Source organism: Carya illinoinensis, chromosome 5 (genome assembly GCF_018687715.1).
Source record: "Carya illinoinensis cultivar Pawnee chromosome 5, C.illinoinensisPawnee_v1, whole genome shotgun sequence".
Taxonomy (NCBI): Eukaryota; Viridiplantae; Streptophyta; class Magnoliopsida; order Fagales; family Juglandaceae; genus Carya; species Carya illinoinensis.
The window spans coordinates 2,596,714-2,718,191 of record NC_056756.1 but is presented as its reverse complement, the minus strand read 5'-3'; the positions used below and the strand labels follow the sequence as shown (position 1 = coordinate 2,718,191).

The window sequence follows — 121,478 nt, the reverse complement described above, 5'->3', positions numbered from 1 at the left end:
TTTTATTTAATTTTTTTCTTTTTTCTTTTTTAAAATTTAATAAAATATATTCAGTCAAACTATTTTATTACTATTTACAAAATAAAATTTCTGACATACTAATTAATGCATCCAAACATGGATATATTAAAATGGCCTAGAGTTATAATTCTCGTGTTTAATCCATATTATTTCAAAACCTTGTGGAACTTATAAATTAACTTCTTTCTAATATGTGTTAAAGTACTCGAATAAAAGTCAGAATTAGAGACGTGGACAAACACAACACTACTGAAACGCATATAAAAGACAAAACGGTAAGGAATAATATTTACCCCAAATTATATTTTCTTATTTGACCGTAACAATATAAAAGCTATCATGCTGCGTTACCAAATTACCACATAAATTATAAATTACAATTTAGACTTCGTTTGATTATATAGTTTAAATAAGAAGAGATTAAATGATATATTTTGTCAAAAATTAAACAAAATATTATTATAATATAATTTTTTAAATATTAATTTGTTTTAAAATTTAAAAAAATTAAATTATTTATTATATTTTATATAAAATTTAAAAAAATTATAATAGTAAGATAAAAAAATAATTTAAATTTAGATAAATAGATGAGTCCTACTCTATTAAAGTTTGACTATTAGACAGATAAAATATTAAGAAAAGTACTGGTAGCTAGTCTGGTACATTAATCGTAGTAGATAAAAAAAAAAAAAAAAAAAAAAAAAAAAAAAAAAAAAAAAAAAAAGAAGCTAATCCTGTTATGAAATTAAAAAAGAAATGATATTGCAAGAGAGAGAAGATATTGTAAGAGAAATAATTGTTATTTAAATGCAAAACTTAATGATATACAAGTGAATGATACCCATATATATAGGAGTACAAATGAGTAGGTATAGCTCAATGGTCTTAATTAATGGCTAAAGATTGATCTTCATTGATGGCTTCAATGGTCTTACTTAATGGTTAAAGATTGGTCTTTATTGATGGCTTCATTGGTCTTACTTAATGGCTATGTATGGTCATACAATAAGTTTATAACACTCTACCTTTGGATGACCATACATAAAGAATATGCCTCGTTAAAACCTTACCAAGGACAAACCCAGAGGGAAAAAACTAATGGCGAAAGAAAAAAAGTATAATATTCATGTATATCGTCAAGTGCTTTAAGATTATTTCATTAAAACCTTGTAAAGGAAAACCCAGTGGGATAAAACCTTAGCGAAGGAAAAAGAGTACAATTAGCACAAGTTTTCAAGACATTACTCCCCCTTAAAAGTGTATGATAATAGGTCTTCAAGTCTTCGCAAGAGTATGATAATAGGTCTTCAAGTCTTCGCATTCTAATGTGCTGCACAATTTTCTTAAATGTTGCAGTTGGTAATGCTTTTGTGAATAAATCTGTCAGATTATCACTTGACCGTATTTGTTTGACATTAATTTCACATTTCTCCTGAAGTTCATGGATATAAAAGAATTTAAGTGAAATATGTTTGGTTCTATCACCTTTGATATATCCTCCTCTAATTTGAGTAATACAAGCAGCATTATCTTCGTATAAAATTGTTGGACTATCATTAATCACCAAAAGACCACACTTTTCTTGAATATGTTGAATCACTGATCTTAGCCAAATGCATTCTCGACTTACCTCATGGATTGCAATGATCTCTAAGTGATTTGAAGAGGTAGCAGATAATGTTTGCTTGACAGATCTCCATGATATAGCAGAATTTTCATAAGTAAATACATATCCAGTTTGAGATCTACCTCTGTGTGGATATGAAAGATAACCTGCATCCGTATATCCAACTACTTATGGACTTGAACCATGTTGATAAAATAATCCCATATCAACCGTACCTTGGAGGTATCGAAAAACATATTTAATGTCATTCCAATGTCTTCAAGTTGGTGCGGAACTATATCTTACAAGTAATTAATTGAGAATGCAATATCAGGCTGAGTGCAATTTGTAAGATACATCAGGGCTCCAATTGCACTAAGATAAGGTATTTCAGGATCAAAAATTTCTTCATCGTCTTCACAAGGATGAAATAGATCTTTCTGCACATCAAGTGATCGAACAACCATTGGAGTACTCAGGGGATAAGCTTTGTCCATGTAAAAGTATTTCAAGACTTTCTCTGTATAATTTGACTAATGAATGAGAATTCCATTTTTTAAATGTTCGATCTGCAGGCCAAGACAAAATTTCGTTTTGCCAAGGTCCTTCATTTCAAATTCATTCTTTAAATATATAGCAATTCTTTTGATTTCTTCTGGAGTTCCAACAAAATTTAGATCATCAACATAAACTGCAATAGTAACAAATCCAGAGTCTGATTTCTTAATAAAAACACATGGGCATATTAGATTATTCTTAAATCTTTCTTTCAATAGATATTCATTAAGGCATTTATACCACATGCGTCTGGATTACTTTAATCCATATAAAAATTTTTGAAATTTAATAGAATACATATTTCTGGATGTACTCATATTAAAAGTTTCAGGCATTTTATATCGTTCAGGGATTTTCATATATATGTCATGATCTAATGATTTATATAAATATGCAGTGACCACATTCATTAACTGCATATCCAATCCTTTTGTAACTACCAAACTAATCAAAAATCTGAATGTGATTGCATCCATAACAGGAGAGTATGTTTCCTCATAATCAATCCCCGGTTTCTGCAGGAAGCCTTGTGTAACAAGTCATGCTTTATATCGCACAATTTCATTACTTTCATTACGCTTACGTATAAATACTCATTTATATCCAACAGGTGCTACACCCTTTGGTGTTTGTACAATAAGTCCAAAGACCTTTCGCTTTGCTAGCGAGTCTAATTCAGTTTCAATAGCTGATTTCTATTTTGGTCAGTCATTTCTACGTTGACATTCTTCGACAATTCTTGACTCAATTTTTTCATTACTTCTGGTAATGTCAAGTGCCATTCTATATGAAAATATGTTTTATTTCTATTCAAAATTTCTCCAGTACTCATGAAATGTATCGAGATCTCGTTATTTTTAGATACCTGTCCATTTTCAAGTGAAGACATTTCATTAAATACCTATTCGGGAAGTTCTTTTTCAGGAGATTTAGTCTTTTCAGGAGCATCAATTACTCTTATGACCTGTGTGGGTATGGACTCTTCAGGAGTACCAAATTCATTTTGTATTTTTCTCTTCCGAGGAATTTTGTCCTTAGCACCAATAGGTCGTCCATGCTTCAGGTGTATCTTAGACTCACCTATTGGTGTTTTGGCAACTTGTCATTCAGGAATTGCAATCTTTGCTTGAACATTAACAGTAGGAATATATGATTTTACCACATCTTTAGTGTCAGCAAATACATCTGGTAATTGATTTGCAACATTTTGCAAATGAATAATCTTTTGAACCTCTAGTTTACATTCATTTGTACGAGGAACAAATTAGGAAAGGGTTTTATTTTTTCAAGTAATTTCCTATCATGCTTCAGGCACCGATTTCTCATTACCCAATATTGAAAAAATGGATTCGTCAAAATGACAATTCTCAAAATGTGTCTTAAACATATCTCCTGTAAGAGGCTCAAGGTATCTAATAATAAATGGAGAATCAAACCCAACATATATCTCAAGTCTACGTTGAGGGCCCATTTTTGTACGTTGTGAGGGTGCAATTGGAACATATACCGTACATCCAAAAATACAAAAATGAGAAATATTTGGTTGTTGACCAAATGCAAGTTGTAATGGAGAATATTTGTGATATACTGATGGCCTAACTTGAATCAACGATGCTGCATGAAATATAGCATGTCCCCAAACAGAAATAGGAAGTTTTGATTTCATGAGTAAAGGTCTAGCAATTATCTGAAGCCTTTTAATTAATGATTCAGCTAAACCATTTTGAGTGTGTGTGTGGACAACTGGATGTTTAACATCTATTCCTATCGACATGCAATAGTTATCAAAAACTTGAGATGTAAATTCACCTGCATTATCTAATTGAATAGTTTTAATTAGATAGTCAGGGAATTGTGCTCGTAGTTTAATTATTTGGGCAAGAAGTTTAGCAAATGCAATATTTCTAGTGGAAAGTAAACAAACATGTGACCATCGACTTGATGTATGAATTAAAACCATAAAATATCTGAACGGTCTACTTGATGGTTGAATAGGCTCACATATATCCCCATGAATCCTTTGTAAAAATGATGGAGATTCAAAAACAATATTTGAGATAGATGGTTTGATAATCAATTTACCCTAAGAACATGCAGAGCATGAATATTTATTGAGTAAGATAATCTTCTGATTCTTTAGGGGATGCCCATACAAATTATCAATTATTCGTCTCATCATTATTGATCCCGGATGTCCAAGGCGATCATGCCAAGTCATAAGTATTTTGGGGACAATGCACTTCTGGTGCATTACCACATGTGATTCAATTATTCTCATTTCTGTATAATACAATCCATATGAGAGAGCAGTCAATTTTTCTAATACAAGCTTTTGGCTCGAAATTGTTTTAGTAATGAGAAGATGCTCTTTATTGTCTTTGTTGGTGGTTTCAATATGACAACCATTACGACGTATATCTTTAAAACTCAATAAATTTCTTCTGGATCGTGAAGAAAATAGAGCATCATTAATATAAAATTTGGTACCATTAGGCAACACAATATAAGCTCTTCCGGAGCCTTCAATTAGATTCGATGAACCAGATATAGTATGAACGTATGCTTTACTTAATGTTATATTTTGAAAATATTTTTTATTCTTAAGAATTGTGTAAGTTGTAGCACTGTCAGCCAGACATATATCCCTATTATTCATCTCAGAAATAGAAAATTCATCAGTAAGATTCATGATTTTACAAAATATATAAAACTTTCATTACTTCAAAACATTGCAAAATATAAAAGAAAATTTATAATAAGATAAAGAAAATATATTAATTAAAAGGAACACTTCCATCACCAATCAAATGATCAACTATACTACTAGAATCTTCAAAGAAATCAGAAACATCAAGGATTGTAATATCTTCTCCATCTATAGAATCTAAATCATCTGATGGTTTAACAAAATTTATTTCAAACTTTTTTGTTTTTTCTTTTATAGAAGCTTGATATAAGTCAATCAAGTGCTTAGCTGTACGACAGGTACGAGATTAATGTCCAGTCATATCACTTCTATAGCATCTATATTCATCTTTCTTTAAAAATTTGTTTTGAGAAACTTTACCATTCTCTGAGTTGAACCACTTCTGGTGGTACGGTGTATTTATATTATTATCCCTTTTAGTGTGGTCGCTTCTAGGACCTTCACTTCTATAGTTTTTCCTACCACGTCCACGCCCTCGATTTTTTTGAAAAGATGCATCATTCGCTTCTGGAAATGGTGTAAATCTAGTACCATTCACTTCAGGAAATGATATAGAACCAATAGGACGTGATTGGTGATTTCTTAACAAAAGCTCATTATTTTGCCCAGCTAATAGAAGACAAGATGTAAGTTTAGAATATCATTTGAATTTTCACTTTCGATACTGCTGCTGCAGGAGCACATTCGATGCATGAAAAGTAGTATATGTCTTCTCTAACAAGTCATTATCAGTGACTTTTTCACCACATAATTTCAATAGTGAGTTAATTTTAAAGAGTGCAAAGTTATACTCATTAACACTCTTGAAGTCTTGCACCCTTAGATGCATCCAATCATGACGAGTTTTTGACAGGATTATAGTTTTCTGGTACTCATATCTCTTCCTTAAATCATTCCACAAAATAAGTGGATCTTTCACCGTGAGATACTCAGTTTTTAATTCTTCATGAAGATGGTGCCTAAGGAAAATCATTGCCTTAGTGCGGTCCTGTCGGGACCCTTGATTTCCTTCTTTAATTGTATCTCCTAGGTTCATCGCATCCAGATGGATCTCAGTATCAAAGATCCAAGATAAATAATTTTTTCCAGAAATGTCAAGAGCAACGAATTCCAATTTTGTAAGATTTGACATTTTCTACATATATATCAGGAACATAAGTATGTTTAACATTCACAAAATCAAGAGAATAAACATAGAGTTTTCATCAAGTAATAATAAGTAATGTAAGATTTCATATTCATTTTGGAAACTAAAAAAATATATTGAAAAACTTACTTGAAGTAGAGGACTACTAGTTTCAAAATTGTCAAAACCTTCGTGCTGATAACGTGTTATGAAACTAAAAAAGAAATGATATTGCAAGAGAGAGAGGATATAGCAAGAGAAAGAATTGTTATTCAAATGCAAAACTTGATGATATACAAGTGAATGATACCCATATATATAGGAGTACAAAGGAGTAGGTATAGCTCAATAGTCTTAATTAATGGCTAAACATTGGTCTTCATTGATGGTTTCAATGATCTTACTTAATGGCTAAAGATTGGTTTTCATTGATGGCTTCAATGGTTTTACTTAATGGTTATGTATGGTCATACAATAAGTTTATAACAAATGCTACCATCTCTAAGTTATATTGCTCATTTTGTTATGAAAAAATTTAGTTGTAAGCATAATTATGCATTAATCTACGTATTCATTTGATGTGATTAGTTAAAAAATAGTGTTGAACTCAAGGTTTCAAGTTTCATGTGATTATAAATCTACACATGGATTTTGATGATAACAAATGAATTCAAAGAATAAAGAAGTCTCAAGCTCAAGTTGTCTACACAATGGAGTCAAGCACATCAAGGAAACAAGCATGAGCAAGAAGGGAACAAGTTCACATTAAAATTATAGAGTAATGTTGTAAATCTCTTCAAAATTCGAAATTAGGATTAATGCTCAAAATTAATATTTTATCATAAAGCATTAAAATACATTTTCCACATGTGCATGAATATTTTTGAAAATTAAATTTGAAAATTTTGAAAGATGATTGATTGTCATCTTTTGCATGTGCATGCCTTGATTAAAGGGTTGAACTTTGAAAATATTAAAGATGATTGATTGTCATCTTTCACATGTGCATGTTTTATTTGAATATTTTCAAAAGTGATTGATGTTTTTTTAGACTTATACAAAAAGTAAAAGATTAGGTTTGAATTTTTTGAAAATGAAAGTGTGCTCATTTTGTCATATGGCAAAAGTAAAAGATTAGGTTTGATTTTTTTGAAAAAGTGAATGATGTTGTCTTTGACAATTGAGAAAGAAGAACCTTTTATTTGAATTCTTTGAAAAAGTGAATGATGTTGTCTTTGACAATTGAAAAAGAAGAACCTTTTATTTGAATTTTTTGAAAAAGTGAATGATGTTGTCTTTGACATGTGAATCTTTTTAAATTTGAATATGAAGTCTCATATGCCTATAAATAGATCATTTGAGAGCTTCACATTTACAACACCAAGAGTATACAACATTCATTCAAAGCTTTCATTCTCTCTTCTCTAAACATTGAGCCTTAATCCTTGTTCATTTTGAGAGATATAGCTTGCGCTGTATTGTTCTTATTTCACTCGTTGAGGAGTGTTTTCTGATAACCTACCCACTATCAGCTTTTGTATCAGAAAAAGGGTGTGTATAACCCTTGTGTGTGTAGAAAGTATTCTACACGGGGAATAGTTGAATCACCACGTGTAAGGTGATTGCAAGTGTAGAGGGTGTTCTATACGGATCCTTTTGTAGCGGTGTTGTTCAAAGGTGTAATAGGTTTCTATCTCCACCTGAAGGAGGTTGAATAGTGAATTTGGGAATCCTCAAGGGGTAGCTTGAGGCGAGGACGTAGGCAGTGGGGCCGAACCTCGTTAACATACTGAGTTTGCTTCTCTCTTACCCTTACTCTTTATATTTATTGTTATTTCATATTTTGTTTATATTTTATATTATATATTTGATTTATAATTGTTATTTTTTTTTAATACAACTCAATTCACCCCCCCTCTTGTGTTAGTCATCTGGGCAACAAATAGATTTTATTAAAAATAGTATTAATTTAAATTTTAAGTATAAAGAAATCAGTATTGATACACAGATTAATACGCGATTTTACTTGTATGTAACAAAACTCATTTATTATATTGAAGTAATACGTGGTTTGTTAAAAAAATTAAAAATATAAATATAAAAATTGGTTTTAATTTTCATATTTTTGTATTTTTAGATATCATTTTATTTTAAATATATATTATTATTTTTTAATAAATCAAATAATGCTACATTGTAATATCACGTCAATGGGGTAAGGTGAGTGATATAACTTAATGACACAATATCATTATTCTTAAAAAAATATATAAATTACAGGAGAAATTGTGATTTTGGGATTAAAATGAGATTTTTGATAATTTGATGATTATATATCTATGTCTATATCTATATATATATATATGTGTGTGTGTAAGTGACAAAAAAGTCCCCTATTTGGAGGTCCGATAATTAAGAGAAGTGTTACTACTATAAATAAATTTTACAAAAGTAAATTCACCAACTAATATGATTTCATATAATACGTTAAATCTATTTTATAATGAAAATAATTTTACAATTTAACGTATTGTTCCATACAAATTTATAAAATTACTTTTATAGAATTTATTTATTGATAAAGGATCTCTTTTTAATTTATCTTGTTTGGGAGGATATCATGAATGATTATTATGTTTAAATTCTTATATATATTTGTGGTTATGGATTCTACTTAAAAGAAAGGGTTTTCTAGGATTATATTATAATTTTTTAAAATTAGTTTTGTTTTGAGATTTGAAAAAGTTAAATTATTTGTTATATTTTGTATGGAGATTTAAAAAAAATTATAATGATGAAATGAGATCAGATAATTTAAATTTTGATAAATAAAATTTAAAAAATTTTATATTTTTATATTGCACGATTCGTTCATATGTATTATAAGGATGATGACTTTCATAGCTCGCTGATTTCAAGGAAGTTTAGGCCTAGTTTAGATTTAGAGATGAGATAGTTTTAGATGAAATATAAAAGTTAAATAAAACATTGTTATTATTATTTTAAAATTTAAAAAAATTGAATTGAAATTTAAAAAAGTTGAATTGTTTATTATATTTTGTATGAAAATTTTAAAAAATTATAATGATAAAATAAGATGAAATGAGATGAGTTGAAATAAGATCAGATCACCTCCCGATGTCATTGCTGGAATGTAAATTATTGGACATGGAAAATTTGTGCCCTGTCATACAAAATTGCAACCTTAGTGAAAAATCTATTTAAACCAGAACGGAATTGTAAGCATCTCTTCTTACCATGCCCGTTGTGGATATAATGCTGAATGTGTCCTGTATCTTTTGAAGCTTACAACACAAATGTCTCTCGCAATGGAAACTTGGCCAAACTTCAAGCAGGTTCCCTTTTTCCAGAGGTATATAATGCATGTCCGCCTATTTTCTTTATTACACTCTTACCGTTGATAAAAAAAAAAAAAAAAAAACTTCATTCACTTAACGGTGATTACCTTATGGTACATGATTATTTTTTGGGAGAACCATAGAATTATGTTATCAGCTTCTTGACTTACCTTCTTCTTGGATTTTAGTTCATCCAATATTTAACTCTACTTTCTGGAGCTTTCAAATGTTTCTAGTCTCTGATTGGTGACACTACTGAGGCTATACCAGAAGTTATAACTTTTGCGATGGGAAAGGTATGACTTCTTTACCTTGTTAGAAACTGTTTCATTTGTTTTTTTGGTGCTCCTGGTTTTACTCTGCACCTCTCTCCTGGTGTTGTTCTCCTCTGTTTTTACGCTTCCTTACGTTTTTTTTCTCCTTCAAAATATTTCTATAACTAATTTAGTAAATGGAATCACCAATAAAAAAAAAAAAAAAAAAAAAAACAACGACGACGACGAAGGCAGTTTGGAAACTTGGGAGAGGTGATTTATGAAGTTTAACTCTCTCCGTCCCGATTGCCGACTCAAAATATTAGATTGTAATATTAATTATTTACATTCTTTACATGTGTAGTGTATGTTTATTTTATTCTTTTGTATAGAGTACCTTAGTGAAATATAAAATGTATAAATAGGGGACTTTGAGTCTTGTACATAGACGAATATTATATTCTAATACAATGGATTACATTCAGTGGAAATCAGAGAGTTTAATATGGTATCAGTGAATTTTTTTCTGCAATTACCCTTACTTTCCCTTTCGTATTTCCAGTCTTTCTTTCCGTGATTTTTTTTTTTGTTTCTCATGTCCTTCCTACGCGATTTCATCTCCTAATTTCGTTCGATTATTTTCGTTTGGCTTCTGATTTCATTATTGTGTGAATTCGATTTCGATTCCATCTCACATTTCCAGATCCTTCGATTTCAATTTCGTTTCTTTGATTTTGATTTTGCCTAAATCATAAACCCTAGAATCATGTCTGAGACCGATTCATCCCCTTCTTCCCCTCCCGTTCTCAACGTAGAAGCCAATCCTTGCAATCCTTCTATCTAACGACTGCGGATCATCCTAGTGTACTCCTTATCAGTGAGAAACTTCACACAAGCAATTACCATTCCTGGAGCCGATTTACGTTTCTCTCTTTGAAGGCGAGAAACAAGTTAGGTTTTATTGATGGATCTCTTCATCCTCCTGCTTAAACTGATTCACTATTTTCTTCGTAGAGCAAATGCGACACTATTGTCCTCTCTTGGCTTCTAAATTCCTTGTCTCCTAAAACTGCTCAAAGTGTCATTTATATTGATACTTCTCGTGCGATGTGGCTCGAATTAAAGGAGCGATTTTCTCAAGGGAACGGACTACAGACTACCATCTCTGCCCTACGATAGAATCAAAGCAATGTAAGTACTTACTTCATTGAATTGAAGGTGCTTTGGGATGAACTGTTGAATTATCAACCTCTACTAGCGTGCATCTGTCAAGGATGTACATGTAATTCATCCAAGACCTTTGCTGCATATCATGACCAGAGTTATGTGATGACATTTCTTATGGGGCTTACTGATGTATTTGATGTCGTGAGAGGTCAGATTTTAATGCTGGAACCTCTGCCATCTATTAACAAAGTTTTTAGTCTTGTTATACAAGAAGAATGCCAAAGGCTTCTTAGTCAGAGGCACACTCATTCTATATCTGTTGAGTCTGTTACTTTAGCTGCTAAGCCAGACCCTGTAGTTAGGAATTTTAAACTTTCTACAAGTAGCAAGGTCACTTGTAGTCACTGTGGCATTTCTGGCCATATAGTTGACCGGTGCTACAAAATCCATGGATATCCTCCTAACTATAAATTTCGAAATAAGACTAAAGGTGTTAATGCCATTGCCAATGCTATTCAGAACACTGATTTGTCTTCCTTGTCACTTACTGCGGATCAGTGTCAACAATTACTAGCCTTACTCAAACCAACTGCTTCCTCTCCACCTTCTTCAGTAAACATGGCTTTAATTCCCAATTTTTCAGGTAAGTCTAATTCTGTTTGTGCCTCTGTTGATTCATTTCACTTGAATTCTTGAAAAATTGATAGTGGTGCATCAGACTGCGTGATTCATTCTCCTTGTTTCTATACCAGCAAGCGTGTTATTGTCTCTTATTCTGTCAAGTTATCTAATGGTACATTTGCTCAGGTTACACATATTGGTGATGTTGCCTTAAGTTCCTCTCTTATTCTCACCAATGTTTTATGTGTCCTAGTTTTACTTTCAATCTTCTGTCAGTCAGTAAAATTACTCAAATATCACAATGTTGTTTGATCCTTAAACCTCATCATTGTTTCTTGCAGGACCTAGTAACCTTGAAGATGATTGGGATGGGTGAAATGCAAGATGGCCTCTACAGGTTGACTTTTCCTTAGTCATCTATCATTTCCAGGGAATCTTCTACTCCTATATCTTGTTTTTCCATTCAATCTAATGTAGCCTTGTGGCACTTTAGATTAGGTCATCCATCTTCTTCTAGATTGCAATCTTTACGACATATTATTCCTGTTTTGCATTCTAAATTTGATACTTGTACCACTTTTCCAATTGCAAAACAGAAATTTTTATCTTTTCCTATTGGTGATCATAAATGTAATGCATCATTTGATTTGATACATTGTAATATTTGGGGACCAATGGCCTCTTGTACTTATGATGGTTTTAGATATTTTCTCACCATAGTAGATGATTATTCTCGGGCTACATGGGTATATCTAATAAAATCTAAGTCTGAAGTTGCATCTTTACTACAGTCTTTCTTTCTTCATGTTGAAACACAATTCAATCTCAAAATCAAAGCACTTAGGTCTGATAATGGACCTAAATTTGCTATAAAATCTTTTTTTGCTTCCAAAGGAGTGTTTCACCAACTGAGTTGTGTTGCAACTCCACAACAAAATTTTGTTGTGGAGCGTAAACACCAACATATCCTTAATGTGGTAAGATCGCTTCTTTTTCATGCTAAACTTCCTCTTTGTTATTGGGGAGATAGCATCCTTGCTTCTGTTTATTTGATTAATAGAATTCCGAGTCCTATTCTTTTGAATAAGACTCCTTATGAGCTTTTGTATCACAAAACACCATCTTATACTCATCTTAGGGTGTTTGGTTGTTTATATTTTGGCTCAACACTCTCTCATGCTCGCTCTAAATTCTCTCCTAGAGCTATAAAGTCTGTTTTTCTAGGTTATCCTTTTGGTGTTAAGGGTTACAAGCTGTTAAACTTAGAAACTCAAACTTGCTATGTCTCTAGAGATGTAGTATTCCTTGAAGAAGTATTTCCTTTCGAATCTTCTTCATCAACACCATCATGTGCTATAGATTCTTCTCTTGGTCCTCTACCCAATCCTGCTCCTAATTTTAATTTTAATATTACTGCTCCTCCACAAATTGAGATAAGTAATGTTAATTCAAATTCTTCATTACCTTCTCTTAGAAGGTCATCTAGGACTCGACACCCTCCTTCATACCTTCATTCTTATCACTGTCAATAGGTTGTTGCTTTGCATTCACCTTCTCCCACTGATCAAAAGGTTGCTGGTCTTCCTTCCTCCCACATTTCTCACCCAATCAGCAGGTATTTGACATATGATAAACTTTCTCCATCTCATAAATCTTTTGTTTTTCTCTCTACGTCTATTCTTGTTGAGCCTAAATCTTATTCTCAAGCTATCAAATATCCTGAATGGAGGGAAGCTATGCAAGCTGAAATTTCAGCTTTAGAGCAGAATGACACTTGGGATTTAGTCCCTTTACCCCTTGGTAAACACCCAGCTAGATGTAAACAATGCCTTCTTGAATGGTGAGCTTCAAGAAGAGGTTTACATGTCATTGCCATCTGATTTTGACAGCAAGGGGGAGTCAACACTTGTATGCAAACTTAAGAAATCCTTGTATGGCTTGAAACAAGCATCAAGGCAATGGTTTGCAAAATTCTCATCGAATTTGTTGCTTAATGGGTCTACTCAATCAAGATCAGACTACTCTTTTTTCAGCAAGCAAGAGGGTACTTCAGTTATCTTTCTTCTTGTGTATGTAGATGACATTTTAGTCTCAAGTAATGATACTGCTACTGTAGAAGCCTTGAAGTCATATCTGAATAGTCATTTTAAGATGAAAGACCTAGGTCCTTTGAAATATTTCTTAGGACTTGAAGTAGCCAGATATGCTAAGGGAATGCATCTGTGTCAGAGAAAGTATTCTCTGGAAATTATTGAAGATTATGGCTTGGCTGGTTGTAAACCAGCATCTTCACCCATGGAACAAAATTTGATTTTGAATGCTGAAAGTGGGGATGAGTTAGAAGATCCTTCTCAATTTAAGAGATTAATTGGTATGTTGATTTACCTAACCATTACAAGAACCGATATTTCTTTTTCAGTGCAAAGATTAAGCCAGTTCATGCATAGGCCTCGGGTACCACACATGGTAGAAGCAAATAGGGTGGTTCAATATGTCAAAGCCACAGTTGGCTTAGGATTATTTTTCTCATCTGCTTCCACTGATTTTTAGCTCAAAGTGTACACAGATTCAGATTGGGCAGCATGCCCAGATACCAGGAAATCTGTCACTGGTTACACTATGTTTTTGGGAGATAATTTGGTCAGTTGAAAGTCAAAGAAGCAACAAACAATTTCCAGATCTTCGGCTGAGTCAGAATATAGGGCAATGACAGCTGGGGTTTGTGAAATACTTTGGCTGAAAAATTTGTTAGCAAATTTTGGGATTTCACACTCACAGCCAGCTTTAATATACTGTGATTCACAAGCTGCTATTCACATAGCTTCTAATCCAGTGTACCATGAAAGAACAAAACATATTGAGATAGATTGTCATCTTATGAGAAAGCAGATGCAAGCTGGTGTGATCAAGCTATTCCATGTCAAAACAGTTTGTCAAATTGCTGATGTCTTGGCAAAGTCTCTAGGTTTAAATCAGTTTAACCATCTCATTGGCAAGATGGGACTATTAAATATATATAGTTCATCTTGAGGGGGAGTATTAGATTGTAATATTAATTATTTACATTCTTTACATGTGTAGTGTATGTTTATTTTATTCTTTTGTATAGAGTACCTTAGTGAAGTATAAAATGTATAAATAGGGGACTTTGAGTCTTGTACAGAGACGAATATTATTTTCTAATACAATGGATTACATTCAGTGGAAAGCAGAGAGTTTAATACAAAAGTCAAAATTAAGGTTATAGTTTACAACTTACAGAATCCTTGCTTAAATGCTGACCCAAACAACATTTTTAGGATTGCTATTTGCCTGGCATTATTAAACTGTTCCATGATTATGTTATTGAAGGTCTTTATGAAATCTTGCACATTTTTATCTATTATCTGGTTTATGATTAAGTAGATCCTTGCTTCGTTGACTACTGAATCAAATTGTTCTCTCTTTGACAGAGATCAGAGGAATTATCAACACTAAAGGGTTATAGCGGTTATGGGGCTGAGCAGGGTGAAAAAGTATGGGGCATTCTTGATTTGTGATTGATTGTTTCATGGAGTTGAACTTGATTGCTAATTGTTATACATTCAGTTGTTTCATCCATTTTGTCCGGATCTCCTTCTGATTCAAAATTATGAGCTGAAGATAGAGATTTGACCTTTCTTGTTCATATCTTGTCTAAAATGAGAACTCATAGTATAAATGGTCACTATGTGTAACCTCAACACCACATCTAGAATCAAGGCTATAGATTTAAATGTAAACTCGTGTTGTTTCTTTAGAAAGTAATTGTGAATGGTTACACAACCATTTCATATGGTTAGACATTTTTTGTGCGTCATATTGTTAATCTATTCACAATACATCAATGACCAAAATATGTTTTTGTGAAGATGCTACAAAAGTCATTTTTAGTTGCCATTCAACATAGTATTAGAATTTATGCTGATTTAAGGTATAGCCGAAGTTTTACTTATCAAAAAAGGTATGGCTGAAGTTTCTACTCTGGCTGTTGACCTTAGGCAATTATCCTCTAAGTTTAAATTGGTACGATCGAACATAGAATCGAGACAACTATAAGTGGATTACTTGAAGTTTCATATGAGACAACTGAAATTTATAACTCTTGATGACAAACTTCATGATAGATGAAGACTAACATTGTTGCTGATTTGCAATCTTTGAGAGCTGCAATTGCTTCAACCTTTTATAGCAACCTTGGTATAGAGGACGATGATATATTTGTTTCAGTTGGTGTAAAATGTAATATATCCCACCTTCAGGTTTGTTTAATTTTACACACTGGTTTTGAGTTCCTTGCATTAACTTTGCCTCTGTTTATATTTGTTTGCTTGTACTGATGATTTTTGTTTACCAGCAAAGTATTCCATTATATATATATATATATTTAAATTGTATCACTATCTAAATTTGCTTTCTTTCTACTCTTGGCAGGTTGTTTTTGGGGCTGATGTTACAATGGCAGTGCAAGACTCATCATACCCTGTAATTTATTCTTCTCCAAAATAAGAATAAAATTTTTTCTCGAGTTGACTTGTCCCCATTTTTCTCTTATAATTATCTGTTTTCATTGTGATATATATTAAGTGAAAATTTTAGCCTTCATTTGGTCATATTTTTAAGATTTTATTTATTGGTAATAATTTGTGATAGTACTTTTTTATTCGTTTAGCTTAATTTTGCATGAAATTGCCTGCCATTGGTAATAATTTGCGATAGTTCATGGGATGTATTCAGTGAGATTTTGGAGAAAACTCATGTTGTTATCACCCCTGGAAGTGGTTTCAGACCTGCTGGCGAAGAGTTTGTCAGGGTTAGTGCCTTTGGTCACAGGAACAATATTATGGAAGCTTGTAAAAGATTCAAGCAGCTATACAAGTGAAGCTGGATTCAACTGGTTTCTACAGCATCTCTTTTTGGAGCAGGAATGGACACACCTGCTCCCACCATCATTTGCTTTGATTTTTGCAAACTGTTAGACCTAAGCACAAGCAAGTTTCAGATTTGGGATTCTTATTTGCAGGTTGCATAACCTATTTCATAAGTTGTAGAAATCGAGTGTACTTTGTGATCTAAACTCTATTTTATTCATTATCAATTTGAAGCAAATGTTCTAATAATCTTCTCTCGCAAAAAGGTCCAATAATAGTGTAGTCCAGCATAAGAAATCTGTATTAGTGAATGTAGCAAATCCGGTTCCCAGCCAGAAGCCACTTTGAGACGAGGAAAAAGGAATCAAACTCCAATAAAAAAGCTCAAGCTCAAAGCATGGAGCAACCACGTATTCCAATTGCTTTATAAACATCTATTCATATCGAGAATCTTAAGGTAGAGCACGACAATGAACAAAAGCCGACATGTATTACGACAGAAATAGAAACAGCAACTCTCCAATATTTTACTTGTTTGAATTCTGTCATTTTCATTCGTCTCATGATATTTTTGCAGTTAAGCCTGCTGGGATGATTTTGTTTTCACGTTCAATATGACAGTAATGAGATTGATCAGTCTAGATATCCTCGTACAAATATGCTTCCTCTGTGAGATTTTAAATACCACCACTTGGCTTCTTGGCATTGCTTTTTTGTTTTTGGGCCGTGAAAAGTGTGTACTCATTTCCAAGCTTTCGAGTCAGAAGTCTTATGTTGTCATAACCCAAAATTCTTTGAAGCAGAAGCTCGACACCAAATACAACCCATTTCACGCCTGAAAGATAACCCAGCCCACCCCAAATCCCTGCTTCTTTTCCCTTCCCCCCGTCTAGTGCCCCAGTCCTCGACTCTCTCCCTCCCTCCTCCTCTCTCTGCGTTTGCTCCTCCTAAATCCCTACTTCTTTTCCCCTTCCCCAGTCCAGCACCCCAGCCCTCGAATCTCTACCTCTGCGTTCACTCCTCTCCACCGCCGTAATCCTTTTTCTTTGCCGTTGATCACCCCAGTAAGTTCCCATTCCTCTCTCTCTCTCTCCCTTTGACTCTCCCCCCATCTTAGGGTTGTTCTCTGCTCCACTGCGCTGCACCACGACCAATTGAATTCTGCATGTAAGCTTGGGCAGCTTATATGACGTCCACGGTCAAGATTGGATTCCCCATGTAATTCTAAATTGGATTTCCGCCTTGCACTTTCCCTCCCACTAGTAATTCTAAATTGAATTTCGCATGGATTGATGACCGCATTACATTATTCTTCCTATCGGCCCAGCGATTGTTTCCTTTCCTCTACCAACTAGGGTTAGGTTTTCTGCAAAGCAATTTTCCGATCCGAAGCCGTGAGAGGATTCTAAATTGACGTATTTGCTCCATTTTGTGTTGGATCTCTACCTTTGTATACACAGTTGCATTGCTTCATCCATCAATTCGGTGAGTTCTCTTTTTCCCTCCTTTAGAACATTGGCAATGGCCTACATTTGCCAATGCAAGTCTAAATTAAAAGCAAATGTGAGAAAAAACATATGCATTGGCTTAGCTAAACCTCTCAAATTTGAGATTTATGCTATAGTGTTTGTTAGCTCCTCTCCAAGATTGGCGAAGTCTGTTCTGGAATCAAAAGCATATTTTATTATTTCTCTTCCTCCAGTTAACTCTTTTATTCTTTTTCATCATCTTGAAACTTTCCCATTTTCTCTCTCTTCTTTCTTTCTCCAGAAACCATTTTCTCTTCTTCGACCTAGCCAATCCGCATTTTCTCCGTCGTTCTTTTCTTCTTCAACCCGCAAGGCCCATTCTCTCTGTCTTGCTTTTTTTCAGCCCCATTCTCACATACCTGCCTTGCTCTTCTTTAACCCGCAAGCATCCTCTTTTCCCCAGTGGTCATCTTTGATGTCATCGTCTAGTTTTTCTCAACCATAAGTCTCTCTTTCTTGCTCTTCTCTCCCTCTAGTATGTGCATTCGATGTGTCGTCATCTTCCTTGCTCTTCTCTCCCGCTTCTTTGATTCTCATTTTCTGGTTTATCGAGTAATTAAATCGCCATGTGTTTTGCAATTCTAATGTTGAACACTGGTCTCGTTCTCGATTATCACAGGCAAATCGATTCTCCATTTGTTGTCTCCAACACAGAAGACTTAGGTTTCTAGTCCTCCTCTCAACCATTACAGTAAGTGTTTTTCGTGCTATCGACATATACAATAATTTTTCACTCTCGTTTTTGGATGAATACAGATTGTGTAATTGTTTTGGACATTTTTATTTTTATTTTTGGAGCTTTTTTTTTTTATAAGTAAAAGATAACTATTATTGATCATAAAAAAAAAGGCATGGCCCTTGTATACAGGAAGTATACATCAGGTACCTAAAAACATTCTACGAGCTAGGAATCAAAGACAAGAAATCATGAACATTGTCCCCATTTAGTACAATAGCAAAGAACCAAAGCAATAAATTTTGAAAGAAAAAGTTCTTTAGCTCCTCTATAGTGCGTTCCAACCAGATACTCCACATGATACATAGTGGAATCATCTTCCATACTGCTGCCACTTGTTGGCAACCTTGTATCTTCCTCCAACTCCCCAGCATGTCCACTACCCTCAAAGGCATAACCCAAACAATGTTGACCATTTGAAAAATCTCATCCCATATCTCCCTTGTGATCTCACAATATAATAGAAGGTGATCCACAGATTCTCCATTCTTTTTGCACATATAACACTAATCTATCATTACACACCCCATCTTCCTCAAGTTATCCGTGGTCAAGATCTTCCCAAGTGCTGCGTTCCAGACGAAGAAGGCTACTTTGAAGGGTACATCGACCGCCAAATATTCTTCCAAGGAAACGGAGGGTGGTTTTGTGTGGTCAAAATTTTGTAATACTCCTTTACCGTAAATTTCTTCTGATTATTAAACCTCCACTTCACACGGTCACACTGTGCCGTAGGAGTCCCCATGGAGTATAGAAGGTTGAAAAGATCTGAAACAGAAGATAATTCCCAATCATGAAAGTCCCTGTTGAAAAGAACATCCTACTGAAAAGTGCCATTATAGAGGGACTGCATATCCGCAACTAAAGCCTCTCTATTAGCAGCAATACGATAAAGGTTCGGAAAAGCTTTTTCCAAAGCATGCTCTCCACACCACACATCTTGCCAAAAACTGATTCTATTGCCTTCTCCCACAACGAATCGAATATGATTCTCGAAACAAGACCACCCCCTTCTTATAAACTTCCATAAACCCACACCATACCCTCCTCTCCCTTCGTTGGAACACCAACCGCCCTAGGTATCTCCATAGCGAGCGACAATGATTTCCTTCCATAATGCATCCCCCTCCGATTGGTATCTCCATAACCATTTCCCCAAAAGAGCTTTATTGAAAGTTATCAAGTCACACACTCCCAACCCCCCCTATACGACTAAATCATAAACTATCTTCCATCTAACCAGATGAAATTTCTTCTCCTCCCCCATGCCCCCCCAAAGGAACGCCTTAAAGAGTTTCTAAATTTTGTTTGGTGGAAGAATTTGTTGCAGTTGATTGACTTATCTCTATACATCATGCTCTCCTCTTTATTTTGCTTGCTATTCTATACTTAACTTTTTTCAGTTTTCATTTTGACTTTGGCTATATTCAAGTATGGTTTCAAAGCTTAAAGATCTATCATTAAATCTAGGATAAATGTGTTGTGTCATCCTGGCCTATATATTGAATGGAATATTCGGATTGAACCAAATAATCATACATCCACGAGAATTTTACCAGACCAATTAATTCATGAACACGAAGTACCACCCAAAGCTAGTGGCACATTGTTGGGAAGTTTCCTTTTCCAAGGTGTTCAAAGTTCTTTGTTTACAAACTTTGCAAGATTATACTTCTAACTTGTCTAAAGGATTATAAAATCAAGTCATATGAAGTAGCAACATGAGCAAAAGACAGCTCATGAACAATGGAGATCATGACCTACTCCAAATTTATGTAGTTAATTTATATATAAATCAAACTAGATTGAAGGGATGATCAAACTAGTTTGTTAGTTCTTTACCATAGATGGGTAAAACTGATCTGATCTACGATGGGCATAGATTTGGGAATTGAGATGCGGGAAACTTTGTGATGCATTTTTCAACTGTTTATGATGTTTTCTTCCTTCATGCAATGTTTAATGAATTGCATAAAAAAAATCCAAATAATTTACAAAAATAAAGCACCGAGCTATTTACAATTAAAATATCAAATCACCAAGTTATAAGCAAATTACAGACAAAGTAGAAGCCTTAAAGATGGCATCAGAGTTGTTGATGAAGCCTTAAAGAACAGAGCTACAAGCTGATTTTTTTTTTTTTTTCTTCAAGTTGCTTCATTTTTTTGCTTTGTTCTATACATTCACAACCAAGTTGAGACATTATTTATATAGATGTATATGCCAGTGTGAGTCGTGACAGTTAGTATTGAAAATTAAATCATAGTGTCTTGACTAAGAATGTACTGGTTTGTACTGTTTTTAGTGCAAATAGAGTTTTAGTGCACTCTTATGAAATGTTGATGCTGAAATGTAATGTGAATTTACTGCTAGTTTATGAGTTGGTGGTTTATTGAAATGTTGATACTGAAATGTAATGACTAAATCAGCAGTGAATCTACTAAAATGTGGCATGACCTAGTTTATGAGTTGGGTAAAAACTTGTTGGTTTATGACCTGGTTTTCACTGGTTTGATATTGAAATGTGAAAGAGTTGCTGGTTTAATTTCATTGTCCATGTTGAATTTCTTTAATCCACTCACATGTTCTTGTTGTCATGTTGAATTGGTTGTCTCAGCTTATTCACATTAAAGAGTACATTGCATTCTATACCTGTTGCTTCACTGTGAAGTGGCTAGGGTCTTGGGGACAGCAATTTTCCAACTTCTTGGGACGAAATGGGCGATGCCATTTCAACTGATGCAAAGTCTTGCTTTGTTGTTATTATTATTATCTATGTGAATTGTGATGTAGAAATATGTGGCATGAGTTTTCGGTCTTAGATGAGGAAGAAAGTTTTAAAATGACTTTTTCAACTTATTTTGAGAAATTAATGATCACTTTAAGTCACTTTGACAGTTTTAAGAGTGTAAGTAGATGAGTTCAATGTAATCTTGCAACAGAAGAACATATCTATTATGTCCCTTTTGAATATTTTTATATGTTTTGTTCTTTATCAACATTTTCTTTGTGCCAAGATTGTGCTTCCATTTTGAGTACTCAAGAAAAGACAAATTCTGAGTTTTCATTCTTTGATGTTTATGCAAAAAGAACAGCTTCTCAGTGCTTATGCCAGTGCCAGTTATGGAGGTTTTACATGGTTCAGTGATGATTAAATATGTGGAGATATATACACACTGAACATATATATACTGCAGGTTTTATTTGTTCTAAAACTTGTGTGACTACAAGGATGAGGTATAAAACCTGACTACTAGCAGCATAATTATCATATAAAGATTTTACAAAATATAAAAAATAAAAGTAAAAATATTAAAAAAATAAATAAAATATATAATATTATATTATTATTTTGATTTTAGGATAGCTAGTCCAACATGGATCACCCTTTTCAAAAGTTTTGGCTATAGCTAAAATCTCAAACTCTAGTCATAATTTAGACCATCTAGCCATTGCCAATAGAAGGGTATATTTTTTATTTTGTTGAATTTAGGAGAAGAAAAAATTTGAGATCTTTAAGCCTCTTTTTTTTTTTTAATATATATAGTGTAATATTTTTTCCCAGAAGTTTCTTTTTATTTTTTATTTAAATTGAAAACCACTGTTTGTGAATAATTTACTGTATGTAGAATCATGAGAAAACTTATGAGAGATAGAATCCAAAAGGTTTTGTTTCTTCTTGACGTAGTGGATGATATTTGAAATTGGTTTTTGAAAATTGATGAACTTTTTGTTAATTGCGCCTTTGTCTGCTCCTTTTGGATCATTTAATTGTAGTATGACCATAATTCGAAATTGGTTTTTGAAAATTGATGAACTTTTTGTTAATTGAGCCTTTGTCTGCTCCTTTTGGATCATTTAATTGTAGTATGACCATAATTCGTCTTCTGTTGATGTTAGGCTAAAAAGGTGCTACATTTTTGAAGTTTTTGTTGGTTGTAGTTTGCTTTGCTAAGTGGTCTTATTTCATTTGAATGATTTGCTTATATTTGGTTTCTTTTGCCTCTTGTAGCTTTGAGTTATCCTCCTATTTTTCTTGCCATTTGCAACCTAATAGAGCAGATGGATCTTGAGACGGAGAACAGAATAGCTGCAATGCTTATGAAAGAAGCAGCAGAATTGCGGCGACAAGCAGAGAAGGAAGGTGTGCAAGCCTATCTTAAACAACCCAATTCACGGTTTCGGCCCAATTCACGGTTTCTAAGTGCAACTGTTCTTGGAGTACAAGAAGGTTAGTTCTACACTTTCTGTAATGATAATATCTTCTTTCTTTTCGTTGATTTGGCACTGCGTTGCCTTTTATGAAGGATAGTTTTTGTAACGAATTTCAATCCTTCATGACTTATGAGGAAAGATGAGTGTTTGCTATATCAAGTGGTCCGTATCTTCCTTCATGGAAATCGAGGCACATTATTATACCTTCAGTTTCTTAACACCTTATTCCTTCTTGACTAACCCAAATAGGTTTTCATATTTATTTGATACAACTCAGTTTCTCTACAACTCAATCATAGAAAAAGGATTCAAAAACTGGTGTTTGCAAAGAGTTGAGGAAAACATAATTCTGATGAACAAACAATTGGTTCCTTCACTCGAAGTTTAAGTTATCTTTTCAGCGTGGTTGGGTTTTGTTTACCTCTTAAATTACATTTTATGGTTCAGATTTGTGAACTTCAGCTTTAAGGTTTATTTATTTATTTGTTTTTTGGTTTTTGAAACAGCAAATCGATCTGTGGAAGTGAATGAGATGTTGCGAGCCCGACAAAAAGAGCTAGAGCTGGATGATAGATGTAAAGGCAAATTTAGAAATGGAAGCAGTAATAGCAGCAGCTGTATTGACAATCACGGCGTAACCAAAAGTAAGAGTTCTCTTGTGAATGTTAACAATGCAAGTGCTTCATGTTCATCAAGTGAAAGAGTATATGAGAGTGGCTCTTCGAGGGAAGATGAAGAACTTGAGGAGTTTCTACACTCAAGGTCATAATTTATGCTCTTTCTCACTCCCTCTGTGTGTGCGCTCTTGAATCACTCTACTTCAAATATGTCGATTTCATTGGTTTGACATGATCTTTTTTGTTTTCCGGATGGCAGGGCCAAACGTGGCAGAGGTGGTGTTGGCCCAAGGATGGATGAAACGGATCTGTACCTTCCACCTTCTTTGGACTCCATTGAAGATCGGTCAACGAGCGCTGATGTATGGAGACGCCATGTTGTCTATGGTCCTGAGGAACCTTCTACACTGAAGTCACATGATTCTTCAGAAGAGGAGACTAGCGAGGAAAAGCGGAAGAAGTCAAAAAAGCTTCCCTCAGGGAGCTCCGACAAACAACACTCAAGGAAGCATCCAAAGATAATTCTAAGGATAAGAAAAAGAAGAGAAACGAGGAGAAAAGAAATAAGGAAAAATATAGTTGCAAGCACAATTATGTATTAATCTGTGTATCAATATAATGTGATTGATCAAAAAGTAGATTTTATTAAAAATAGTGTTAATTTAAATTTTAAGTATGAATAAATCAGTATTGGTACACAGATTAATACGCAACTGTACTTGTATGTAATAAAACTCAAGAAATAAACATCGCAAGTAATGGTTATTTTCTAAACTGGCTGGTTTCCCACAGAGTTAACAAGTCATTGTACGTCAATATGAATGAAAAATCCTTATATACGGGCATAGAAAAGTATTGAATATTACTTTTGTATCAGGAAAGGCTTCCCCCTCTCGGTGCTCACATCTTTTCTGCCCTGTTCGTAACAAAACAGCTTTTTTGGGCATATAATAATAATAAAAAAATGAACCAAAAGCAAGCAGCTGATATTTCTTCTCCTAAGAATCTCTGAATACCGTGGACAGGAATGTTTAATTAATGAGAATCCTATTGATCTCAACCTGTAGTAGTGGAACTCATGACCCACTGATTCATTTACCCCATCACTAAAATCCTAGCTAGAAGACCAATAAAATGCCGCTTCAATCCCAAGTACCGATCGTGTGTAATTCATTTGCTTGGAATTAAATTAAAACATTTGGTCAAATGGTGCACGAAAGTTTGACATTAGGCCTCCCCTAAATTGGATGTTAGTCCGATAGTTTTTTTAATTGAGCAATACTATATACAGTCGTGAAATTGTAAACGTACAATCGCTTTAAAAATAAATGGGGTCTACAATTAAAAAGTTAATTTTTTTTTTTCATATAAGTCTTATATTAATTTATTTTTTTAAAAATAATTACACATCACTTATATAATTACAATTATAAATATCATTTTTCTTTAATTAGACTCCCGAAATCGAGCAATAAGACAAGTTGCTCGTATATGGTCAGTTGCCCGTGTTTATCGAGCAACGAGGTCAGGTTACACGGCCCCTGATCAGACCCAGGCCCATGGAATAAAACCAGCCCGCCCGGTTTCATTAGAAAAACAGATAAAGTGCCAAACGGCAATGGGATTCTTTAAGTTCTTTTTGTTATAAACTATCTTGAATTGTATGACCACATTTATCTAATCGTCAAATGCATAGTGCATAGTGCTAGCATAGTACCAGCATAGTGAGTTGGCCGACATATGCATAGTGCATAGTGCTAGCATAGTGAGCAAGCATAGTCCCCTTTGTACGCCTATATATATCGTTGAATTCTTTAAAAAATTCATAAGTTTCATAACCTTTCTGAGTTCTATCTCTTTCTCTCTCCTTTTAAAAGTTTTATTATACGTTATGTCTCTCTCTTTTCTATGATTTCATAACACGTTATCAGCACAAAAGTTCTGACGATTTTGAAGCTAGTAGTCCTCTACTTCAAGTAGGTTTTTCAATATATTTTTATATTCCTGATTTATATATGTAAAAAATGTCAAATCTTACAAAATTGGAATTCATTGCTCTTGACATTTCTAGAAAAAATTATTTATCTTGGATCCTTGATGCTGAGATCCATCTGGATGCGATGAACCTGGGAGATACAATTAAAGAAGGAAATCAAGGGTCCTTGCAGGACCGTGCTAAGGCAATGATTTTCCTTCGGCACCATCTTCATGAAGAATTAAAAACTGAGTATTTAACGGTGAAAGATCCACTTATTTTGTGGAATGATTTAAGGGAGAGATATGAACACCAAAAAACTGTAATCCTCCCAAAAGCTCGTCATGATTGGATGCACCTGAGGTTGCAAGACTTCAAGAGTGTTAATGAGTATAACTCTGCACTCTTTAAAATTAGCTCGCTATTGAAATTATGTGGTGAAAAAGTCACTGATGATGACTTGTTAGAGAAGACATAGACTACTTTTCATGCCTCGAATGTGCTCCTGCAGCAGCAGTATCGAGAGCGAAAGTTCAAAAAATATTCTGAACTTATATCTTGTCTTCTATTAGCTGAGCAAAATAATGAGCTTTTGTTAAGAAATCACCAGTCACGTCCTACTGGTTCTATATCATTCCCTGAAGTGAATGGTACTAGATTTACATCATTCCCAGAAGCGAATGGTGCATCTTTTCAAAGAAAACGAGGGCGTGGACATGGTAGGAAAAACTATAGAAGTGGAGGTCCTAGAAGTGACCACACTAAAAAGGACAATAATAGATATACACCGTACCACCAGAAGTGGTTCAACTCAGAAAAGGGCAAAGGTCCTCAAAACAAATTTTTAAAGAAAGATGAAGATGGATGCTATAGATGTGGTATGAATGGACATTGGGCTTGTATCTGTCGTACAGATAAGCACTTGTTTGACTTATACCAATCTTTTATAAAAGAAAAAATAAAGAAATTTGAAACAAATTTTGCTTAACCATCATATGCTTTAGATTCTATAAATGGAGAAGATATTACAAGCCTTGATATTTCTAATTTCTTTGAGGATTCTAGTGGTAGAGTTAATCATGAAAGTGTTCCTTTTTAATTAATGTATTTCCTTTATCTTATTATAAAATATTTTTATATTCTGCAATGTTTTGTAGTAATGAAAGTTTTATTTATTTTTTTATACTTGTTATAAATTATTGATGATATGATTTATCTGAAAATGGAAATGGAGCATCCCTGAAGGATCGCCCTAAATCAATAATTTTATTGAGTATCTCATATGAGTGATACTTGTACCAAAAGCTCATTATAATTTATGCACCTGAAGTTGCATAATTGAAATTGTGGAAAGAATATATATTTGAATGAACGTCTCGAATGTGCTCCTGAAATAGCAATATCGAGTATGCTCCTGAAGTAGCAATATGAAATGCAAACGTTCACAATATATTCTAAATTTGTATCAAGACTTTCAGTGACTGAGCAAAATAATAAGCTTTTGATAAGAATCATTATTCACGTCTTACTAGATCTATATCATTCCCTGAAGTGAATGATAATGAATTTATATCATTCTATTCCCTAAAGTGAAAAGAATGATGCGTTTCATTCAAAGAAACTAAGAGATTGGATGTGATAATAAATATCTTTTCGGGCCAGAAGCTCGTATTGGAAAAGCTGTAAGCTTTTTCTTTGAGATGATATTATACAAATTATTGAATCAAATATTATGATGCATCAAAAGGTGATATGATTCAAAATATTTGTATCTTTTCATGGTTATCTTGATCATCCAAAATCAATTACGATAAGTCGAATGATTTTCATATGGACGTCCATAAAAGAACCAGAATATTCTTTTACTATAAAGTTTTACCACTAGAAGTGGAAAGAAAAATTTGCTTAAAGCAAATAAGATGAAATTATTCGATATTATCTTGATTATCATATGTGAACCAGAAGTTCAGATGATAATTAAATTTTGGATACAATAAGATAAAAATGTCTCATATTCTAGCTGCTAAAATCCCAGCTAGGATTAAAATCCCTGTAGGACAATTAAGAAATTCAGCAGTCTAAAAATATGTATAAAGGCATGTGAGACTTATCGATACAAAAGATAAAGTATCTCAAAAGAGAAAGGTATAAATAATTTGGTACTCCTGAAGAGGCCATTCCCACAAAACAAGTAATAAAGTCCATCCAAATTCTCTGTATAAAATTCTCCTATATAAACTCTTGAAGAGTACCTCCTAAAGAGGTTTTTCATGAAAATGTCTTCCCTTGAAGAGGGACAGGTACCTGAAAATAATGAGATCTCGTTACATTTCATGAATAATGGAGAAATTATGGATAGAAATAAAATTGTTGTCGACAATGTATTTCCATATGAGATGTCAATTGACATTACCAGAAATAATGATAAAAGTGAATCAAGAATCGTCGAAGAATACGACGTAAAATATTGGCCAAATTTGAAAGAAACAATTCCTGCAGAATTGATTCACTAGTAAAATATGATACATCGGGACTTATAATCCAAACACCTAAAGAGGTGATGCTTGTTGAATGTCAGTGGGTATTTATGGAAATGTAATAAAAATGTGATATATAAATCACGAGTCAGTTTCTCAATTCTTGCAGAATTGATATCACTAAGTAAAATATGATAAATATGGACTTGAAGTCCAAACACCTAAAAAGGTGATTTTTGTTAAATATCAATGGATATTTATATACATGATATAAAAAGCCTGAAACTTTTAATATGAAAATGTGATATAAAAATCACAAGTTAGTTTCTCGAATAAACAATATTGATATGATTTTAAAGTGGTTGAAATCATATTGAGATTTTTATTAGCTTGAAAGTTACCGAGAGTTTGGATATGCATGATTAACTGCATATGGATCATTGGATCATGATATATATATGAAAATCCCTGAAGGATAGAAAATGTCTGAAACTTCTAATATGAATACATCTGGAAATATGTATTCTATCAAATTTCAAAAATCTTTATATGATCTAAAGCAATCCAAACGCAAATGGAAACAAGCTATTATTGCAATTTATATATATGATTTAAATGTCATTGAGGCTCTAGAAGAGCTCATAAAAACTGCACATATTTGAAATATAAATCTGAAACCCTTGCGGCTTCAAAGGGAAGATGGATGATGTTATTAGTCATGAAATACCATCTTTTAATACAATTACTATTTCAGATTCATATTATGGGTTTGATATGAAGTGTGCATTATTAAAGAAGAAATAAAAGGGAGCACACAGAACATCTACCAAAAGATAGAAACACAAACATGAATATTTGTGAAATATTATTTTATTATCTTGAAGCAAGAATTACAGAAATTTGAGGCACTTTACCTCATTCTTTAAACGCTCTTGTTCTTCAAGAATCTGCATGGCATCCCTATCTAAAGGGGTGGGCAATCGAAAAGATGATTTAAGTAAGGATTTTAAATTCCTATTCTCTTACTTTATTAATTCTATTTTCATGTTGGACTCCAGAAGAAATCGCTGAAGTATAGCAATATTCTCGTGGAGATTGTCAACTCCACAAGTTCTGGATTGCAGTCGCTGAGAAAATGCGACAATGGATGATGAGTATCGGGTACCGAGACTCACAAGCTCATAGATAGCTTCATTATCTGACCTATGAGTCAGATCATTATATTGCATAATAGCACCTGTGGTAGAAGCAAGTACAGCTGATGAACGAGGTGCATAGCACCTCATATATTGGCCATGAGAAGATCGCTGAGTCATTGTAGGATAAGAATGCAGAAAGAGATTGAAGAGTAAAAATGCAGTATGATTACAAAAAAATTGAAGAAGATGAGATGCGAATGAAGATGAGCTGAATATCTCTTTTATAGAGAAAATTATGATACAGCATCTCTCGTGAAGCAAGAGAAAAGAGACGAAATATAGCTCTGCGGCGCCTGACAGCACGCCTGACACCTACAGAGGAGTTGAAAATCCGCGGTGCTTGTCTGATCTTAAAAGGCTGGCCACCGTTTTTATTAAAAAATGAGGTTAGCGGTTTAATGTTGATGAATTTTCCACTAACTGTGTTATTTACAAGAACTCCAGAAGTGTACAACTCCAGAAGAGTAGTGATGAGCAGAAAGATTCAGTTGTGATTATTTTATCAACTTGGATCAAGTCCACAGTTAGTTGGATGTATAGATGTGAGTTATCTTTCAGATACACACAAGAAGATCATTGCAATTCATGAGAAGAAAGTTGAAATTAATATCAAGAAGGTACGGTCAAGTAAAAATCTGGCAGATTTATTCACTAAAGCATTACCAACTGCAACATTTAAGAAGATTATGCAGAACATTGGAATGCAGAGGTTTGAAGACCTGTTATCATGCACTACCAACTGCAACATTTAAGAAGATTATGCAGAACATTGGAATGCGGAGGTTTGAAGACCTGTTATCATGCACTTTTCAGGGGAAGTAATGTCTTGAAAACTTGTACTGATTGTACTCTTTTTCCTTCGCTAAGGTTTTATCCCACTGGGTTTTCCTTTGCAAGGTTTTAATGAGGCAATCCTAAAGCACTCGGCGATACACATGCATACTGTACTCTTTTTCTTTCGCCATTGATTTTTTCCCACAGGGTTTTTCCTTAGCAAGGTTTTAACGAGACATATTCTTTAAATATGGTCATCTAAAGGGGAAGTGTTATAAACTATCTTGAATTGTATGACCACATTTATCTAGTCGTCAAATGCATAGTGCATAGTACTAGCATAGTACTAGTATAGTGAGTTGGCCGATATATGCATAGTACATAGTGCTAGCATAGTACCAGCATAGTAAGTTGGCCGACATATACATAATGCATAGTGCTAGCATAGTGAGCAAGCATAGTCCCCTTTGTACGCCCATATATATCGTTGAATTCTTTAAGAAATTCATAAGTTTTATAACCTTTCTGAGTTCTATCTCCTTCTCTCTCATTTTAAAAGTTTTATTATACGTTATGACTCTCTCTTTTATATGATTTCATAACACTTTCCCCTTTCTTTTTCCGCGGTATTATGTTTTCCCTGTGCAGGCAAAACAGCAGCCCCACGTTTCGCTCTCTCCCTTTCACCTGCGATTTCACTATTTTTCCGTTGGACGCCGCACGCCGCATCCGTTCTGAGTTTACGTCGTCTCTCTCTGTCGGAAATCCATCTCTCCTCCGCCGTATCTTTATCTCCATGTGTTTCTCGTTACCTCTGCAACAAAAGCCGCAATTCCCCGAATCCTTGATCACTGTCTTTGCTCTCGCCTCCGTCCCTGCTGCCACTGCCAACGACCTCCGCAATGCCACTGCCAGTAAGTATCCTGGATTTTTCAGCCTTTCTTCCCTCCCTTCGTCTGTGACTCTCACTCTCTCCCTCTCGGTTTCAATCTCGAACATTTTGTAACACCCAGACCCAGAGTGATTTTATTATTATTATTAATAATTTATTGTTATTTTTATCATATATATTTTGAGGTAGTAATTTGTTTTGAATAGGATTTCTCCACTGTTAAATCATACATCTCTTTTATTTTTCCGTTTGGTCTCCGAAGTGAGTATTTTTCTTATCTGAAACTAATTTCAATTCAAACACTTCAAAACTCTTATCCTCTCAGTGTTTCTTTCCTCATGGGAGTAGTTTTCTAAATTCTAGTTGAATTCAAATGCCTCCCGATTACCCACGGCATCGCCGTTTCTCTCATCTATAAAATTCCACGGAACCTCAGAATTAAACACAAGAAACCTTAAATTCATAAGCACCGTAGCAGCCTCTACAAGCCAAGAACCCACCTTCTGCAACCAAACAGCCGCCACTTCACCGGAATCCACCACAGAGGCCGCCGACGGTTAGCTTTCCTCTCACCTCGACGTACGTCGACGCCGTTTAAGCCGTTCCCGTTGTTTTTTTTTTTCCCTCTGTTGTTGCTGACCAGAGCCACTGGGTGTTGTGGCCAGCCACTATCGACCACACAAAGGAGGTCGGAGCACTATTCCAATTGCTCACAAACTGCCGATCAGGCACCTTGCACCGTTTTTGGTGAGTTCCCGATAGGATCTCTTTCTGTGTCTTCGTGATTTTCAGTTCTCAGTTTCTCTCTAACCCTCTCATTCTCTCTCACGTCGCACCACTGCCCAGAGGACCCAGTTGTGTCGCCGGTCACTCCCAGTCACCCTTGAGCCGCCGTTGCCTCAGCTTCCTCTCGGTGAGCATCGCACAACCATTTGTTTTTCTTTTCCATTGTTTAGTTAATACGTGATCTGAGCCACTCCCGTTAGCTTTTTCCTTCATTTTAATTGTTTTGTTCCAGACTTCCCAAAAAGCCCCTTCAATGCTTACATAATCACATGTAAGCCCTTTGACCCCTATAGCCTCTTGAGCCAGATTCTTTTTATTACAATGGCCTTTGGGCTTTAAGCCATTCGACCAAGTGGTTTCCTTTTAAGGGTGTTGGGCCTAGTTTTTTTTAATAAACCTATTAGACTTAGTTTTTAACTGGACTTGTTTAATTTGGGTGGACTGTTTTACTATTTATTTTTCAGAAAATATTTATTATTTAAAGTAGTTTGATTTTATAAATTAGCATACTGTTTAATGTGAGTTGATGGTGTTTTATGAGAAACTGTTTTAGTTTATTTGAGTGGCCTGTTTTACTTAAATAAATATAGTAATCATAGACTTGTTTTTATCAGAAAATATTTAAGGGATTTTAAGCATATAAGTATACTTTTAATGTATTCTTTTATATTATTTTTTTAGCCTATTATTTTAGTTGATATTCCAATTAAGCTTTAATTAGATTTTTTTATAAAATTATTAAGTTATATGTTTACATAGAATATTAAGTATTATGATATGAGTTTTGAAATAATATTATTTTATGTAATCTTTTTATATTTGAATATTTATTAAATTATCTCTATGGTAGGATTTTAAGTATTTAGAATGCTACGACATGTTTTCTGGAAAAGTTTAGTAACGTCTAATGCCTTGTAAAGGTAACGAGGTACGACGTGAGATTGTGAAAGCAGTGCTAAGAGTTAATTAGTATGATCATATAAATTGCATGTGTACTGTAAATTTTCTAATGGTGTATGAAAGTATAATGTTTGTCTATGCTCAGCTACAAGCAATGTTAGATTCCTTTCACGATGTTTGATGAATTATGACATTATACTTGTATGAATAAATTTGTTGTTTGATAGAGTGAGTGATTCTAAAATCACATGGAAGCCATGAAATGCTCATGTAGTAATTTAAGTTAAGTATGCCATGTAATAAAATAGCCAGTTTATGTATGCATGTTCATGTAGCTGTATCATGTATGCCATGTTCATGTAGTGATTAAATCATATATGCTATGTAATGTCATGAAGCATTTAAATCAAGTATGTTACGTAAAGTTCATATAGATCTCAGATCATGTATGCCATGAATGTTTATGTTTAGATCAGCTTGTGTCATGTACAAGAATATGTCATGTTATGCTATGCCATTTACAAGTATATGCCATGATAGAAAAGTTCATGATATTAAATAAGTTCTCATGCATTAAGAAAGATAAAATGTTCAAGGGTGATAAGAACCTTAGCGTGTTCACCACAAGCTATGTTAAGACGGTGCCACTGACCTAAGTGTGGTTCATCATATGTTAAGTGAAACACGGACCTAAGTGTGTTTCACTTCAAGTTATGTTAAGGATGAACACGCTTAAGTGTGTGTTTCACTTCAAGTTATGTTAAGGATGACACGGACTTAAGCGTGTTCATCACAAGTTATGTTAAGGTTGACATGGATCTAAGCGTGTTTATCACAAGTTATGTTATGCGGTGCCATGAACTCAAGTGTGGTTCATCTTATGTTAAGTGAAACACGGATTCGAGCGTGTTTCACTTCATGTTATGACAAGTTATGGGGTGCCACGGACTCAAGCGTGGTTTACCATATAATAAGTGAAAAACAAGATAAATAAGTAATTTATGCATTCGTGTTTATATGTTCGCCATGATTATGTATGTTTCAGCTCAAGGTGATGATGAATAGACATGTTATGAGAATCTGTGAATGATATATGTTTGTTTGAAGAATCTTTAAAAAATTAAGTCTTATGATGTACAATTTATTGAGTTTTCGACTCATTTTTTTTGTTTGTTTGTTGTTTCTTTATTATCTTCTACGTTTAACTGTCTCAAATGATGATTGTAAGGACGTAAAGCTGGAGGATCAAGAGTAGATCTAGTGCAAGAACTTAGTTTCTTTTATGAGTTTTGGATAAAAAAAAGTCACGCGTAGGGTTAGTTTATGTTTCTATTTTACGTTCTCAGTTTTACGTTTTCAAAAAACAGTTATATTCTGTTTAATTAATGCTTTCAATAAATAAGATGTTTTAGGATATGAATCTCTTTACCGGGCATTATATTATGTATGTTAGTAACATTTCTATCCCACGGGAACGGGGTGTTACACATATTTTTGCCGCCGCCTTACACGTACTGGTTGCGCTGCTGCCACCATCCTCCATGCCTCTGATTGAGACCAAACCGCTAAGCCCCAATCTCGGGGCGGTGGTTGCATCCACCGTTTAATTTTCGTGCCTCTTATGATTGGTGCTTGTTGGAAGTTGTCCATGTTTGTAGTTGAGCGATTTCATAGTTGGTCGATGTTTGAAGGGCCCCTTCTTGTAATTTCGTGGTTGGAGGAGGGATGGTTGTAAAATGTGGGTTAGTGTTCGGATGTCTCGAGGGTATGATTGTTATTGGTGAGGTGCATTGTGCTGAATTTTAAGCAAATACAAGGAAGTTGGGCTAATCTATTGGTGTAGTAGTGCATTGGATGTTGTACTTGGACCATTATAAACCCAATGTTAGGTTGGTTTTGTATTGGAATGAGTTATTAACATGTTAGTAATATTTTTTCTAGATTAGATTGTAATATTGCTATTGTTCGGGTTTAAGGCTTAGATAGTACATTGCAAAAGTCTGATAAGTGGTACTTCTATGCTAGATTTTTTTTTAAAACTGAATGAGGTTGATTTTCTGAATAAACTTCATACTATGATGAAAACAACCTCGGTTATATTCTGCACTAGTCTCAGTATCTGAACTTTGAAATCCGACGTTTTATCATGATTGGTGTTGACATGAGCAATTTGTGTACTCTGTTTTTCTATTGCTTACAATGTGAATATGATATCTGAAACATTTATCTGATTCTATGATATTCTGTGTTCAGTATACATAGAGTCACGATTTGGAATAAACCGACGATCGTCGTCCTCTCGAAGTCTGATCAGAAGTGCTGCTTGGGGAATTTGTTTGAAGGATGGGAGAAAGAAAGGTGTTGAACAAGTACTATCCGCCAGACTTCGATCCGTCGAAGCTGCCGAGGGTTCGAAGGCCAAAGAACCAGCAAATGAAGGTGCGCATGATGCTCCCCATGAGCATTCGCTGCAACACCTGCGGTAATTACATCTACAAGGGCACCAAGTTTAATTCTTGCAAAGAGGATGTCATAGGCGAGGTAATTATCCCTGTTCTTTGTTTTAGGGCTTTCTATCTAAATTGAAAGTTGCATTACACTTATATGTCAGATTATACTTGTTAACTCGAGGTTTGTTCATTTTATATTATTGGAGTTTTTATACTTGTTAACACTTAATTTGTTTGTCTTATATTTTTGTTTTCCTGAGCAAAGAAATTGAAGTTTAGGTTTTTCTTATTTGTATGCTTCAGTTGAAAGTCAACAAAATGCCATGTATTCTGCATTGCTGGTTGCAAGTTGTTTAATTTCAATTCCCATCATCATTAAGTGTGATGATATAAGAGTTTTTTTACTTATAAAAAAAAGTGTGATGATATAAGACCTGTCTATTGCCTTCAAGTGAGGATTATATGGGATATGCGGACTGAAAAGAAACATGCTGTGTTGCTAGAACATTTTTTCCCCCACAATGTTGAAAAGTTATTTGAAGAACTGTCTGGCTTTAAATGTGTTAATGTTCCTTTTCCTTTTCCAGATACAGTACGTTAGCCAAGGATCTATAATTTTTTGTACCACGTTTTGAGTCATGATATAGCTTGTTTAAAGCAAAGAAAGTGTCTTGAATGCATGAGCCCCCCCAGCCTTACTACTATCTTTATGATTAATATTCCTTCTTGGTTTTCTATAGTGTTTTGTACTTTCTTTGCTGGTTTCTTTCATTTGAGATTTGAATATGTGATTATTAATGAACAAAGATCACTTATCTTTAATCGGTTGCAGACATATTTAGGAATTCAAATCTTTCGATTCTACTTCAAATGTACAAAGTGTTCTGCGGAGCTTGCGATGAAGACAGATCCAAAAAATTCAGACTATGTTGTTGAGTCTGGTGCCACACGGAATTTTGAACCTTGGCGTGAAGAGGATGAGGTAAAAAGTTAAAGCATGTGTGGTTTGAGAAAGGTTTTAGAAATACTTCTCTCTTTCATTTAAAACATCTTTATCCCAAAAAAAATTACCACCCAAACATTTTTTTTCGTCCCAGTATTTACCTCGTTTTGGGACATAAAAATCACAAATTCACAATATCCAATACAAAATCCATTGCAAAACATTTTTATCATTTCAACTTTTCGTTTTCTTTACCCACTCTGACCAAACTCAATAGAAACATATCATAAAATTTGTATCCAAAGAACTTTTCATTCTATAGAAATTTTCAATCGAAGAATTTTCAACAATTAGAGAAATTCACTTACCAAGCATGCCCTAGAACTTCCTGTGCACAACTATATATTATGTGGCCAGATCCCTGTCATTGTTATCAACAGAACTTGTGACTCTGTCAATTAATTGTTCTTTTCATCAGGTAACAGAGATGGAAAGACAGAAAAGGGATGCCGAAGAGATGGGAGATGCTATGAAATCATTAGAGAACAGAACCTTGGATTCAAAGAGAGATGGATATCCTGGCTGCGTTAGATGAGATGAAGTCTATGAAGGTACTTTCTTTAGTAAATGGGTTTTATTTAATCAAGTATACACTTAACAGTGAGAGGAATGGAATCCAGGGCACAAATAGCTTTCGTAATTGTAGACATTTTGCCTTAGATCATCATCATGTTGTATAACATTATTGCTTTATTAATCAATTAACACCTGGGTTGAACCTGAGGTCAATATGAGTTTGATACCATTGCCCCCCCCCCCCCCCCCCCCCCCCCCCCCCTTTTTTTCTCTCTCTTGTCTTTTATTTTTTTTCCCTTGTCTTGCAGTCTAGACATGCTACCGTGAGTGTAGATGCCATGCTTGAGGCCTTGCAGCGCACAGCCGGGGAAAAGGTATGATTAATGTGCTCTCTCTCTCTCTCTCTCTTTTTTTTTTTTGGGTTTTGTTTAAGAAAGGACGACAGCACCTCCATATTTTATTAAAAAACCTTCACTAAGGCGGAGGAATCACCATAATTACAACCATAAAAAGCCCCAAAAAAACCACCAAAACTCCCAATACTCCTAATGCCTAGCATAAGGTAAACCCATTCTATCCGTACGTATAAGCCCCTTGAGTCTCTGTGTTTAGATTAGTTTTGCTCCTTAAGTGCAAAAGTATATCGAATCACTATTGTTACTAAATTCCACTGGGCTGCACAGTCACTTTCATTGTGTCGGTTGGGCTCTTTTGTAGGATTGCATGTTCAACAGTTTTCTCATTCATATTGAGTGAGTACTTATCCATTGTCAGGCATAATAAACAAATGGATTGATTTCCCTGTCTAATATCTTTCTTGAACCAGCCACCGGATCAAATCTCTTCTATGTTGCTTCAATTGTGGGTCACTGGTTTTAGCTGCCTGGACTGCATCAGTATTCCTGTCTATGAGAAGTTCTTTAGTTGGCTGCGACAATTTTATTTACACTGTAAACTTCTTGGGGGAAATTTGTTCACGTACATCCATAACTATTTACTTCACTTCATTCTATATGTGCACAAGGCACATGCATGCAAATTAGTCTCTATATGTGCACAAGGCACATGCATGCAAATTAGTCAAATCCACTTGTTCAAACAGTATGTAAGGCTATTTTACTGTAATGGCGTATCTTTTGATTCACATAAACTAATTCTACTGTTTCTCCTTTTACTTATAAAAAATTTCTACAGTTTGTCCTTTTTCTAGAAGTGGAACTGTTGGCGTCTTTGCATAAATATATGTTCATACTGTAGTTTATATTTCTAGGTTATTTTGCCCCCTCTCTCTCTCTCTCTCTCTCTCTCTCTAGTATTATCATTTGGTTCTGACTGTATTAATTGATTTTTATGCTGGCAGGAGAAAAGGTTGGAAGAAGAGGATGAAGCACTTATAAAATCAATATTTCATGTTAGTACAGAATTTTTACTTCTATTAGTTACCTCCAACGTCAGCCTCCCCCCTCTCCCTCCCCCTCCTCCTTTCTTTTGTATGCAAGATGTTTGCCTCTTAGCTATGTTGAAAATATTTTGCAGAAGCCAATAGATTATGTTCGAAGAATTCATGATGAAGATCTTGATGATGATGCAGATATGATTCAGCTTCCAAATGACAATGGTGAAACATCTGGTGATAATCTGAAGGTATGGCGATGCTGTAATGATGGTTTGTGTTTCCTAAGTTTGTTTGGTAAGTATGGATTGAATCTATGATTTTGAAAAAATAAAATAAAAAATAATCTATCATTTTGAGGGTAATAAAACGTCTACTCCTGTGCAATTCTTCATAATCTATCATCTTGGAATGTTCGTGGCCTGAATGATTCGAACAAGCGCCTCAAAGTGAAGAACTTATTACGGGATTGGAAAGCAGATATCATCTGCTTACAGGAGACAAAATTAAAATTTATTGACAGGCACATAATAAGAAGCTTGTGGAATTGCCCTTATGCAGGATGGACCACTCTTGTTTCTAAGGGTGCTTCAGGGGGTATCATATTAATGTGGGATAAGCAAGTAGTCAATCTCGTGGAGGACTTTGTCGGGGAATTTTTGTTAGCATGCTCTTTCTCGAATGTGGATGATGACTTTGTTTGGGGTTTTGCAGGAGTTTATGGACCAAATGATGATAGTAGCAGAAAACTTCTCTGGGATGAGTTAGCTGGCCTATGTAGTTGGTGGGATATTCCGTGTTGTATCGGGGGCGATTTCAACATCACTCGGTTTCCGAGCGAGCGGTAAGGGGTTTCTAATTTGGGCTCAGCTATGGCTGACTTCCCAACCCTTCTCTTTGACTTAAACTTGGTGGATCTCCCTTTGACAGAGAGAGATTTCACTTGGTCAAACAAAAGGGCTTGGTTGAGACTGGATAGGTTTGTTGTCTCTCTTTCCTGGGAGACTCACTTTCCCAATTTGTGTCAGAAGCGGTTTCCTCAGCTTTGCTCGGATCATTTTTCCATATTACTAGATTGTGGAGGTCTTCAGTAGGGACGAAAATACTTTAAGTTCGAGAACATGTGGTTAAAGGTTGACGGATTTGTTGAAAAAATCCATTCGCGGTTGGCCTTTTATCTTTTCACAGGCTCTCCCAGTCTCGTCTTAGCAGGAAAGCTTAAAGCATTAAAGAACGATCTCAGAAAATGGAATTTGAAAGTTTTTGGGCACATCAAAGACCAGCAGGACAAACTCTTTACGGAGTTACAGCAGCTAGATGAGAGAGAAGTAGATATGACATCATCTCTTGAGGACAAGACCAGAAGACTTGTTGTACTTGCTGAGCTGGAAAAAATCACACTCATGGAGGAAATCTTGTCGAGGCAAAAATCGCGGGCCCTTTGGTTAAAGGAAGGGGATAGAAGCACAAAGTTTTTCCATAGGGTCGCAAACTCTCATAGAAGGAACAACGCTATAGAGGTACTCCATGAGGAGCGCAGGGTTATATCGGGCCGAGATGAAATTAAGAACCATGTTGTCCACTCCTTTGAGAAGCTTCTAACAGAGCAATACCTTTGGAGACCCAAGACGAACGACCTAGCTTTTGACTCCATCGACCACACTACCGCCGCATGGTTGGAGAGGCCCTTTGAAGAAAATGAGGTGTTTGGTGTGATAAAAGGTATGAACAAAGATAAAGCCCCAGGACCAGATGACTTTCCAATGGCCTTTTTCACACTTGTTGGGAAGTTGTTAAAGAGGACATCATGAAGGTTTTCTTGAAATTTCACTCTTTTATGAAATTTGAGAAGAGCCTTAATGCCTCCTTCATTGCTCTTATTCCCAAGAGAGCAAGATCGGTGGAAGTGAATGATTTTCGCCCTATATGTTTGATAGGTGGGGTTTACAAGATCATCTCTAAAGTCCTAGCGATGCGGTTGAGCGAAGTCATGGGGAAGATCATCTTGAAATCACAAAACGCCTTTGTAAAAGGAAGGCAAATTTTAGACTCGGTCATCATTGCCAATGAATGTCTAGAGAGCAGAGTCAGAACCGGCGCTCCAGGTATCTTGTGTAAACTGGATATGGAAAAGGCTTTTGATCATGTGAACTGAGATTTTTTGTTGTATATTCTTAGTAGGTATGGCTTTGGGACAAGATGGTGTCAGTGGATCAAGCACTATATTACAACTGTCAGATTTTCTGTTGTGATCAACGGCACTCCCGAAGGCTTCTTCAACAGCTCTCGGGGTTTGAGACAAAGGAACCCTTTATCCCCACTCTTATTCATCATTGTCATGGATGTACTGAACAAAATGTTGGACAGGGCAGTGGTTACAGGCTTCATCTCGGGTTATTCGGCGGGTGGTTCAACACGTGGAAGCATGGTGGTTTCTCATCTCCTTTTCGCCGATGATACGCTAATTTTTTGTGATCCGGATCTGGATCAGATCCGCTCCCTTAGAGCACTTCTTCTTTGCTTTGAAGTTGTATCTGGTCTCAAGGTGAATTTATCTAAGTCGGAAGTAGTTCCTGTTGGTTCGGTTAATAACTTAGGAGAAGTTGCTGCCATCTTGGAATGCAAAGTCACATCATTGCCAATGAAGTATCTGGCTCCCCCATAATTCTAAGGTAATGTGGGAAGGAATCGTGGAGAAAGTTGAAGGCAAACTTGTGGGATGGAAGAGAATCTACTTGTCAAAGGGCGGGAGAATCACACTTATTAAGAGTACGCTATCCAATCTTCTAACGTATTTCCTCTCACTTTTTCCAGTGCCTGCAGCGGTTTCGAATAGACTGGAAAAGATCTTTCGTGACTTTCTATGGGGAGGCTTAGAGAATACAAAGAAGTTCCATTTGATCAAATGGGAAAAAGTGTACACCCGATTATCTTGTGACGGTTTGGGCCTACAAAATTTGAGAACCTTCAACAAGGCATTCTTTGGGAAATGGTTATGGCGCTTTCATCTTGAGGAAGACGCTTTTTGGAAAAACATTTTAGAAATCAAATATGGGAGTGCATGGGGAGGTTGGTGCTCAAATGAAGTCAGAGGGGCCTATGGCGTGGGAGTTTGGAAATATATCCGAAAGGGCTGGGATGATTTTCTTGGCAACTGTAGGTTCGAGGTGGGAAGAGGCACGCGGACAAAATTTTGGCATGACAGTTGGTGTGGAGACGTGATCTTGAAAAATGCTTTTCCCTCTCTTTATAGGATCACGTTGGATCAAGGTTCTTCAGTGGCTGATAATATGTGCATTAATTCTAACTCCATCATTTGGTCTGTGAGTTTCACTAGAGCTGTACAAGATTGGGAGATGGGGGACATCACTGAGTTCTATAGAGTGCTATACTCGCTGAAGCTAAGGGCAGGAAGGGAGGACAAACTACTTTGGATTGGCACAGGGAACAAGAAATTCTCGGTCCGCTCATACCATAAAGCCTTGTCGACCCACTCCTCCAATGCTTTCCCCTGGAAGAGCATTTGGAGGAGCAATGTTCTCCTCAAAGTCGCTTTTTTTGGTTGGGTGGCCTCCTATGGTAAAATCTTAACAATCGACAAACTAAGAAAGCGTGGATTTTACGTAATGGACTGGTGCTACATGTGCAAATGCTTAGGCGAATTAGCGGACCATCTTCTCCTTCATTGCGAAGTAGTTAAGGCTTTATGGGATGCAATCTTCTTGAGGCTTGACATTGCATGGGTCATGCCCAAGAGGGTGATAGACCTATTGTCTTGATGGCAAAGGATTAGGGACAATCGCCAGATCGCTGGTATATGGAAGATGATACATTTATGCCTAATGCGGTGCACATGGAATGAAAGAAATTGCCGCTGTTTTGAAGATAAGGAGCGTTCCCCGGACTGCTTTAGGGACTTTTTCTTTCATACTTTGTTACTTTGGGCCCACTCTATTGCATGGAATGGAACGAGACTTAATGACTTGTATGCTACTATCCGTAGTACGTAGTTTTTGTAACTAGGCTTTTCTTGTATACTCCCTGTGTACTTGGGTTTTGCCTATTTACAAGAATTAATAAAATTTCTTTTACCTATCAAAAAAAAAAAAAAAAAATTCTTCATGATATAATTTAAACAGATTTTTTTTTATCAGTAAATAAGAATTTTATTAAATAGGTGAAGCCAAATACGCGTGACATATACAAGAGCAATACCTATGCATGAGTGTAAAATAATTTGAACAGAATTTTATAATGGGTTCTTTTAGTTTTTCAAGTAGGAGTCATTTGATACTGGAAAGATTTGATATACACTTATAAAAAAAAAAAAAAAAAAAAGATTTGATATACATCTTTATGTAACTAGGTGTATGATGTTTGTATACCTCTGGTGTACTTGGTCTATGCCTATTTACGTCTATTAATAAAATTCTATTTTACTTGTAAAAAGAAAAGGAGTTGCTATACATCTAAATTGTTTATATTAAGTGGACTATTTTAGATTATAGATGGTGAAGAAAAGGTTTAGGGTTTGTAAGCCAATATCTTTTGGAAGGCTAAAACTTGGAAGGTTTAATAGTTGTATGAAATTAGGATTATGCTGAAAAGATTTCAACTTTGTGTTTGCACATGATTTCAATGCAGAGGAGAAAGGTTTCTGAACAGCCTCTTGGTAACCCAACAGATTCTTTGACAAAAGCCACTTTTGTCGATAGCTCCACCAACAAAGGTATCAGATACTTTCCCCCTTCCTAGTAGCACACTACCACTATTATTGACATCTTAATAGCATTGTAGCCATTAGGTTCCTAAATGGTATCGTTGTTGTCCAAAGGGCAATGTAAATATACTATTTTAGTTTAACTGATGTTATTTTCTTTTTCCAACTTTTCAGTTTCTCTTTGTTCAAGTAATCTATTTTAGAGATAATAGCTCTATTGGTACCTGGGTTTGCACTAATTACTAATTAGTCCTTGTTATAAAAAAGTTTAGAAAAATATATATAATATATTGGGTATGTTTCACTCACTAGTACCTAGATGTAATTAGGCATGTTTGTTGTATGCTACCGGTATACTTAGGCAATGCCTTTTATAACAATAAAATTATAATTTTACCTATAAAATATATATATATACCCAACCGTGTACAACACGGTGGTATCAGAGCCATCTTCTGGTTCTGGTTGCTAACAGCTTTGCTTTATCTTATATCTTTCTTATCTTGATAATTTCTGGAAACACTCTAAGTTCATTCTGTTTCTAGTTATTTTCTCTCTTTCCTGTTGTACACCACCGCAGTCGAATAGACCCTACGAGATACCTCCGGAGTTCCTTGTAGTCCGTGTTAGCCGGGTAGGCATGTGAAGGACATTGAAGGGATATAGAGGTTGTGCTTTGGTCTTATGGCCCTCCGGTATGTGTGAGTCCTGCAACTAGGAAAACGAAAAGACCTAGATTTAGGATGTACCCAAGAGTTTTGTTTTAGTAATTACCAAGGTGAGCAAGATGTATAGATCTAGCTCATCTGCTAGTTCCCAGTCAGGTATGCCTCCTGATATTATTAATAAATAAGATTGTGAGATTTCAGAAAATGATTCAAATAGTTCTGATCAATGGCACATGCCAAAGATCAAAATTGATTCTCTTTATCATCGCACTTGGATTCAATCAAAAAAAAAAAGCTTGTTTCATGTTAAAACCATAGAACAAACTTTTCCTGTTTCCAGAACACAAGAACATTGCGTTCTATTTCAAAAGAAAATAATAAATTCTTTTCAAGAAAAAGGTTATAAATTCATGCATATTGCTTCTGTTCAGATTGCTGTTATACTTTTGGTAAGAAAAGGTATTAATGCTTGTGTTCTTTTATGTTTACATGATGGTAGACATTTGGATTACAATAATAGTGTTCTAGGGATCATTCAAACCTCCCTAGTTGATGGACCAGTTCATTTTAATTGTTATCCTGATTTAACTGTTGATTTATTTGATAAGAATGTTTTGTCTACTTTAACTTTGAATGTTAAGACCTCTGGTTTTAATATGGTTGAAGGAAGCAGACCGATATCCTTAGTGTACCGCATCTATTATAGAGTCTTAAGCACTAGCCTTGAGCCAAAGGCTAAGATTAAGTCTCCAAAAAATGAGATCGTCTTGATGTATAGTTCAACTTCGAACTCTAGCATCTCGACACCCAAGATGCTTTTCTGGAAAGATGTAACTCTTCCGGATGAATGGGTACTAAAGCAGGAACTTCCCCCTGTGAAAATTCCAGCTCAAAACTCAGACCTTAAGAGTATTCAACAGTATTTTGATGGTACTGTAAAGATTTCTTTTGACCAACCTTTAAGTAGAGAGAGAAGAAATTCTTTTGCTGGTTCTAGGTCTTCGTTTAGTTCGGACCAAGATCTGAGAGATAAAAATCTTGAAAGATACTTGAAGGATCATGAAAATCCTAATCGTTCGATCCAGATCAGGGAACTTCAGTCAAAAGAAGGTCCCTCTGACCAAGATATACAGTTGGAAGGAATTTCAACTAAGTCCCAGGTTACTTCTACTTACTATTCAACCAAGGATGATATTAAATTCAAAGGTAAATCCATAAAGAAAGAAGTACAAGTAGAAGATGATGTTGAATCAACATCTCTTACAACTTTTGATATGGTTGCTCCTATCCATCCCAGTCTAATGGTTTTGGATAAAGTATTGAATGATTTAGATTCTGAATTGCTTGTAATTGATATGATTAATTTACATGCTGATTTTATGTCTAAAGAAAACTATGATAAGCGAAAAACTTATCATAAGATTTACTCAGTTTCTGAGAAACAGAATATTCGAAAAGAATGGAAGAAAAAGATGTACAAAGAAAATAAACACATTTTGTTCTTCGATTTCCTTGAAAATCATTATGTTTCAAAGAAAGATAATTCAAAATATTTGAATGTTTTAAAAACAAGTTTTACTAAAGAAGAAGGCAGGAAAGTTGTAAAAACTAGCCACCCTCCTTTAGAAACCATCCTTGTTTCTGTTAAAGGAAAGAAGTGAAAGCTTCACCTTTTAAAATCTCGGATCCAGGTCTGAATGAAAATGTTTTTACAGAAACAAAGAAGATCATAGAACAAAACAATTTCGTCAATCAGACCCTCCATACAATAGGTCAACAACTTGACCGTATAGAGGATATAGTTGAAAAACCTGTTTTTGAAAAACCTGTTTTAAAGAAAACAATTGAAAAACCTCTGATCGTCCTGCCAGCTGATAGGTCAAAAATCTATTTTGGAGTGACCAATACAATGGCTAAACTTGATCAGATGCTTGCTGAAGTTAAGCAAGAAAAACCCTCTTGTTCTGTTATAGACAGAAACGGCCCAGGAGTTAATTTTGATGATTCCTTTTCTGTGCATACTTGAAATTCTGATGATGATGTTTCTTTGTCTGATAATTCCTTAATTCAGAAAATTAATTTAATTGAAAAAGAATTTCAGGGTTTTCAAGTCGAAAAACCCGAACTTGCCAGGATATATTCGAGAGACATTAAACCAATAGATCTCACGAAAAACTAGTATTCTAGACCCACTCCTCCTGATTTACAGTACGAAGAGAGAGGTTCACACTCTCAGTTCTTCGTATCTGCTGACAAAATGTATGAATGGAATATTGATGGATTCTCTGAGCAAGAAATCCTCAATACTCTGAATCATATGTCCATGGTTGCTATTGCTTATTACAACAACAAACTCAGCCAGACTGAGATTGTTGATATCCTGACCAGTGGATTTTCAGGGATGCTTCGTTCTTGGTGGGACAAACATCTCACTACCGAAGGAAGGGAAACCATCCGTTCTGCTGTCAAAAGAGACACAGATGGTTTGCCCATCTTGCCACCTGAAGAGGATCGAAGGGAAGGAACCCAAGGGTCCCCTGATGGTGTCAATACCCTGATTTTTACCATAGTAAAACATTTTGTTGGAACCCCTTCCAACATCACAAATAGAGTTTCTGATTATTTGAATAACCTGCGATGCAATAAAATGTCTAATTATCGTTGGTATAAAGATGTTTTTATGTCTCGTGTTATGCTTAGAGAGGATTCCCAAAAACCTTTCTGGAAGGAGAAGTTCATTGATGGACTGCCCCGTTTGTTCGCCATTAAGGTAAAGGACTCACTTACTGATATTACGGGTTATCTAAATTATGATGATTATACTTACGGTGACATAGTAAGTATGATTCAGAAACTTGGTATTAGTATGTGCAATGATCAAAGGATGATTGCTCAACAGATGAAAGATAGAAAGAAAGCCAAATATGAGATGGGAAACTTTTGCGAACAATTTGGCCTTCCTCCTATTGCTCCATCTATACAGCGCAGAAAAAGTTCAAAAAAGATTGAAAAACCTCGCAGGAACTATAACAAATCCCGTGAGGAATTTTATAAAAAACCTGTTTCAAAATCGGTTTCAAAAAAGAAACCATTTCATAAAAAGATTTCAAAAACCCCTGCAAAGGGAACATGTTTTAATTGTGGCCAACCTGGACACTATGCGAATAAGTGTACAAAGAAGCCACAGGGTTTTAAAAAGAAGCTTAATGAGTTAAATATCAATGCCGTCGATCAAGAAGATCTGTTTCGATTACTCGAACATGGATCTCCTACATCTTCGGATGATGATGAACTTAGTTCTAGTGGATCTGATTACCACTCCGACTCTAATCATATTAACTCACCAAATATCAAGTTTGGATGCAATGATTCTTGTTGTGCTTCTAAAGTCAAAACAATTAATGTTTTAGAAGGAGGAAGAGAGCAAGAACCTATTTTGAGTAAAGAGCAGGAACATGAAAACATGCTCCTCTCTATTATCTCACAGATTCAAGACCCTGAGTTTAAAGAGAGATATCTCAAAAAGCTTAAGGAAACAATGACTCGTAAAGAGCCATCGACTTCCAAGGGCAAGATTTCTTTTGAAGAAACTTTGGGACGTTTTCAAAAACAAAAACCCAAAGATATTTCATTAAATGATTTACAACATGAAGTGTCTCTTGTTAAAAGAGAGATTACTAAACTCAGAGAAGAGATCAAAAATCTCAAATCTGAAAATGCATCTTTTAAACAAGATTTAGCATGTTTAAAGTTGGATAAAGAATTTGATCATGACAGTCCTTCTGCTGAAGAATCAAACCAGTCAGACCATGCTTAACCCTCTAGTCCAACTAAGGAAATTTGTTTAGTTCACCGTTCTGTTCCACAGAAATGGTTTTGTTTGGTAGAAATTGTTGTTAATCATGAATATAGATTCTCTGCTATTGCCTTGATCGATTCAGGAGCGGATCTTAATTGTATCCGAGAAGGCTTAGTTCCTACCTCCTATTTCGAGAAGTCCGAAGAGAATTTATTCTTGGCAAACGGATCTAAGATGAAGATTCGTTATGAGTTGAACACAGCTCATGTTTGCCAGGATAATGTTTGCTTTAAAATTCCTTCTGTGCTTGTTAAGAATTTAACCCATGATGTTATTCTTGGTATGCATTTTCTTAACATGATTTATCCATTCCTTTCTGAAGTCGATGGGATCACCACTGACCCCTTTGGACAGAAAGTTAAGTTTAAGTTTGCCTCTAAGTTTGAACGTGATACTGCTAGAAGATCTGTGTTTTTACTTTCTGCAAAGAGAAAACATTTAGATTTTCTTAAACAAGAAATCAAGTTCAAACGTGTTTCTGATAATTTGCATGATCTCCTGCTTAGATCTAAAATTGAAGATTTTCAAAAAACTTTGATTTATGAGATCTGCTCGGAACTTCCTAATGCTTTCTGGCATAGGAAGAAATATGTTGTTTCATTACCTTATGTTAAAGATTTCTCTGAAAATTTAATTCCAACAAAAGCAAGACCTATTCAAATGAATAGAGAAACTTTGGACTTTTGTAAAAATGAAATCCAGGATCTTCTTGCTAAGAATATCATCAGGCATAGTAAGTCACCCTGGTCATGTGCAGCTTTTTATGTTCAGAAAAATGCTGAGATTGAGCGAGGTACACCCCGTTTAGTCATTAATTACAAACCCTTGAACAAGGTGTTAGAATGGATTTGGTATCCCATCCCTAACAAGAATGACTTGGTTCATAGGTTAAGTGATGCAGTTATTTTCTCCAAGTTTGACCTTAAGTCCGGATTTTGGCAGATCCAAATTAGGGAGTCAGACAGATACAAGACTGCTTTCACTACTCCATTCGGTCACTATGAGTGGAACGTCATGCCATTTGGGCTGAAGAACGCTCCTAGTGAATTTCAAAATATTATGAATGATATTTTCCTGTCATTCACTGATTTCACCATCGTCTACATAGATGATGTTCTTGTTTTCTCTAAATCTATTGATGAGCATTGGAAACATCTTAAAACGTTTCTTGAGATCATCAAAAGAAATGGACTAGTTGTTTCTGCAAAAAAGATTAAACTGTTTCAAACCAAGATCAGATTCCTTGGTTATGACATCTTTGAAGGCAAAATTAGGCCCATCCAAAGAGCCATTGAATTTGCTGATAAATTTCCCGATGTCATCCTTGACAAAAACCAACTTCAAAGATTTCTTGGTTCCTTAAATTATATTTCAGATTTCTACAAGGATATGAGAAAACAATGTTGCCCTCTTTTTGCGAGATTGTGTTCCAATCCTTCTCCGTGGACTGATGTTCACACCAAAATTGTTAAACAAATCAAGACACATGTCAAAACTCTTCCGTGTCTTGGAATTCCTACTTCAAATAGCTTCAAGATTGTCGAAACTGACGCCTCTGACGCAGGCTATGGCGGCATCCTGAAACAAATTGTTTCACCAGGCTCCTCTGAACAAATTGTTTGCTTCCATTCCGGAACCTGGAATCATGCACAGTATAATTATAGTACTATTAAAAAAGAAATTTTATCTGTAGTACTATGTATTTCTAAATTTCAAAGTAATTTGCTTAATCAGCATTTTCTTTTACGCATTGATTGCAAAACTGCTAAAACTGTTTTAGAACAAGATGTTAAAAACATTGCATCAAAACAGATTTTTGCACGATGGCAAGCTATTTTAAGTGCTTTTGATTATGATATTGAATTTATCAAAGGTTTTGATAATTCGATCCCTGATTTCTTTACCCGTGAATTTTTGCAGAAAACATGAGCAAGAAGAAGAAACCAGTTCCACCGGTTACTTCACCACCCCCTGTACCTGTTTTACCAATGCTTATGCCTCCGGCATCTGCATCAACTTTGGCTTCCTCCCCACTGGAGATAGCCAATAGATTTACCAGCTTAGGACATGTTCCTAGGCCTATTCCCCCCAGTTCTTTTGCTTCTACCTCAGCCGCTCCATTCGATGTATATGCGAATCCGTTGGCTATGGTAAAACCCACATTTCCCTCTGCTAATATGGAAGAATATTTTTTAAAAGCTTGGTATTTTTTAAAAGCTTGGTTTCAAACTCTGTTTTACATTGAGAAATCGGTAAAAACAGATCATTTCCAAATCGCTTCTGATTATTTTCCCCGAGGTTTCCATTGGATCCCAGAAGACCCAAATAAAAACCTCACCTATTATCTTGGAATCTTGGTTAGCACCGGTTCTGTTTCCATTAAACCCATTTATTGTAAAGTTGATCCTTCAAAGATCATCTTTCACAATTGTTATATTCTTTCAGTCATCACAGAGGAAGAATGGGAAACCCACCCTTCTACCTTCAAAACAATCAAGGATTCTAACACTCAGTATAATTATTATGATTATATTGAAGCATGGTTAAAGTTTCCTTTGTTTCAAAATCCAGTTATGCAGCACTCTTGGTTCTTCAATTTCGACAAGAAGTGCAAGTAATCTTTTCCTTTATGGTTTCAGAAATGGTGGCATTTCTTTGGCCCCATTAATGATTTATTTCCTGATAGTCTTCAACAGGCTATCAAACATTTTACTATTTCCAGTGTATCAAAAATGAAAGGACGCGACATTTTACTCCCGCCCTTGCTCCATTTTTGTGCCAAATACAAAATTCCTTGGATTTGTAGATGGTAGTACACTAAAAAAAGACCATATTCCGATTCACCAATATTTTGTCAAATGGTGGGATAAATTTCCCCATACAAATGACATTATTTCAAGAATATCAGTTGATTTTCCCCTTGTTGTTCCTAACCTCAAGGATAAACAAGATTTCCCCTCCCCCACCCCGGTTCAAGCTTTGATTACATATCCAGCCATTCCAGGTTCAAGTGATCAAGCTTCCAGTTCAAAGAATTCTTCATCAAAGCAGAAGAAGAAATCATTTTCAGCAAAAAAGAAGGATTCTACTGGTTCATCCTCTTCTTCAAAACCAAAGAAGCAGGATTTACTTTTACAAATTGATCTGTTGAAGAATCCATTGAAGGAGCCTCCGACAGTGACGATTCGGATAAGGAGTCAGAAGCCTCGTCAGCAGAATCGGCAGCCTCTGCTCCATACAGTAATGTTTTTGGTCATGACTCAGAACCCTATCCTCCTGACCTGGGTGATAATTGAATCATGCCCGACCATTTGGCCTCTTCTCAACCCCGAAGTCTCAACTTTTTGGGGGCGGAAAGATGGTTTGATCATCACAATCAGACAGGCACATTGAAGACAGAAATGCTTTCGGTGCTTTAATCATTTTAGTTTGCTTTCGGCACAACCAGACAACACATTGGGACAAAAATGCTTTCGGTGCTTTGAGTGCAGAAAGAATATTTCACTTTCGGCGAAAGAAGACAAAACTACTTTCGACGAGTCCATACTTTCTAAAAAGTGAATAGTAAAAAAGTCACTGTTCACTGTTCACTGTTCATCCCGTAATTTATGGGTTCACTATTTGTAAAAGAGCTTCCTTCTTCTATAAAAGGGCTCTTCATTTCATTTAAGGGGCAGAACTTTCTGAGCCGAAACATACCCTCAGCAAGAACTGCTTTCCTACTTACTTGCAAGCTTCAATTCACCTTCATTCTCTTCTTTTCTTTATTTCAAGCTTGTGTAAGTTTGGTTTAAAGTATTGTTTATATTTACTTTCAATTAATAATATTTGAAAGTTTTGGTTCATTATTTCTTCAATATTCATATCAAGCATTTCATGCATTGGCCGTCTGAGACGCCAAAAATATATGTTCATGTTTAATTCTTGCCATTAATCTTTCTGCTTATTTCATTTTCTCTCTATCTTCACTTACTTCCGCATTTTATGGCTCTGATAGCATCTTCTGGTTGGCTCTATATATATGTTGGGTATAATTCACATAGATCTGTTGGTACCTGTTTGTCACGTCACGACAAATTATATTTGGACACGTGTTGAAACTGCACACTAGCCATCTAAAGAACTAAAAAAATGTCACATGAAAATTATTTCAATTTGAAGGAAAAAATAAATTATGTTTTAAAATATGCTATACATTTTCTTTTCAGTTAGAAAAAGGGGGTCATTGATTTGGTTGAGTTGCAGTATTTTCCTTTAGAGACTTACATTCATGTTTAATTGTTGACAGAAAATCTAGGTGGTTTAGAGGCTGCTGGCAATCCCAAGTTTGTATTCAAGTCTTCGACCGTTAGGATTTCAGTTAGGAAACCAGCTTCTGATGATAGTATTTTAGTGAAAATGGAAGGAAACAAACAAGGGGCTAGAACCAATACAAGTAAACTAGAGGGTGTGACCTCCGGAGATAACAATCCGGTAGTGACCTCCGGTGGACTGCTATCACTCTGCCAAAACTATGAAAGTGACGATGACTAGTGATTGACTGGGAGAGTGTATCTTATAAGTTTAACAATAATTTCTTTTTCTAATATATTTAGGACCATCATTTACCTTGTGATCAAGTTTTTAGTTGCATTTTGGGAGCTTGCTCAGTGGTTACTAAAACAAGAACAAATGGTACCTCAGCAGGAGATCAGTGGTAAGTTATAATTGAAAAGTCAGCACGTGTACTCGCATTACTGCCAAGCCAAATTGATGCCTCATTCCAGCTGAGTCTTGCAAGTTAATGCAACTCTTGCCGCCATGTGCTTCACAACGCTACCCAAAAGCTTGCCATCTTGGATGCTATAGTGCTGAAATTGAGCATTTTCAAAGCCAAATCTATTGAGGTTTCCTTCCAACATTTACATCCTCCATGAACCAATGACTATATAACCCTCGATGTAATGCTAAATTAAAATAAGCTATGGCCTATTGTTAGTATTACTGCATGATCGAAACTTATCTTAACTGAGCACCATGAAGAGGTAAACATTGTGTGAAGCCCAGGATGAGCAAAGATCGCTTTGAAAGCAAAGTTTTCACGTGTTTGTCGAGCAATGAGGTCAAGTTTGCTGTTTTTGTACACTCACGTCGATGAGCAACAATTTCTTGAATTGCATAATGTTGTCGGAAAAATATTCAGAAGTCAAGATCTATGGTTATCCGATCAATTACATCATTAGTTCCCAAACCCTCAAGCGAGATCGAGTCAAGCACCTTAGCTTGTGGTGACACAAGGTTATAAAGACTACAGGGAGAATCAGATATTTGTCTATTTTTTGTGTCTATTTTATGAAACTGACCCTATTACTATCTTGTGAGCACTTTGCTTTTAGTTTAGTTTGTTTGTTGGTGAGAACTTTATTTTCCATTGTGCTCCACAGGAGAGTGACCCTTTGCATTTCGTCATGCTTGTCTGGGGTATGGGCAATTTGGACAGTCTTTCGTAGTGTGCCTATAGGCTAGCACTCTACTTTTTCTCGTTACTTGCCCAAGGCCAAGGGTGGAGAAAGTTTGCCCCAATGTTGGGTGGCATAAAACTTGGCCCGAATCCCAGGGCAAGCAACGTCATAAACAAGTCCCCTTGAAGTTACCTTAAAAAGTCAATAGAAAGACAATCATTCAACTCAGACGATTATTTTTTATTTATTTTTTATGTTAATACATCTTTTGATAAAAGATTAATGTTAGGTTTATTATCTTCCTATCACTTTTATATTAATTTTTTATTTAATATTTAAGAAAATAATTATTAATAAAATTATTATTTTTTTAATAATTAAAGATGTTAAAAACCATTTAAAACAAATAATAAAAAAATAAAAAAAACTTTAAATACAATAAAATAATAAATAAGTGATAATAGTATAGTAAACTTATCTTTATTCTTTATAAATTTGTAAAATAAAATTTATACAAATATTTCATATTGCGGCGACCCTACTATTTTGACACAAGAATCTACTCAAAGTCTCCATTTTTTATTTAAAAGAATAAAGCTATGGCCCAAATGTCCCGAGACTTCGTCCTCACTGACATGGCCATGGCCATGTGACTCCTTTAATAATAAAGGACAATGCGATGTCCACAGATGATTCACACAGAGAAATCCCACCGATCAGTTTTTTGTTTTACTATTTTCCCCAACATTTTTTAAAAGTATTTAAACATATTTTAAAAGAAAAATTCTAATCATAAGCATATATATCACAAATCACATATTTTTTTAATTTTTTTCTTTTATCAAATGTTTGGTATATGAATAGTAAGTAGAGAAATTTAATTAATTTAAAAACAATCAATTCAAAAAAAAAATTAAAAAGTGAGGTGTACGAGACTTATACATAGTAATTTTTTTTTTTAAATCATAAATTTATTTAAAAACAATTCCTATCGTTAAGTAAAAAAAATTAAATGCATTTCGGTAAAAACTTTCGATAGAAAGTTTATGTGGAAATAGTATTTTTCAATAATAAATGATCAAGGTCTGTTGAAATTTAAGAGTTCTTCTACGGATCAACTATTGTAGCAGTGTACACATTGCACACACTACGTGGCTGTCTTTTCTTCTTATTTTTTTTTTTCAATTGCAATTTGAAATTTTGAATGCATGAACCCATTTCTGAACCCATCCCGCTCTCGCATCCCCCCTCCCCCCCTCCCTGTCGTTGCCTAACACCCTCGAGCGTCACTATCCCTGTCGTCGGCCTGCCTTTGCCCATCACCACCCATCCTTTTTTTCCCACATACCATTTCGAACAAGGGAGGAGTTCACAGGAACCACTCGTCCCTTAGCACCCGCGTTGCCCGCCTCCACCAGCGCCACCACGCGATGGCAACCTCAACTCGTCGCTTGTCTCCACCCATAGCTTTCCATTTTGTTAAGGAGGTAGTTGGAGGAATTGAGGATACCTTATTTGTGACGAACCGTTGTTGTGCTGTGAGTTGTTCTGGGTGGGAATAGTAAGAGAGAGAGAGAGAGAGAGAGAGAGAGAGAGAGAGAGAGAGAGAGAGAGAGAGAGAGAACGAAGCGAAGCTGCTGAGCCGCACGTTCACCCGCACTGCTGACTAACTCGTATGATTTCTCCTCGTTCCTTTTTTCTTGCTTTGTTTTTTGTGTTTTTTTCCCGAGAAGGGGGCATGAGGTGAGAGGGGAAGGTATTTTTTCTAGAATCTTGATTGTCATTTGAAATTTTCTGGAGGATTGGGTACCTTAAATATCCTCTATATTCAGCTGGTTGATTGAGCTGCTTGTTTGGAAATCTATTTTCAGACTCAAATATCATCCTGTGACTAATTATAAGGAGTAGTTGAGTCGAATCGATATATAGTTCAACCTTCTTCCGATCCTAGTCTCCCTCTACTCATCACACGGGTCAACACATTCCACTTTCATCACTAAAAAAATTCAGTATAATCTCGTATATATATATATATATATAGAGAGAGAGAGAATATCTTCTAACAGGCGTAACCTGCACTCCCTCAAAAACGGCATTCAATTGTAATATGCCACGTAGACACTTCATTTTCAAAACTTGTGACCGCACAACAGAGGATCTGGTTTTCATCTCCCTCCCTCCCTCGCTCCCTCTGAATTCGGGCATCTGGTTTTCATCTCCCTCTCTCTCTCTCTCTGTCAACATGAGACCTGAGCCCCACCACTCCTGAATATCTTCCCGTCGAGCCCGAGCCCTTGCCCTGCCCCACCACTCCCTCCCTCCTTCCCTTCCATCGAGCCCTAGCCACCCACCCCTGCGTCCCTCCCGTCTCTCTCTGTCCAATTTTGCCGTGACCCAACCATCTCTGCCCTCCACTCCGCCACTCGCTCCGTCGTTGCTCCTGGCATTGCTCCTGACCAGCATGGCTTTCCATTGCTCCTGGTATGCCTTTTAAGCTAATATGATTTTGGTTTTGAGAGTGGGTTTGATTATGGGTTTGATAGTGGTTCGATGTCATTGGATTGTTTGTGGGTTGATTTTGGTGTGTACTGCTTTGCTTTGCATAGGATCTTGCTTTGCCTATGGGTTGATTTGTATTAAGATCTTGCTTTGCTTGCTCTGTTTAAGTTCAATGGTGGACTTTGAAATCCTGTTCAGTGCAGCATCATTGTTAAATTTGAATTAAAATGAGAACTGGCAAATGGCTTATCAAGTGTTAAATTTAAAGATCTAGTAGCACCTTCCCTATCTCACAAATTTTCAGTTTTGCAAACTCCATATCATGAAAAAAAAAATGTCTTTGCCAGAACATCATCATATCATACGAAGTTAAACCCAAAACTCAAAATTACTCAAAACAAGAATTTAACAGATCTCCTACTCAAAACAAGAGGTTCACAATCTGAAAACAAGAATTTATTGGACAGTAAGCCAACCATGTGCAACGGGCTGAATGGCTGAACTGTGCGACGGGCTGAAGAGTTGGAAGTGAAGGCTGCAACGGGCTGAAGTGAAGGCTGCGACGGGATTGAGAGAACCGCGTAGTGTGGTATCTGATTTTCTCTCTGTTTGACAAATCTGATTTTGCTATCTCCTGTAGTCTGGTTCACAGAATTTAGATGGGGATCAATGACGTGTCATGCTCTTATTTGTTGCTGCTAAAGTGGGGAGAACGGCGTGACCGCCCAGAAGAGGAACTGATATATATATATATATATATTTGGTAATTAGACTAATCATGAGACATTATCAAATCGAGAAATTCCTTTATGTAGTCCATAAAAAAATTAGGAGATCATGTCAAAATGTTTATGGAAAAATTAATCTCTTAATAATTATGTGATAGCAAATCCATCAAAATTAATTCATTTTCTTGCCATTCTAAGAAGTCCTTGATAGTTACTTCTTGAAGTTCTTCAATTGCCTTATGCGCAACAGATATATAAAGATATATATTTTCCAAAAGTCTATTCTGACAATACCATACCTTCCTTCACATGCAGGGTATACATTGCCAAGATTGGAAGCGAAGCTGTTGGTAATGGCTTTGTGGTTCAAACTTCGGATTGACTAAAATTGCCAAGATTGGAAGCGAAGCTGTTGATTTGCATAATTGCATATTTACTATTTAGTTCATGTAACTTTAGCACCCTATATGGTTGCTAAGCATGCACTAATCTCTATATATATTGAGAGAGAGAAGACCATGATTTTCTATTATGTAGATGAATATTGTAAGATTATTCCACGTGAAAATGATGAGGGAATTTGGCAACTTTTTGGTGATATTTGTCTCCATATGGTTGTTTCCTTCATGGCCATCAGGACGGAAAATCTATACATGTGGTTCTAGTGCTTAACCTTCATGGCCAGATTTTTGTGGTACTAATTAATTTACATAGGGATGAAAAGGCTCAATTTGCTTTGCATCCTTGCTTTATTGTCTTAGACATGTTTTAGTATACAACGGCAGGTCTGAATATTCAGTGCCCTTTAAGTTTGAACCAATGGCATTGTTAAGCTTTCTCTGGAAGTTCTCACCTTTCAGAACTCAAGACTTTGTATTGTTGTTAATTTTAATGCTGCATTTAATATGATGTCTGTTGTGTTATTAAGAACTTGACGTATAAAATCAGTTGCATGAAGATCCACAACAGCCATGTAGATTAAGATCCATAACTCCACCACCAAGTTTGTAGATCAAATATAAATTATAATTTGAATGGCTTCAAATTTCAAGAGATCAAACCATGTGCACAAGCTGTTTGGTAAACTCAACTTTTCATTACACAAGTTAATTTAAAGAACCTACAGATACCCCTTTTGTACATAATAACCAAAACATAGAGGAAGTACAATTACATTGATCCATTTAAAAATGACCACTTAGACAATTCCCAAAGTTCATTATTCATGATCCCGAACCAACTGTAATGTCTTAAACCAAATAAACACCCTTTAGATTGAGTCACAATCGTTGTTGCCATAGAACTTAGTTATAGCATTACGATGGCCATGCATCATAAGCCATTAGTCAATAAACGATATCAAAGTCTCTTCCTCCAAAAAGTCTCCACTACATTCAGATCAACAGCTGATTAAACCAAACATGCACATATCAGCATAGCGGAATACCTCCACCAGAATGCTCAACCTCTTGAAAATCAGACAAGAAAATATCAAACATAACTCCCTAGAGGGTATCGGTAAAGTTTGTAAAGCATTCTAGTCAATACACAAAAGACCATGTTCCTTCAACCGAAGAGCTAGGATACGGTACCAAAAAGAATAATTACCATGAAGAAATGCTTCAAAGCGAAAAATCTACCTAGTTCCAAGTAAACTTATGGCATAACTTGAAACATGATGCCTTTTGGTTGACGGGCACACAGCTAGTAAAGTGAAGCAGTTTGAGGGAAAGGGACATAAAATATGCAGCTCTTCTTGTTCCTTCCCTAGATAGCTTTAGATATTTTTAAAATTGCACTTTTTATTTAATTATTTAAAGAAAAAAATTATAACATAAGATAATGAAAAAGGAGGGGGCATGATTTCAACTCAAGAACATGAACCATAGATGCGATCTCAATCCTATATGGGACAGGAACTCAACAAAAATTGAGAGTCTTTGAGCTGCCCAAATGGCAACAAACAGTTAGATTATTTAAGCTGCTGATCAAGCCAACCATATCATCAAGACCAAGATGTACTCAAAATTGCAGCCAACCACTACTTTCAGATCTGTCATAGGATAGTATGCCTTGAGAAGTATAAACTTGTCAACGCCAGTCTAAAACACACAGATCTGCACTTGTCCAGTGAGAACATTGTAACTGCAAGTTTGTAACCAAGCATGGTAGAAAAAAAGGTAATGTTGATCCTTTCCCACTTCAAGAATTTGACACAAAGGCAACAGGTCTCTCTCACTTTATAATATCTTGCAGAGACAACAATATTATCCATATGACCAAGTATATCTACCTACTCAGGCAATAGGTAGGCGTAATTGGTTAAAACATGAAAGTTCCAAGTTTGGGCGAGTATATGTGCACATGCTAAATAGCAATTAGCAAGACATTTAAACCTAGCTACAGATTACTTTTAATTGTCATGAAATCATTTCCAAACAAAAAAACATAACGTAAACAAAAAATAAATAAATCAGCTAACTCAATTATAATAGAAGGAAGATTTTAACCTGTGCAAGGGTAAGGAAAACACCCAATCTGAGAACCCAAAGTGTAAAAACAATTATAACAAAATAAAAGAAATTTGAATATGAAGAAACAAGAAAAAAAATGTTGCACAAAAAGACAAACTGAAAATACATCTCACCTTCCAAACACCCAGTGCTAAACCACCCAAATTAAGGGCAATAAAGAGTAACTTGGGCCCGAGAGGAACAAAGGAAGAAACGATTATGCAGGGTAAAACCATGTGTGAAATCAAAATTAGCATTAAACTAGCATTCCCAGGCCACATTCTTACAGTTATCTTACATACATCACTAGATTAGGAAGGGGGAAGGGATATCTTAGGAAAAGTGAAAAAAATCATAGAATTCAAATCTTCAGGACAAAAAAAAAAAAAGAGAAAACAAAATTAAAAGATAAATATGTGCTTTCGTACCTTTTAAATCATATGCATTATCATGCTGCTTTTATAACCACAGAGTTGACAGCATTCAAATGGTTACTAGCGCAGAGGGAGGGTCGACAGCGACGGGGCAACTAGGGCAAGGGATGGGCAACGCAAGGGATGGGAGAGAAAATAGGTGGGGTGGGGTGGGGGTGGGGGAGAGGATGGGCTGGGCGATTTGGGGGGGTTGGGAGGATGGGGAATCGGGGGGAATGGATGCTTTTGAATTTCAAAGGAGTGAAACTAGAGAGAGGCAACGTGAAGCTGTATAGGGAGAAAAAAGGAAATTTACTTCGGCCACGTATTGTGTGCAATGGCTGCTGCCAAGATTAATTCGAAATTTAATTTAAAAAAAAAAAAGAGAGAAGAAACTGATGCCGAAACATAAGGGAGGAGAAAATTGAGAAACGAAGAAACCCTAACGCCGAAACCTAAAGCCTGCCTGGTTGGAGTTGTTCGGCACTATCTCTCTCTCTCTCTCTCTCTCTCTCTCTCTCTCTCTCTCTCTCTCTCTCTCTCTCTCTCTCTCTCTCTCTAAATAACCTAATTATTTGGTGTTTGTGAATGGTCGGTCCGGTGGAGGATCTTCAAGCCAAGTCTTAAGGAGATGGCATAGTCGCACATGGAGTTCTTCTACGGATCCGCAACTGTAGCAGGAGCACACCTGCACACCATACGTGGCCTCCTTTTATTTATTTATTTTTTTTTTTTGGAAAAAAATTCAAAACGTGCGTTTGACAGATGGGGTCCTACGGTTTGCTTTTCCATTTCGAAATCCTCCCGCGAAAGCCCTCGTTCGTCCCCCGTGTGATAGCTTCCTTCACCCAGCACCACCGGCGACGCCGTCTCTCCGCCCAGAAACATCGAGCACAGTACTTCGTCGGCACATAGCTGCCGGTCCTTGGGAAAAGAAAAAACAGAGCACACGGTCAGTTTTACACTATCTGCGAAGACCCCCTCCCTCGCCGGCGCCACCTCTGCTGATACTTTGGTAAAAAAATTTCAGACCGTTTTATACTCCCATATGGTTACGTTTATCTTGTGTACACAGAGATGAGTTTTGGGTTTTGTAAGATAGACTTTGTGGATTAGGGCATGGTTAAACAACATTGTTGCATGGCTTTCGAGTCTTTGACGTCTGGTTTTGTCCTCTGTTTTCAAGCGGCTCGGTCATACATTACCTTTTATTTTTTATTTTTATTATTTGTATTGAAAAAAAAAATTAGTGTTCTCTGCTTACAGAGCATATAAATGCCATAAAAAACAGAGGACTGAGAAGACTGTGAACATTTGATATCATTTTCTCTAAGGAAGTGGTTATAGGAGAGGTATATGTTTGAAGGCTTGTGCGCACAAATGATCCCCCACCCTCTAGGTTGTCTGATAGTATACGGAAACTGCTCTAGTAATCTTAGTTGCATGGCTTTTAGAAACTCAACTAACGAGTCATTGGGAAATTATGGTAAATGACCATCTGGTCCCAGCTCAAGGCTTTATTAAATTTTGGCACATATTTAGCATGTTGTCATCTTTAGCTAGGTGGGACTGAATTCTTATAGCCATTAGATGAAGGTAACATGCTGTGATTGATTTTCAAAGTATGATGTAGGCACTGTATTTTGATAAGAAAGTGCTTTATGATTGAAATCAGCATTTGCAACATGGTATACGGTGGTTATCATTTAGTGCAATATTAGCACTAAATATTTAGTGTTCTCTTTATTTTTTTTTTTTTTAAGGTAAAAGAGAAACTTAGCAATTGTCATTAGCATCCATATAAACCTCATAATCTTGTGTTGGAGTTTTGCCGTTATTGAATTACATTGCATTAATAACTATCTTATAAACCTAAAGAGTTAAAATGCAATAACAGTTTACTAAGTGTGAGAATATTAAGGTTCAATGTGAGTGTTTAATTTTCATATAATGCGCTTTGACATCATGTGCGTCGCCTTTAAATATTTTGAAAACATCTTAATTTTAGTGTAATGGGGGAAGAGGAAGATAGAATGGCACCCAGGACTTCGACGCCGACTTCACAGCCATTTTACACGCATCAGAATGAATTTGGAAGGCCAAACTTAGACCATGTGAGTAGGCAGGTTGATGATAGAATTTTTAATAAAGTGTATTTGACGTGCTCATGCATCTAACTAATTGCATAAAACTTGCAGGATCCTCACCATATGCCCTACCCTCTGGCGAGTAATCTGGACGATTTTATTAGAGTTGAAGATTCATTTCGGGTATATTTCTGTTTGTTACCCAAATTCTAAAAATTTACAAGTTAATTTATCTGTTTGAGGGTAGCTGATTTTTGCTAATGCCGTGCTACTGGTATGAGTAGATGCCACCTTATACTCAGTACCAGTCCTCGAGTAATCCGGAGGACTTGAGGCAAGAAACGCCCCCCGCGTCGATGACACCCCATAGTGATGAATTTGAAGAAAATGTTGGAAGTTGTCATGATGCTGATGGTATTACACTATTCGATGCTATGTATTTAATGACATTAATATTTAATTATTGCTAATTCATCATTATGTTTCCATTTATAGAAATGTTCTTTGACATAAATGAAGATTTGGAGGGTTCCACTGTAGTCCCAGACGATGAGGTACAAGTTGAACCACCAAGATCCGGGTTGGAGTTTGACAGTGAGAAAGAGCTTGTGGCGTACTATAAGCAGTACGCCAAGCAAGAGGGTTTTGGTGTAAGGACACAGAGGACTAAAAGAGATGATGATGGGAAGCCTGTGTATTTGACCATTGGTTGTGCTCGTGGTGGAAAGTACCATCCAAAGCCAAACACTAATATCTCGAAGCCACGGGCAACAACTAAAACGGGTTGTAAGGCCAAGGTAAATGCAATGTTGAACAAAAATGGGAAATGGGTTTTCACCACTACTGAGAATTCTCACAACCATATTACTGTGAGCCCTAAGAAAAGTAGACTATTGAGATCTCACAAGCACCTAGATCAATACAGTCAAAGGATCCTGGAGCTAAATGATAGAGCCGGTATACGAATGAATAAGAACTTTTATTCTCTTGTTGTTGACACGGCGGGTTATGAGAATCTAGCTTTTCAAGAGAAAGATTGTAGGAATTACATTGACAAAGCTAGATATTTAAGGTTGGGCAAAGGAGGTAGTGATGCACTTAATGAGTATTTCAAGAGAATGAGAGATCAGAATGATGGCTTTGTTTCTAACATGGTCATGGATGATGAGGGCAGGCTACGAAATGTGTTTTGGGCTGATGCACGTAGTCGAGCCGCCTATGAGCATTTTGGAGACGTTGTATCATTCGATACAACGTACCTAACAAATAGGTATGGTATGCCTTTTGCTCCATTCATTGGTGTTAACCATCATGGTCAGTCCATACTATTTGGGGCTGGATTGCTATCAAGCGAGGACACACATAGTTTTGTTTGGTTGTTCCGGATGTGGTTGGATTGCATGAAGGGTAGGGCGCCGAAGTCTATGATAACCGACCAAGATAGAGCGATGAAGAATGCGATTGCTACTATATTTCCTGAAACTCGCCATAGATATTGTTTATGGCATATAATGCGCAAACTTCCTGAGAAGTTAGAATCGCACGCCAAATTCAACCTTGGGTTGAAGACTGACATCCAGTCGGCATTATATGATTCACAGACCACCACAGAATTTGAGGAGAGCTGAGGGCAACTACTTGAAAAGTATGATCTACTCGGCAACAGTTGGCTTCAATCCTTATATAAGGAACGGTCCTTTTGGGTTCCAGTTTTCCTCAAGAGTGTATTTTGGGCTGGTATGAGCACAATGCAAAGGTCTGAAAGTATGAATGCATTTTTTGACGGGTATGTCCATGTTGGGATGACGTTGAAGGAATTTGTCGACCATTCGATAATGCTCTTAGAAAGAAAGTGGAAGTCGAGACAACGGCTGATTTCAATTGTAGCAACCAAACTATCCCCTGCATCTCCCCTTTCAACATTGAGAAGTAGTTTCAAAAAGTCTATACAACGGCAAAGTTTAAGGAGATCCAAAGAGAGTTTATGGGCCTAATGTGTTGTAATTGTTGGTTGGTAAGCACACAGGGGTGCATTTTAATTTTTGATGTATTGGATGAAATATCATTTGATGAGCAAACCAAAAGAGTTCATTACTCAGTTTACTATAACGAAGATGAGTGTGAGGTAAAATGCACTTGTGGTTTGTTTGAGATGAGGGGGATTATTTGTAGGCATGCACTTAGAGTCTGTCAGTTGAAAAATTGTAATATGCTGCCGAAGGAATATTTCCTAGATCGATGGAGAAAGGACTTAAAGAGGCATTACACTTTAATCAGAAGTAGTTATGATGACGTGCGGGGTAGAGTAGAGACGCGTAATTACGAGCTTATGATCTAGAGATGTTCGAGACTAGCAGCCAAAATATCCTCAAACACTGACAAAGTCCATGCATTCCTACACTATGTTGATGAGTTTGATAAAACATGTGAAGGTTCCACATGTCAGTCGACTATCCAATCAACGATGGCCAACCCAGCGGTGGCCTTGGATAAGGGTAAAAAGATTTTAAGCCCTAACGTTGTTCGAGGGAAGGGGAGACCTCCAAATAAGAGGAAGGCTTCACCTGTGGAGAAACTGGCAACAAAGCGGAAAAAACAGGTATTAATTGTTGAAGTGTATTTTGTTACTTGATATTTAGTAGATCAAATTCTAGGCCTAATTTTTTTGGTCGATGGAACTTAGACCTGCAGGAAACTTTTGATAGATGAAAGTGAAGTGGGTGAGAGCCCAGGATCTCAACCTTAACATTGTAGGAATTTTTGAGAAGGGCTCAAGTAAGGATTATTTCTATTATGTATTACATTTAGATCTTTGTTATATTTAACTGAATTTTTATATAATACCTTTTAGTCTATCAATACCTTGCAGGTTGTAAATATTGATTTTGTGAGCTGTTGGAAGTTTTTTGTGAAATCAGTGTTGGTGTATATGAGGATCGGACCTTATTATGACTCCCAAAGATGGAGGCTTGGTTGCATTTTTTGCAAATAGTTTTGGAACTGTTCCGGTGGTCTTGTTGAAATCAACCAATTACTTGGTTAATGCATCCATGGAAAATCCTGCACCTCCATGTAAAACACTATAGTAGTTATATTGATTGTTAATCTGCTTTAAAAAATGGAGCATATCAGAATTCTGCCCTTTTAGGTTGAGTTGGAACTGTTAATTTAAAGCTGCTTATTGATCCGAGTTGGTAGCATCAGTTTTGAGTACATGCCTTCATCTCCTTATATCTACAGGTTTTTGATATCTCTTCCTTTTATATTCTTCCTCTGTAATTTGTATATTTTGATTATGTTGTGAGTTTCTTATTCATCATGTTGAAAAAAAATAGGATTTGGTTGTGGACAAATATGTTAGGGCTTGGTTAGTTGGACTCTTCTGGTTTTATCTTTCTCAATATGCTCATTGAAATGGTTTTATCTTACACTTGGCAAATTTATATGCTGGTGGTGTGGACAAATTGTCCCATTAGGTCGAATAGCATTTACCAAGAACCATTTAGATGAAATATTTTTTTTTGGGTATTATAAGACATCAAGTGATATGATCTGAGATTGTAGAAACACACTTAGCTAATTGTACAAAAAGGAAAAAAAAATTCAGTTCTAGTAATTTATTGAATCAATTTTGTCAAAAATGCATAACCTGATATGAGCTACCACCTAGGCATAACCTGATATGAGCTACCACCTGGAGACATATGAAGTGGTACAAAATATGGAAAAAACTTAATAATTGTTTATGCTTATTTATTTTTTTTAATCATAGACTATGCTTGCTTTCTTCTCATAAGAATAAAGAATAAATAGTTCTATGTTTCTAGGTTGCTGGTTAAAGCATGCGTGATTTAAAAAATTAGCTCACTTTATCTTGTCCATATGTAACGTGGGAAGCATTTTTAGTTTTGAGCTAAGCATCCATAGATAAGGCCACTTGGGATGAATAATCCATGCATACCTCTCTATTAGTCAATACATGGAAAATAGGAAGTATGTCCATGTTGCTCTTTTTTCCCTTTTAAATTTCTGCCCAGTGTAGTTGGTGGTAAGAGAACTACTGTATTGGTCACTAGTCCTTAGCTTGCAAATTCTATTGGTGGTTTTGGGTTGATGTTCTGCTATTCACTATTTATTGACTTTAGTTTTGGGTTTTCTCAAAAGATTTTACCACAGATAAACGCATTGACAATTTGATGGGAAGAGTTCATTGTTGGGTTGACGATTCACTCGGAATGCATTATATGCTGCCTTGGAGCCGGGCTGATTTAATGTTCTGCCACTATGTTCATCTGATTTTTGAAGAGGAGCTTATGAACTGAAGAATTGACGATTTTAGAATGATGGCTTTTGTAAATATTTGTATATATTTCATTTTATTGTACAGCTCAATATCCATTACTGTTATGAATATAAATGTTGGAAGTTGTATATATGGAATACACGGACAAGTTTGATGGCAGAGAATTGTTCTAGTCCAATATCCAGCTTTAACATTATGTATTAAATCAAGAATATGTATAGCACAGCAGTTTCCAGTCCACTCTCACGCCTGTTCTATGGTTGTTCCAGTATGTTGAATGACTGCTATCAAGCAGCCAAAAAACAATACATCAAGTGCATGAAAACTGATTGTAAATTTATAACATCCCTATTTTGAACAATGTCACTAAATAACACTTTGCTAGAGGCATTACAAAGTCAATTTCATATCCAAAAGTTCTGTACTACACGGTCCTTGACAATTTACATACAATGGTCATGGTTCAAACCATGTTCTGCACTTCAAAAGAACCATGCAAAACCAAAAGAGTTCATAGCTAGATACTTTACATACAATTTAGACAAGCCAAATAAACACTATTACAAAAGTTAGAACCCAGTACAAACACAAAAGTTTTTGCTTTTGCTTTTTCAAATTCTTTGCTATCTCTCTCACTTTATCTTCCCTTTTCCGAACGGCATACTCACGCTGTAATACATCATTCCACGTAATATTTGTCGCCTTATTCTCATGGGCACGAAAATTTAGATCTAGCAAATGAAGTATATCGGCCCATACAAAAAATTCACACCTTGCTTCTCCCTACATAGAAAAAATTCCCAATTAATATGATAAAATACACCACAAGCAACAAACCATTAGGTAAGACAAAACAATTTATCATGTTGGAATTAATATGATAAAATACACCCCAAGCAGCAAACCATTGGGTAAGACAAAACAAAGCCAAACCAAAGCATCAAGTTGCTGACTTACTGTTTTATAGTTTAGGCAAACGAAAAATCTCCTTCCAGGATTCTTCGACGTGTGAGATGTCTTTAGTGGTGTCCTCAAACCACACCAACAAGTTGGAGATTCCATAACAAAATCATTAAGTAAAGATGATGATTGAGATGCTGACATGACTGATTCTAAAAAACAAAAGATAAATTTGTGCTTCTGAGAAGTCGAACTCAGGAGTCTGTAATTCATAAAATTTACAGCGCGAGTTCAAGTTCAAGGAGACTTATAATTACCAAAAAAATTACTGGTTTTATTGAGGTTCTCTCCAAAATGTGTAGACATTGGGAACTTACATAAAAGTAAGGTAAATCATAAAGACATCATTACGTTACAGCGGGGGGACCTGCATGAAGGTTTAAAACTCCATTTCGGTAGAAAGCTTATTTCTCTTTTGAAGAAACAAAAATAGGGAGACTCAAAAACTTCAAATCTTTCTCAAAACCCCCCAAAGGACTTTACCTTGACAAAAGTAAAAAAAAAAAAAAAACCGAAAACTAATAGCTTATTTTAAAATTTGATCTTACCAAAATCAGAAACTAAACATTTTTATCTCATATTTTTATTAATGCCTTAATAGTATGTGCAGTATTAAATGTAAAAATGCATCTGACTTTACCAAGAAGTGCTGCTCCCTATTTCTCTCAGAAACATAAGCAAACCAAAACTAGTCAGACCCAACAGATGGTAGAATTGCAATAGCTAATCAAATTTCAATGCTTAAAACTTATGATTAAAGGGATAGCATACTGCCAAACGACAAGCGGCAAGTGTAGTGTGCGTGGTGGGATTTTACATTTAGACCATTGGGTTAAGCTAAAACAAAGTATCGCAATTGAGTTTTCCATTAGCCAACTATGCATTTGTTTTACTTTTCAAATCGAATCAAGTACAACAAAGAAGTAATCAATGGGAAAAAATCTAATTTTTTTCCTGTTTTTGTCCACGGGAAAGAGCAAACTAATAACTTTCAAACAATAAAAACATAGAACTACCATAACAGAGGTCCAAGACGTATTCTGAAAGAACAGTTAGAAATTAGAAAAATTAAATTAAACATTATGATATATGAGAATTACACATATCAAGTACCATATGTGCTTGTATTTTATTAAGTAATAGTTAAACATGAATTTCATATGAATCTAAGCAAGTTTTGATATCAAGCCTAACCCTGCAAATTACATTCTATCAATCTGGAGTTTTTTTTATTATAACTAAAATTGTATGTGATGAAAGAACCTGGATAGCGAGGGTAAAATAGCCCCTGTTTTTTCTGTTTGGAGTTTTTGAAATACACGGACCTGCAAAGAAAATGACAGGGAGCAAAAAATAATGAAGTAAATAGAGGAAAAAAAAAAATTTGCCCAAACCCTAGAATCAGAGATGATTTACTTTCCTAACTTCTCACAGATTTGCGTATTAGGGCAGAGGCTGGCTTCTCGTCTGCTGAATGACGGCTTCCGTTGGTGGATTTACGAACTAAGAACCTCGGGAGGGCTGAGGTTTTGGTGGGGAGGGGGATGTTGACGACAAAACTCGGGAGGGAGATCGAAGAAGACGAAACGAAAGAATGAGGAGATTCGGTACAGCAAGAGGTTGAGCGAGACGAGGGGGAGAGTGCTGCTGGTGGGGGGATGCCGACGACGGGGAGGGGGAAAGTCGGGGAGAGGGGAGCTACGAGAGGTTCTTTTCGAACTAAAATTGGGGAGGGGGAAAGCCGGGGAGAGGGGAGCTGCGAGAGGCTCTTTTCGAACTCAAATCGGGGAGGGGGAAAGACGGGGAGAGGGGAACTGCAAGAGGAAGCCGGGGAAAGGGGAACTGCGAGAGGAAGCCGGGGAAAGGGGAGTTGCGAGAGGTTCTTTTCGAACTCAAATCGAGCACAGTACTACTGAGGGAGGGAAAGGAAAGTGGGGGTCAATTCAGTCATTACACAGATGGCACGTAGGGTGTGCTTCGGCTGCTCCCAAACAGGGGCTGCTCTCAATATTTATTCATCGCACATGACACGCATAGCGAACGGAAAGTAAAATTGCAAAAAAATTAAAAAAAAAAGGTAAATCTAACGATATCCTTCAGCTCCCACATTCACCTCACGAAGATCTCACGAGTCATTTTTCCTTTTTCCTCAACCGTAGGTCTCTCTTCTCCTACTTGTTTATATTTATATATAAATATATATATATATATATATATATGATTGTTTATTTGGGTTCAGATCTAAGATTCTGACTTTATATATGTGAATATGTAATCAATTTTCGAAGATAAATTTTGGCTCTTGATTATGGGTAGCTTACCTTCGATTTCGCAAGTTGTCATGCTCTCTCTCTCAATTTTAAATAAAGTCACGTAGCATGCCACATCAGTCGGGATCCAGGTATCGGGAGATTTGCTCGGTGGCTGTAGAAGTACAAATAGGTTCGTCGATGCTACCTAGTGACATGTGGACCACCACCGTCACAAAAACCGAACCCCCTATCCTAAAACCCTAAACCCCTATTTCTAAACTCCAAACCATCAATTCGGCATACTTTGAATTGAGCCGCAGCGATGGAGGTGGAAGAAGAGCAGAGAGAAACGATGACCAACAAAGTGATGTGCCTTTTGACAGATCCAGGTGGAACGCCTCTGGGAGCTGCCATGTACCTACCCCAAAATGCTGGGCCCCAACAGCTCCAGCAAATGGTCAACAAGCTTCTCAGCAATGTAAGCTTTTGGATTTTGGCTTTTTATTTTGTTGTTGATCGTAGCGTGTATTTTTTTTTTTTTTTCTTTTGGGCTGGGTAGAAAGTGCTGGGAAATAAATCAGTACATTGGACAAGCTTGAACTTTTTCTATCAAATTATCAAGCTGGAATCTTTTCGTTTTGGTCTCTTCAGGTGCTTCCTTCGGTTGTTTAGAGACTGTAGCAAAAGAAAAGAAAGCACATATCTGAAGTTCACTTGCTTTTGAAATTTATTTGTGAAGAGTTTTGTGTTGAATTAGTTAAATTTCAAGCGGAGAATCATAGAGAAAAAAATCTCCTGCTACATGCTTTTTCTTGAATATTTTCTTGGTTTGTTCATTTCTAGTTATTTTTATCTTGAAACTTCAAGTTGATTAGAAAATGTTGTGCTTGTTGAATTATATGGCACGTATTTGTTACCAAAATGAATTCCCAGTTTAATTCCTGTTCCAAGTTTTTGCCAACCAACCAAATCTCTCAGTGTTAGCAGACTAGCAGTTTACCATTCTTGCACTGTGGGCCCACATTGGACTCCTATGTAATTAATGCGGGCTTGTGCAAAATGAAAGCTCTGGTTCTTTGCATTTTAGGAAGTACTGGGTTCAGGGGCTCGCACTGCAGGGGATAGTCCTGGATTTCTATTATAAAGTGGCAAGACATTTTATAAGTGTGTCAGGAATAATTGCCTCTATATATGATATCTGACGTGGTTGTGTATCTGCTTCTATGAATATAACAACCATGAAAATCTATATTTTTTTTTTCAGGAGGAGAAGTTGCCTTATGCTTTCTATATATCAGATCAGGAGCTTCTCGTGCCACTTGGCACTTATTTGGAGAAGAATAAATGTTAGTCAGATGAAACGGATAGTTGAAGTTTACATTTTAGATTTTGTCATTGGATTTTTATACTTATATTTTACGTTCCATTGCACTAGGCATGTACAGGTACTAGGCATTTATAGGCTTTTTGGGGGATTTACTAGGTTTGTTTATTTGAGAATATTTTTGTGTGGCAATTTGTAGTTTCTGTGGAGAAGGTGCTCTCAATAGTTTATCAACCACAAGCTATATTCAGAATTCGCCCAGTTAATCGTTGCTCGTCCACAATTTCTGGTATGAGCTACTAACGACGTTTCTTTATTATATCGATTGCTTTTAGATGTTATATTGTATGAGTGGAATGCAGCTGGATTTCAATGGTCTATAGACTTGTTGTGGTCATTATGTTAAATTAATGTAACATGTCTGGGGGTTTTGTGATATTGCTGGTGCAGGTCACACCGAAGCCGTACTTTCAGTTGCCTTTAGTCCTGATGGGAAACATTTGGCAAGTGGTTCAGGCGATACCACTGTCAGACTTTGGGACCTCAATACCCAGACACCGCTGTTTACATGTACAGGTTTGAAGTCAAGGCTTTAATCAGATTCTGGGACTGTTAAACATAAAACCAATGTCCAAACAACTGAAAGGAAAATAATTGGAAAATGAAAAGGGAATATGGAAAACTTAACCTATATGACTTGCATAAGCTTTAAATGTGATTGTTTATTTTATAGTGAGAGTATTTTGAAGGGATTAATGTACTGTCTGGAAGTATATACAATTGATATTTTAAAGGTATCACTGTATATCTCAAAACTAAGCCTTCTCCTCATATTCAGGACACAAGAATTGGGTTCTTTGTATTGCATGGTCACCAGACGGTAAGCATCTTGTAAGTGGGAGCAAGGCAGGAGAACTTCAATGCTGGGACCCTCAAACAGGGAAGCCATCAGGCAATCCACTTATTGTTAAGTCTTTTACTTGATCTATTGATCATTGGATGTATTTGCTGCATTGTTTAACTAATTTTCTTTGACTCGTGGAGAGCAAACTCTTCTACTATTGAAGATTTAGTTTCCCTTGTTGGATGTCTGATGCCATCTCGCGAAATGTTAGATTTACTCGGCAGAAGCATGCTTTGTATTGCTTTGGAAGAGAAGATATCACGTTTTTCATTTTTTTCAAAGAAGTTATCACGTTTTTTATTTTTTGAGTTCTGAACTTTGATTTTGGTGTAAGATGCCTTGTAGTTTTCTTTTAAAAAAAAAATGTTTACCCGTAAAAAAAAGCCTTGTAGCTTATTCATAGGTTTTTCTAGGCTTGATCTATTCACCCTCTCTCCCTATTAAAACAAATGATATTTTTTTAGGGGGCAGATGGGAAGTTTTTGTATTCATTACTGTTATGTGTAAATCAAAAGTTTCGCAAAATGTTGAAATGATTTTTAAATCGAAGTATCTTTATCAAAAAACGAGGAAGGTTTTGCTTCTGGGGCCTTGTCCAAGAAAGGAAGAAAGCTTTGGACATTTTACCTTGCATAGATGTATAGCCCTGGAACTGAGTTATTTAGAACTATGTTCTTAGCAGGAAACTTGCATGGCAAGTAATCTTTAGTTCCAAGACTAAGAGCATGTAGTAAAATTTGTTGACTTTATGGATGACCTGAACTCAGCACAAACTACAGAGATAACAATGTAACTGTCCCAGGACAAGGGTAAATAATACTCTTCCCAGAGTGTAGAAATTCTGGAAAACAACAATCCATAGCTAGCTGGTTGCATCAAAAGACTTCTAAACTTTAATTAGAATGATCCAGCGTATGTAAAAAACTGTTGAGGGCAAACAAGGAAATCATGCCTAATTTCTTTGAAAGACTTTGCATCCCTCTTTTCATGGAAGAAAAAAAAAAAAAAAAAACTTGGTTGTCCTAGCATTTATTGACAAAATGTTGGTTCACTGTTTCAATTTTTGTTTGTATCTTTAGACACTCATGCATAGGTGTTACTCTTGTATATGTCCCGTGTACTTGGCTTCACGTATTTTAATAAAATTCTTATTTACTGATAAAAAAAATATTGTTGTTTGCAGCTTGTAATTAATCATTGAAGCTGGTGGTAGAATTTATTTTTCTTTTGCTTGGTTTGGTAAATAAGTAGACTTGCCAATACATTCTCTATTGACTCTAATGTTTGGAATCTGCAATGCCACAGGGCCACAAAAAATGGATTACTGGTATCTCTTGGGAACCGGCCCATCTGAATGCTCCATGTCGGCGGTTTGTAAGCGCTAGTAAAGATGGTGATGCACGCATTTGGGACGTTTCATTAAGGAAATGCATTATTTCTCTTAGTGGTCACACACTAGCAGTAACTTGTGTGAAATGGGGTGGAGATGGAGTAATTTATACAGGGTATACTTTTTTTATAAGTAAAATTTTTTCTTAAGTTCCTACAGTTTGATGCAACGCTTATTAGTGTAGCTCTATATCTTAAGAATTGCAATAATTGAAGACGTCCTTTTTGGATGACCCTTGAGGACAAGAAAATCATAATTTACTTTAAAGTATAGCTAGACAACTTCTTTCCCCTTTTTTGACAGGCCGACTCAATTGATCATTGACCTTAGTCTTACAAGGACACATAAGTGCTCCATTGACTTTTCAATGTTGAAACAATGAGGCTGCTCTGCCATTTTTATTTTATTTATGTTTTTGTTTTTTGGTTGCTGGGGAACAACTCTGCTTTGAATGTTGAGTGAGCAAGTAAATATTTACTTTGGTTGGCCTCTTGTCACTTCTTTATTTGTTTGGTTAATCCTTAGTTGGTTTGTCATTACATGATCAAGATTACAATATATGTGAACAGCTATTTGATGGTTCTTATTGGTTTTTCTTTCTTTCTTTCTTTCTTTCTTCTTCTTCTTCTTTTATTTTTTTAATTTTTTTTTATGGTAAGGAAACTTACAACTGAGGCCTTCCATGTTGCGGCATGTGTTATTTGCTGAATTTTGAATATCTAATCTGATAGTTATGCCATCTCCATGTTTACCTTTTTTTTGGAAATATAAATTCTGAATAAATGCTTAAATATGTGAATGTATACACATATGCATGTGTTTGTGTGCTTATATGTTTTGCTTTTCTTCTTATGAAAGAAGAAATAGAATTAGAGAATGTAGATGATATTGTCCCATATGCTTTACAAATTTTACAAAGGCCGCCGCCCCCCCCCCCCCCCCCCCCCCTCTCACAATCCCCAACCCAAAAAAAAAAAAAAAAACACCGAAAAAAAAAATCCCTAAAAATGGCAAAGCTTCTCTTGATTAATTAAAAGGGTCTTCAAGTTTTTTAAGGCGTCCAAGACTCCCTCACAAAAGTGGATTGGATTTATTAAGGGAAGAATTGTGGGCTTCCTTTTTGAGTAGATGACCATGACTAGCTTGTGATTTTCTACCTACAAATTACAATCATACGTTCATTTCAACCATTGCAGCTCCCAGGATTGTACCATCAAAGTTTGGGAAACTACCCAAGGGAAGCTAATTAAAGAATTGAAGGTAACTAGATAAATCTTTCCTTGGCTATATAAGATTTCTAATTGCTTATGTGCATGCTTATTATTATATCATCGAGCACCTTCCAATCCTCTATAGGCCAGTTTACTGTGCTATAAACATATTAATTTTTATTATCATCTTATAGTGACCATAGTTTTAACTTATCAAAAAGTTTTACCATAGTTGATGAAAGATTTCTGTTACTTCAAGACAAAGAAAATTTATATCTTAGAGGATATCCTCTTCACATCTCTTCCTTCTTATGGGTGGTAACAAGAAACAAAATGATTGCTTATGTACTTTTGTAACTCATGTTTGTTTTTGTTGGTTTATGATTTTATTAATCTTCTCAATCTGAGATTGTAATACTTGGAGACACCTATTTGTTTTTTGTTTCTTAATTCTACTACTCAAGAACATGCACTTCTCATTTTAATGTGTTGTAGTTATTTATCTTATACCTGAGAAATAAGATGGTTCAAGGATATTCAACCTTTTGGCTGAGTCAAACGATGTACTCATTCTTTTATCGGAAGAAGGGAGAAATAAATTGGTGAAATTTGACCAAATGCATGATGTTGGCTCTTTGGGTTTCTGAACATAAATAGGCCACTGCAATTCTACCTTATATCTTTAGTTATTGTCCCCCACTGTTATGGTTTCTCATCTACTGTTGTTTTCCTTTGTGTTGCTAGTAGTCCATGTCTTTTCCTTTATTTTCTTTTTTCTTTTTCTTTTTTTTTTTTTACCAACTTCCTTTTTTTATATTTATTTTAGGGTCATGGGCATTGGGTCAACTCTCTTGCATTGAGCACTGAATATGTTCTTCGCACTGGGGCTTTTGACCATACGAGCAAGCACTATTCATCACCAAAGGAAATGAAAAAGGTAACTGTCATTGAGTAGTAGATTTGATAGTTTTTGCTTCTTTTTCTTTGAGTTAGAGGTGGAGTTTGGTTGCTGCATATATCAAAGGAGATAATGGTTATGGAGCCAAATTTTAAACAGTTGTAGTGTCTTTTTGCTTTATTGGTGGGGAGAATAGTAAAGGTGTAGAAAGAAATTTTGTTTGTTTTGAAGTAATTTACTGGATTTGGGTCATCACATGCACCTCTTACCCTTAATAATTTGGGACGAAGCTTTTCTTTTTGATCAAATTTTAATTATTTGTATAAATAAATTTGGGGAGGACTGGATGCACACTTAAAGTTTAAGGCTTCAGTTTTAGCTCATTTTTATGGGAAGACTTTTAGTTTTTTGGCCTTTTAGTATTCGAATCGTTAGGTGAGAACTTTTACCCACTATTCTTCTCCTGTCCTCACTGCCTCAATTATTGTCATGTGCTGTTGCAGCTGTAATGTTTTTGTCATGTTAGACTTTGGCTTCATGCACAAATGTTTTTCTGCTTTTCTCCATCTTTCCTTCAGGTGGAACTAATTATTTCCCATTGTGCTAATAAGTACAGGTTGCTTTGGAAAGGTATAACAAAATGAAAGGCAATGGCCCTGAAAGATTGGTTTCTGGATCGGATGATTTTACCATGTTTCTTTGGGAACCTTCTGTCAGCAAGCACCCTAAAACTCGCATGACAGGTCATCAACAGGTACAAATATTTTGTAATTTGATTGTCTGTCCTCAATTGCAATCCCAAATTATTCATCATTTTGTGTTTCCCCTTCTGCCTTCAGATTGTTTCAATTTATCTTAATCTTCACGACTATACCCCCCTAGTTGTTGCTGGAATTGCTAATACAGATACCTTTGTATCTAAATGTTCTGATGTATATATATTTTAACATATATGCACGAATCTTGTCCTTTTAGTGAAAAATTGAAATTTGTTCTTGTTGCTTTCAAACAGCTTGTCAATCATGTTTATTTTTCACCTGATGGACAATGGGTTGCAAGTGCCTCATTTGACAAGTCTGTCAAGTTATGGAATGGTACTACAGGGAAATTCGTCGCTGCTTTTCGAGGCCATGTTGGGCCTGTTTATCAGATCAGGTTTGAACAATTTCCATCATTTATGCATCTCCGTTCACTTACCTCGCAGCTAATCTTGATGTTGCATTTTGTCCTACAGCTGGTCTGCAGACAGTAGGCTTCTTTTGAGTGGCAGCAAGGATTCCACACTCAAGGTAACTTTTAAAACTATTACTCTTTCTTCTTCTAGTTGCAAGTCTCGGATTGACTAAGAGCCTTTGGCTCCACATAGTGTTGGAAACACGGTTCTAATGTTGGGCATTGCAGAAACAAGAATAGATGTATTGGGATTATGCATTGTCAAAAAATGGTGTTGTATAAATGTATATATATTTTTTTTGATAAGTAAACAATAGTATTAATAAGTGTTGTATAAATGCATATAATGCCATTTATTCAAAATTTGAAGATATCGTAGATGCTATGCACTACTATAAAGTTCATTTTATAGCCTCTGATTGAGTTTGTACTCTTAGATTGTGATTGAGTTTGTAATCACGAATAACTTCTTCTATACAAATAAATGAAGTACCCCAGCCCCCATGACTTAAACAATGAACAAATTGTAGTCTATTATGTATGAATAAATTTTCGATTTTGACTAGGTTTGGACTTGTGTAAACACTACTAAAAAGCATGTATATGTAGATGTGGACTTCAGTTGACGAGGTGCTAATCCCTTTTTTTCTAAGGATGAACATATTTATGACCTTTGATTGAAATTTGTTAAAATTGTCTAGGTTTGGGATATCCGGACACACAAGTTGAAACAAGACCTTCCAGGCCATGCAGATGAGGTATGTTCTATGTCCAAAAACAATGGTCTTTCTTATCTTATTTTGAGTTTTAAATTGATACATTAGTAACTGTTTTTGGAAAAAGGTTTATGCTGTTGATTGGAGTCCAGATGGTGAAAAGGTAGCTTCAGGTGGTAAAGATAGAGTATTGAAGTTATGGATGGGTTAGATTGACCGACCCCAATACATGATTGAAATTTTGAACAAATTGTTAATTCTGGAGCTTTGATCGGCGTGTAACTTTGCATTTGCTATCAGATACCTGTATATATTAAGTGTTCTGCACTACTTTGAGGAAGATAAGATTTTATTAGTAACTTAAGAGGGTGTAACCCTTCTCTCTCTCTCTCTCTCTCTCTCTCTCTCTCTCTCTCTCTCTCTCTCTCTCTCTCTCTCTCTAAATGCACAATAAACAAGTCGGTGTCATCTTCCGCAATGATGCACATTAACGATGGCTCTTGAACTATGTTTTTCCAACATGCTAAGAGATGCACTATTCTTGAAGGCATCACTCACTTTAATCCCACATACGCTAGAAATGGGTGTTACATGAAGCACTAACCATCTCGCAAGGAAAGAGAAGTGAATGATTAAAAACTTTATAATTGGTCATCTATTAGAAAAAGACCCATATAGACTTAAGTTTTAACATGGGTAGATACTCCCAAAATAAATTGTGAAATGGGAGTGAGGAGTAAAGATATGAGTCCTAAATGAAAACGAGGTGGTGAAAAATATATATTTGCATTGTCATCTATTTGCTTGTATTTTGTGAGGACGAAGGGCAAAAGAAATTCATGCAGGATGAGGAGATGATACTAAAATTGGTGTAAAATGAATACAAGTAATTTGAAGTAATTTTGCTTCCAGAAAATGTTACTTCAAAAAATTGTCCTAGTAGCAGTGGGAGTTTCAGTACGGTTATTGTGCACTTGTATCGATCGTTTGCCTGGTTTCATGGTTTCCAACACAAGGATCATCTTGTTTTCCTTCACCCTTGTGTCAAAAGCTTCCCAACTACTTCAAAAACAATGAAGCTTCCTTGTAATTCAAAATGGGCAATATAGTGAAGTTTCATAGCCATAAAAACTTATACTAGTTCTTATTCTGAGACTCTCCTGCCCTCGAGTTTGTTAAATCAACAGACTGGCATTAATTTTATTTAACAATAAAAAATAGAGATTTTACTATAGAGTAACTTCAACAATTTCAATGCTTTTATAGAAAATATACTCAACTTCAACAATTTCAATGCTTTTATAGAAAATATACTCGAAAATGCATAAATATTATGTTTGGAAAGCAAAAGTGTAGAAGTCACACTTGCTTTATGACATTATTAGTATGAAATGCATTCTACAATATAGCAAAAATAGGCAATCCAGCGGATGCCAGTGACATTTGAAACGGAAGAATTGAAAGGTAGGCAAAGTTTGTTTATAACTACTTAGCATGAGTTGCCTATGTGCCATGAATCAAACATTCAAAAGAGGTTCCTCGCCCTCAAGCTTTCAAAAGTGTCCTTTAAAGTCACCTCCACAGGAGTGAACTTAAGGCCTAAACTTTCTGCTCTCTCCCTGGATACCTTGTAGGATGATGCAAAAGGATGGTCATCTCCGCATCTGCATCATAAAAAGTGTAGGTCAATTTGTGTCTGAATTCTTTTACAACTGTTATATGTTACATAACACACTAACTAATTAACGGGTTGCATAAATCTAGTACAAAAACTTCAAAATAGTCGGTTTAAGGTAAACGGCAGTTTGGAAAAGAATTATATTTCACTTTTTGTACCCTTAAGCATGTATGACATAGTGAATCTTCAATGTGTAACCAGTGTGAATCATAAATTGACAAGTTGATGCTAGTACTGGGTATATGGATACATCACTTACTTTTCAGGAAGGTTTATATCAGGGAAGAGTTCACGCATAAGTTTCACAAACTCAGAAAATTGGAGAACTCTTTCAACTAAACAATATCTTCCACTGGCTGATGGATTCTCGAAGGCTAGTATATGTGCATTAGCAACATCTCTGACATCAACCCATGCGGGATATATAAGTGGAACACTTTCAGCCCCTGCATAAGAGAGTGTCAACTGCTTGCATCACAAAAAGATTGTGTCTTTTAGAAGAAGGAATCAGGCAGAACCACTTTCTGGGAGAAACTAAGACATTTTTAAAGATTAGAGCCGTATAGTTTCCAAAATTACTTTCAAAGGAAATGCATTTACGTCTTGATAACTTTCAATTTTTTTAAGCATCCCTAAAGAATGAAATTACCATTGAAATACGATTCCTTCTTTTAAAAAGGAAAGAAAAAAAAAAACCTTCAAACCAACCCTTTATAACTTTTACAAACAATCCAAAGCAAAGTTGCATGCCACATGAGTCATTGCAGGAGTTTCATCATGATGAAGATGACAAGTAATTCCAATAGATGTGTTAAGTACTAAAAATTGTTCAAGATGAAATATGTAAGATTCATTTAGCATAAAGTTGATTTAACTGGGATGGTATGCCGTTAGACAAACCATCTGGTAATAGACTTTTCAATTATTGTTTTTCTACATGTAATACCTGTAGTAACAGCTAGCTCCCATATTTATTGCCTTTCTGGCAAGGCTGTGGGTCAGCATAAGTTAGGTTTTGCCATTTTTACCTCGACTTTTCATATGAAGCACTGTAAGAATTAGCAGTGATCTTATTCCCATATAATTGTTATAGTTTTAAATAACTCAGAGATCTGTACATAATGAGATTCAATATATTACTTCTAATGAAATTTTTAAATCATTAGAGAAAAACAAAAATAAAGATGGATGAAAGGATGATAACATGACGAGGATGCTGCACTGGAGTACTCAGGATTCAGGAAAATGGCATGAGTTCACGAAAAGAGAGTACGCAACATAAAAAGGGAACAGTAGGCCACTCTTTTCATTAAAATTACTGAAATAATAGCTGATTAAAGCTGATTTATTTTGGCAAATAGTTACTGAGAGTTTTGAGTAAAAACTGTGATGGATTCAGACAACTACTGTGGGAATAAACGTATAATGCATGCCATTGCTATTAATCCTCTTATTTAACATATTCATTTTACTGCTTCCACTCAACTACGTAGGACTTTTTCACATGGTATATTTTTTCCAGCAAAAGAAAGTTAGCCAACACAAAACAAAACGCAATTTTTCTTTTTGAGGTTTCTGCAGTGAGATTTGCTATTCTATGAACCATGAGAAGAAGAATAGAAAGTAAATCAAAAATTAAATACATAACCTCACAATTCCAAATAATTGCATACACCTCAAAACAGGTTGCCATAGAGTCATACTTTAATAGGTTAGACCCACGGCAAACACTTTCCACTAGTTACTCGTATGGGAAGCAAATACCATATGGTCTGAGGATCACGGGCAGGTTCTTCAAGAGATTCTTTTTCATTAATAGGCACAAGTATTTGTTAATATTCAAATAGACAGGTAAACAGTAATCTCACTGGCCGAAGAATACCTTTCACAAGTTTGAGCAATGGCTCCAAAGTTGCATTGAGAGTGGGCTGTAAAAGGGGACCACTCACCCACCCAGGAAGCATTGCTACCATGTCAATTCCATTTTCTTTCGAAAATTCCCAAGCAGCCTTCTCTGCCAAGGTCTTTGAAAGCACATACCAAAGCTGATGAAAGCAATTATCTTTAGGGGAACACAGTGAAAATTTTTACAGCTGCAATATACTAATTAGCCACTATCTAAGACTGCTGCTGATAAATAATATATGTTATGCAACTAAACCAAATACAAACCATTTGAACACCATACTAACGCAAATACAAGGCATTGAAGGCAAGCTTTCGATAACATTCTTCCATGCCCCCCGGCCCAAGGGCTGTGGGTCAGAATATTTAGGGCATATACCACTGCTCTACTTTTATCCTTCTTCCCTCAATATATGCGTCTAGAAGCCAATAGAGAATTGGATGTTCAAATTAAGATTCTGCCCTAGCCAACACTTGGCTCCAGTTCAGGGGCAATAGTTCCCTTAATCATTCAAATATATGAGTGAGGGAGAAAGAAAGCATAAATAAGTTTTAATGGAAAACAAATTGTTCTTCAAAGCTATCAATAACAGTTTAATGCAATACAAAATTGCAGCAATGCTGTTTATTTTTTATGTTTTATATTAAAATGAGATACACCCATTTTTTTTATATAATTAATAATAAAATTATTACTATTATAAACTATCTTGAATTGTATGACCACATTTATCTAGTCGTCAAATGCATAGTGCTAGCATAGTACTAGCATAGTGAGTTGGTCGACATATGCATAGTGCATAGTGCTAGCATAGTACTAGCATAGTGAGTTGGCCGACATATGCATAGTGCATAGTGCATAGTACTAGCATAGTAAGCTAGCATAGTTCCCTTTGTACGCCTATATATATCGTTGAATTCTTTAAAAAATTCATAAGTTTCATAACCTTTCTGAACTCTACCTCTTTCTCTCTCCTTTTAAAAGTTTTATAATACGTTATGACTCTCTCTTTTCTATCATTTCATAACACGTTATCAGCACGAAAGTTCTGATGATTTTGAAGCTAGTAATCCTCAACTTCAAGTAAGTTTTTCAATATATTTTTATATTCCTGATTTATATATGTAAAAAATGTCAAATCTTACAAAATTGGAATTCGTTGCTTTTGACATTTCTGGAAAAAATTATTTATCTTGGATCCTTGATGCTGAGATTTATCTGGATGCGATGAACCTAGGAGATACAATTAAAGAAGGAAATCAAGGGTCCCTGCAGGACCGTGCTAAGGCAATGATTTTCCTTCGGCACCATCTTCATGAAGAATTAAAAACTGAGTATCTAACGGTGAAAGATCCACTTATTTTGTGGAATGATTTAAGGGAGAGATATGAACACCAAAAAATTGTAATCCTCCTAAAAGCTCGTCATGATTGGATGCACCTGAGGTTGCAAGACTTCAAGAGTGTTAGTGAGTATAACTCTGCACTCTTTAAAATTAGCTCGCTATTGAAATTATGTGGTGAAAAAGTCACTGATGATGACTTGTTAGAGAAGACATATACTACTTTTCATGGCTCGAATGTGCTCCTGCAGCAGCAGTATCGAGAGCGAAAGTTCAAAAAATATTCTGAACTTATATCTTATCTTCTATTAGCTGAGCAAAATAATGAGCTTTTGTTAAGAAATCACCAGTCACGTCCTACTGGTTTTATATCATTCCCTGAAGTGAATGGTACTAGATTTACATCATTCCCAGAAGCGAATGGTGCATCTTTTCAAAGAAAACGAGGGCGTGGACGTGGTAGGAAAAACTATGGAAGTGGAGGTCCTAGAAGTGACCACACTAAAAGGGACAATAATATATATACATTGTACCACCAGAAGTGGTTCAACTCAGAGAAGGGCAAAGGTCCACAAAACAAATTTTTAAAGAAAGATGAAGATGGATGCCATAGATGTGGTATGACTGGACATTGGGCTCGTATCTGTCGTACAGATAAGCACTTGGTTGACTTATATCAATCTTCTATAAAAGAAAAAACAAAGAAATTTGAAACAAATTTTACTGAACCATCATATGCTTTAGATTCTATAGATGGAGAAGATATTACAAGTCTTGATGTTTCTGATTTCTTTGAGGATTCTAGTGGTAGAGTTGATCATAAAAGTGTTCCTTTTTAATTAATGTATTTCCTTTATCTTATTATAAAATATTTTTATATTCTGCAATGTTTTGTAGTAATGAAAGTTTTATTTATTCTTTTATACTTGTTATAAATTATTGATGATATGATTTATCTGAGAATGGAAATGGAGCATCCCTGAATGATCGCCCTAAATCAATAATTTTATTGAGTATCTCATATGAGTGATACTTGTACCAAAAACTCATTATGATTTATACACTTGAAGTTGCATAATTGAAATTGTGGAAAGAATATATATTTGAATGAACGTCTCGAATGTGCTCCTGAAGTAGCAATATCGAGTATGCTCCTGAAGTAGCAATATGAAATGCAAACGTTCACAATATATTCTAAATCTGTATCAGTAACTGAGCAAAATAATGAGCTTTTGATAAGAATCATTATTCACGTCTTACAAGATCTACATCATTCCCTGAATTGAATGATAATGAATTTATATCATTCTATTCCCTGAAGTGAAAAGAATGATGCGTTTCATTCAAAGAAATTAAGAGATTGGACGTGATAATGAATATCTTTTTGGGTCAGAAGCTCGTATTGGAAAATGTAAGCTTTCTCTTTGAGATGATATTATACAAATTATTGAATCAAATATTATGATGCATCAAAAGGTGATATGATTCAAAATATTTGTATCTTTTCATGGTTATCTTGATCATCCAAAATCAATTACGATAAGTCGAATGATTTTCATATGGACGTCCATAAAAGAACCAGAAGATTCTTCTACTATAAAGTTTTACCACCAGAAATGAAAAGAAAAATTTGCTTGAAGTAAATAAGATGAAATTATTCGACGTTATCTTGATTATCATATGTGAACCAGAAGTTCAGATGATAATTAAATTTTGGATACAATAAGATAAAAATGTCTCATATTCTAGCTGCTAAAATTTCAGCGAGAATTGAAGTCCCTGTAGGACAATTAAGAAATTCAGCAGTCTAAAGACATGTATAAAGGCATGTGAGACTTATCGATATAAAAGATAGAGTATCTCAAAAGAGAAAGGCACAAATAATTTGGTGCTCCTGAAGAGGCCATACCCACAAAACAAGCAATAAAGTCCATCCAAATTCTCTGTATAAAATTCTCCTATATAAACTCTTGAAGAGTACCTCCTGAAGAGGTTTTTCATGAAAATGTCTTCCCTTAAAGAGGGACAGGTATCTGAAAATAACGAGATCTTGTTACATTTCATGAATAATGGAGAAATTATGGATAGAAATAAAATTGTTGTCGACAATGTATTTTCATATGAGATGGCAATTGACATTACCAGAAGTAATGATGAAAGTGAATCAAGAATCGTCGAAGAATACGACGTAAAATATTGGCCAAATTTGAAAGAAATAATTCCTGCAGAATTGATTCACTAGTAAAATATGATGCATCGGGACTTATAGTCCAAACACCTAAAGAGGTGATGCTTGTTGAATGTCAGTGGGTATTTATGGAAAGGAAATAAAAATGTGATATATAAATCACGAGTCAGTTTCTCAATTCCTGCAGAATTGATATCACTAAGTAAAATGTGATAACTATGGACTTGAAGTCCAAACACCTAAAGAGGTGATTTTTGTTAAATATCAGTGGATATTTATATACATGATATAAAAAGCCTGAAACTTTTAATATGAAAATTTGATATAGAAATCACAAGTTATTTTCTCGAAGAAACAATATTGATATGATTTAAAAGTGGTTGAAATCATATTGAGATTTTTATTAGCTTGAAAGTTACCGAGAGTTTGGATATGCATGATTAACTGCATATTTATATGGATCATTGGATCATGATATATATATGAAAATCCCTGAAGGATAGAAAATGTCTGAAGCTTCTAATATGAATACATCTGGAAATATGTATTCTATCAAGTTTCAAAGATCCTTATATGATCTAAAGCAATCCAAACGCAAATGAAAACAAGCTATTATTGCAGTTTATATATATGATTTAAATGTCATTGAGGCTCCAGAAGAGCTCATAAAAATTGTACATATTTGAAATATAAATCTGAAACCCTTGCGGCTTCAAGGGGAAGATGGATGATATTATTAGTCATGAAATACCATTTTTTAATACAATTAGTATTTCAGATTCATATTATGGGTTTGATATGAAGTGTGCATTATTAAAGAAGAAATAAAAGGGAGCACACAGAACATCTACCAAAAGATAGAAACACAAATATGAATATTTGTGAAATATTATTTTATTATCTTGAAGCAAGAATTACAGAAATTTGAGGCACTTTGCCTCATTCTTTAAACGCTCTTGTTCTTCAAGAATCTGCATGGCATCGAAAAGAAGATTTAAGCAAGGATTTTAAATTTCTATTCTCTTGTTTTATTGATTCTATCTTCATGTTGGACTCCAGAAGAAGTCGCTGAAGTATAGCAATATTCTCGTGGAGATTGTCAACTCCACAAGTTCTGGATTGCAGTCGCTGAGAAAATGCGACAATGGATGATGAGTATCGAGTACCGAGACTCACAAGCTCATAGATAGCTTTATTATCTGACCTATGAGTCAGATCATTATATTGCATAATAGCACCTGTGGTAGAAGCAGGTACAGCTGATGAACGAGGTGCAGAGTACCTCATATATTGGTCATGAGAAGATCGCTGAGCCATTGTAGGATAAGAATGCAGAAAGAGATTGCAGAGTAAAAATGCAGTATGATTACAGAAAATTGAAGAAGATGAGATGCGAATGAAGATGAGCTGAATATCTCTTTTATAGAGAAAATTATGATACATCATCTCTCGTGAAGCAAGAGAAAAGAGACGAAATATAACTTCATAGCTCTGTGGCGCCTGACAGCACGCCTGACAGCTGCGGTGCCTGACAGCACACCTGACACCTACAGAGGAGTTGAAAATCTGCGGTGCTTGTCTGATCTTAAAAGGCTGGCCACCGTTTTTATTAAAAAATGAGGTTAGCGGTTTAATGTTGATGAATTCTCCAGTAACTGTGTTATTTACAAGAACTCCAGAAGAGTAAAACTCTAAAAGAGTAGTGATGAGCAGAAAGATCCAGTTGTGATTATTTTATCAACATGGATCAAGTCCACAGTTAGTTGAATGTACAGATGCGAATTATCTTTCAGATACACAAGAAGATCATTGCAATTCATGAGAAGAAAGTTGAAATTGATATCAAGAAGTTACGGTCAAGTAAAAATCTGGCAGATTTATTCACTAAAGTATTACCAACTGCAACATTTAAGAAGATTATGCAGAACATTGGAATGCGGAGGTTTGAAGACCTGTTATCATGCACTACCAACTGCAACATTTAAGAAGATTATGCAGAACATTGGAATGCGGAGGTTTGAAGACCTGTTATCATGCACTACCAACTGCAACATTTAAGAAGATTATGCAGAACATTGGAATGCGGAGGTTTGAAGACCTGTTATCATGCACTTTTCAGGGGAAGTAATGTCTTGAATACTTGTGCTGATTGTACTCTTTTTCCTTCGCTAAGGTTTTATCCCACTGGGTTTTCCTTTGCAAGGTTTTAATGAGGCAATCCTAAAGCACTCGGCGATACACATGAATACTGTACTCTTTTTCCTTCGCCATTGGTTTTTTCCCACAGAGTTTTTCCTTGGCAAGGTTTTAACGAGGCATATTCTTTAAATATGGTCATCCAAAGGGGAAGTGTTATAAACTATCTTGAATTGTATGACCACATTTATCTAGTCGTCAAATGCATTGTGCATAATGCTAGCATAGTACTAGCATAGTGAGTTGGTCGGCATATGCATAGTGCATAGTACTAGCATAGTAAGTTGGCCGACATATGCATAGTGCATAGTGCTAACATAGTACTAGCATAGTGAGTTGGCCAACATATGCATAGTGCATAGTACTAGCATAGTGCAGCATAGTAAGCTAGCATAGTTGCCTTTGTACGCCTATATATATCGTTGAATTCTTTAAGAAATTCATAAGTTTCATAACCTTTCTGAACTCTATCTCTTTCTCTCTCCTTTTAAAAGTTTTATAATACGTTATGACTCTCTCTTTTCTATGATTTCATAACAATTACTTATTGTTTTATTAATAACTTGATTGTGATGTTTTCTAAAAACGGCATTTAAAAAAGTAAATATAAAGGAAAAAAGATGAAGCTTAGAAAAGAATGCAAAGTGTTTCAAACTTTAAAAATTCCCAATAATCTAATGTTTACTGATGTGGCCTTTCAAATGGTTTTATATTTAAATGACCTAATTCATAGTTATTTAATCCAGTATTCGATGACATGGCTTGACAGAAGCAACACTCCTGCTTCGAAAATTATATAGCTTATAGATACAAATAAGCTCACCTTACAGGGCTACTACACCCACAGTCTAAGATAGGAGACAAAACAATCAAGAGGAAAAGGGAAACAAAAGAAGGAAAGAACAAACAAACATATTGTCTGCACAAGATAACTTGTCCCATGTTTGCCCTCATGTACGTACCATTATGGTTTAAGTGAGAATCAGTCACAGAATCATGTAAGTCCATATGCAGCTTCAGCAAAGAACTTGAGAAAAAGATAAAATGTACGTAATAAGAAATTAGCATGTACACGAACCTTCGATTTCTCACAAACAGCTGGATCTGAAATCCAAGTCTCATCAACTACCACATCAGGAGTAAGGGGTTTTCCACTGTATACAACTGCTGCCATTGAGGATGTTAAAACCACTCTTTTAACAGATGAAACTTTAGCACATGATCTAAGGACGTTAAGTGTTCCCTCCACAGCTGGCTCAATTAATTCGGCCTGAAAGGAGTTATAAACAGAGGCATTTGAATTGGGTAAGTTAATAATGCACCAGTGCGTTTAAATGTAAACTCTTGCACTATCTGGATAGACTATGGCATTTTTCCGTCTTAAATTTGAATCAGTTCAAAGAAATACTAAAAAAGATTTGCGTGTGAACATTGGAGAAAATCTATTGGTAGTATTCATTGTAGATAAAAGATGTATCCGATGAACATCAACAAGCATATGTGATAGTCCAAGATGGTAATTTCATCTGAATAAATCCATGAAAGAATAAACTCACATCATGGACTACTTAAAATTATAAGGAGGCATGAAACTCAACAACTTTTGGCAAACAGCTATGCATTATACAAAATTGGTGATTCGTTGAAACGACCAATTGGCACAGTACATGACATTTGCATTGATTCAATTAGCATGAAACCAAAGGTACCTGCGGATTGTTGGCACTGAAATCAACAGGGCTGGCTATATGAAAAACGCCCTCACATCCATCAAACAGGGAATCAAAAGATCCTTCTTCCAGTAAGTCTGCTTTGAACAAATGAAGTCTTTCCTTAGCTCCATCCAGCATAAGTAAGTGTTCTGTCTTCTTTGGGTCATCTGTGGCAAAAATTTAAAGCTGAACCCATAAAATGTTTACAGGATAAAAAATATCCATTTAGCATTACCAATATTCATATCTTTCCCTTGATCTTAAACATCAAGTTAATGATATCCTAAAGAAGTATTAAAGCATCTAATTTCGAAAGCGAAAAATAATCTTTTCTTAGTGATTATTAGGAAGTTTGGAGCAAAGTGAACTGACAGTTGATCGAAGCTGTTTCAGACTACAACAGTTGGTTCCAAGAAACTCAAGGAGCTTTTTTTTAAAAACATATATGAATTATTACCCGAAGGAAAATCCTATACACTCTCAACTCAAGGAGCTCAAAATTAAAGAAAACATCGATTATAGAAGAAACACTTACGTAATCTGGTGAGAGAATTAGAGAATATGTGATGATACTTTTAAGTACTTACTTGGGTCACGAACAGAGGCATTGACAGTGTATCCGCGTTGGAGCAAGAGTTTCACCAGCCACGACGCAATGTATCCGGACGCTCCGGTTACGCACACCACCTTCTCTGCTCCACCACTCATTCTCTCTAATTGGCACCTTTCTTCTCCACCACTCACTGTGTCCCTCTTCACATTATCTTCTCAAGAGTATCGTCGTTGATTTGGCTAAATATCTTTAAATTTGACTAATGTGAACACTTCTTTACGTTAGATTTGTTTATTCTATCTAAATTCAATTCTTACACTGAATTAGTTATTTATTCACTATATAATAATAAGATATTATATATTATATATTTAATATTTTTTTTAAATTTTATTTTTATCACATTTTATAATTCTATCAATTTAATATTATTAATAATTATATTATAATTCAATAAATATTAAAAAAACATATTTTCAAAAATGATTTAATTCTTTATAATGAAAGTATAGAATATTTTAATTAGTAAAATGAAAGTGTAAAATATTTTAATATTTTAATTAGTAAAATAAAAGTGTAAAAATAAAAATATAAGAGTGAGAAAATAATATTTTAATTTTTAGTACATAAAAATAATCTTCTATATTTAGTCAATAACCATAAATATTTTAGATTTATCCAATCTAATATGAATTTTTTTATATAAATAATTCAAATTTTGTCCATTATCAACTTTTGGCCAAGCGAGGATGCTCTAAAACGCTCTTCCTCTGCGTTTGTATCCGGACGCAAGCCATGAAGCCATGCAAACCTGCTCCAATTACATTGTGACTGATCACCTTGCTGTGAAACACAGATTCCCCAAATTAGTTTCGATTAAATTTATTCGAGTCTATCTGCCTTGCCACCCCTCTACCGCTTCTTTACCATTCCTCTTATTTTTTAAATTTTTATTTTACTTAATAATTAAGAAAGTAATTATTCATAAAATTATATATATATTTTTAATCTTTTTTTAATAATTAAGGATGTTAAAAAATTATTTTAAAAAATAAATATAAAATAAAAATTTTAAATACACAAAAATAATAATAATGAGATAGTAAAGATATAAAAAAAATAGTTAAAAGAAAATGATAAAAAAAAATAAAAAATTCATAATACCTTATAAGTAATAAACGAGTAGTGATAGGTTTACTTGATAGGATAGTAAGTCTATCACTACCCTTGCCCAAAATATCAGTATTCATGACATCGTAAACGATGCGGTTGCCATGATGCAACATTGCAACCAGTTCCACCTACATTGACCACCTTCCATAGATCATAGAATTTTTCCCAAATTATGTTCGATTAAATATCATCTAAGGAAAAGGTAGACGGTTTTACCCTTTTTCTCTCTACGGAATAGGGTTTTTGGTTTCAGTCGTGTCTTGGGCTTTACGTGAGGCTACATGGTAGCCATTAAGGGTGGCTCCAGTCAGCCCTCTTTTGCCGATCTGGTGGCTGCCGTCCCGCAACCCATCCCTGAGATGGTTCTTGCTCCTAGGATTCCTAAGCTAGTTGATGGTGAGGTGTTCTTTCAATTCACCAAAGAAGAAATTGCAAGATCAACGAAGCTTTGCCGCTTCTCGGTAGTTCTGAAGTTTTTGAAACAAAGACCTTCATTGGATGCCGTCCGATCATTCATTCATAGCCGATGGGGACTCTCTTCCACTCCGGTCGTATCTTTCATGTGGTGTCCTCGGAATGTTTTTGTTCGTATGATGTCTGAAGCCGATTTCACGAAAGCGCTCTCACGGGAGGTGTGTGAAATTAACGGAAGTTTTTACCGTCCGTTTCGGTGGTCTCCAGATTTTGATGAAGATGCAAAACCTTCAAGAGTGCCGGTCTGGGTTTACCTTCCAGGTCTTCCTCCGAACTTCTATCAAGAATCTTTCTTGAATATCCTCATGATGTTGATAGGGAGTTTTATCCGGTGTGACAACCCAACCAGGTGTGCTACACGTACGGATGGAGCACGTTTATGTGTAGAAGTTGATGCTGCAAAACCTCCTCTTTCTCATTTCTGGATTGGGGCTCCGGGGTTACCATCTAGTCGCAAGCAAGAAGTGATTTATGAGACTCTCCCGGCATATTGCAATTCGTGTAAAATGCAGGGACATAATTCTCAGACATGCAGAGGAAAATCTGGGCAGCACGGGAATGGATGTAAAGGGACGAAGGATAAGCAGGAGAAAGGGCAACCGGTTGCTGTTAATGGAGAGGGAATGAAAGAAAAAGAAACGGAAATTAATAGGCCTGTTGTTAGTGTGGAAAATATGCAGAGTAGCGTCAAGGAGCAAACGGGTCCAGAGTCAACTACGGTGGATTTATGTCCGCTGTCTGCATCTATGGGGGTGATTCCGATATGTGAGGAACCTGTGGGGATGGTGGAAACTCAAAAGAACAATGTGTTGGTGATTAACCAGGTTGAAAACGGAGTGGAAGTTGTAGAATCGGAGGCTGTATAGGATCTGCTATGTGTGGAAACTGCTAATGAAGAAAACAGAGGTAGTGCGAGGAGGACGGAAAATGTGGATTCTGCTACGTATGGTGATCTCGGGCAACTGAATATGATAAACACAGATCAAAATGTGCCTCTCCTGGAGGTGCAATTTGACGGGACATGACTGATTAAAGAACAACCGGAGAGGGTGGGTGAAGAGGAAACCGAGAATCCAAGAGTTGAGGAATCGGTTGAGATTGATAATGCAGTTTCGGAACCAGATCCAGAGATTCAAGCAGAAGTTTTCAATCAAGAGAAAGACTATCTTACGAAGTCGGAGGCAAATGAAGGTAAAAAAAAATATAAGAATAAGATGTTTGTTAAAATGCGTAGTTCTTCACGGGCTCATGCCCGAGTTTCTAAACTTAACCTATGATTGAGTCCATCTTTGTATGGAATATTAGGGGGGTTGGCACCTCTCAAAATAGATTAAAGAAGTTGATGGGAAAATTGAAACCAAAAATAGTTGCTCTTTTGGAACCTTTTCAAAACGAAGAGGGTGCACGTCAATTGGCTCGAAGGCTGAATTTTGACAACTATATTTCTAATGAGGGTGAAGGGGGTAAAATATGGATTTTTTGGAATAACACTCATATGGTGCATGTCGTTCGGATGGGTATGCAATTTATTTCTATTATGGTTGGAGAAGGTAATATGACATTCTTGCTTACTTTTATTTATGCCAAGTGTACATTGGCGGAGAGACGGCTCCTTTGGGAGGACTTTAGCATTAATAATATGGGTTTTGACTCTTGTATGTTTGTGGGTGATTTTAATATTATACGGAATGATTCAGAAAGAAGAGGTGGTAGGCCTCAGACTATAATGGCTATGGAGGATTTTAATAATTGGATTTATCAATGAGGTTTGATGGAGATGGTGACAAAAGGGAGTGGTTTTTCTTGGTGTAATGGGCGAATGGGGCTTGCTCGTTCTTGGGCGCGCCTTGATCGCGCTCTCATGGATAGTTCTTTCTTGGCTTTGTTTCCTAATGCTTGTTGTTCTTATTTATCGAGTTCGACTTCAGATCATGCTCCCATGTTTATTGAACTTATGTAGGATCCTTTCTCCTATGGCCCTGCTCCGTTCGGTTTCCAACAGATGGGGGTGGACCATCGTGATTTTTAGATTGTGTTCGGTCAGCTTGGGAGGTCCATATGGATGGGTCAGCTATCTATAATCTGACTAGAAAATTAAAAATGACAAAGGTGGCTCTTCGAGAATGGAACAAAAGGGTTTTTGGCCATACTTTGAGTCGTATTGATGCTCTTGAAAAACAGATTGAGAATATTGAGCAGCAATTGCAAATATCTTGGGAAGACAATTTGGGGAATGAATTACAAGAGGCAGTTTCGGATTTGGCTCTTTAGAGACGTCGGGAAGAGGTGAGATTGGCTCAGATGGCTAAGTTAAAATGGAAGATGGAGGGGGATCGGAATACCAAATTCTATCATGCTTGCCTTGCTAATAAAAAAAGGAAAAGAGTGCTACATATGCAGTCAAATGGGGTGGTTTTTTAGACACCAAAAAGTATTCACCAAGGGGCAGTAGAGTACTTCACTTCTGTTTTTCATGGGGAGTCACCTGTAGAGCAGCCTAGTCTTGAAAATTATATTGAGCCTGTCATTTCAGAGGAGGAAAATACCTCACTCATTCGTCCTTCCACTATAGAGGAAGTATTTAAGGCTGTGTCTTCTATTCCATCTCAGAGTTCACCGGGCCCAGATGGATTTGGATCGGGCTTTTATAAATCTTGCTGGCAGATTGTTAAAGGTGATGTATGGAGGGCAGTGAAGGAATTTTTTGTGACAAAGAATCTTCCCAAGTATTTTACGGCTTCATATTTGGTTTTAATACCAAAGGTGGAGTCGCCTACAGGTTTTGATAAGTTCCGACCCATCAGCCTTTGCTCTGTTTTTTATAAAATTTGCTCCAAGATTATTGTATCTCGTTTAACAAGTTTACCGCCCCGCCTAATTTCTCTGGAGCAAGGTGCTTTTATTCCTAGAAGAAGCATCTTTGAGAACATTAGCCTCACTCAGGAAATGGTTCACTCTATTAATAGAAGAATTCATAGGGGTAATATTTTGCTAAAAGTAGATATGGCAAAAGCCTATGATCGTGTGGACTGGGCCTTTCTGATCAAAGTCTTGCGCAGGTTTGGTTTCTCTACTCAATTCTGTGATTTGGTGCATTTTTGTATTTCTAGCCCTTGGTATTCGATTATGATGAATGGTACAGTTAAGGGCTTCTTTCCGGGAGGCCGAGGTCTTCGTCAAGGTGATCCGCTGTCACCTTATTTATTTATCATACAACAAGAGGTCTTATCCCGGTTGATCCAGAGAAGTGTTCATGAGCATAAGTTTGGGTTGTTCTCACAAGCCCGTGGTACACCTATTGTTTCTCATTTGATGTATGCTGATGATGTCATGATTTTTTCCAATGGTAGCCAGAGATCGGTTAGAGTCCTTCAGCAAATTTTGAGCCAATATGAGAGGTGGTCGGGACAGGCTATCAATATTCAGAAATCAGCATTATATTGTTCAAATAAAATTTCCTCTAGAAGGAAGCGTAGATTGTTACGGAGCACGGGATTCAGAGAGGGGACTTTCCCTTTCAAATACTTGGGGGTGCCGATTATTTTGGGAAAGCTTAAACAGGTTCACTTAGAAGATATGATGAATAAAGTGAGGAAAAAAATTAATGGTTGGAAAATGAGGCTTCTATCTTCTGGTGGAAAGCTCATTTTGTTACGACATGTTATTTCTAGCATGGCGTTTCACCTATTTGCTGTTTTATAGGTTCCTCAAGTTATCATTTCCAAAATTCACCAGTTGATGAGTTCTTTCTTTTGGGGAGAATCAGATGGGCGGGATAAAAGAAAATGGGTGGCATGGAGATATATTTGCAATCCGGTGGAAGAAGGGGGGCTTGGTTTGCGGGCCCTTCAGGATTGTCAGAAAGCTTTGCATATGCGTTTTGCGTGGAATCTTATTCAAGGTAATTCTTTATGGGCCAATTTTTTCAAAGCAAAATATGTGGGAACAACATCTTGGTGCTTAATTCAAGACCCAAAAGGGTCTAGGTTTTGGAGAATGGTTGCAAATTGTATACCGTTGCTGTTGAATAATTCGAGGTGGAAGATTAGAGAATGTGATATTTATTTCTGGTATGATAAATGGAGGGAGAATGGCCCGCTTATAAATGATATGTCCCCAATTGGCTCACCTTTGCTTAAAATAAAAGATTGTCAGTTATCAGATAGTTGGAATGTGGGTATGTTAGAAAGTTTAGTAGGGGGGAGAAGGTAGATGAGATTTTAATTTCATTATCAAGGCCTAATTCTGGAAAGGATGTTCTGATTTGGACTCCGATGGAGACAGGTAAGTTTACTACTAAATCTGCCTGGAACTGTATTCGTGTTAAGGGATCTTCTCTTGATGGGCATACTTGGATTTGGAATAAATGTATTCCGTTAAAAATGTCTATACATTTTTGGAGGGCTTTGCATATGGCCTTGAGTGTGGATGATAGATTGCAACGTATTGGTATTCCTATTGCTTCCAAATGTGATTGTTGTATGGTAGGTCATATTGAAGATTTGAATAATGTGTTATTTAAGGGTGATTTTCCTAAAAAAAATATGGTCCTTTTTTGCCACTATATTTGGTATTCCTATTGGAAGTGGTTGGAAACAGAATGCAAGGATTTGGTTCAGGCGAGCAAATGCATCTACACAGGTGGGTTTTATTGTGGGTATTATGCCCATCATTGTTACTTGGCGATTATGGAGGAGAAGATGTCTAGCTCGGATGGAAGGTATTTTGGAGTCCCATAACACTATTGTCCATTCTATTGGTGTATGGCTTGGTTCTCTTTGTCAAATGATTAAACGACCCAAACGGTTGTCTCATCGAGATGGTATGATTCTTGAGGCCTTGAGGATAAAGCCGGTTGCCCCGAATGTCCCTTCTTGCAGAGTAGTAAGGTGGACTAAGCCACCATTGGGGTGGCATAAATTAAATACAGATGGTAGCAGTCTTAGCAATCCAGGTTCATGTGGTATTGGGGGGGTAATTCGCAACGAGTCAGGACGTCATGTCCAGGCTTATGCTTCACATCTTGGTTTTGGCTCTAATAATAAAGCAGAACTTATGGCGCTTCTTCAAGGTTTGAGGATTTGCACAGCTTTAAATATCACTAAGGTGATTGTGGAAATGGATTCACAGGTAGTTATTTCTTGGTGGATGAGAGGAAGATGTGGTGTTTGGTATCTGGAAGATTTTTGGGAGGAAATTATTGAACTGACCCGAACCATACAATGTCATTTTCAACATGTTTTGCGTGAAGGTAATAGAGTGGCAGATTGGTTAGCCAAAGCTGGGGCTTCAGGGGAGGAGTTGGCATTCTATACTCATTGTAATATGCCTCAGTTTTTGCGAGGGTTGATCAGTTTCGACAGTTTAGGCCTCCCATCTTTAAGATGTTAGGTCTGGTTTGTTTTTTTTTTGTTTTGTCTAATAGGTTTGGTGGTGTTTTTGTTTTTGGAATGTGGTTCTTTTGGTTTTTTTTTTTGGGTTTTGTTTTTTATTTCCACAGTATTCCTCCACCATAAGTGAGGGTTTTTAATAAATATGGGAGGGGGTCACTCTTGGACATGTGACCTTCCGCGCTTCTTAAAAAAAAAAAAAATCATCTAAGGATTAATTTAAAAATCATTATCTGTCCGTAACTCGTGAAAACCAAAAAAAAAAAAAAAAAAACCGAAAAACCAAAAAACATACACACACAATTTTTAAAAACACGTGTGCTGACCTGATTGTTTGGATTAAATTTTGACTCCAAAGTATAAAATTAGAAGTCAACCTCCCCAACCTCCATACATTATTTTTTTTAATTTTTAAATTTTTTAATATTTTCTTATTTTTTTAAATTTATTCTTGTTAAAGTAATTTAATTATTCTATTCATTATCTATATATTAAATATTTGATAAAAGAAAAAAATAATAAAAAAAAAGTGTGGTGTGTGGAAGTTATGTTAATAATAGGAGGTTGTTTAGCTTTTTTCTAAAAATAAATGCTGTAATTTGTTTCCTCTGCCCAAATTGTCAATTTAAAAACAACAACGCTATGATAATAACATTTTTAGAAAAGAGTTTAAAAAACATTTTCCATCGGAAACCTGCTCTTCCTTCACTATATGCAATCAAATAGTAACAAATAACTGAGTTGTGTTTATTATGGAATATGTGGTATGTGTTTGTGTTTTATATAAACTATTAATATTATCCCATTGAATTAGGATTAATCATGTCATCGGCATCACTTGGTTTCTGAATCCAACCCGATGGTGACTTTGAGTTGTGCGTTTTACATAAGAAAATAGTACGGGTTTTTTATATTCACTCTGTTTGGATCGACATTGCTGGGTTACCCATTTTGGATATTTCTGGTTTTGATTTTGAACTCTATCGTGGGCCACTGGGTCAACGCAACTATGGGTCACCCTTTATGGAGATTTTGGAGATTTTTGGCACCATTCTAATTTGGATGAAGGCTGATTTTAATCAGTTTGGATATATGGCTATGACATTTTAGCCTAACACATCTCTTGTAGGAGCACTTTGGTCGGATTAACATATGTAGTAAGGGCATTTCAATCTAACAAGACATTAGTAGACAAATATCTTGATCCAATTCATCACATGAATTCTTACTGGGTAGAATGTAAAAGTTCTTTTATTACGAATAGAAATAAATTATAGATATTACTTTAAAAAAATAAAAAAGTATAGATTCCGCTCCAAAAAAAATATATCCAACTCAATCAGACGTAAGTACTGTTGTACATGAAAGAAAAGTGCAGTCCAAAACAAATGAAGAGCTGGTTTTTTGTCTGATAAAGCTACCTCGAGAACATACTGTGGCCGTTGTAAGCATAGTGGCATGTTCGTCGAGAATGTCCCACAAACTATCGTTGTAGTTTTTTATGGTATCTTGTACACGTATTTGATGGATTCGACTGGGGATATCAGTTCCTCTCTTCTCTTTCTTTTATTTCCTTATGAGCCAGTGTCACAAGGAAACCCCCCCAATAGTTTCAACATCTTTTCTCTTTTCAGGGCATCTTTTCTTACCAAGAGTTGGTACTTACAAAACTCATGTGATACTGAAGTCCAACAAATTATACAAATAGCATCCTGTGAGGTAATTTCTTCAAAATCGATTATATAAACATTGTTGCTTCTAAAAGTAATAAAACAAATATTACAATCATGAACATTCAAAATAATGCACTTATCCATTTTGAAAGTAACTGTAAATTCTTTATCACATAATTGACTTATGCTCAAAAGATTATGTTTTAGACCTTCAACAATTAGAACATTTTCAATTATGAGAGAAGATTCATTACCAATTTTACATATTCCCAAGATCTTCCCTTTCGAGTTGTCTCCAAATGTCACGTGTCCTTCTTCTTTAGATCTAAGATAAAAGAATTTAGTCTTGTCTCCCGTCATGTGTCTTGAACATCCACTATCTAAAAACCATTTGTTTTTACTTGTGGATGACTTCATGCATACCTATAAAAACAATTAAAATGATTTTTCTTGGTACCCAAGTTCTTTGACTCCTTTATTTATTAGTATTAGAAGAAATAAGATTTTTAGGTACCCATATGGCCCTAATAGTCATTGTATGATATCTTCTAATAGGACAAGTATGATAATTATGATCATTTCTATTACAGAAATTGCAAATAGTATGTGACATATATGAAGATCACTTGAATGATTATAATAATATCTTTTTTTGACAAAATTATTTTTATGAAAAGAATTTTGAATATTGGTCTTTGATGTAGAAGGATTATCAAAGAAATTTTATAAGGTTTGTATTTTTGTTTTGGCATATATCCAAACCTCCCTTGTCAAAAACACAACTTTGACTACCAAGAAGTTTTTCAAAATTTCTTTTTCCATTCGTAAAGTTTTCAACAATATTTTCTAAATCAGTTTTATTCTTCTTTAACTTGAGATTTTCATATTTCAAAACGATATTTTATTTTCTTAAAATTTCAATTTCGTTTGTTAAAGAAGAATTTTTCTTTTTCAAAACAATATACTTGATACCTAATTTTTCAAATTCCTCATATACCTCTTCTAAAACATTTTGCAATTCTTCATATAAAGAATCTTCAATATTATCAAGATTTGTTACCTCAATGTCATCTTTAGCCATAAGACAAAGATTTGCTGATTCTCAATTGCTTGTTTCACTATCTGAGCTTCTTGAATCATCATCCCATATTGCTTTCATTGCTTTTTTGCTATTGTTTCAATTTTTCTTTAGCAAAGGATAATCTGGCTTGATATGATCAGGCTTATTACATTTATAACAAATTAAAGTGTCATTTTTACCTGAATCTTTTTCGGAAAACTTTTTGAAAGATTTCTTAGAGGAGTTTTAGTTTTCTTTAAGAACCTCTGAATTCTTCTTATTATCATTGCAACTTCTTCATCTTTGTCTTCATTTTCCTCATCTTCATCACTTTCACTTTCATGAGGAACAGCTTTAAGTGACAAACTCTTCTTTGGCTTTCCTTCTTCTTCTCCTCTTTTCAATGTGTACTCATGAGTGATAAGTGACCCGATGAGTTCATTCACTTCGAGCTTCTTGAGGTCTCTAACTTCAAGAATCGCTGTCACTTTTGATTCCCAGCGTTTTGGTAGAGAGTTGAGAATTTTTCTTACTATCTCCACCTTAGAATAAATTTTGCTAAGAGCTGTCAAGCTGTTTATGATGTTAGTAAAATAAGTGTACATACTAGAAATAGATTCATTATCATTCATTTTAAACATTTCATATTCATGAGTAAAAATATAAATTTTTGATTCCTTGACTTGCGAAATTCTTTCATAGGTAACTTTCAAGTTATCCCAAATTTCTTTTGCCGTAGCGCAAGTCATTATTCTATTAAACTCATTTCTATTGAGAGAATTAAATAATAAATTCATAGCAGTTAAATTCAAAATATAAAGTCTATCGTCTTCACGATCAAACTCTTCTTCTTCCTTTTTGACCTTTATTCCATCAACCACTTTTGTTGAAATATAAGGTCCATTTACAATGTATTTCCAGATTTCTTGACCTTGAGCCTGAAGGAATATTCTCATTCTAACTTTGCAGAATGAGTAATTATCTTCACAAAAGAGTGGAGGCCGACTGCTAGATTGACCTTCACCAAATGAAGCTACAATGTTAGCCATAAGATTTTAATTCAAAATATAGTTAATCTTATAATAGAGTTCTTAGCTCTAATACCAATTGTTGCCCAGATGACTAACACAAGAGGGAGGTGAATTGAGTTGTATTAAAAAAAATAACAATTATAAATTAAATATACAATATAAAATATAAATAAAATACGAAATAGTAATAAATATAAAGAGTAAGGGTTAGAGTGAAGCAAACTCAGTATGTTAACGAAATTTGGCCCAACTGCCTACGTCCTCGCCTCAAACTACCCCATGAGGATTCCCAAATTTACTATTCAACCTCCTTCAGGTGGAGATAGAAACCTATTACACATTTGAACAACACCGCAACAAAGAATCCATGTAGAACACCCTCTACACTTGCAATCACCTTACATGTAGTGATTCAACTATTCCCTGTGTAGAACACTTTCTACACGCACAAGGGTTATACACACCCTTTTACTGATACAAGAGCTGATAGTGGGTAGGTTATCAGAAAACACTCCTCAATGAGTGGAATAAGAACAATACAACGCAAACTATATCTCTCAAAATGAACAAGAATTAAGGCTCAATGCTTAGAGAAGAGAGAATGAAAGTTTTGAATGAATGTTGTATGCTCTTGGTGTTGTAAATGTGAAGCTCTCAAATGATCTATTTATAGGCATATAAAACTTCTTATTCAAATTTAAAAATATTTACATGTCAAAGATAATATCATTCACTTTTTCAAAAAATTCAAATAAAAGGTTATTCTTTTTCAATTGTTAAAGACAACATCATTCATTTTTCAAATACTTCAAATCTAATCTTTTACTTTTGACATATGACAAAATAAGCACACTTTACTTTTCAAAAAATTCAAACCTAATCTTTTGCTTTTTGCATATGACAAGAGGAGCACACTTTACTTTTTAAATTTTTCAAACAAAATCATCTACCTTTTGCATAAGTAAAAAAAAAAACATCAATCACTTTTGAAAATATTCAAATAAAACATGCATATGTGAAAGATGACAATTAATCATTTTTAATATTTTTAAAGTTCAACCCTTTAATCAAGGTATGCACATGTGAAAGATGACAATCAATTATCTTTCAAAATTTTCAAATTTAATTTTCAAAATATTCATGCACATTTGAAAAATGTATTTTAATGCTTTATGATAAAATATTAATTTTGAGCCTTAATCCTAATTTCGAATTTTTAAGAGATTTACAATATTATTCTATGACTTTAATGTGAACTTGTTCTCTTCTTGCTCATGTTTGTTTTCTTGATGTGCTTGACTCCATTGTGTAGACAACTTGAACTTGAGACTTCTTTATTCTTTGAATTCATTTATTATCATCAAAATCTATGTGTAGATATATAATTACACAAAATTTGAAACCGTGGGTTCAACAATTCACTTGATCTATTTTTAGAGGGAGAGAGAGTTACCAACTAATACAAAAGAAAAGAATAGAAAATAAATTCTAAGGATTGACTAAGAGCCTTTGGCTCCACATGGTGTTGGAAACAAGGTTCTAATGTTGGCCATTACAGAAACAAGAATAGATGTATTGGGATTATGCATTGTCAAAAAATGGTGTGGTATAAATGTATAAAATGCAATTTCTTCAAAATCTAAAGATATCCCAGATGCTATGCACTGCTATAAAGTTCATTTTATAGCCTCTGATTGAGTTTGTACTCAAAGATTGTGATTGAGTTTGTAATCACGAATAACTTCTTCTATACAAATAAATGAAGTACACTAGCCCCCATGACTGAACAAATTGTAATCTATTATGTATGAATAAAGTTTCGAATTTGACTAGGTTTGGATTTGTGTAAACACTACTAAAAAGCATGTATATGTAGATGTGGACCTCAGTTGACGAGGTGCTAATTTTTTTTTTTTCAAGGATGAGCATATTTATGACCTTTGATTGAAATTTGTTAAAATTGTCTAGTTTTGGGATATCCGGACACACAAGTTGAAACAAGACCTTCCAGGCCATGTAAATGAGGTATGTTCTATGTCCAAAAACAAGGGTCTTTCATATCTTATTTTGAATTTTAAATTAATACGTTGGTAACTACTTTTGGCAAAAGGTTTATGCTATTGGTTGGACTCTAGATGGTGAAAAGGTAGCTTCAGGTGGTAAAGATGGAGTATTGAAGTTATGGATGGGTTAGATTGACTGATCACAATACATGATTGAAATTTTGAACTTTGATCGGCATGTAACTTTGCATTAGTTATCAGATAACTGCATATATTAAGTGTTCTGCACTACTTTGAGGAAGATAAGATTTTATTAGTCACTTAAGAGGGCTTAACCCTTCTCTCTCTCTCTCTCTCTCTCTCTCTAAATGCACAATAAACAAGTCGGCGTTATCTTCCGCAATGATGCACATTAATGATGGCTCTTAAACTATGTTTTTCCAACATGCTAATCCCACATAGGCCAAAAATGGGTGTTTCATGAAGCACTAACCATCTCGCAATAGAGAAGTGAACGATTAAAAACTTTATGATTGGTCATCTATTAGAAAATAACCCATTAAGACTTTAGTTTTAACATGGGTAGATAATCCCAAAATAATTTGTGAAATGGAGGTGTGAAATGGGAGTGAGGAGTAAAGATACCAGTCATGAATGAAAACGAGATGATGAAAAATATACTTTTGCATTGTCATCTATTTGTTTGTTTCGTAAGGAGGAAGGGCAAAAGAAATTCATGCAGGACGAGGTGATTATAATAAAATTGGTGTAAAATGAATACAAGTAATTTGAAGTAATTTTGCTTCCAGAAAATGTAACTTTAAAAAATTGTCCTCGTAGCTGTGGGAGTTTCAGTACGGTTATTGTGCACTTGTTCCGATCGTCTGCCTTGTTTCATGGTTTCCAACACAAGGATCGTCTTGTTTTCCTTCACCCTTGTGTCAAAAGCTTCCCAACTACTTTAAGAACAATGAAGCTTCCTTGTAATTCAAAATGGGCAACATGGTGAAGTTTCACAGCCATAAAAACTTACACTAGTTCTTATTCCGAGACTCTCCTGCCCTCGATTTTGTTAGGTACCATTTGTTAAATCAACAGACTGGCATTAATTTTATTTAATAATAAAAAATAGAGATTTTACTATAGAGTAACTTCAACAATTTCAATGCTTTAACAGAAAATACACTCAAAAATGCATAAATATTATATTTGGAAAGCAAAAGTGTAGAAGTCACACATGCTTTATGACATTATTATTATGAAATGCATTCTACAACATAGCAAAAATAGGCAGTCTAGCTGATGCTAGTGATGTTTGAAACGGAAGAATTGAAAGGTAGGCAAAGTTTGTTTATAACTACTTAGCATGAGTTACCTATGTGCCATGAATCAAACATTCAAAAGAAGTTCCTCGCCCTCAAGCTTTCAAAAGTGTCCTTTAAAGTCTTCTCCACAGGAGTGAAGTTAAGGCCTAAACCTTCTGCTCTCTCCCTTGATACCTTGCAGGTTGATGCAAAAGGATGGTCATCTCCGCATCTGCAACATAAAAAGTGTAGGTCAATTTGTGTCTGAATTCTATTACAATTGTTATATGTTACAAAACACACTAACTAATTAACAGGTTGCATAAATCAAGTACAAAAACTTCAAAACAGTCGGTTTGAGGTAAACGGCAGTTTGGAAAAGAATTATATTTCACTTTTTGTATAGTAAGCATGTATGACACAGTGAATCTTCAATGTGTAACCAGTGTGAATCATAAATTGACAAGTTGATGCTAGTATTGGGTATATGAATACATCACTTACTTTTCAGGAAGGTTTATATCAGGGAAGAGTTCACGCATAAGCTTCTCAAACTCAGAAAATTGGAGAACTATTCCAACTAAACAATATCTTCCACTAGCTAATGGATTCTCGAATGCTAGTATATGTGCATTAGCAACATCTCTAACATCAACCCATCCGGGATGTATAAATGGAAGACTTTCAGCCCCTGCATAAGAGAGTGTCAACTGCTTGCATCACAAAAAGATTGTGTCTTTTAGAAGAAGGAAACAGGCAGAACCACTTGCTGGGAGAAACTAAGACATTTTTAAAGATTAGAGCTGTATAGTTTCCAAAATTACCTTCAAAGGAAATGCATTTACGTCTTGATAACTTTCAATTTATTTAAGCATCCCTAAAGAATGAAATTGCCATTGAAATACGATTCCTTCTTTTTAAAAGGAAAAAAAAAAAAATCTTTAAACCAACCCTTTATAACTTTTACAAACAATCCAAAGCAAAGTTGCAAGCCACATGAGTCATTGCTAGAGTTTCATCATGATTAAGATGACAAGTAATTCCAATAGATGTGTAAAAGTACTAAAAATCGTTCAAGATGAAAAATGTAAGATTCATTTAGCATAAAGTTGATATAACTGGGATGGTATGCCATTAGACAAACCATCTGATGATAGACTTTTCAATTACTGTTTCTACAAGTAATACCTGTAGTAACAGCTAGCTCCCATATTTTTTGCCTTTCTGGCAAGGCTGTGGGTCAGCATACGTTAGGTTTTGCCATTTTTACCTCGACTTTTCATATGAAGCACTGTAAGAATTAGCAGTGATCTTATTCCCATATAATTGTTATAGTTTTAAATAATTCAGGGATTTGTACATAATGAGATTCAATATATTACTTCTAATGATATTTTTAAATCATTAGGGAAAAACAAAAATAAAGATGGACGACGAGATGATAGCATGACGAGGATGCTGCACTGGAGTACTCAAGATTTAGGAAAACGACATGAGTTCACGAAAAGAGAGTAAGCAACATAAAAAGGGAACAGTAGGCCACTCTTTTCATTAAAATTACAGAAATAATAGCTGATTAAAGTTCATTTATTTTGGCAAATAGTTACCGAGAGTTTGAGTAAGAACTGTGATTGGATTAGATAACTATTGTGGGAATAAAAGTATAATGCATGCCTTTGCTATCAATCCTCTTATTTAACATATTCATTTTACGGCTTCCACTCAACTAAGTAGAACTTTTTCACATGGTTTATTCTTTCCAGCAAAAGAAAGTTAGCCAACACAAAACAAAACGCAATTTTTCTTTTTGAGGTTTCTGCAGTGAGATTTGCTATGTTATGAACCACGAGAAGAAGAATAGGAAGTAAATCAAAAACTAAATACATACCCTCACAATTCCCAATAATTGCAAACACCTCATAATTGGTTGCCATAGAGTCATAACTTTAATTGGTTAGACCCACGGCAAACACTTTCCACCAGTTACTCGTATGGGAAGCAAATACCATATGGTCTGAGGATCACTGGCAGGTTCTTCAAGAGATTCTTTTTCATTAATAGGCACAAGTATTTGTTAATATTCAAATAGGCAGGTAAACAGTAATATCACTGGCCGAAGAATACCTTTCACAAGTTTGAGAAATGGCTCCAAAGTTGCATTGAGAGTTGGCTGTAAAAGGGGACCACTCACCCACCAAGGAAGCATTGCTACCATGTCAATTCCATTTTCTTTCGAAAATTCCCAAGCAGCCTTCTCTGCCAAGGTCTTTGAAAGCATATACCAAAGCTAATGAAAACAATTATCTTTAGGATAGACACAGTGAAAATTTTTACGGCTGCAATATACTAATTAGCCACTATCTAAGACTGCTGCTGATAAATAATATATGTTATGCAACTAAACCAAATACAAAACATTTGAACACCATACTAACGCAAATACAAGGCATTGAAGGCAAGTTTTCGATAACATTCTTCCATGCCCCCCGGCCCAAGGGCAGTGGGTCAGAATATTTAGGGCATGTACCACAGCTCAACTTTTATCCTTCTTCCCTCAATATATGCGTCTAGAAGCCAATAGAGAATTGGATGTTCAAATTAAGATTCTGCCCTAGCCAACACTTGGCTCCAGTTCAGGGGCAATAGTTTGCTTAATCATTCAAATATATGAGGGACAGAGAAAGAAAGCATAAATAAGTCTTAATGGAAAAAATTTGTTCTTCAAAGCTATCAATAACAGTTTAATGCAATACAAAATTGCAGCAATGCTGTTTATTTTTTATGTTTTATATTAAAATGAGATACACCCATTTTTTTATATAATTAATAATAAAATTATTACTTATTATTTTATTAATAACTTGATTGTGATGTTTTCTAAAAGCGGCATTTAAAAAAGTAAATATAAAGGAAAAAAGATGAAGCTTAGAAAAGAATGCAAAGTGTTTCAGACTCTAAAAATCCCAAATAATCTAATATTTACTGATGTGGCCTTTCAAATGGTTTTATACTTAAATGACCGAATTCATACTTATTTAATCCATTATTCGATGACATGGCTTAACAGAAGCAACACTCCTGCTTCGAAAATTATATAGCTTATAGATACAATTAAGCTCACCTTACAGGGCTACTACACCCACAGTCTAAGATAGGAGACGAACGATCAAGAGGAAAAGGGAAACAAAAGAAGGAAAGAACAGACTAACATATTGTCTGCACAAGATAACTTGTCCCAGGCTTGCCCTCATATACGTACCATTATGGTTTAAGTTAGAATCAGTCACAGAATCATGTAAGTCCTCATATGTAGATTCAGCAAAGAACTTGAGAAAAGGATAAAATGTACGTAATAAGAAATTAACATATATATGAACCTTTGATTTCTCACAAACAGCTGGTTCTGAAATCCAAGTCTCATCAACTACCACATCAGGAGTAAGGGGTTTTCCACTGTATATAACTGCTGCCATTGAGGATGTTAAAACCACTCTTTTAACAGATGAAACTTTAGCACATGATCTAAGAACGTTAAGTGTTCCCTTCACAGCTGGCTCAATTAATTCGGCCTGAAAGGAATTATAAACAGAGGCATTTGAATTGGGTAAGTTGATAATGCACCAGTGCATTTAAATGTAAACTCTTGCACCATCTGGATAGACTATGGCATTTTTCCGTCTTAAATTTGAATGAGTTCAACAAAATACTAACAAAGATTTGCATGTGAACATTGGAGAAAATCTATTGTAGTATTCATTGTAGATAAAAGATGTATCCGATGAACATCAACAAGCATATGTGATAGTCCAAGATGGTAATTTCATCTGAATAAATCCATGAAAGAATAAACTCACATCATGGACTACTTAAAATTATAAGGAGGCATGAAATTCAACAACTTTTGGCAAACAGCTATGCATTATACAAAATTGGTGATTCGTTGAAACGGCCCATTGGCACAGTACATGACATTTGCATCGATTCACTTAGCATGAAACCAAACGTACCTGCGGATCGTTGGCACTGAAATAAACAGGGCTGGCTGTATGAAAAACGCCCTCACATCCATCAACCAGGGAATCAAAAGATCCTTCTTCCAGTAAGTCTGCTTTGAACAAATGAAGTCTTTCCTTAGCTCCATCCAGCATAAGTAAGTGTTCTGTCTTCTTAGGGTCATCTGTGGCAAACATTTAAAGCTGAACCCATAAAATGTTTACAGTATAAAAAATATCCATTTAGCATTACCAATATTCATATCTTTCCCTGCTTACACATCAAGTTAATGATATCCTAAAGAAGTATATTAAAGCATCTAATTTCGAAAGCGAAAAATAATCTTTTCTTAGTGATTATTAGGATGTTTGGAGCAAAGTGAACTGACAGTTGAGCGAAGCTGTCTCAGACTACAACAGTTGGTTCCAAGAAACTCAAGGAGCTTTTTTTTAAAAACATAAATGTATTATTACCCGAAGGAAAATCCTATACACTCTCAACTCAGGTAGCTCAAAATTAAAGAAAACATCGATTATAGAAGAAACACTTACGTAATCTGGTGAGAGAATTAGAGAATATGTGATGATACTTTTAAGTACTTACTTGGGTCACGAACAGAGGCATTGACAGTGTATCCGCGTTGGAGCAAGAGTTTCACCAGCCACGACGCAATGTATCCGGACGCTCCGGTTACGCACACCACCTTCTCTGCTCCACCACTCATTCTCTGCAATTGGCACCTTTTCTGCTCCACCACTCACTGTGTCCCTCTTCACGTCATCTTCTTAGGTTTGGTAAACAAGTTTTATCTTAAAATTTTCATCTCAACTTAAAATTCTCATTTTATCATTACAAATTTTTTAAATTTTCACACAAAATATAATAAACAATTTAACTTTTTTAAATCCCAATATAACTTTTTCAAATTTCAAAACAATAATAATATTAAAAATAATATTTTAAACTTTCATTCCAAACCCTCAAAATTCTCATCAATTTAGAGTATCGTAGTTGATTTGGCTAAATATCTTTAAATTTGACTAATGTGAACACTTCTTTACGTTAGATTTGTTTATTCCATTTAAATTCAATTCCTACGTTATATTAGTTATTTATTCACTATATAATAATAAAATTTTATTAAATTAATATTTTTTTAAAAATTTTATTTTTATCACATTTATTATTCTATCAATTTAATATTATTAGTAATTATATTATAATTAAATTAATATTAAAAAACATATTTTCAAAAATGATTTATGAAAGTATAGAACATTTTAATATTTTAATTGAAAAAATGAAAGTGTAGAATATTTTAATATTTTAATTGATAAAATAAAAGTGTAGAAAGAAAAATATAAGAGTGAGAAAATAATATTTTAATTTTTAATGAATAAAAATAATCTTCTATATTTAGTCAATAACTGTAAATATTTTAGATTTATCCAATCTAATATGAATTTTTTTATATAAATAATTCAAATTTTGTCCATTATCAACTTTTGGCCAAGCGAGGATGCTCTAAAACGCCCTTCCTCTGCGTTTGTATCCGGACGCAAGCCATGAAGCCATGCAAACCTGCTCCAATTACATTGTGACTGATCACCTTGCTGTAAAACACAGATTCCCCAAATTAGTTTCGATTAAATTTATCTGCCTTGCCACCCTTCTACCGCTTCTTTACCATTCCTCTTATATTTTAAATTTTTTTCAAATTTTTATTTAAGTTAATAATTAAGAAAGTAATTATTCATAAAGTTATATATTATTTTAATCTTTTTTTAATAATTATGGATGTTAAAAAATTATTTAAAAAAATAAATATAAAATAAAAATTTTAAATACACAAAAAATAATAATAATGAGATAGTAAAGATATAAAAAAATAGTTAAAAGAAAATAATAAAAAAATAAAAAGTTCATAATACCTTATAAGTAATAAACGAGTAGCTATAGGATAGTAAGCCTATCACTACCCTTGCCCAAAATATAAGTATTCATGACGCCGTAAACGACGCGGTTGCCATGATGCAACATTGCAACCAGTTCCACCTACATCGACTGTGACGCCCCCAAATTCCGTTTGGGATCGGACGAACATTTGAAGCGTCGAGACATGCAACACAAGGTTACCTGCCCCCGTTCATGACATATAAGATGCAATATTCCTAACATACATCTAACATTATGCAATATTCGCAGGGAATAATTTTTTTTTTTAGAAATACTATGTACCAAACTGAAAATATCTCAAATACTTAAAACATACTTCATATATAAAGATCCATTGAATAACTAAGATCACAGCACTAGTCCAAAATAGTTATGATCCAAAAGTACTGGAGATGCAACTCCATCGTACAAGTAGTAATTTAACTACTATATTAACATTAACGACGCACCGTCGTTCAGTCGACTGTGTCTAGTTGGTCAGCTCTTGATCCTCTTTCAGGTCCTGTAACAAGATCTACCATTCGGGAGAATGGTAGTTGGGACTACCACAGTGAGATTTGATTACAAATCTCAGCAAGTTAACAAAAAAAAACTTCCACACAGGCTAATGATGCATGGATGACAGTAAAAGCATAAATGTATAATCAAATTCATAAGTAATTAAAGCATAACTTAGCGTACAACATAGCATAATTGACATAACTTAAATTGAAACATGAACTGAACATAACTTGACATGAACTTGATCTGAAACTTGACTTAGCATGAACTTGCTCTGAAACTTGAATTAACATGAAAAATACATACTCCACAGTTGTTGTGGCTCCATGTATTCTACGTGTAAATACATACTCCACAGTTGTTGTGGCCCTATGTATTCTACGCAAACTTGACTTAACATGAAAAATACATACTCCACAGTTGTTGTGGCCCCATGTATTCTACACATCACAATGCAGTTAAATACATACTCCACAGTTGTTGTGGCCCCATATATTCTATACAAACTGAATGTACTCAAGATGAAACGTGACTGGAATACGAAAGGACTAAAGCCCTGACGTAACATAACGTGATTTGAACATAACTTGAAATACATGACCAACTTGAAATAAAAACATTTCGTAACATGGCATAACATATAATAGACAACATATTTAACATGACATACTTGTAATGTATAGTAATACATGACAGAATATATTATGTAACAGATAAAAATTGATGACAGAATAAATTCTATATAATAGACAATTACGTGATAACTTGGCATGGCATGACATATATGATAACACACATACATACACTGTAGTTCCTTTACTTAGCACACATACACAGTAGACTGCTAGTAAGTTAAAAGCTAACTTACCTCGATCTCCGCGTTTCTTATAAAACCTCAAACGCGATCACGAGGAACTGTAATTAATGATTCTAAAAGTTAGCATTGAATCACTAATAACTTGAAATATGAAAAATACTAACTTAAAGAGTAAAATTTCCATTTTACTCTCTGCATGTAGAAAAATGACCGTTTTACCCATAACTTAAGGATTTTGCATACTAACTCCAGATGTCACTAAAATTTACATACCTCATGTAAATTTTATCTTCAATTCAAATATCAATTTAGAAAAATTTAAAACTAATCACAACTATTAAAACTCCATAGGGCCGAAATTCTCATATGCTATTTCCATTTATTTTTGTTTTCTAACTTGTTTTGATCAACCTTTTGATCTATGACTTATGAATATGTGATCTTCAAACCAAACCATCACATGGTTTAAAAAGATGTCCTAAAACATATATAAGCTTCTAATTCAAGATCACATGGTTAGAAATTAACCAAAACATAAATTTAGCCAAGAACATCCACACTTTGGCTTATCTGAATATATCTTTGTATAAAATTTCATATCTTTGAAACTAACATCAAATATCTTCAAAATAATAATATAACATGTATATAAGATGTTTAGGATCTTCCAATAAAATTATCAAAGTCATTAGAATAGGTTTAGACCACCAAAGAGTTAAACTTTCTCAAAACAGAAACTGTTTTTCTTCTTCCAGTTTCTAAGTTTCTAAATCTAAGAAAATCTTTCGTCAAAACCTTTAATCATGCAAAACTCCTCAACCAATAGTCATATATACATGTTAACAATACTCCATAAAAATTTCGGACCAATATATATCCATTAGCTTGATCAAAAACTCCAAACTATAACATATTCTCTAGTTTATCTCCTAGAATGACCTTTCTATAGTTTACATAATATTTGACTGACCAAATGATCTTAAAATGGGACAAATAAGATATCCATGTAAACTAGACTCAAAAAGAAACAATTTATATAAATGAGACTTTATGATAAAATACTTACAAAAACTTCGAAATGGGCGTGCAAAAGAACTCCTAAAAGTTTTTCGAGAGAAAATGTTTGATATTCTTTTAAATGAACGTGTAAATGAAGATAAGTTCGTGGGTGATGGCTGGAGATACTTATGGACGAGATAAGGAATTTGATAATGCTAGAGTTGAGAGTTGAGTGTAGTTTTCTCCTACCCAAAATATCTATAAAAAATTATCTCTTAATATTCTATCCAATAATATCTACAAAAATCAGCTTAAGATATTTTCCAAATGTGGAGTAGACTTGGAAGAGTAAGGTGGCTAAAATCTTTCCATGTGTCCAAATAAAACTTTCTAACTATCTCCAATAATCAAAAACACACTCATGATACCACAGTGAGTAATAACATTAACTATACGATTAATAGATTCATGAAAACTTATAGGGTCTTCACGAGATTATTAAAGTCAATAGAAATTTCACCGTTAAATTTCTAGTGGGCTATTACATCGACCAACTTCCATAGATCATAGAATTTTTTCCAAATTATGTTCGATTAAATATCATCGAATGACTAATTTAAAAATCATTATTTGTCTGTTAAACTTGTGAAAACCAAAAAACAAAAAATAAAAAACACAAATACACACAATTTTTAAAAACACGTGTGCTGACCTGATTGTTTGGATTAAATTTTGACTTCAAAGTATAAAATTAAAAGTCAACCTCCCCAACCTCTGTATACTATATTTTTTTTAATTTTTAAATTTTTTAATAATTTCTTTTTTTTTTAATTTATTCTTGTTGAAGTAATTTAATTATTCTATTCATTATCTATATTTAATATTTGATAAAAGAAAAAAATAATAAAAAAAAAGTGTGGTGTATGGAGGTTATGTGAATAATAGGAGGTTGTGTAGCTTTTTTCTAAAAATAAATGCTATAATTTGTTTCCTCTGCCCAGATTGTCAATTTAAATACAACAAAGCTATATATGATAATAACATTTTTAGAAAAGAGTTTAAATAACATTTTCCATCGGAAAGTTGCTCTTCCTTCACTATATACAATCAAATCGTAACAAATAACTAAGTTGTGTTATTATGGAATATGTGGTATGTGTTTGTGTTTTATATAAACTATTAATATTATCCCATTGAATTAGGATTAATCATGTCATCGGCATCACTTGCTTTCCTGAATCCACCCCGATGGTGACTTTGAGTTGTGCGTTTTATATAAGAAAATAGTACGGGTTTTTTATATTCACTCTGTTTGGATCGACATTACTGGGTTATCCATTTTGGATATTTCTAGTTTCGATTTTGAACTCTATCGTGGGCCACTGGGTCAACTAGGACTGTAAATGAACTAGTCTGTTCGATAACACGCTCGGTACTCGCTCAGTTAAATTCGAATCGAACTCGACTCGTGAAAAAAAAAAAAAAAAAAAAAAAAAAAAAAAAAAAAAACTCGATCGTTAAAATAGATACCCGCTCGATTTGTAAATGATATATACCCGACAAAACTCGACTCGACTCGGCTAAGGCTCGAGTCGACTCGTTAGCTCGACTCGATTAAAACTCATTCATATATTGATAAATACATACATATATCTATGTATGTATATATGTATTAGCTAATAATATAAGCATACCATTTTTATAATGAAATATATAATATGTATTCTAACTACTTATGTCTATATAGTAAATATACTTCATAGGTATATTTTATAATTTATATAATAATTAGTTGATAAAATTTAATAATTTCATATACTAGTAGGTGAAAACCATATATGAAATAGATATATGCTATTATATTAAGTGTATGTATTAATAATATATGTAGGCATATAATATATTATTATTTTGCATGAATATCAACTAGTTAGATATTAATTATTTATAAATTTTTTAAAATTTTATAATTTAATAGAGATTCTACTTGTTAGTTGTATAAATTCAATATTAGTTCTTTTTATTTATTTATTTAATTTATTAATTATTAAATTTTATTGCAAAAAAAAAAAATTCAAGCTCGAGCTCAGCTCGATTCGAACTCATTTGTGAGACGAGCTCGAGTTGAGATTTTAGCTTGTCAAGTCGAGCTTGAACAAAGAATTTAAAAAAATCTTGAGATCAGGTTCGAGTATTTTGAGTTGAGCCGAGCTCGGCAAGTCAAAAACCGACTCGGCTCGGCTCAATTACAGCCCTTGCCGGTCAACGCAACTGTGGGTCACCCGTTATGGAGGTTTTGGAGATTTCTGGTGCCATTCTAATTTAGATGAAGGCTGATTTTAATCAATTTGGATATATGGCTATGACATTTTAGCCTAACACATCTCTTGTAGGAGCAATTTGGTTGGATTAACATCTGTAGTAAGGGCATTTCAATCTAACAAGACATTAGTAGACACATATCTTAATCCAATTCATCACATGAATTCTTACTGGGTAGAATGTAAAAGTTCTTTTATTACATATAGAAATAAATTATAGATATTACTTTAAAAAAATAAAAAATTATAGATAAAGAAGTATAGATTCCGCTCCAAAAAAAAAAAAAGAAATCCAACTCAATCAGACATAAGTACTGTTGTACATGAAAGAACAGTCCAGTCCAAAACAAATGAAGAGCTGGTTTTTTGTCTGATAAAGCTACCTTGAGAACATACTGTGGCCGTTGTAAGCATAGTGGCATGTTCGTCAAGAATATCCCACAAACTATCCTTGTAGTTTTTTATGGTATTTTGTACATGTATTTGATGGATTCGACTAGGGATATCAGTTCCTCTCTTCTCTTTCTTTTCTTTCCTTATGTGCCAGTGTCACGAGGAAACCCCCCCAATAGTTCCAACATCTTTTCTTTTTTCAAGGCATCTTTTCTCACCAAGAGTTGGTACTTACAAAACTCATGTGATACTGAAGTCCAACAAATTATACATACCTTTTTTAGCTTCGTCAACCATCAGGGACTCCTAATAAGAGTGCCTATAAACCATATGTGAATTTAGAAGTTTTAAACTACTACCTTCATATGGTCCTAACAAATAAATTGTTCGTGATTATCTAGCTGGGTCAGGATTCTTCGAAATGCTGATCTGACTTGTCAAATATCTCCACCTACATGATGCCCAATTGATGTCAGATTCCACCTTTTAGAAATTGTTGCAACCAAATAATTGTATCGAAAGTTAACAGAAAATGATCACTTGTACCTGTAAAAGCTCCTCAATGACATCTTCCATGGTTATTATGCCAACAGATTCTTCTTCTGAGATCTTTGGGAGTGGATTGCCATCAATCTGCAGAATGTCTGGATACATCTTCTTTGTCCACTTCTTACTCCTAGGTCCACCCTTAAGTGAATTATCAGGATTGTTGGGAAAGCTTTTTCACTTTTGGAGTGATATCTTGCTCTTTACAATCTTCTCTTGGGGAGGCTTTTCACCATCAATAACTATTCTCACATCATTCACTTGATCTATTTTTAGAGGGAGAGAGAGTTACCAACTAATACAAAAGAAAAGAATAGAAAAGAAATTCTAAGGATGGACTAAGAGCCTTTGGCTCCACATGGTGTTGCAAACACGGTTCTAATGTTGGGCATTACAGAAACAAGAATAGATGTATTGGGATTATGCATTGTCAAAAAATGGTGTTGTATAAATGTATATAATGTCATTCCTTCAAAATCTGAAGATATCGCAGATGCTATGCACTGCTATACAGTTCATTTTATAGCCTCTGATTGAGTTTGTACTCAAAGATTGTGATTGAATTTGTAATCACGAATAACTTCTTCTATACAAATAAATGAAGTACACCAACCCCATGACTTAAACAATGAACAAATTGTAATCTATTATGTATGAATAAACTTTTAAATTTGACTAGGTTTGGATTTGTGTAAACACTACTAAAAAGCATGTATATGTAGACCTCAATTGGCGAGCTGCTAATTTTTTTTTTTTTTTTCAAGGATGAGCATATTTATGACCTTTGATTGAAATTTGTTAAAATTGTCTAGGTTTGAGGTATCCGAACACACAAGTTGAAACAAGACCTTCCAAGCCATGCAGATGAGGTATGTTCCATGTCCAAAAACAAGGGTCTTTCATATCTTATTTTGAATTTTAAATTGATACATTGGTAACTGCTTTGGGCAAAAGGTTTATGCTGTTGATTGGAGTCCAGATGGTGAAAAGGTAGCTTCAGGTGGTAAAGATGGAGTATTGAAGTTATGGATGGGTTAGATTGACCGATCCCAATACATGATTGAAATTTTAAACTTTGATCGGCATGTAACTTTGCATTAGCTATCAAATAACTGCATATATTAAGTGTTCTGCATTACTTTGAGGAAGATAAGATTTTATTAGTAACTTAAGAGGGCGTAACCCTTCTCTCTCTCTCTCTCTAAATGCAAAATAAACAAGTCGGTGTCATCTTCCGCAATGATGCACATTAATGATGGCTCTTAAACTATGTTTTTCCAACATGCTAAGAGATGCACTATTCTGGAAGGCATCACTCACTGTAATCCCACATGGGCCAAAAATGGGTGTTTCATGAAGCACTAACCATCTTGCAAGGATAGAGAAGTGAACGATTAAAAACTTTATGATTGGCCATCTATTAGAAAACGACCCACTAAGACTTTCGTTTTAAAATGGGTAGAGAATCCCAAAATAATTTGTGAAATGGGAGTGAGGAGTAAAGATACGAGTCACGAATGAAGGCGAGGTGATGAAAAATATATTTATGCATTGTCATCTATTTGCTTGTTTCTTATGAGAAGGAAGGGCAAAAGAAATTCATGCAGGACGAGGTGATTATAATAAAATTGGTGTAAAATGAATATAAGTAATTTGAAGTAATTTTGCTTCCAGAAAATGTAACTTTAAAAAATTGTCCTCGTAGCTGTGGGAGTTTCAGTACGGTTATTGTAAACTTGTTCCGATCGTCTGCCTTGTTTCATGGTTTCCAACACAAGGATCGTCTTGTTTTCCTTCACCCTTGTGTCAAAAGCTTCCCAACTACTTTAAGAACAATGAAACTTCCTTGTAATTCAAAATGGGCAACATGGTGAAGTTTCATAGCCATAAAAACTTACACTAGTTCTTATTCCGAGACTCTCCTGCCCTCGAGTTTGTTAAGTACCATTTGTTAAATCAACAGACTGGCATTAATTTTATTTAATAATAAAAAATAGAGATTTTACTATAGAGTAACTTCAACAATTTCAATGCTTTAACAGAAATTATACTAAAAAATGGATAAATATTATGTTTGGAAAGCAAAAGTGTAGAAGTCACACATGCTTTATGACATTATCATTGTGAAATCCATTCTACAATATAGCAAAAATAGGCAGTCCAGCTAATGCCAGTGATGTTTGAAACGGAAGAATTGAAGGGTAGGCAAAGTTTGTTTATAACTACTTAGCATGAGTTACCTATGTGCCATGAATCAAACATTCAAAAGAAGTTCCTCGCCCTCAAGCTTTCAAAAGTGTCCTTTAAAGTCTCCTCCACAGGAGTGAAGTTAAGGCCTAAACCTTCTGCTCTCTCCCTAGATACCTTGCAGGATGATGCAAAAGGATGGTCATCTCCGCATCTGCAACATAAAAAGTGTAGGTCAATTTGTGTCTGAATTCTATTACAATTGTTATATGTTACAGAACACACTACCTAATTAACAGGTTGCATAAATCAAGTACAAAAACTTCAAAACAGTCGGTTTGAGGTAAACGACAGTTTGGAAAAGAATTATATTTCACTTTTTGTACTGTAAGCATGTATGACACAGTGAATCTTCAATGTGTAACCAGTGTGAATCATAAATTGACGAGTTGATGCTAGTATTGGGTATATGGATACATCGCTTACTTTTCAGGAAGGTTTATATCAGGGAAGAGATCACGTATAAGCTTCACAAACTCAGAAAATTGGAGAACTCTTCCAACTAAACAATATCTTCCACTGGCTGATGGATTCTCGAAGGCTAGTATATGTGCATTAGCAACATCTCTAACATCAACCCATGCGGGATATATAAATGGAAGACTTTCAGCCCCTGCATAAGAGAGTGTCAACTGCTTGCATCACAAAAAGATTGTCTTTTAGAAGAATGAATCAGGCAGAACCACTTGCTGGGAGAAACTAAGACATTTTTAAAGATTAGAGCCGTATAGTTTCCAAAATTACCTTCAAAGGAAATGCATTTACGTCTTGATAACTTTCAATTTATTTAAGCATCCCAAAAGAATGAAATTACCATTGAAATACAATTCCTTCTTTTTAAAAGGAAAAAAAGAAATCTTTAAACCAACCCTCGATAACTTTTACAAACAATCCAAAGCAAAGTTGCAAGCCACATGAGTCATGCAAGAGTTTCATCATGATGAAGATGACAAGTAATTCCAATAAATATGAATAAGTACTCAAAATCATTCAAGATGAAATATGTAAGATTCATTTAGCATAAAGTTGATATAACTGGGATGGTATGCCGTTAGACAAACCATCTGGTGATAGACTTTTCAATTATTGTTTTTCTACATTTAATACCTGTAGTAACAGCTAGCTCCCATATTTTCTGCCTTTCTGGCAAGGTTGTGTGTCAGCATAAGTTAGGTTTTGCCATTTTTACCTCGACTTTTCACATGAAGCACTATAAGAATTAGCAGTGATCTTATTCCCATATAATTGTTATAGTTTTAAATAACTCAGGGATTTGTACATAATGAGATTCAATATATTACTTCTAATGATATTTTTAAATCATCAGGGAAAAACAAAAATGAAGATGGACGAAGGGATGATAGCATGAAGAGGATGCTGCACTGGAGTACTCAAGATTTAGGAAAACGGCATGAGTTCACGAAAAGAGAGTAAGCAACATAAAAAGGAAACAGTAGGCCACTCTTTTCATTAAAATTACTGAAATAATAGCTGATTAAAGCTTATTTAGTTTGGCAAATAGTTACAGAGAGTTTGAGTGAGAACTATGATTGGATTCAGACAACTGCTGTGGGAATAAACGTATAATGCATGCCATTGCTATTAATCCTCTTATTTAACGTATTCATTTTACTGCTTCCACTCAACTACGTAGGACTTTGTCACATGGTATATTCTTTCCAGCAAAAGAAAGTTAGCCAACACAAAACAAAATGCAATTTTTCTTTTTGAGGTCTCTGTAGTGAGATTTGCTATCCTATGAACCATGAGAAGAAGAATAGAAAAAAAATCAAAAATTAAATATATACCCTCACAATTCCAAATAATTGCATACACCTCAAAACAGGTTGCCATAGAGTCATACTTCAATTGGTCAGACACACGGCAAACACTTTCCACCAGTTACTCGTATGGGAGGCAGATACCATATGGTCTGAGGATCACTGGCAGGTTCTTCAAGAGATTCTTTTTCATTAATAGGCACAAGTATTTGTTAATATTCAAATAGACAGGTAAACAGTAATCTCACTGGCCGAAGAATACCTTTCACAAGTTTGAGAAATGGCTCCAAAGTTGCATTGAGAGTTGGCTGTAAAAGGGGACCAGTCACCCACCAAGGAAGCATTGCTACCATGTCAATTCCATTTTCTTTCGAAAATTCCCAAGCAGCCTTCTCTGCCAAGGTCTTTGAAAGCACATACCAAAGCTGATGAAAGCAATTATCTTTAGGGTAGACACAGTAAAAATTTTTACGGCTGCAATATACTAATTAGCCACTATCTAAGACTGCTGCTGATAATATATGTTATGCAACTAAACCAAATACAAAACATTTGAACACCATACTAACGCAAATACAAGGCATTGAAGGCAAGCTTTCGATAACATTCTTCCATGCCCCCCCGCCCAAGGGCAGTGGATCAGAATATTTAGGGCATATACCACTGCTCAACTTTTATCCTTCTTCCCTCAATATATGTGTCTAGAAGCCAATAGAGAATTGGATGTTCAAATTAAGATTCTGCCCTAGCCAACACTTGGCTCCAGTTCGGGGGCAATAGTTCCCTTAATCATTCAAATATATGAGTGAGGGAGAAAGAAAGCATAAATAAGTTTTAATGGAAAAAATTTGTTCTTCAAAGCTATCAATAACAGTTTAATGCAATACAAAATTGCAGCAATGCCGTTTATTTTTTATGTTTTATATTAAAATGAGATACACCCATTTTTTTATATAATTAATAATAAAATTATTACTTATTATTTTATTAATAACTTGATTGTGATGTTTTCTAAAAGCGGCATTTAAAAAAGTAAATATAAAGGAAAAAAGATGAAGCTTAGAAAAGAATGCAAAGTGTTTCAGACTCTAAAAATTCCAAATAATCTAATATTTACTGATTTGGCCTTTCAAATGGTTTTATATTTAAATGAGCTAATTCATAATTATTTTATCCAGTATTCGATGACATGGCTTAACAGAAGCAAAGCTCCTGCTTGGAAAATTATATAGCTTATAGATACAAATAAGCTCACCTTACAGGGCTACTACACCCATAGTCTAAGATAGGAGACAAAACAATCAAGAGGAAAAGGGAAACAAAAGAAGGAAAGAACAGACTAACATATTGTCTGCACAAGATAACTTGTCCCAGGCTTGCCCTCATATACGTACCAGCAGGGGCGGAACCAGAAAATCTGGTTTTGGGGGGGCAAGTTACAAAAAAATAATTTAGGGGGGTCAATTACTAATGTTTACTTTATAAAAACACTTTTAAAATTTTAATTTTCATCAGATTTTGAAAATGTTGGGGGGGGGGGGGGGGGGGGGGGCTTTTGGTAGTTCCGCCCCTGCGTACCAGTATGGTTTAAGTGAGAATCAGTCACAGAATCATGTAAGTCCATATGTAGCTTCAGCAAAGAACAAGAGAAAAAGATAAAATGTACGTAATAAGAAATTAGCATATACATGAACCTTCGATTTCTCACAAATAGCTGGATCTGAAATCCAAGTCTCATCAACTACCACATCAGGAGTAAGGGGTTTTCCACTGTATATAACTGCTGCCATTGAGGATGTTAAAACCACTCTTTTAACAGATGAAAATTTAGCACATGATCTAAGAACGTTAAGTGTTCCCTTCACAGCTGGCTCAATTAATTCGGCCTGAAAGGAATTACAAACAAAGGCATTTGAATTGGGTAAGTTGATAATGCACCAGTGCATTTAAATGTGAACTCTTGCACTATCTGGATAGACTATGGCATTTTTCCGTCTTAAATTTGAATGAGTACAACAAAATACTAACGAAGATTTGCATGTGAACATTGTAGAAAATCTATTGGTAGTATTAATTGTAGATAAAAGATGTATCCGATGAACATCAACAAGCATATGTGATAGTCCAAGATGGTAAGTTCATCTGAATAAATCCATGAAAGAATAAACTCACATCATGGACTACTTAAAATTATAAGGAGGCATGAAATTCAACAACTTTTGGCAAACAGCTAAGCATTATACAAAATTGGTGATTCGTTGAAACGACCCATTGGCACAGTACATGACATTTGCATTGATTCAATTAGCATGAAACCAAACGTACCTGCGGATCGTTGGCACTGAAATCAACAGGGCTGGCTGTATGGAAAACGCCCTCACATCCATCCACCAGGGAATCAAAAGATCCTTCTTCCAGTAAGTCTGCTTTGAACAAATGAAGTCTTTCCTTAGCTCCATCCAGCATAAGTAAGTGTTCTGTCTTCTTTGGGTCATCTGTGGCAAACATTTAAAGCTGAACCCATAAAATGTTTACAGTATAAAAAAATATCCATTTAGCATTACCAATATTCATATCTTTCCCTTCTTAAACATCAAGTTAATGATATCCTAAAGAAGTATTAAAGCATCTAATTTCGAAAGCGAAAAATAATCTTTTCTTAGTGATTATAAGGAAGTTTGGAGCAAAGTGAACTGACAATTGATCGAAGCTGTTCAGCTACTTTAGACTACAAAAGTTGGTTCCAAGAAACTCAAGGAGCTTTGTTTTAAAAACATATATGTATTATTACCCGTATCCCTCTCTCTTATGGCGAAGGAAAATCCTATACACTCCCAACTCAAGGAGCTCAAAATTAAAGAAAACATCGATTGTAGAAGAAACCCTCATGTAATCTGATGAGAGAATCAGAGAATATGTGATGATACTTTTGAGTACTTACTTGGGTCACGAACAGAAGCATTGACAGTGTATCCGCGTTGGAGTAAGAGTTTCACCAGCCACGACGCAATGTATCCGGACGCTCCGGTTACGCACACCACCTTCTCTACTCCACCACTCATTCTCTCTCCTTGGTACCTTTTCTGCTCCACCACTCACTCTGTCCCTCTTCAGTCTTCACACTTTCTTTATGCTTCTTATAAAAACCCTCTCTCTGTGTTTGACTGTTTGTATCCGGACGCAAGCCATGTATTACAGCTACCAAATCAATTACAGCTACCTACTGCTACCAAATTACAGATCAGCTACCAAATCAATTACAGCTACCAAATTTCAGCTACCAAATCCTACAAAATTCCATGATTTCTCATTGATATCGTATCCAAATATATATATACATATTTGATGTGTTATACATGAAAAGAAAGATACAAATAACTATATAGAGAAGTATGAGGAATTATTCTATTAATTTATTTTTTATCATGATATCAGAGCAAAATCGTTCTTGACATACATTTCCTTTGCCATGACTGCCTCCGTCGATGCTTCCCAATTTCCTCCCCATATCTTCTTCATCCATCTAATTCTCCAAGCCTCGTCCTCATCTCCGATCATCTCACTGGAGATAATTTTTTCAAATGGCAAGGTGCACTTTATCAAGCCCTCAATGCAAAAAATAAACTCTATTTTGTTGACGGCACTCTCAAAGCACATGCTAATATCTCACCCAACTATGCCCAATGGAGCAGGACCAAAGATATGGTCCTCACTTGGGTTCTTAACACCATAACCCCTTCCCTAGCCAATTCTCTGGGCTACCACGATGACCCTCGAGTTGTATGGCTCGATCTTGAATCTCGTTTTTGTTATGGCAACAAAGCCCGTCTCTTTTATCTCAAACGAGAAATTTCCAATCTCCATCAAAACCAACTCTCCATACCTGACTACTACAATACCATCAAACAACTCTGGAATGAATTGGGCAATCTCCAACCACCAACCGATGCCAGCACCTTGGAGAAGAGAGCTGAAGACGAACGTGTGTTCAAATTTCTACTAGGACTCAACGACTCATTTACTGCTCTTTGAACCCAAATTCTCACCACTGATCCTCTTCCATCTCTGAACAAAATTTTCTCAATCCTCTTTCAAGAGGAACAGCAACGTCTTCTCCAAGTTTCCCGTACACCCTTCAAAATCTTGAACTTGCTGGTCGGACTTCGCACACCAGTTGTCCACCCCTTAAGTGCATCAAATGTGGGAAAGATGGTCATCTGCGTAATCGTTGTTGGCTCCTTGTTGGATACCCTCCTGGACGTGAACCTCGTCATCAACGCCAACCCTCGCTTCTTGTCAAACCACCTACTGTTGCTACTGCCAATCTAGCCGGATCCACCTCAAGCCCATTTCCAGGCCTTTCGCCAGAAAACTACCAACAACTCATGAACCTCCTTCGGCCTTCCCCT

General features: G+C 35.2%; 7 protein-coding genes, 1 long non-coding RNA gene and 1 pseudogene across 15 annotated transcripts; 5 read left to right on the top strand and 4 right to left on the bottom strand.

Annotated features, from left to right (window-relative positions):
* Positions 1 to 16,992: 16,992 nt before the first annotated feature.
* LOC122311111 lies at positions 16,993 to 24,284 on the top strand. Of its 3 annotated transcripts, XM_043125506.1 has the most exons (5): positions 16,993 to 17,796; positions 18,460 to 18,531; positions 22,589 to 22,807; positions 23,298 to 23,553; positions 23,668 to 24,284. In XM_043125506.1, the coding sequence occupies exons 3-5, from the start codon at positions 22,639 to 22,641 to the stop codon at positions 24,008 to 24,010; spliced, it is 768 nt and encodes a 255-aa protein (XP_042981440.1). In that variant the 5' UTR covers positions 16,993 to 17,796; positions 18,460 to 18,531; positions 22,589 to 22,638; the 3' UTR covers positions 24,011 to 24,284. The 3 variants fall into 3 exon arrangements, with proteins under 3 accessions (XP_042981440.1, XP_042981441.1, XP_042981439.1); XM_043125507.1 differs by lacking the exon at positions 18,460 to 18,531; XM_043125505.1 differs by having other exon boundaries at positions 16,993 to 18,531.
* A 6,188-nt stretch (positions 24,285 to 30,472) lies between these two features.
* LOC122309290 lies at positions 30,473 to 52,094 on the top strand (annotated as a pseudogene).
* Positions 52,095 to 60,626: 8,532 nt separating this feature from the next.
* Positions 60,627 to 62,329, top strand: LOC122309375 (protein FAR1-RELATED SEQUENCE 5-like). The gene is made up of 4 exons (XM_043122852.1): positions 60,627 to 60,728; positions 60,813 to 60,884; positions 60,986 to 61,115; positions 61,197 to 62,329. The coding sequence occupies exons 1-4, from the start codon at positions 60,627 to 60,629 to the stop codon at positions 62,327 to 62,329; spliced, it is 1,437 nt and encodes a 478-aa protein (XP_042978786.1).
* Positions 62,330 to 65,371: 3,042 nt separating this feature from the next.
* Positions 65,372 to 68,117, bottom strand: LOC122311382. Its single transcript, XR_006242774.1, has 2 exons — positions 65,962 to 68,117; positions 65,372 to 65,787 (listed from the first exon to the last, which is right to left on the bottom strand). It is a non-coding gene; the product is annotated as an uncharacterized LOC122311382 (long non-coding RNA).
* A 173-nt stretch (positions 68,118 to 68,290) lies between these two features.
* On the top strand, positions 68,291 to 76,196 carry LOC122311381 (notchless protein homolog). The gene is made up of 13 exons (XM_043125925.1): positions 68,291 to 68,694; positions 69,481 to 69,562; positions 69,740 to 69,829; positions 69,991 to 70,116; positions 70,379 to 70,506; positions 71,750 to 71,949; positions 73,031 to 73,094; positions 73,872 to 73,982; positions 74,560 to 74,697; positions 74,956 to 75,098; positions 75,178 to 75,232; positions 75,818 to 75,874; positions 75,960 to 76,196. The coding sequence occupies exons 1-13, from the start codon at positions 68,539 to 68,541 to the stop codon at positions 76,041 to 76,043; spliced, it is 1,434 nt and encodes a 477-aa protein (XP_042981859.1). The 5' UTR covers positions 68,291 to 68,538; the 3' UTR covers positions 76,044 to 76,196.
* Positions 76,197 to 77,112: 916 nt separating this feature from the next.
* Positions 77,113 to 87,657, bottom strand: LOC122310391 (phenylacetaldehyde reductase-like). 2 transcript variants are annotated; one of them, XM_043124285.1, is made up of 6 exons: positions 87,442 to 87,657; positions 86,852 to 87,021; positions 86,221 to 86,412; positions 79,393 to 79,534; positions 77,770 to 77,956; positions 77,113 to 77,496 (listed from the first exon to the last, which is right to left on the bottom strand). In XM_043124285.1, the coding sequence occupies exons 1-6, from the start codon at positions 87,560 to 87,562 to the stop codon at positions 77,358 to 77,360; spliced, it is 951 nt and encodes a 316-aa protein (XP_042980219.1). In that variant the 5' UTR covers positions 87,563 to 87,657; the 3' UTR covers positions 77,113 to 77,357. The 2 variants fall into 2 exon arrangements, with proteins under 2 accessions (XP_042980219.1, XP_042980218.1); XM_043124284.1 differs by having other exon boundaries at positions 79,393 to 79,555; positions 87,442 to 87,654.
* Positions 87,658 to 88,861: 1,204 nt separating this feature from the next.
* Positions 88,862 to 89,920, top strand: LOC122309374. Its single transcript, XM_043122851.1, has one exon. It carries the CDS (start codon positions 88,862 to 88,864, stop codon positions 89,918 to 89,920), a length of 1,059 nt encoding a protein of 352 aa, XP_042978785.1.
* Positions 89,921 to 101,392: 11,472 nt separating this feature from the next.
* Positions 101,393 to 106,301, bottom strand: LOC122310392 (phenylacetaldehyde reductase-like). 3 transcript variants are annotated; one of them, XM_043124286.1, is made up of 6 exons: positions 106,112 to 106,301; positions 105,523 to 105,692; positions 104,893 to 105,084; positions 103,640 to 103,802; positions 102,020 to 102,206; positions 101,393 to 101,747 (listed from the first exon to the last, which is right to left on the bottom strand). In XM_043124286.1, exons 1-6 carry the CDS (start codon positions 106,230 to 106,232, stop codon positions 101,609 to 101,611), a joined length of 972 nt encoding a protein of 323 aa, XP_042980220.1. In that variant the 5' UTR covers positions 106,233 to 106,301; the 3' UTR covers positions 101,393 to 101,608. The 3 variants fall into 3 exon arrangements, with proteins under 3 accessions (XP_042980220.1, XP_042980221.1, XP_042980222.1); XM_043124287.1 differs by having other exon boundaries at positions 103,640 to 103,781; XM_043124288.1 differs by having other exon boundaries at positions 105,523 to 105,711; positions 106,112 to 106,234.
* An 8,813-nt stretch (positions 106,302 to 115,114) lies between these two features.
* On the bottom strand, positions 115,115 to 120,670 carry LOC122311335 (phenylacetaldehyde reductase-like). 3 transcript variants are annotated; one of them, XM_043125873.1, is made up of 7 exons: positions 120,527 to 120,670; positions 120,011 to 120,292; positions 119,395 to 119,564; positions 118,758 to 118,955; positions 117,332 to 117,494; positions 115,715 to 115,901; positions 115,115 to 115,442 (listed from the first exon to the last, which is right to left on the bottom strand). In XM_043125873.1, the coding sequence occupies exons 2-7, from the start codon at positions 120,129 to 120,131 to the stop codon at positions 115,304 to 115,306; spliced, it is 978 nt and encodes a 325-aa protein (XP_042981807.1). In that variant the 5' UTR covers positions 120,132 to 120,292; positions 120,527 to 120,670; the 3' UTR covers positions 115,115 to 115,303. The 3 variants fall into 3 exon arrangements, with proteins under 3 accessions (XP_042981807.1, XP_042981806.1, XP_042981808.1); XM_043125872.1 differs by having other exon boundaries at positions 120,011 to 120,356; positions 120,527 to 120,663; XM_043125874.1 differs by having other exon boundaries at positions 118,764 to 118,955; positions 120,011 to 120,356; positions 120,527 to 120,657.
* Positions 120,671 to 121,478: the final 808 nt, after the last annotated feature.

Coding starts and splice junctions, on each gene's coding strand:
- LOC122309375 (XM_043122852.1), top strand. CDS start 60,627: ATGGGGGAAGAGGAAGATAGAATGGCACCCAGGACTTCGACGCCGACT. Junction 60,729..60,812: donor GAAGGCCAAACTTAGACCAT/GTGAGTAGGCAG, acceptor TAAAACTTGCAG/GATCCTCACCATATGCCCTA. Junction 61,116..61,196: donor AAGTTGTCATGATGCTGATG/GTATTACACTAT, acceptor TTCCATTTATAG/AAATGTTCTTTGACATAAAT.
- LOC122310391 (XM_043124284.1), bottom strand. CDS start 87,562: ATGAGTGGTGGAGCAGAGAAGGTGGTGTGCGTAACCGGAGCGTCCGGA. Junction 87,022..87,441: donor TGCCTCTGTTCGTGACCCAA/GTAAGTACTTAA, acceptor TTTTTGCCACAG/ATGACCCAAAGAAGACAGAA. Junction 77,957..79,392: donor ATTGCTCAAACTTGTGAAAG/GTATTCTTCGGC, acceptor TCTCTTATGCAG/GGGCTGAAAGTGTTCCACTT.
- LOC122310392 (XM_043124286.1), bottom strand. CDS start 106,232: ATGAGTGGTGGAGCAGAGAAGGTGGTGTGCGTAACCGGAGCGTCCGGA. Junction 105,085..105,522: donor TCAGTGCCAACGATCCGCAG/GTACGTTTGGTT, acceptor AATTCCTTTCAG/GCCGAATTAATTGAGCCAGC. Junction 103,803..104,892: donor CTGTTTGTGAGAAATCAAAG/GTTCATATATAT, acceptor TGTTTTCATTAG/CTTTGGTATATGCTTTCAAA.
- LOC122311335 (XM_043125873.1), bottom strand. CDS start 120,131: ATGAGTGGTGGAGTAGAGAAGGTGGTGTGCGTAACCGGAGCGTCCGGA. Junction 119,565..120,010: donor TGCTTCTGTTCGTGACCCAA/GTAAGTACTCAA, acceptor TGTTTGCCACAG/ATGACCCAAAGAAGACAGAA. Junction 118,956..119,394: donor TCAGTGCCAACGATCCGCAG/GTACGTTTGGTT, acceptor AATTCCTTTCAG/GCCGAATTAATTGAGCCAGC.
- LOC122311111 (XM_043125507.1), top strand. CDS start 22,639: ATGGATCTTGAGACGGAGAACAGAATAGCTGCAATGCTTATGAAAGAA. Junction 22,808..23,297: donor TGTTCTTGGAGTACAAGAAG/GTTAGTTCTACA, acceptor TTTTTGAAACAG/CAAATCGATCTGTGGAAGTG. Junction 23,554..23,667: donor GAGGAGTTTCTACACTCAAG/GTCATAATTTAT, acceptor TCCGGATGGCAG/GGCCAAACGTGGCAGAGGTG.
- LOC122311381 (XM_043125925.1), top strand. CDS start 68,539: ATGGAGGTGGAAGAAGAGCAGAGAGAAACGATGACCAACAAAGTGATG. Junction 69,563..69,739: donor TTATTTGGAGAAGAATAAAT/GTTAGTCAGATG, acceptor GGCAATTTGTAG/TTTCTGTGGAGAAGGTGCTC. Junction 70,507..71,749: donor CATCAGGCAATCCACTTATT/GTTAAGTCTTTT, acceptor GCAATGCCACAG/GGCCACAAAAAATGGATTAC.
- LOC122309374 (XM_043122851.1), top strand. CDS start 88,862: ATGGTAGCCATTAAGGGTGGCTCCAGTCAGCCCTCTTTTGCCGATCTG.